The sequence below is a fragment of the Miniopterus natalensis genome, chromosome 3 (genome assembly GCF_054644295.1).
Source record: "Miniopterus natalensis isolate mMinNat1 chromosome 3, mMinNat1.hap1, whole genome shotgun sequence".
Lineage (NCBI taxonomy): Eukaryota > Metazoa > Chordata > Mammalia > Chiroptera > Miniopteridae > Miniopterus > Miniopterus natalensis.
Genome location: NC_142083.1, coordinates 92,602,600 through 92,716,372, shown reverse-complemented (window position 1 = coordinate 92,716,372; position 113,773 = coordinate 92,602,600). Strand labels below are relative to the sequence as shown.

Here is a 113,773-nt window from a genome sequence, read left to right as displayed (position 1 = left end):
CTGACTCTGTCCTGGCTTCCTGTACATGGGGTGAACTCACTTCTTCCTTGCTTACCTGCTCTGTCTTTCTTCATACCCTGATCTTTAGCCCCAACTTTTTGTTTTGAAAATTTTCAAGTTACAGAAAAGTTGAGAGCATCGTATAGTGAACCTTTTACTTGGATTCACAAACTGTTTACATTTGGTAGTATTTCATGCTGTTCTTCTCTCTCTTTCTCATATTCATGCACCACTTTTTTAAAACCATTTTGTAATTAATTAAAAACATCAGCTATCACTCCAAATACTGAAGATGCCCTAAATACTAAGAACAAGGATACAAGTATATTATTTTGAATAATCAGAATACAGTCATTACACTCAGGAAACTTAACATTTTTAAATCAGATTTCCTCAATTGTCCTGATAATGTCCTTGACAGGTTTTTTTGGTTTGTTTTTGTTTTTAAATCCAGGGCCAATCAGAGATCATGAATTGGTTTGGGTTGTCATGTTTCTATAGTCTCCTTCCATCTAGACCACTTTCGCACTTCCCTGCTCTTTCTCTTTTTATTCTTTCAAGACATTGTTTTTGAAAAGTCACTTCTAAGCAGAATGTTCCTCAATTTAGATTTGTGTGATTGTTTCCTCATTTTTAGACTGAGGGTACATTCAGGCATCCTTGAGATCTCTCTATTGTAAAGGGACATTTTTCTTTGTAATTTTATTAATAAGTAACCTGATTGTGCAGAAATGTCTGTTCTTCCCACAAACTTTCATCCCGTGGTTTTAGCATTCATTGAGGATCCTTTCCTACGTCAGTTGCTACATGGCGGATGAAAAATGGTGATATTTCTATCACTTAGATTGCCACTTATAATCCATATGTTGGTTTAAACTTTGTCTTTTTCATGACATTTTTGGTTTACAGATATTTGTTGGTAATGCTTACTCTGTGCCAAGCTAAGCTTCCTTTATATCCATTATCTCCTAGAATTTCTGCAGCTCTCCCTTCAGGGCACGATTCATCACCCCATTTACAGACAGGATTAGTGGCTTAGTGACTTGTTCAGAGCCAGGATTCAAACTCACTCTATTAGCAATTTTGCAATATTGTCTCTCTGTATAATAATTTATTATTTTGTTATGCATCACTTTATGGATATCACCTTTTCATCTTGGCCAGTGAGACTCAAAATGGGCCTTACTGACCATACCCACAGGTCAGTGACAACATTCTGGTGCCTGGCTGACCAAACAGCCTGGTGTGTGACCAGCCTGAGATCGAGGCTTCAATGAGTTCTTGTTGATTGAATTTCTCTTATTCTCCAATTGGCTCATGTGCTTCATATTTTACAAAGCATTCAGTGCTTTTGGTTTAACAGCTGACAACATCCAGTTCTCTGGGTCCTGCTGAGAAAATTACCCCCAACCCAAAGTTTTTCCTAAAAAATGGATGAACCCAAATGCACATTTCTGGTGCAAATGTAAGAATGTGAAATTCTCAGGTTGGGCCAGAAGGGTGTTGACTGGGGTATCTCTAGGACCAGGACCAGTACAAGACTATGCAAAGCAGCACTGCAGTCGCCTCACAGGCAACCTCCCACCGCTGATGCAAAAATGATGAAGTTGTGTAATGACTGCAGAGTCCTTCGTGTTTCTTGGGTCTCTGACAGTCTTGACTGGCCAGGAAACTCCTCTAAGCTGAGACTAAAGCGTCTATGACAGAATTAGATAAGCAGCAGGGCTTTCCAGTCCACAGCAGGCTCTTTTGCAATTACAGTGACATCTGCAATGGGCAATTCTGAGAGGGACTTCTTGAAAAGTGATGTTTTGATACCACTAGGCCTTTCTAGGTAAAGAGAGGCTCACAAAACTTCCATTTTTTCAGGTTCCAGTGAATTTTTAAAATGAAGAAATGTGAAAATGGGATTATAGCTCTTGGGGATGCATTTTACTTTTTTTTTTTTTTAAATCCTCACTGGAGGATATTTTTTCCATTGCTTTTTCAGAAGGAGTGAAAAATCACATCAATTGGTTGCCTTCTGCACACAACAGGGGCAGGGATGGAACCCTTGCGTACCCTTGACCAGAACTGAACCTGGGACCCTTCAGTCTGAGGTCCCATGCTCTAACCACTGAGCCAAGCTGGCTAGGACTTGGGATACATTTTAAATCTTTGATTTAACAATTAGAGTGTTGACAAACTCTTATTTCTTGTACCTCTGTGACTGTATGTGTGCCCTTATTTAGGGGCAACATGATAAATCTAAATCCAACACAGCTGCTGCAAAGGGTCCAAACTGCTCTTATTCCTAAGTAATGCACAGCTGAGACACCCTAGCCTTGGCTCCATTCCTGGTCATCAGGGGTTTCACTTTCTACCACAGTCATTTTTTCATCATTTTAGAATTTTAAAATCAGTATGTGTTACTTTTTATAATAAGAAAAAAAGGTAGTTTTAAAAAAAGTATTTCATAATTAGCTTTGCATCTAAGGTGCTATCAGGCCTGTCCCTCCAACTATCATGACAGAGGATGTCTATAAAGTAGTATTTAAATGTAATATACATCTGCTATTTAGAAAATGGAAAGAACTGCTGGGAAGATCGTGGAAAAGTCCCTGTGTTAATCTGGAGTTGAAAATAATGGATCCCATTGTGACACAACTCTCCCTTACCCCCAATATATTGAATTTTAAGGAAGAATTCTGAGACTTTGAGGGGCTCACCAAGTTCCAAGTGAATTTTAGGCAATGAACTGCCCACTGAAAAACATACTTGTCACTGTGCTGAGGGCATACTGAGTTCTGGGGCAACCTACAACCTCCTGAGCAGGATGGAAACAGGAGGAGAGGAAGGCAGCTTCTCAAAGTAGGGTGCAGTGGGTGGCCAGGACTTGAGGTGGTGCAGCAATGGGATCTGAATAGGTCCCCAACCAGCTCACCAATGAGAGCTTCATTTGCAATACGGCAACTTAAGCAAGAGGCTTTATAAGCTATAAAGTGTTCCGCACGTTATTTATTCCCATTGTTAAATTTAGATGGAGGGTAGTGAGTGCTCATTTTACTCTTAAAATTTTTCTGTGTACTGAAACATTTTATAATGTTTAAAATTTAAAAAAAAAAAAAGTTCTACCACTATTTATAAGGGCCCCTTTACGAGGCTCGCTTTGGCCATACAGTCCCTGACCGAAAGAAGGCTTACAGTAGGTCGGCGGCGGAGGAAAACAGTTGCGTAGGCGACGGCTCTAGCTTCCCCGCACGCTTTGCGGTTGTTTTCGCAATCCTGTCCCCACGCCCACAGCGCAGCCCTCACCCCCGCAGAGCTCACCCCGCTCGCCGCCTCATACTGAAACTGTTCCTGAGTTTAGGGCTGCACGAGGTGGGGAAGTAACGGGACTCGGAGACGTAGGGCTTGCGTCACTGGGCAAAACACTGGACTTCTCCAAGCTCGTTCCCTGCGCGTCAAATGGGCTGTTTCGCGAGTTCGGAAAGATAATGTGCGCAAAACGGCCTGGCACCGTGGGATGCGCCAACTTCTATCTTCGGTGTCGGAACGCCTGGCGCCTCGTGGGCGGTGCCGGGGAAGAGGGACGCTGCAGTTCGACAGTCACCTCCAGGACCCCCTCCGCCCACACACGGTTCCCGCGTTGGGGCCGGGAAGGTGCTGTCTCGGCGGGCGCAAAGCTCGGCAGCGCCTCCCTGGGGCAACAGCTCCGAGGGGAAGGGGCTCAGGGTAGGAATGGGTTTGTTTACGGGAAGAGCGGCGGGAAGATAAAGGGGAAGTGTCAGCGCAGAGCCCCGACGGGCAGCAGGCGCCGGGGGGAGGCCCACGCCGCGCAGTATCTCCACCGGGCCCGGCGTCTGGAGGTAGAGGCGGCCCAGAGAGGGGCGACCCAGCCCCGGGGTGGGCGGCCGCCCCGCCGCCCCGCCGCGAACACTGACGCTCCGCCGCCGCTTTGAACGACGCCTCCCAGGGCCCCGGGCATATACGGAACCAATCAGGGGCCGGGGGCGGGCCGCTCGGCCGACGTCTCCCGGTGGGCGGGGCGCGGCGCGGCGCGGCGTTGCCGACGCTGTGGGCGGCCCCAGCAACTCGGAGCCGTTTTTGGTCCCAGGGGCCTAGCGCAGAGCGCGGGGGAGGAGCTGTGTCGCCGCTGGTGTCCGAGCACACCCGCGTGAAGTGGATTCCGCGCGGTCCCCAGCGGCCGCGAGCTGCGTGGAGGCCGTTGATTCAGCCCTCAGACCCTTCTGAACCTGTAGGCTTCGTGTTTACAGCAAGTATTTACCTACCAAGGCCTAGTATGTAACCACTTAGCGTGCCAGGGGCGAGGGTGGTCCCGTCAGGCAGGAGTCCTGCTCCAAGGAGCTCAGCTCAAGAGAGAGGGAAGTAAACGATAATTTCCAGTCATGAGGAGAGCTGTGAGAGAAATGGGTCATTTATGCCAACACTGCCATCTTCTCGGTTTTCAAACACTAGTTTAATGATTCCTTTTGAAAGATCTGGTAAAATGCTAAGTTCCATAAGGATAATGATTTTGTTCAGAAAAGAGTCGATGCATTTACCGCTTCGTTTATCATTTAAGGGCATTCATGGAAGTCCCGAAATCCGCCTGGGATAACCTAGCAGGGGATCCTAGGCATAGACCCCACGTCAGCCTCAGCAGCCCCTGCTTTTTAACTTTTACGTATCTCACCTGCAGGCAGGGGCAGGGTGGGGAGGAACACCGAGCTGGATGGTTCATCTGTATTTCTCGTTACAACATTCAATTTAAATCCTTCCCATTGAGGTAAATCCTTCCCATTGAGGCAGGAAAGTTGGAATAGGAAACAAAGGCCTCAAGCTCTACCCCTCCCCCTTTCCGTTTTGGCTGGAACATTACAGCCCTGACCTTCACCGACCACCTGTTCCCCCTCCCCAATTTCCTGTAATTGAGAGAACCAAAAAGAAATTGCTTCTGGACGGGAGAGACAAAAGCCGCTCTGTTAGTCAACCCAACAGCGTCAGAAGCTGAAGACCACCCTATCTACCCCCCCTTGCCCACATTTATAAAAACCTCGCACCCAGACACCATCTTTGAGTCTTGTTCTCCGAGGTTGCCCACTCTCACTTCTTGAGTTCGTACTATTTCTTTAATAAATTTACTGTGCTTTTCCAAATCTTTCTGTCATGCTCTTGAATCCTTTCTTGTTCTGTGACAAGAACCTGGATTGAGTGAACCTGGACTAGGTTGAGGCCTCCATTGGCCTCCCTGGGTGCCACTTAGCATCACTGTCAAGACTACTTTCTAATCTCAGGTAAACATAACTAGACTATTCACCTGCATGGCAGTGTGAGGGCCACCTTCTTACTTAAATCCTTGTCACCGGTCTGGAGCATTCCACCGCCTGCCACACTTGCCAGTTAGCAACTGTAAACAAAAATGACTATCACCAAGGTACTGGCTTAGTAAATTTTGGTGAATCTATTCCATGGATTGCACTGCATCCGTTGAAAACGATGCAGTGGTTTTTCTTGTGCTACTGTGCAAAGATGGTTAATATATATCAAGTGAAAAGAGCATGTTTACAGTACAATGTGATAGTATGGTCCCATATTGGTAAAGAATAGAAAAATAGTCTAAAAATTTAAATATCTCAAGGGAGACTCAAGAAATAACATGACAACCTCTAGAGAATAGAATTGGAGGTAGAGGTTGTGTTTTTCACTCTATGTCCTCTATATATTTTTGTGTTTTTCAATGAGTATTTAAACATTTTATGACACATGAAACATAATCTGAATATGTTCTCAATGTAAATAAGGCAAAACAAAATATAGCAAGCTAAATGTTACAGGAAGACTTTCATGTTTTGCTCAGTTATTGTAACAAAAACTTAAATAAAACCTTATTAACTGGAATATGTTTTCACTGGTGTGCAGAGGATTAGGGAAGTGGTTTTAAAACCAGACTCTGCTCGCCCTGGTTGGTGGGGCCCAGTGATTAGAGCATCAGCCAGTGGATCAAAGGGTTGCGGGTTCAATTCCCGGTTAAGGGCACATACCTGGGTTGCAGGTTCCTCAGCCTCCTCTAGGTGCATGCAGGAGTCAACCAATCATGTGTGTCTCTCTCCCCCCCCACTCCCCCCTCCTTCCACTCTCTAAAAATCAATGGAAAAAATATATCCTCATTCCTTGGGTGAGGATTAAAAAAAAAGAGAGAGCCCTGGCCGGTGTGGCTAAGTGGTTAGAGCATGGGCCCTAGCACTGAAGGGTCATGGGTTCGATTCCCGGTCAAGGGCACATACCTGCCCAGGTTTGATCCCTGGCCCTGGTTGGGGCACATGCAGGAGGCAACCAATTGATGTCGCTCTCTCACATAAATGTTTCTCTCTCCCCCCCTCCCTCCCTCCCTTCTACTCTCTCTAAAAATCAATGGAAAAAATATCCTTGGGTGAGTAGTAACAAAACAAAAAAAGAGAAAGAGCGAGAGTGGAAGTGAGAGAGTGATGGAAAATTTTCCTCCTTTTCTTTGTATACATCTATATTCTTCAAATCTTGTATAATGACTATTCATATATTACTCTCGTTCTGGTTATCTATTGATGCATAACAAACACCCCAAAATTCAGTGGTGTAAAAACAATCTTTTTAGTATGCTCAGGATTTTGAGCAGTTCACAGCAGGGACAACTCATGTCTGCCCCGTGACTAGAGCTTCATTCAGCTGGGGTTGCTTGAATGTCTGGGGATCACTGGAAGGACTATAATCAACTGGGGTTGTCTGCCTGGGGCCTCAGTACTGCTATCTACTGGTCATTCCTTGGTTATTTTCCCTCTATATCTGCTGGGACTGTAATGTCCAAAATGGCTTCTTCACTAGTATGCCTGTGCCTGGGCTGGGCTGGCTGGAACAGTTGGAGATGACTGGGCATCTTTCTCTATGCACGTAGCTTGGGCTTCCTCACATCATGACTCTAGGTAATCAGACGTTTTCAATGGTGGCTGGTGTTTCCAGAGCTCACATTCCTTGAGGCCACAGGTGGCAGCTTCGAGACTTCCTATGAAGTCCCAGAAGGTCACTTCCACGTCACTGTATTGCCTAAGCAGGTCAGCCTAGACTCAGGGGCTGAGGATCAGACCCCCCATAAGAGAATAAAGACTGCAGCCATTTTTATCCTGCCACACTTAGTTAAAAATAGATTTTAATAGGAAATTCAACCTGACCTATGATTTATAGCAACCTTCATTGGAACAGCACACCACCTCTTCAGTTTCTTTCACCTGTCTTTACAAATGTACAAGCTCATGGAAATTCTCTACCAGGCCAGTTGCTTCCAAGTTTCTTATACTGTTGCTCAAATTAGTGTCTAGGTCAGTGATTCTCAGTTTTGGTTGCACTTTAGAAATATCTGAAGAGCTTTGGAAAATCCTGATGCCCAGACCAAATACATCAGAATCTCTAGGGGGTGGAACCTAGGTGCTATGGTCTGAATGTTTGTGTCCCCTCAAAATTCATATGTTGAAATACTAATGCCTGGTGTGAGGGTATTAGGAGGTGAGGCCTTTGGGAATTGCTTTGTCATGAGGGTAGAACCCCCGTTAATGGTATTAATCCTCTTATAAAAGATCCCACAGAGCTCCCTAGCCCCTCCCACCATGTGAGGACACAGAGATGGGCAGTTTGCATTCTGTATGAGGGCACTCACCTGACCATACTGGCACTCTGGGCTTGGAATTCCAGTAACCAGTACTGTGAAAAACAAGTCTCTTGTTTATAAGCTACCCAGGCTGTGATAGGTTGCTATAGCAGCCCTAATAGACTAAGACAGTAGGCATCAGAACTTTTTAAAGCTCTTGAGGTGATTCCAGTGTACACAAGGCTGAGAACTTATGGTTTAGATTGTGAGTAAACTGTTTAGCACCAGTTCTCATTCTAGGGAGAAAAAAAATCCCATCTCAGTTGTTAAAACACTCAGATTTGGGGGCTGATTAAACTGACTATAAGTGCTAAGGAGAGGCCAAGAGATGAGCTCACCTATCCATCCCATGCCACATCTTTATGGGGGACTTGAAGAGAAAGCAGGGAGTCAGGCTAGGAGGCTTAAGACTAAGTGTTAGTTGTTTCTGAGATTATTTGGCCCAGATCACTAGGCCAGAAATGAGAATGGATTTCAGGACAGGCACGCATTTTATAATTAAAGAGCATAAAGTTTCCTGTGGCCCTTAGGATAGTTTTTCAGGAATGTGAAGGTGACTGCAAGTGCAGGAGGAAAAAGCATAAAGTCTTTCAACCCCTACTATATTGTGAGCCCCTTGGGAGCTGATTCACCAGTCTACTCCCTAATTTCCTTGATTTCAGTCTAGACAACATCCTCGTCCCACTGAGAGACTCCATGGAGATTCTGGAAGGTCACAACTGCAAAACTCTTAATGTGACCCCTGCAGGTTCTCTCTGCTTTCAAGACAAACTACTATGGCATCCTAGGGAGGACTATCTCAGCTGGAGAAAGGGATGAGTTTTCTCCTAGGTCCTTTAGCTGCCTATTTTTACTGCCAGCATTAATAACTAAGCAGCTATTAACAACTGCTTTATAAAATCCATAAAATAGCTGTTGTTTTAAAAAAACTTTTAACAGATGAGAGGAAGTAAAATAAATAAACCAGGGAGACAGAATGGGAAGCAACCCAAACTCTTCTCTCACTTCCCCTTCACATAAGCATGAAGGATGCTTCCAAACATATAAAAGTACTTGAGAGGTCCAAGGCTATTTTAGATTTGTTGTGCTACGAATAGAGCCCTTGTTTTCTAGAGCCTTTAGGAGACTTAAGTTTTATCAAATATAAGTCTACAAGAAAACCTAAATGAACTTTCAAAGCAGAAACAGAATGAATCTTATTTTCTAATCAATGCAGTTAAAAAATTTAAGAAACTTTCTTTTTTAAAATATATCTTTATTGATTTCAGAGAGGGAGAGGGAGAGAGAGAAACGTCAATGATGAGTCATTGATCAGCTGCCTCGTGCACGTCCCTTACTGGGGATCGAGCCCACAACCTGGGCATGTGCCCTGACCGGAAATCGAACCATGACCTCTTGGTTCATAGGTTGATGCTCAACCACTGAGCCATGCCAGTCAATCTTAAGAAACTTTCTTGACCAGATTAACCAGGTGACCAACTCTTGGTTCAAAGATGAAATAAATTAAAAACTGCAATGACAAACTATTTTGAAATCATCAATAAGGAGAATTATTATATATAAAAATTATGGGATATAACCAAAGCTGTACCCAGAGAAAAACTTAGAACCTTAAGTGCTTTTATCATTAAACAGAGACTAGAAATAAAATACACTTATGTTTATTGAAAGTTTATTTTGTAAAGAGCCTGCATTTAAATATATTTCACTTAATCTTTATAATACTTGAGGGTGGCACTGTTTTTTGTAATCTTTTCAAAATAATCACTATAGCTAGGTGTATCCATTGCAATGTTCTATGTTCTTAGTTTCCAAGAGCTATTTTATATTTCTTGTCTCAATGCTACAAGCACTTTTTTTTTTTTTTAATCCTCACCAGAGGGCATTTTTTTTCATTGCTTTTCAGAGAGAGTGGAAGGGGAAGAGGGGGAGAGAGAAACATCAATGTGAAAGAGACACATCAATTGGTTGCCTCCTGCATGCACCCCAACCGGGACTGGGATCAAGCCTGCAACTGAGGTACATGCCCTTAGCTGGAATCGAACCCAGGACCCTTCAGTCTGCAGGCGGACACTCTAACCACTGAGCCAAACCAGCTAGGGCTACAGGCCCTTATTAATGTTTAATATGTACGGGGCACTTTAATGGATGACAATATGAATAATAGATGTTCTCTACCCTGTGAAACTCCAGGTGTGTGTGATGTTGATGTATGCATATTGTAAGGGCAGAGGAGGACACAGATCATAGTATGATTGCAACTAACCCTCCTATCTAAGGCGAACTGTGTTAGGAGCTAAAAATGAGGCCTAAACAAAGCACCTGAGGACCCAGAAGAAAGTTATTCTGAGTTGGGGTGGGGCAGGAGTTAACTGCAGTGCTTGCTGCCATAATTCAGGGTCTGCATCATGAAGATATTTTGTTGCTATTTTGGTTTGCTTTGGTATCTCCTCTCCAAATAGTTTTTGAAAGGTATAAGTGCTTGATCAAAGAGAAGAAATGTTTTAAGATTCTTCAAACACACTGTCAAATTGCTTTCCATAAAATGTAGTGCATTCATAGGGTCTATCCCCTGTGTGGAGGCATTGTATCTATAAAGGTCTGAGAAGGAAGCTTTTTCCACAGCCAGGGCACTTATGTGCCCTCTTCTGAATGAATCCTCTGGTGCTCAGTAAGTTTAACGTTGACAGGTTCTTCATTGAAGTTCTCTTTCTATAGAGTGGTTATGATCTATAAGCTTTGCTAAATCGGGGATTTCAACATTGATTTTCTAAACATTTTTAGTCTTTTTTTGTAAAATACACCATGGAGAGCATTCCTCTCTAAAGGAATAATGAATGGATGCAGAGTTCCTGGTTTTTTTCTGCTTCTATTTTCTCTCTTGATCTCAAAGAGAAGAAATAGAAATTAAACATGTTACCCTGTTCCAAGGAGAAAGGGGGAAAGGAGTTGTATTAAACCAGTAATGGGATGACAGAAAGGCCTATGTCGATCCCAAAGCTTTTACTCCAGTTAAGAACTGATTTTTTTCTTTTCTTTTTTCCTTTGTATCCAATGGACACTTACCTATTTTAAAGTCAAATAACTGCTTCATTTCTTGGGAATCCTGCAATCCCTTCATCCATGTCATATCTCTATGCTTCATTGGGAAGCTCAGGTCAGTCTGTGGAACTGGATATCCTGGTCATAAGAAAGACTGGAAGCATGATATTTGGGTCACCATCAGTTCTGCCTGAATTCAGGTTGATTTCTGGAGCAGACAGCCTCTATATTTCCGTCTCAGGATTATTTCACCTGGGGCCTCTATCAGGCAGTTTTTCAATATTAGAACAAAACCAAAATGAGGGAAAAGCTCCTTTTGTGCTTAATTCAAGGCTACTGTCCTCCCATAGAAGAGGGGTGAATTAATTTTATGTTAAAGTAATGCACTAAATTAGTTTTACATTATGTTTTTAATATTTTGATGATAGAATTGTCTTAAGTTACTGAGTTCCAAGAGAAGAGAGAGAGGTAAAAGTGGGAGTTTTGGAACTATGTTCTGGATTAATTTCAGTTAAGAGACTTTGAAGTAAAAATTGATGATCTGAACTGGGTTGGTTGGTGACCTGCAAAATCTGTCTATATGTTTCTTTTAGCTCAAGTCCAGAAATGGATTATCTTCAAATTAACCAAAACAACTACCTAACAGTGTTTCTAGCGATCTAAGGACAACTAGTAAAATTTTCTCCAGTTCAATTTCCCTCCATGTCCTACCATGCATTCCCTCACTGAGACCAGTTATGGTTTGCAACCCTTTTCATGTGACCCTTCCTCTCCTCTGACAAAAGTTTAGTGGTCTGCAATAACATGTGGGTTGGTAAATAGTGATTTAAGATCCAAATAGAGAAAAATGGTTAAATATCAACATTAACAAACAATATTAGCAAGTTAATTTGGTTAATGTTAATGTGAAGGCAAATTTAAATTCCAAAATATAGGAGCAAAATATCTTATTTTATATTTTCATGGAGAAAGGCAATAATTTCAGATTAATAAAAATAAAATGTGTTTCAAATGATATGCCATTTATATTCACTATTTTATGACTGGATTTCAAAGCCAAGAGTGGGATCAAAGAGTAATGTGGTACACTTAAAAATAAACCCTAAGCCATAGATCATAGGAAAGCTGTAGTCAAATAAACTGGGAAGAAACCAAAACTGGAGAAAGAAGCAAATAGCAAAGGCTTAGGGTGGCAGAAGCCTGGAGGCCAGACTATCCTAAGGTAAGCAGCATTTCAGAAAGACAGGAGCTGCTCATTTGTCTGCTCCCACACCAAAGAGAACAGATTTGAAAATCTTAACACTAGGTTTCATCAAATGTCAATTTGAAAACCAAGCACAGACAACTGCCCGCCTGAGTGCAAGGGAATATAAGGCCAGGTAGGCTGAAAGCAGCTCTAGAGACAGAATCTAGTGCTCATAAGAACTAAGACCAGGAGTAGTAGGGGTTCTTTATTTGAGATTCAATTTGTTTTTCTCTGTAATAGTCAAGGAGCCACCTACAGCTGAAGACAAGAGTATAAGAAAGTAGAATCAACAGTAGTTACAAGAAGGCATACTCACCTCCCTTAACTTTTCACCAAAGTCCTAAAGTAGTGGCTCATACTCTTTTTGGTGGTTTTGACATCCTAGAAAATACACACACATGCAATTTTGCATACAACATAAAAATGTTTACAGAATCTCTAAATCTATCCACGTGACCCTCTAGAACTTCACTGACCAATCTGGTAGTCACAAGGTAGCAACACTAGCTGCATTTTAAGTGCTCACTAGACAACACTGAATTAAGTTCTGTTGGACAGTGCTACTGTAGAATTTCATGGACCCTAGGTTAACAACTTCTGCCCAAATGAACCCCCATAGATCTGCTGGCCTGTAATCCCACTCCCAAATACCAGCTACTTTCTGTCTGAATATAGATGGGCCTTAAAAAAATGGCAGAGGAATATTAACAGTAATTTTAAGTAATTCTGAAAGTCCATCTAGCCTTAAGTACCCATTAATAACCTAAAATCGAAAGGAACTTACATAGCAAATGATCCATCCTTTATTCTTCCCATCTCAAGGTATGTATAGTTTTGCAAACATTCCCATACACATCCTACAGTAATAATCCAAGTGGCTTTTCTATGAGATAGGGCCATGCTTTAGGAACTTGCTGTGCATTAATAACAGCTAATATTTACTGAGTCCACACTGAGTGCCAGGTACCATTCTAAGCATCCTACAGGTTAACTCATTTAAACTTCATCCAGTGTTATGAGTATAGAATTATCCCCTCAAAACTGATGAGGGGACTGAGGTTTGGGACTTAACAAGATTTAGTGACTTGTCTGAGATGACATAGTAAATGCCAGAGAACTGGTTATAAGGTGAAAATCTACAGTCTTAAAGATAAATCTCTAAAACATGAAAATGGTCTTAGAGGTCTCTGAGCTCACGTTTTTCTGAGGTCACAAGGTTTTCTGAAACGGACCTACACCTGCCAGTGCACTGAGGTCTCTGGATCTGCATTTGCCACACCAGCTCGTGGACCTGACTTTTTCCCTGGAGTGGAACAAGAAAAAAACCCTCAGGACTGTCTCTGCGGCCTCATGTCACCCTTTACCATCGTGGTAGCTTTAACTTCAGCGACAGACTAGCTGTGTGACCCTGGCTGGGCAAGTGACTTAACTGACACTCGGTGCCGTTTTGTAACGTGGGCATAATAGTGTATACTTCCTACAATTTTGTGTGTTGTAAGGATCCGGCTACATGTAAGCAGGCGCTCAATAAACCGTTCTGGCTGTCACGATTCACTCCTATTACGCTTCCATCTCCTGAGCCCGCGGGCCTGACCGTTGCTGGAGGGAATGGAGAAGCTGGGCGATCCTCCCCTCACCGGCACAAAGCACTCAATTGCTCGGCCAGGAAACCGACCCTCCGGGTTTGCTTCTATTCACCTCTCACCACGAAGGTTCACGGAGGAGGTAGGAGGGAGACGAGTAAGATCCTGCCCGCGCAGAGCTGGACGAAGAACACGTCCCAGGCAAGCAAGTTTAAAGTCTGTCTTACAATCGGAAGCCGGTGGCGCGGGGCCGAGTCCCTAGCGGCCCTTGGGCCATCCAGCCGCCCAAAGCAGGACGCTGCCGGGTCAGAGATCCGCCGCCGATTAACCGCCCCAAACCCCCAGTCCCGGGGAGGATTCGCGGTTCCCGGGACCGCCCAGACCGCAAGCTCGGCGTAGTCACGTGTCGCACGGTGGATTACATCTCCCGGCAGGCCCCGCGGCGACGCTGAGCTGGGCGGGGCAGTTCTCTTCCAGGCCTCCCGGAGACGCCGAGCTAGCGAGCGGCCACCGTCTCGTGAGCCTCCTGTGCTGCTGGGGCAGATGGCTCCCTCTCCTGCAACCCTAAGTTACTGGAGTGGCTGGAGACCGCCTTTAAACCCATTATGACCGGGACAATGACTCTCAAACTTGGCTGTGGGTGAATACTTTCTCTGGGGGGGGGAGGGATGTTAATTCGGATTTCCGGCCCACCCCGACACTTAGACGCATTGGATCTCACGTGGCTCGAGGGTTTGTATGTTCGCTTTCCGGGGAATTCTGACGCAGGTAGCCCGCCGGTCACACCCGTTTGGGATCACTTTTACAAATCTATATAGCGAACCCTTCCCCTCCTTTGGCCAACCCCAGGAAACTCTGGAGTCTCGGGACTCGCCGGGTGACCCGGCCTCTCGTCTCGAATTGGCCCCTCGCTTGTCCCGTCCTTGCAGATAAATCTCCCTTTCTGGTTGGTCGGTGGTGAATCTGTGGCGAGATCTGGCCCAATGGGCGCTGTAGTTCGCAGAACGTGACCTGGAAGTTGGTTCCGAGCAGGCGCCGTTGGCTGTGGATGCGTAACTCTCGCGCTGAAACTTCCGGCGTGGGAGCCGAGCCCTGAGTCCTGCGTGAGTCCGCGACGCAGGGAGAAGCGTGGCGCTTAGGTCCTTCCCTAGGGAGGTCCTGGGGAGGGCTGGGGAGGGCTGGCGCGGCGGCTCCCGGGACGGACTGAGGCCAAGGCGCCGGAGGCGGCGGCGGCGGCCTGGCTAGAGCTGGCTCTTCGGCCGGGACTTGAAGCCCACCCAGGGTCCTCGGGCTCCTGCTGACGCCGGCCATCTCTGCGCGAGGCTGGGGGCTCCTTTCCAGGCGGGCGTAGCTGGTTCCCGGGGTAAGGCACTACAAGGGCCTGACGATGGCGTCGGGCCCTGGCTCCCAGGATCAGGAAGGGCTTCTGATAGTGAAACTGGAGGAGGACTGCGCCTGGAACCAGGAGCTGCTCCCGCCAGACCCAGGGCCCAGCCCGGAGGCCTCCCACCTGCTGTTCAGACGGTTCCGCTTCCAAGAGGCCGCTGGGCCCCGGGAAGCCCTCAGCCGGCTCCAGGAGCTTTGCCATGGGTGGCTTCGGCCTGAGATGCGCACCAAGGAGCAGATCCTGGAGCTGCTGGTGCTGGAGCAGTTTCTAATCATCCTGCCCCAGGAGATCCAGAGCAGGGTGCAGGAGCTGCATCCGGAGAGCAGCGAGGAAGCAGTAACTCTTGTGGAAGATATGCAGAGAGAGCTTGGGAAACTGAAGCAACAGGTGAGAAAAAGAAGTGGTGTTTTTTTTTTTTTTTTTTTTTGCGGTTTCTTTGGCCCCAGGACTGGGACAGCGTGCCCACCCCAGTTCCCTATACGAATTTACTTGGTTTCGCTGAAAAGGCCTGACATGGGAAAGAGGCCTTTTTGTAGCTTAGTCAGGAACAGTCATCCTTCAGATTTTATCCAAATGGACAGTGAGTAGTGAAGAGTGTACTGTTTCCACATGGAGTCAGTGTCTCTGCATTAGTGTGAGCCCGGGACTTAGCTTGCAGGGTTCAAATCGTTACTGTTTCATACTAGCATTGTGACTTTGGGCAAGTTACTTAATCTTTGGGGCCTCAGATAGCCACTGGTAAAATGAGAATGATAAAATACCTCCTAGTGTTGCTTTGGGGCTTAGAGGGAGAGCAGCATGTAATGCGCACCACACCCCCAAATTCTTGCAGCACACTGGTTGAAAATCACAGCTTTAAACAGCCACACTACTTTCTGAATCACACTTTTACCAGTATTTTTTATTTTGCTTGGTGCACTGAAGCAAGCAAGTTGTTACTGTCAGACATACTTTTTTTTTTTTTTTAATTGATTTTAGAAAGAGGAAAGAAGAGAGACATCGATTTGTTTCTTCAAGATATCACTTATTTTTGCATTCATTGGTTGATTCTTGTATGTGCCCTGACTGGGGATCGAACCCGGAACCTTTGGCATACCGGGACGACATTCCAGCCAACTGAGCCATCTTGCCAGGGCCATGTAGTTTTGATCACACTGTTGGCTTGTAGTTAGTGCTTAATAGCTGTTAGCTCTTGTTATATTAGGGTCAGTAGTCTGGTCTCCTATGCAGAGCTTGGTGGGAGTTAATAGTGGACTTAGAAAACCAGTTTGGCACAGAGGCTCCGAGGGCACTTTTGCCCATGGCGCCATTCAAGTTTAACTTACCCAGTAGTGAGGAATGGAAGCATCTAGAAAAGGTGGGGACAAGTAAGAGGTAGTGAGGTGTGTCCAGAAGACCTGTGGGGCAGGTGTGCTTTGGTAGTAGACCCGTCTCCCTCTAACCCCCCACCCCCACCCTCATTTTTTCTCATGCACTTGGGATCAGAAAAACCTGTAATGGAAACTATCCTTCTCTCTTGCTGGGTCCAAAGGTATGCACCAGTGATTCACTTTTGAAGGCCCTCAGAATTCTGTACTAATTTCCTTTCCGGTGGGGCCCTGTTGTGATGATGAGTAATATGGGTTGGTTCCCAGGTCACAAACCATGGGCGGGGAACAGAAGTGCTTTTGGAGGAGCCTTTGTCTCTGGAAACAGCACGAAAGTCACCGAGCTTCAAGCTGGAGCCAGTGGAGCCTGAGCGAAGCCCTGGTCCCAGGCTGCAGGAGCTGCTAGGCCCCAGCCCTAAAAGGGACTCCCAGGCTGTAAAGGAGAGGGGTGAGGAACAGTTATCTGGGTAGGTGGGCGGGAGGAGGGGCTTTGGGTTTGCCTCTGACATCTGCAGGATGGAGCACCTATGCCAAGGAGAGGGAATTTCTGATCTTAGCTTCTCAGAATGGAGTGAAAGACCTAGAAGTGGTGGTTGGGCTCTGGGGTTGGATGGAGGGAGGGCGATTTCTTAGCTCTTTCGTATGCAGAACAGAGACATTTAGAGCTAGATGAATGATTGAGGGCTTGAACTCTGCAGACAGACTACTGGTATTCCTTATCCTCACCCCTGCATTTAGGATGCCATTTTGGAAATGGCTTAATTGTGCCTCTCTTCTTTTGTTCAGTGTTCAGTCCTCAGAGCAGAGACTGGGTGTTGGGAAATGGATACTATGTTGTAATAATCCTTGGGTTGTCAAGAATTAGGAATGCCATTCTCATCATGATTTCTATCACCTTCAGCATTATCTGCTCCCTGGCTTTCTCTCTTTCCTCCCGAAGGAAACATGGAAGACAAGATGGCTGGGCCCCAGGTGATGTGGGAAGTTCCCAATGTCTTCCCCTAGCACATACCCCCCCACACACACACCCTGTGTTGCTCTTGTGGTGGTGGGGTCCTTTTGCCACTTGGAGAGGATCCTTTCTCCCTCACCAGTGTGTTTCCCCTGCCTTCTTTATATGCCTCCTCCTCACCTCACTCCTAGGCCTGGCACCCTTCTTCCCCATGAAATGTGTCCTCGGCACTCCTGGGTATTGCCCCTTTAACCCTTGACTCTGCTTGAATTGTTCTTGGTGCCTCAGGGGCTAAAGGAGATCTTGTGCTGTTTCAGTTGCCTGAGAGCTTAGAGGACGTGACTATGTACATCTCCCAGGAGGAGTGGGGGCATCAGGATCCTAGTAAGAGGGCCCTCTCCAGGGACACGGTGCAGGAGAGTTATGAGAATGTGGACTCACTGGGTAAGGACTTCTTTTCCAGGGATGAAGACTGAGCCATTTCTGACCAGGTTCCTGTGTCTTAGCCGCTCACCTCCCGGATATAAGTTCCCAATTTTTCCAAAAGACCTCCCTTTTTCTAAAATCCCCTGAACTAGGATGGGTTAAACATCTTCCAAGTGGCACATCTGGCACACTTAAGGGCCCCAGCTGCCAGAGCTAAAGGAAAGGAGTCTGAGCTATAATGGACTTCCCAAGGCAGAACAAATCAAATCCAGTGATTGCCTCCCTTCCTGGCATTACACTCAGTGTCCTAGGATGCTGTGGAACTATAAGTTCTTGATGCATTGCAATTTTGAAATGCTTATTCTTGTGATCTCACTTGTGTTTTCTATGCTTTGTTAGTATTTCTAGGCTCTTCCCCAAAGACAGATTTCAGGGGCAGTGGCGTCAACATTCCAGCTTAGCAGCTCTCCCAGACCTTAAAAATTCAGGAACTGGGGAAGAACTTATGAAAATTTGAAAGTGATATGTATAGTCAAAACTGGAGCTAAACAAATCAAGCATGAATTAAGGTGCATCTGTGTGTTTACCTATTATGCAGTCATTTAAAATGATGCCTATGAAAAATGGCAAAACATAGTTTTTTAGGTGGAGAGTATACAAAACTCAGAATTTAGGTGAAGAGTGTACAGGTATTGTTTAATTTCTTCAACTTTTATGTATATATGAAAATTCTCATAATAAAAGTTGGGGGAAGACTTAAAAAACAACCTAAGGCAGGAATGTGTCCATTACGATTATGGCTACATTGATGCACACACCATAGAAGAGTCACATAGGACTTTGTTTTCATACATTAGGTTTTTGTAAAGAAGCCCCGCTGTCAGTCTCCACTGTCACTAATTCTGCAAAGGGGTCACTGCTGGGTTTGATTCCCTTAATTGAGACCTTCTCCAGGTTCCCCATCACCCTGCTGTGGTTTGGTGCCCTCAGTTGAGCACAGCTTTCAGTGAGTGCTAAATAGGAAGAGAAGTTGAGATCACAAGTCGGAAAACTAAACTGTTTAAAGTCCATGTTTCCTGGAGTTGGAGTGAGGTTTTGTTTTTAGCATAGCACAGGAATGGCACTTTAGGATTTTGACCTCAGAGTCCTTTCAGAGCCCCCTGTCCTAATATGATTGTTTATCATATTTTCTCTTTTTGGAATTGCCCAAACTAAGTTATATTCTCTATTTCTATGTAAGAGTCAAGGCTCTTTTACAATATTAAACTGATTCCTCAAGGAACATGAAAATTTGAAAGTGATATGTATAGTCAAAACTGGAGCTAAACAAATCAAGCATGAATTAAGGTGCATCTACTCTATGTTCGTTTGATTGTTTTAATTACAAAAGTGGTACATTATCATTGCAAAAAAACCCTAAGTACTACAAAAGTGTAAAAGAAGAAAGCTATAGTCTCCCCCAGTTTCTTTCTTTAGAGGTAACCATTGGGAACAAGTTAGCAGGTTAGTTTATATTCCAAGTAATTGCTGTCAGGCTTAGCGTGCCCTCTGTATCTACCCACTGAGGACAGGGAACAAGACTGTCTTTGTTTCCCCTGCCTAGTAGAGGAAAGTGGTGACACAGAAATCTATTTCTTTCATTGTGAACAGAGTCTCAGATTCCCAGTCAGGAGGCCCTGAGCACCCAGGTGGAACACGGAAGAAAACTATGGGATTCCAGTGTCCAGATTTGCAAGGAGGGACTGAGCCCCAGAAGCTCAGCCCAAGGTAAGGAACTTTAGCAGCCTGCCCAGCTAGTTTCCCCCTGTTGGGAGTGAGGCATTTGAGGGTTTGGGTATGGGGCTAGCCCATCACTGCTGCCAGGAAGGTACATTGCGTCCTATATCTCCACTGCCCACTTCCATTCTAGTGAGGCAGGCGAGGCACCCAGAGTTCAAAACGTAAGGAGGCATTCACTCCTGGGCTCACTTGCCTATCCTAGTCCCTGCCCTGCTCCATCCCACCCATTTCCGAAGGGCAGAGCCAGAGGCTCAGTTGAAGAGGAATTTGGGGGCCCCTATAAGGGAATAAGACTGGTCTAAGCTCTGGTTCCTGAGCGATGGCCCCACCTTTTATCCAGATACCTCTCTAGAGTGCTTTCCCTATATGGGGAAGATGGAAAACAGATTCAATCAGCCTTTCTGGATTTCTGACCTACTGGCAGTAGAAGGCATATGGGATTTTCTTTTCTTTAGGGAAGAAATAATATGGAGATTTGGTTTCTCTCACTCTACCAGGGGAAGAGAAATTTGAGAGCCGGGAAGAAAGTACTCTGTCTGTTTCTCCTGAGAACATCCATCTGCAGGTGCTTCTGCCTGGCCAGGCCAGAGGGGAGGTGCCCTGGAGTCCTGAGCAGGGACAGCCTGGGGACAGGGCAGAAGGGCATTGGGAGCCTTCCCCAGAGGATCGGATGGTGCAGTCCTTAGTGGGGGCCACAAATTGCAGAGAAGTAGGGCGGCCAAAGGAACTGCAGCCAAAGAAGCTCCATTTATGTCCCTTGTGTGGCAAAAATTTCTCTAACAATTCTAATCTAACTAGACACCAGAGAATACATGCAGCAGAAAGACTGTGTATGGGTGTGGAGTGCAGTGAAATCTTTGGCGGGAACCCACACTTTTTATCACTACACAGAGCACACTTTGGAGAGGAGGCCCATAAGTGCCTCGAATGTGGAAAAAGCTTCAGTCAGAATACCCACCTGACTCGCCATCAACGCACCCACACAGGCGAGAAGCCCTATCAATGTAATATATGTGGAAAAAGCTTCTCTTGCAACTCCAATCTCCACAGACACCAGAGAACACACACGGGCGAAAAGCCCTACAAGTGCCCTGAGTGCGGGGAGATTTTTGCTCACAGTTCCAACCTCGTTAGGCACCAGAGAATTCATACAGGAGAGAGACCCTATAAGTGTGCTGAGTGTGGAAAAAGTTTCTCTCGCAGTTCCCACCTTGTCATACATGAAAGAACTCATGAGAAAGAGAGGCTTTACTCCTTCTCCGAGTGTAGGGAAGCAATGAGTGACAGTGGCCCCTTTCTTACAAATCATGGAACCCACAAGGCAGAGAAGAAGCTCTTTGAATGTTTGACTTGTGGGAAAAGCTTCCGGCAGGGTATGCATCTCACCAGACATCAGAGAACGCACACAGGAGAGAAACCATATAAATGTACCCTTTGCGGGGAAAATTTTTCTCATAGATCCAACTTAATCAGGCACCAGAGAATTCACACGGGAGAGAAACCCTATACCTGTCATGAGTGTGGAGACAGTTTCTCTCACAGTTCCAACCGGATTCGTCATCTGAGAACCCATACAGGAGAGAGACCTTATAAATGTTCTGAATGTGGAGAAAGCTTTTCTCGGAGTTCACGCCTTATGAGTCATCAGAGAACTCACACCAGATAGAAACAATGGGGTTTCATTTCACCATATTCAGAGGGTTCTATTGTTGAAAGCTGGTATTTCTTGTCCTGCTGACCAAATCAACCTGTGTTTTTAATGTAATTACTATAAAGAGTAACAGGGATGGGAGTTACTGTGAGGGAGGTGCAGAGGCAGCAAAGGATTAGTATAAAACTAAAAAGGAATTCTGTCTGAACTAGTGAGGATGACAAGTCTTTGAGGTGACCTGCTCAGGGCAGAATTCTCTGTGAAGTCCACTTTGTCTCATGGTGCACCTACCCCCTTGACATATTTAGACAAGTTGTGATTTGGATGCCTTACTGTGTCTGGTCTTTCCCAGCAATTTGGGAATCCATATGACTTTCTGTTACTGCTTCCTCACTTGGGACATTCAGCAGGAGCATTTGAGCTCCTGAGGCCCTTGAGACCAAAGAAGAGGGGCTGAATCTCCTGGGAAACCAGCTTGAGGGCAAAGAAAGACTGGTGGTGAGTTGTAGCTCTCCAAAAGGCCTTGACAGGGAAGCCACAGCTCCTCTCAATTGCCTGACAGGAGGTCCCATTGGCAGGCCATGCATGTCAGTGTCATCTCAGACAAAAAGGACCCAGAGACCTAAGGGAAATAATAAGGAATTTTCAGGTCTAGGAATTGGCAGAGGGAACTGGAGTCTAAATTAGTCTACCCTTTGCAGAGATCAAGACTTGCCCCGCCTCTGTCAGAGAAGGGTAAATCAGAGCTCCGGAGTCTTCAGAGAGTTATGTAAGATGGGTTCCCTAGGAGACTTTGAAAACATGGATCTTAGGGAAATTAGGATCATGCCTTTCCCTATTGGAAATATGTCTGGATGGTAATAAATATCTTCAAGAACCGTGAAAGTGTGTGACTCTTCATTGAGGGCCTTTGTCCTGGCCTCCAGTGTTGATCTATCTCCCATCTGTTTTGGTTGGAGGACCTGCTTTTTCTTTGTAGTCTGGGTTGGTTGAGAAGTGACCCACAAAGGTGGCAGCAAACGGGTTGAGGTAGGGTGTCGCATGGTAACAAAGAGGCAAGCCCAGTGGGGTAAAGTAATGGTTTCTGAGATTTTCTTTCCTTCTGCGGTGTACAGCAGTAGAATTGTCTTTAATTTTTTGTTTAGAATGTTTTATTTCTTGGGAAGTAACTGAAGGAAGATCGGGCTCTTCAGAGACAGGATATTTTGGTTTTACAAATGATTCCCAGGAAAAGATGGTCCTGATGTAACTGAGTTATTGCCCATTAGTAGAGGGAAGATATATGGGGAGGACAAATTATTAGGGGGAAGCATTATATTTTAGAATGGGTAGTCAGGAATAGGAATTTTAGAAGTGTATATCTGTGGGAAAAAGGTTAGAATACCAGGAAGTATTCTAGGAGTAGGACATTCTGATGCCAGGAAAACATCTAACTAGCTCTTCGGGAGAAAAATATAAAACATTCCATTGGAAACCAGCTATCAAATTAACAATTTTAAGTGAGAAAAACAACCCTTTCCCTGTTAGAAATGTTTGGATGGTAATAAATATCTTCAAGATTGACAGGCAGGAATGATGAGGTCTTCCCTTGTAGTCACATTTCAAAGAGCAGGTCAGAGGCCCTTAACTGCAGGCTCCCACGAGATCACTGCAAGGGATGGCCAAATGTATGCTTTTTACATTCATACTTGTACATTACACACAGACTGTTGCCATAATGCCCCACCCACTTATTAGTCTTGCCTTAGCCCTGCCTCAGTTTAGTACTGAGTTTTTCCTTGGTTTTCTGAGCCAATTATTTAAAATATTACTGTTTCTCATTTCTTTGCCTTTCTCTTATCTACAAGAGTGCAGTGGTAGAGTGGGTGTGTGTGGAGGGGGTGAGGGGAGGGTTAAGGATTTGAGAGAGATTAGTGTAGGATCCATGGTGGTGGTAGTGGGACAGGGATGATGTGGTTACTGATGCCATGAAATGGGTGGGTGTTGTCAAATTGATGTTACTAAGCATTCTGTGGTTAAGATCTGCAATGTGTGCATTGTAAATCTCACAAGAATGAAAAGTACCCCTCCCCCTTCACTCTCCCTCCTCTCACCTCCCTCCTCCCAATAATATCACCCATATAGATCTTATGATATGTCCAACCGGTGTTGCTCCTGCTTAGAGCGCTGCAGCTTGAGGCTTACAGCAACAAGGACCCCCAGGTATTTGGCACTAAAAAGGTTTTCCAATAGGAGCTTCTACTCAGTCCCCAGTGTAGCTCCCTTTCTAGCAAATTTTAGATGCATAGCTATTCTTGGCCTTGTTTTAATGAGATAATGTCAAGTTATTGCATGTAAAACAGCACAGTGCCTAGTACATAGAAAGTACTCACCTATTTGTGCCATCTATGGGCAGATAATATTTGCAGGACTATCTTCTAAGCCACCTGGTGCTGAGATCAATGTAAGACCACAATGGAAGAACTTCGGGGAACAGTCTGATATGGACAGGCAGGACTGATGAGGTATTCCCTTGTCACATTTCAAAGAGCAGATGAGAGGCCCTTAACTGCAGGTTCCCTTGAGATCACTGCAAGGGATGGTCAAATGTATGCTTTTTACATTCATACTTCTACATTACGCACAGACTGTTGATGCAATACTTTTCACCTGATTGTCCTCTTGTAAAAGAAATCAGAACATTTCAACTGGCTTTTATGTCAAAGGGAGAATGATGCAATAAATACCCCTGCCCCCTAAGTTCAAATGGGTACAAAGGAGACCTGGGAGATGTGGCCTGACCCTGAGCAATAGTCACACGTCCTTGTAGCAAATGTAGTACAGGAGACCAGCAGAAAGGCTCCTGGGTGGAGAATCAGTAACACATTTAAGCAGTGTGAAATGCCTGGCAGAGGCAGACTAAAAGCAGGCCAGACAGCAATGAGGACAAAGCCTGAAGGGCCAGAGACTGGTAGTGTTAAACACTAAATTGTTATTGTTTTCCCCCAGAAAAACGCATCAGAAATAATTTTAAGAATTTTTACTGCCTGGCCGGGCGTGGCTCAGCAGTTAAGCGTCGACCTAGGATCCAGGCGATCAGGGTTCGATTCCCGGTCAAGGCACATGCCCAGGTTGCAGGCTGCAGCTGATCAATGACTCATCATTGATGTTTCTATCTCTCTCCCTCTCCTTTCCTCTCTCTGAAATCAATAAAGATATATTTTAAAAAAAAAAAAATTTTACTGTAGAAATGAAAGAATTTATGGGTCAATATAATCTGAAATTTGCTAGTGAATCATTACTATTGCTATTGCTCATCATTTAAATTATCAACTGATACAATTTTAGAATAGGCAAAATCCCCACCATTGCTTTAAAACTTGTAACTTTTGTAAATGTTTCACAGGTATTTGAAGCAACTTAAGTCATGTAAAAAGTCTTTATGTTACAGTAATCCAACTAACAAATTTATTAGCACTAGAATTCCCAACTTAGTTGCATGTCAAGAACTCAAGAACAGCAAGATGAGTTAAAGCAAAAGTGCTTAAGACGCATTTTCTTTTAGTCTTCAATCTAGCTTGCAAGCACTTCTGATTAAAACTTGATTTACATCCTTGAAAGGGAGGTTGATAATTCCTTCTCATCATATACTTTTTACTAAAATGGTCTAAGTCTTGCCTGAGTTAGGAGGCAGTGGGAATAGTCTAGGTAAATTCAACAATGACAAAATGGTTGATGAAAAATGCCTCACACAAGTAAAATTCTGACAGATCTTCCAGTTAATGTCCCCAATTCATCTCTGAGATACCTTGAATGTGTCAGAAGCTTCAGGCAAATCAAAACTGGTGACTCACCAGGATCCAAACTGGCTCCAGGGAGACAGTAAGATTTCCCCAGGCAGAAAGGGTGGAGAAAGAAAATGCTTATTTTATTTCTGAAATACTAGAGTATGTTTTGGACATTATGAGGAACTGTTTGCCTCTCCATTCTCACTTTCTCTCAAGGCAGGAAAACACAACCTGGGTGTAGTTCTCCACTCTGAACGTGAGAGTTTCACCGTTCCCCTGGAAGGGGGTCCAGCTTACATATAGGAATCCAGCCCCAGCCATTGGAACAAGTGAGATGCCCAGGTTTCTCGGAGGAGCTCTAGTCTTCAGTATGGTTTCCAGAACCAAAGACTTCAGTCCGTTCCCTTTCCCAGGTGGGGGCAAAGAAAAGAATTTGTGGCTCCTGCAGCTTAGCCTTCCGCTGTTATCGAGAATGGGGCGCCGCTTCCCTAAAACCTCCGGCCTGCTCCAAGGGACTGGTTCCCAAGCGGGCCCTAGGAGGAACAAGGGCTGATGCATCGGCGGCCACATTCCGACAAACCTTTATCCTTTGCCCCTCCACCTGTGGCACTTTGGAACCGGGCACCGAACCCAGGGAATATGAGGGCACACCGACACTTGCTGGCGGGCACCCTACAGCTGAGCCGGGTTGTGTTCTCCCCAAGCTGACCGCGCCACCCCAGCCGCTCTGGCCAGCTGGCGGGCGCTCTATGGCTGCACCGGGAGGCTCCCTTCCCTGGGGCTCTCCCTCAGCCGCCTGACCGGCTCAGCCTGGGCCGCTCTGGCCCATCAGCCGGAGCTCTATGGTCGCGCCGGCTAGAGCTCCCACAGGCCCCCAACCACGAGGGCTGAGCCGGCAGTTTCGGGCCTAGGGCTTTCCGCTCCACACGCTCTCCGGGATACTGGCGGCGCCATGGCAGCCTGAAATGTCTCGGGTTCCTCAGAGGCGCTTGCAGGGCTGGGCGCCCCTCCGGTTCTCTGTCCAGCAGATGGTAGTCGCAAAATTGGGTGGGGATGGGCACCTGTTAGGGGGCCTCTCACAGGTGGGGAAGGGTGGCTGCCCTCCGGGGGCGGGTGTTTATTTGAAGGCAGTGGGAACCAAGAAGGGTTTTAAGGTGGAGAGGCGTCTACGCATTTTGTTTTAGTTCCCTTCATATGGTTATCGGGCGGGGAAAGGATGGGGAGAGGACAAGAAAGGAAGGCAGGGAGACTAAAGAGAGGTGCAGTCGCCAAGGCAGGGCGTGGTGGCAGCCTAGACCTGGACGAAACAGTGAGGCGGGAGAAGTGAGACATTTAGGAGGTAAAACCGACAGGACTTCAGGGCCCAGACTGAAGTCTAAAACCTTAGGATGACCTCCAAAGACATTGAAATTTTAGCCCTGACCTGTCTTACCTGCCAGCTGCTCCACAACAGCAAACATCCAGGGACCTTACAGCTTCCCAGGGAGGTGCACTCTCACACCGAAGAGCCTGTACCCAAGCTCCCCTTTTGCCAAGATTGCTACTGAACTTCAAAGTCCAACTCAAAAGGCACCCCGGACCCTCTCAGATACTTCCCCTTCTATCCAAGCCCTCTCCATACTCATTTTAGCTCTTACACATTAAATAGTAGTGTGTTCCTATTTGTTTTCTTTGTAATTCATGTCTAAAAGCCCAAACTGGCCCTGGCCGGTGTGGCTCAGTTGGTTGAAGCATTATCCAGTACACCAAAAGGTGGCAGGTTTGATTCTGTCAGGACGATCCCCTATCCCTGGTCAGGTTGAGCTGGGGAGGCAACCAATTGATGTCTCGATGTTTCTATTTTTTTTTTTAAAGCTTAAAAATAAAAAATAATGCCCAAAGCTGTGCTCTGTGCCCAGCATAGAAGGGAAATGTGACATTTCCAGGATAAATGGATACTTTTGAAAAGGGTGTGACTGATGGCCATTTATTCTGGGAATTATTACCATTGGGGAGAAAAAGATACTGGATGCAATGACTCAAAAGGAACTAGACAGCTGTCCAGTAAACTCATCTGACATACCTTTCAACTTCTTCTATAACCCATTCTACCCCAAGCTTGAAAGGTGTCTCAACAAATGCTAACTTCTTATTAATACCAAAGCCTAAAATGTTAAGACAGCGAAATAGAAAATTGTATTTACAATGAAATCTGCCTATTTTATAAATACATGAAAGATACCAAAGTGTTGAGAGACTATCATTGGTCAATAATAGAATGAGTGCCTTTTATCTTTTTTATATATCTTCTACCATCATATTCCACAATAAGAGGAAAACAAACACTAAGTAGGTGGTAACAGATTTTAACAAACAGAGCATGTGATACCATTAAATTGAAAAGCAAATCTATCCTTATCTTCCTAAAGGTAACTAGTCAGAATATAGCTTTGTTATATGCTGTGACTACATTAAGGTAGAATTTGATATTTTTCCCACATCCATTCTATCTTAGACAATCTAGGACAATACTCATTATTCAGGTCTTTGTCTAAAATAGAAAAAATAATAGATTAATGAATATATTTATACATGATATTGATAAATTGAAGAAACATACATTTCTTTTCAAATTGTGTATTTTATAAACAATATATAAATGGACATTGATATGCAAAATGAGGTCAGCTGATAAAAACAGTGACAATCCACAATAGGTCTACATCATGTATTATCATATAACTTCAGAAATCTTTAAACACAAAACCTAATTACTAGAACCAGAAGTCGAAGGCATACTGAAAGAATCCTTAATATTATGAAGCCTCGGTTTCAAAAAGCTACCAATTCTAGAATGGACTCTACTCTGGAACTGTTTCTTGATTATTTCTTGTTGCATCTCTTTCAGTGTGAAATGGAACTTTTGAAACTCAGGTGTGGCATCAACAAAGTCAAGAAGGTAGTCCAAACTCTTTCTTACAGCAGATAACTTAAATTCGGCATTCTGCTCTTGAGCTCCTCCTCCTTTTTGAACAACTTCCTTTATAATCCCACCTTTTGATTTTGGGGGACTACCCTTTTCTTCATCACCCCCATTTAACCACACCCTATCACAATCCAGCTTGGTTTCAGATTTCCCACATTTCTTAAGACTTTGTCTATAATCCTTATTTTCTAATCTTTGAAGATCATATTCAGGTTCCTTTCTATAAAGAAGATTTTCCCATGCATTTGCTATGGTGGTTTGTTTTACTTCACCCCAACTGTTTGCCCAATTAAAAACTGCACTTTTTATATTGTAGATTTTAATCTTGGAAACTCCTTTTTCTCCTTTATCTTGCTCATCATCACTTTCTTCAAAAATTACAAGACTCTCTTCAAGTTGCTTCCACCTATAAAGTTGTTTGCAGCTTAAGATCACACCTTGATTCATTGGTTGAATCAAGGTTGAAGTGTTGTGGGGAAAGAACATGCACTTTATTCGACCATCCTCACTAGTTAGTGATTCAGCAGAAGGGTGAACTGGGGAATTGTCCAGAAGTAACAAGGCCCTGACATCCTCTTCATGGAATCTTAGAACATTAAGTTGAAAATGCCTGACCTCAGGAACAAAATTTTGGAAGAACCATTCTGTAAATAATTCTCTGGTGAACCAAACATCTTTACTAGGTTTATATATAACAGGTAACGTACTTGTGTCCTCTTTCACATTTTTGGGCAGCTTTGATTTTCCAATAATGATAGACTTTAACTTATGAGTTCCATCTGCATTTGCACATAAGAGAGCAGATAACTGTTCTTTGTGTATTTTCCTTCCAGGCAGGCAGATATCTTTTCTACTTGCCTGAGTGTTTTCTTGCACTGATTTCCAAAAGAGGTCAGTCTCATCCCCACTGTATAGTTGAGCTAGACACAGTTTCTCCTCTTTGATAAGCATGGACAGTTTCTGTCGAAATGCCTCATTTTCTGAAACTGAACTTAAGACTTGTTCCGTACATACCTTTTGGTCCCCAATTGCATGCCTATTTCGAAATCTAAAAAGCCAACCAGTACTAGCTTTGAAGTCTGTTCGCCCAAAACACTGTGCAAATCTCTCTGCAGCAGCCTGAAGCTCTACACCTCTAACAGGTTCACCAGCTGAGCGTTTCTGTTGATACCACATGTAGACGGCATCGTCCACATCACCATATTTGGCTCCTGTTGTCCTCTTTCTCTTCTCAGCCCCGACTAATGGCATATCCTGCTTCAGTACAAAGTCCAAAATCAATTTCTTATTCCTTTTAATGTCATAAAATGTTGATTTACTGATTCCAAATTCATCCATTACATTTTTAAGAGATTGTCCAGCTTCAATCCTACTTAGAACCTTCATTTTCTCCTCCAAATTCAATGTTGTATATTTCCCTCTCTTATTCATACTGAATTTGTTTTCAAACAACCGACAGGAAAATAAAAAGGAAAGGCCTTACTGAATTGGAAAAAAAAAATTAAAACAAAACTAGCTTAATGCCCTAGAAGGCATAGGCATTTGTACTGAAGGGTTATGGGCTAAAAGGGATAAGGGCTGATAAATTAAATGTTAGTTTAGAGGTAACGGTATTATAAACTCAGAAAGCTGCAGCTGCTAAAGTCCTTTCTTGCTTTCACTCATGCAAGACCTGGATGATCAGTTTTCAGAATGTCCCTGCTCCTCTTCTCCCTCAACAGATAGAGCAGCTGCAGTCAGGAATATCAGGAATACCTGCATACTCTCTGGAAGTCAACACAGGAGAAGACACAAGGAAGAGAGGAGACAAGATGCGTGTGCCCACAAGAACAAGCCCAGGTGAACTAAGTGTCAATAAAAAGTGGTGCTTGCTCTGGCTGGTGTGAATCAGTGGTTAGAGTGTCAGCCTGTGCACCGAAAGGTCATGGGTTCGATTCTTGGCTCCGGTCAAGCTCATGCAACCAATCAATGTGTTTCTCTTACACTGATGTTTGTCTCTCTCCCCCTTCTTCCCTTCCACTCTCTAAAAATAAATGGAAAAAAATATCCTCCGGTGAGGATTAACAGAACAGAACAAAATGAAAAAGTGGTGCTTGAGGCCCTGGCTGGGCAGCTCAGCTGGTTAGAGCATTGTCCCAATACGCCAAGGCTGCGGGTTTCATCCCCAGTCAGGGCACATACAAGAATCAACCAGCCCTGGCCAGTTTTGCTCAGTGGTTAGAACATGTACCTCTGTTGCAGGCTCAATCCCCAGCCCTGGTTGGGGCACATGTGGGAGGCAACCAATTGATGTTCTTTTGATGTTTTTATCTCTTGCTCTCCCACTCTCTCTGAAAAGCAATGGAAAAAATATCCTCAGATGAGGATCAAACAAAACAACTAAAAGAATCAACCAATGAGTGCATAAGTAAGTGGGACAACAAAATCAATGTTTCTCTCCTTCCCTTCCTCTTTCTCTAAAATCAATCAGTAAATAAAACTTTTTTTTTTAAGTGGTGCTTGAGAAGATGGGACTGTGGAAGCTTCGAAGGCAAGGACAGAGTAATCCTGTGTAGCAGAGATGTAGTGAGGCTTCTCCTCCTCCAAAAGGGCCTGATTTTACCTCACTGCCAGAAAAGAAAATGGGGTTCATATTGCTCTGTATGTAATGTTCACTGGGCAGCAGACCATCAACTGGGACGAAGACTCCAAGCTTACCATGACATTGGGATGTCTGGAGAACTAGAATTCTGTAACAGTTGTAAACATCTTTCAATGAAGAAGAAAGTCAGTAGTTTCTACTGTTCATATGACTGAAATCTAACTTTTATTACATTCAATATAGCATTCTCAAAGACTGATCTTTAAGGTCATCTGTAAGTAGATAAATAATTTATTTGTTATTGGCACTCTTCCATTCTCAGATTTTCCTTGTGTGCATCTGATGTATTCTCAAGTATTATTTTTCAATGAAACTGTTCCATATGTGGGGTATTATTAGCAAGTTTCAGAATCATGGCAATTCTTTGAGGTAAGTGAAACAGTTTCACAAATATTTTACCATAATTAAAACATTTAAAAAAATTTTAAAAATATCTGTCCTTTTGTTTGTTTTCCTAAATTTACATTAGCATTTTAAGTAACACACATTTTATATTTGAGTCTTTATTTGGTTTCTCTTCATTGTAGATTTTATTTAATTTGAAACAAGACTCAATTTTTCCACTGCTTGAAAAAAATTTAAAAAGTTTCTCTACTGGTGTTTCTGATCAATTGTTTCCCATAAATCCTTCTGTTAGCAAAGTCTTCTTTAGCTCAGCTCTCTCAAGTATTCCATTCAGGTCCTCCTGGTGCTGCCAAATTCCATTTATTCCTTAGAAATGTCCTCCTACTCTAGATTAATTTCATGGTTCTCATTCCAGATATAGAACCTCATCGGAAGTAACAAAAACTGCCACTTTTTTCCATTCCAGGTGCTATGAAGAAAAAAAGGTATGTCAGGGAAATTAGAAAAATGATTGGTATTTCAGTTATTTTCCCTCTCCTTGAGGGAAGAGCCTGAATGACTTTCAGTCATTCCTCAACTACATAGAATTCTCAAAAGCCTCTCTAGGAGCCCAGAAGAGCCTAACCATTAGTTTTTCTCTAACATTTGTTGCAAGTGCCAACTGGTTTACGGAGCACAAAGGAGATAATGAAAGGATATCATGGTTAATAGCGTGTGGAGGCAGTGACAGGCTAAGATCAAGCAACCTTGTAAAAGAGGCAGCTATAACTAAGGCAATACTAAAAACACACATTTGTCAGCCAATAGTAGCACTATTAACTCTGACCAGTCACCCAGCAAAAACACTCAACCTGCCAGGGCAGCTGTGTGGTCTCTCAAAATAAACTCCATGTATTTGCTTTCATTGCTTCCCCCCTGTGCATCATTTTCTCAAACCATGCTCAGGCAGAAGGTGAATCAAAAGGAAAGACTCGGGGAACGTTTATGGGCTCCACAGCAAGAATAAGCAACGGTGGCATCAAACTTCAACCAATGAAAATCATCAGTGGCCCTCATTCACTATTCACCATTTTGTGCCTTGTTTCATTCCTCTTTTTTCTTTCACAGGATCTCTTCTCCCATTTTCCTAACCAACTCCCTACCCATGCTATGAATTAGGCCTACCAATGACATCCAAAGGCACTGCTGGCAGAACTTCATTTATTCAATAAGTTCCAATCATTTGCTCAGGTTTGGGCCTGCTGATGATCTCAATGCTAAGAGCATCACTGTCCTCTGGTCTGAGAGGCTGGAAACAATCATGACTTTTGAAGAAACTAAGTCCAACCTGACAGATTCTAAGGAAATGAAAATGCTTTGAAACATATGCAAGTGACCTAGGCAGATGCCTATAATTATCGCCTCTGTTTAATCCTTTTCTCACTCAAAAAGGATCAAGATCTATGCTTCAGAGGAGTGCAACACTGATCAATCTAAAAGCAAAAATAGCATACTGGCCCAGTTAATGGTCTCTCGTTTTCATTCCCACCTTCAACTTACCTCCAGGTGAACTGCCCTGGAAAGAAGCTCCCTCAAAAACCTTCAAATGATGCTCAGGTATATGCTATATTAAATGTATTCTCCTCACTCCCATTCAAAGCACATAAATCTACATGAACTCATTTTCTAACTTTCTTTCCCTAAATGTAGCCCAATTACATTGAGTAAAAATACTAAAGATCTCACACTCCTAATCTCTCCTGCTTTTCAAGGCTATGCTTTTACCTTATCCCAGTGATTTTCAACCTTTTCCATCTCACAGCACACATAAACTAATTACTAAAATTCTGCGGCACACCAAAAAATGTATCATATTTTTTGCTAATCTGATTAAAAAAGGGATTTTTGATTCATTCACACCTAATGGCTATTGTTGTGTTGGCTGTTGTCATTTTTTTAACTTGATAATCTAAGGGAAAAGAGTGTCCCTAAATAGTCAGGTATTTCAGGTTTTAAATTTCTTGCAGCACACTGACTGAAAATTGCTGCCTTACCCTCTGCCAATTCCCATCTGCTGGCAAATCCCTCAAGGTCTTTCATAATTTTCCCCAACCAAAAATCAACTTCCATTTCCTTGGAAATTCTGCAGTGTTCAGCTTATGTCCTCCCTTTTCCTACCCTGTGATACTGATATTCATGAAATTGCCTGAGTCCTTCTGCCAGATTCCTTGATTCAGACATTGTTCTATCACAATGGATACACCTAGTAGACTTAAATAATTCCTTGACTGGTAGAGGCTGATACTATGAAAACACTATAATTAGAACACAAACAAAATGAAATACTCAGATTCCTTTAAATATGATTCAGTAAATATATGTGGAATGCCCATTTCACTCAGGTTATTCGGCCATATACTGCAGGAAATACAAGATGAAAAGGTTCCCATTCAACAGGAAGCATGCTGTCATGAAAAAGAACCGGGGACCTAAATTACAGTCTTGGAGCTGTCAATAATAACTTATGTGACTCTGACAAGTCACTTCTTAGCTCTCAATTTCTCTGTCATGGAGAACTATAAATGTAACCTATTTCACATACCTCAAAAGAAAAAAAAAAAATTGTTGTGAGATGCACAGACCAAAATAGGGTACAGACTCCTCAGGGCCATTGATCCTGAACCGAAAAAAATGGGCCTCCTCGTTGAGGCAGCGATGAGCACGGGGACGAAAGCTCGGGTACGGCCAGCTGGAGCAGGAAAAACAAGGACCCCGCGGGAGTAGTGGGCGGCGACCTTTAACCGGCCCGGCTCCCGATTACCAGGCCGCAGACCGCCCGAAGGCGACGAGGAAACCACCGGACGCTTAACGTCTCCCAGAGCCGAGCCGCGAGACGGCGACACCCACGAGCCGAGCCGTGCGCAGGGCCCTTCTAGGCTCCACAACCTGGAGACTCTGTGGCATTAACTCTTCCGGACGCCAGGGCTGAACCGGACTAGAGGCTGGTTCCTTTCGCGAAGCCTGGAGCCGCAGCGCCCGCCGACTCCGTGGGCTACGGAGCCAGCCAGGAAGTGCTCCACTTCCGCTTCCGGTGGGAGCGCTGCTATTGGGGCCTGCGCCCTAGAATCCGCACGTCTTGGCTTTCTGGTCCCTCTTTGGAGGTCGAGAGGCGGAGTGCTGCGGCCCTACAGCTGCGTCCGGAAGTGCGGTGACTTGCGGTTGAGCTAGAGGTTGAAAGAGCCGCCCTCACGATGCCCGGCTGTCTGAGGTAACCAAGAATCTGTTCCCCTTCGGCGTCGGCTGTGGAGCTCCGGAGACCCGCCGGCCGCTGCTCAGGGCCTCTGCAAGGTGGTTGGAGGCGGGACGCCATTTCTCCTGCCCGAGCAGCTAGAGCCTGGGGCCAGACTGACTAGGGCGAGTCCGGCCGTCAGTCCCCGGAGGTCACTCTTTCTGCCCTTTGCGCAGGTAGCTCCCGGGCCCGCGGCGGGGCACGCTGCCACACTGCCCGCTTGCACCGTGCTCACGAAGCCCGACTGCCCTCCAGAAAAGTCCACTTCCCGTCTCTGCCGGTGTGTTGTGGGGGGTTTTGTGGGTGTGTGGGAGGTTGCTGCTGATGTTAATCGCCAGAAAGCCGCAGTTCAGCGTCAGAGAGAGCACTTTCTCCTGATGCAGAAGCCCTCGGGCCTCCTGAGCCGGGGTGGGCAGCGAGGAGCCGACCATTTGTGAATGCCGTGGCATCCTGCACAGAATCTCCGTGCCGGTTCTGCTGCATCATCTCGGGGGCGGAGAGGCTCACGAGGCTCTCCGTAGCCTTACTCGGAAGTCTGAAAGACCCTTGAAACGTAAAGTCAGCAGAAGGGTCACCTTAATCATCACCAGCTGCCATTCTCTCCGTCTTTATGACTTGGTACTTGGACAAACATTTTGTAAAGAAAGGTCGGCTGTAATTTTTCCTAGTTGAAGCGAACAGAAACTTCAAAATACAGGTGTAAATCTGCACAGTGCCCTTCATACGCTTTGCAAAGAAGTGCCGAAAAAGAATGTTGAGCATCTTGTTACTTAATTGGGGGATGCTTTCTGAGAAGAAAAGGCTACTTTCCCCCTAATTGCTTTCTTTCTACTCTGGTCTCACTGTCTCAGCTCTCCTGCCAGTATTCCCACGAGTAAAGGAGAACCTCAAATGTTCCACGAAGTGAAGGCTTCCATCATCACAGGAGGATGCAGGGTCATAGAAGTTGTACCCTCATACTAAAAGCAGAAGACTAGGGTAATAGTTAAAATGTAAGAAAAACTCAGCTGTTTCTAATCTTTGACATGGGGAGATGAAATAGGAAGCACATCAATGAACTCTTTGGATAATCCTCAAACTCTTTGGAGCCGGTGGGTGCCAATTTCCTCACCCACCAGCCTTCCCCGATTTATTTTCTTGTAAAGGCAAAGTCATGAATTGACATTTGTCTTTACTGAGCTGTGCTATATAGATCAACTGAGTAATACAAAGAAAAGGAGAGAACAGAGCACCTGCCTGGCAGTTGACTTTAAAGGGAAGGCAGGGCAGGATGTTTTCATTTTTCTCTCAGAATAAGTAGCAAGTAGTAATGTTCATGTGACTTTCTTATTGACTTGCACTTTTTTTCTGCTCTCAGCGCCTTAGGAAGAAGATCGTTTTATTGATTTTATTCCAGACCAGATTGGGCCTCAGTTGTCAGAGGTGGTACTGGTGGTGTGCCCAACACAGGAGCAACTGTTCTGGAGAGAATGATGATGGTAGATCTGAAGGTGGCTGAGTATTTGAACCCTCAAATCAGGGCTCTGTGGGAAACCAAGGAACCTGTGACAGAGAGCTCCACTCAGAGTAAGATATATACTGCACAAATGGACAATCTCAGTCCTGAGACCTCTCGCCAACACTTCCGGAGCTTCCACTATCATGAAGCAGCTGGACCCCGTGTGGTTGTTGGCCAACTTCAGGAATTATGCCGTCAATGGCTGAGACCAGACATACATTCAAAAGAACAGATCTTGGATCTGCTGGTGCTAGAGCAGTTTCTGACCATTCTGCCCAGGGACACCCAAACCCAGATAAAGAAGCACCACCTACAGAGCACTGAAGAGGCTGTGGCCTTGGTAGACCACTTGCAGAGTGAATCTGATCAAATGAAGAATGGGGTGAGAAGAAAGATTCCTCATACATAGAATGAAAGTGGATATATGAGGTTGGGGCAGTTAATTGAGAAATGAGATGAATTGAATCAATGATCTGTTGTTGCTTTAGGTCATCTAAGGCATGACCTGAAACCACAGACCCGCAGCAATAGTCATTCCACAGGTTTTGGAGATTCAGGCAGAGACTTCCCTGGCCATAGATAAAGAGTTGCATTTTTCCCTCTTTGGAGCCAGAATGTACTGAGAGTAATAAACATAGTCTGGCTTGGTCTAGGAGATGGGTCTTAAGTTCTAAAAAACAAAGGGCATCCAGGAGTTAGAGAAGAAGGGGCAGATCCAAAAAAGGGAGAACATATAGAGATGAAAAGGGAGAAATGAAAAAATTAGTAGGGAAGACTGCAGAAAAATGAGAAATAAAAAAAGGGGAAGAGAGATTTGGAAATCCCAACTGGGTGGCCCAGAGAAGGAAGACACACTGAGAGATAGTGTCCTTCGTACCACAGACAAGAGCCTCCACTGCCCTTCGTTAGTGGTTGGTCCTTGGCTCTGCTGATGAGGTGGAATCCAGGGCAGGTGGCAGCATGTCAACTGGCTTCAGGCCTACTGTCAAAAATACAGGGCAGGGCATATGTTTGGTGTCATAATGATCTGGAGGGAAGTTGGAGCCAGAATCATTCCTTCCTCTTTCTTCATTTTATCCACATTTTCTGTTAAACTTTCCCTGACCATGGAGAAAATCTGGTTGAGAGGTCAGTTAAATTTTTTAATCTTTTGAGAAAAGTATAAGACAAGAAATCACTGCAGCAGGGATTTAAAGTGAAGAGAGATGCTGTCAAGACAGCATGAGAAGAGGTGGCCTGCACAACCATGCTACTGGTCTGAGCTGGGCTGTATGCAAAGGGGTCGGAAGTGCAGTGTTGGAAGGCTGGCGGTAGCCACATCTTTTTTCCTTTTATACTAAAATTCCGAGGTTTTGTGGATAGTTCTTTGTGGAAAATTGGTGGCCCATTCATTATCTCTTTAAGTCTTTTTGTCATTAGTGTCTCACACTTCCTGCAACCTGGACTCTCTGCTTTTTTCTCCCTCTACCACCAGCCCCCAAGCCTAAAGTAAGTTCTTGTAACAAGGATGGGAATTATTTCTAGGTTGCAGTCCATGTGCTGGGAAAGGAGGCAGTGCCCTTGGGAGAAACAGCAGAGACCCCAGGCTTCAAACTGAAGTCAGCAGAATCCCAGCCAGTGGGCAGGTCCCAGGATGAAGAATTTTGGAATGAATATCAGGATCTACAACAACAGCTGAGCAGGAATACTCATAAAGAAACTGAGCCTGTGTGTGAGAGGGGTAAGGAGTTTCATGGTAATTTCTTTCTGTTGGGAGCTCTGATAGTAATTTATCCAGATAGAACATTGTGAGCATTTTCTGGGTTCCCAGTTCTGTGGATGTGCAAATGAGTCATGTTAGCAATTATGATTACCCACCCCTGACAGATGGCCTTAGAATAGACCGGCTGTGGTGAAGGTGGGGGTTGCTGTAACATACAGAAATATCCAACCTGTGGACCCTGGTAATAACATCATGAACACTTCCTTAGAAAATTGGAGAGGATTGGGCCACCCCTTCCTCAAAACATAGAAGGAATTGGGATCACAAATGGGCTGTCAGTGGCAGTACATGAACACAATTGTATACCAGGAAGAAAAATAATAAATGATAAATAATACATCTCCTGCTGTATACTGGAGTCCATGAGTATTTCATTGTCAATTCTGTTAAATTTTTCTTACCTCGGAACTATTTATGTCATGAGAGGGAAATAAGAAAGGTTTTTGTTTTATTAATTTTACTCATGAAAAGTGGGCAACCTGTTCTGGGGGTTGATAGATACTTGGTTTTAATTAACAATGATAAAGCTACTTCACACTGATAAAGGTTTCCCATCTACTGAAAGAATCAAGATTTCCTTTATTTTAGAAATGAACTCAGGATGTGCACAGAAGTAAAAGAAATTTCCTGTGGCCCTTTTCCATCCACAGCTGTGCCTGCTCACCAGATAATAGACTTTCCTGAGCAGACAAACACCAAAGACTGGACAGTGACACCTGAGCTCATCTTGCCTGAGTCCCAGGTGAGCTTTACTTTTGAGCTGTTTAGGGCTGCCTTTCCCTGCTGCCCATGACCCACACTGCCCAACAGGTACTCAGAGGCATGTTAGCCCAGATGTTCTCCCTGGGGAACTGGACACCTCCCAGGCTGTTTGCTGATCTCCTGCCTCTTTCCTTTCTTCCTTCTCACTTAAAAAAAATTAAGCATGTGCTGTTAATTCCTTCAGTGCCTGTCTTACCATGCAGTTTGAGGGCTGGATGTTAGGGCTGTTTCTGGAATGGCAGGTACTGAGCTGAAGCCCATTCTCTTCTTTAGAGCTTGTTGACATTTGAAGAAGTGGCTGTGTATTTTTCCCAGGAAGAATGGGAGTTACTGGATGTCAGTCAGAAGGCCCTCTACAATGATGTAATGCAGGAAAACTATGAGACTGCCATCTCTCTAGGTAAAGATTCTTTCTTACCTTTGTGTAGAAGTTGAATAATGTAATATTCATAGCTTACTGGGAATACAACCTGGTGAAATACTCTTTTCCAGTAGCTAGTTGGTTCTCAACTTGATGTGCGCAAGAAAGGTATATCCAGATCGAGCTTTTACAAAGTGCATATGTTCATTCTTTATCCTAAAATTCTCCACTCTTCCCTACTCTCCACTCTTCCCTACAAATCCACTCTTTTATCTTTCTGTTTTCATAAATGGTACCACCATTTACCCAGTATTTCAGGCCAGAATACCTGGGTCATCCTTTAGTCTGATCTTGCCATCATACCCCACCACTAATGTGTCTCTAGTCCTCTTGGCTCCATCTTTACATCATAGCCTGAGTCCAACCATGTCTCATTCTCTTGTTAGTGTTCTGGTCTAAGCCAGTGGCTTCTCTAACCAGCTTTGTAACTGGTGCCCTGCCACCGCTCTTACCTTCCTGCAGTCTGTTTTCCACAAAGCAGTTAGAGTCTTTAAAAAACATGATGAGATCATGACAGTAATCTGCTTCAAAATCTTATAACTTTTCACATTCAGAATAAAATCTAAACTTATGAGGTGTGTAGGCCCCTCCAAGATCTGGCCCCTACTTACCTCCCTGCCACTTGTACCCTAGTTCTATCCACTTTAGCCGCACTGGTTTTCTTGCTGTTTCTTGAACTTGCTATGCTCATTTTTACCTTCCTACTTCCTTTACCTGACACACTGGACTCTCTCCTACTTTTTTAAACACCTCTAATTTTTGCCCAACTCAGAATATGTTATGTAACATAAGGAAAAAAATGAGACTTCCTTTTATTGACTTTAGTCATGAAAACTGACAGTCAATTTGGGAACTGGTTGTAGGGGCTGATAGCCACTTCTGGGTACCACATAACAATTGTAAAGGAGTCCCATCTCTACTGAAAGAATAAGGATCTTGTATATTTTAGAAATGTGCTCAGGATATTCATAGAAGCAAGAGAAATTTCCTATGGCTCTTTTCCATCCACAGCTGTGCCTGCTCACCAGATCCTAGACTTTCCTGAGCAGACAAACACCAAAGACTGGATAGTGGCACCTGAGCTCATCTTGCCTGAGTCCCAGGTGAGCTGTGCTTTCAAGCTGTTTAGGGCTGCTTTTTCTGCTGCCCAGCAGGTGCTCAGAGGCATGTTAGCCCATATGTTCTCCCTGGGGAACTGGACACCTCCCATACTGTTTGCTGATCCCTTCTTTCCTTTTTTCCTTCTTACTTTAAAATAAATCATGTGCTATTAATTCCTTTAGTGCTTGGCCTACTATTAATTTCATGGTTCAGATGTTAGGGCTGCTTCTGGAGTGGCAGGTGCTGAGCTGAAGCCCATTCTCTTCTTTAGAGCTTACTGATATTTGAAGAAGTGGCCATGTTTTTTTCCCAAGAAGAATGGGAGTTACTGGATCCGGGTCAGAAGGCCCTGTATTATGATGTAATGCAGGAAAATTATGAGACTATCACCTCTCTAGGTAAATATTCTCCTTCCCTTTGAATAGAAGTTGAGTAGTTGAGTAATCTGTCATGTTCTCATCTTACTGTGAATACTTCCCTGTTGGAGAGTCTGTTCCAGTAGCTGGTTGATTCTCAACTTGATGGTGTTTGCAGAGGAAAGGTGTGTATCCAGATCACCTGGGATCTTTTTCCAAGTACACATTCCTTATTCTACATAGAATTGTGGCTCTCTTTTCCTCACACCTTGTCTTCTCATATCTTGCTCATCTCAGTAAAGATAATTTACTCAGTAGCTCAGAGCAAGACCCTTAGTCATTCTTTCCCATTATCTTGTCATCATACCCCACTACTAAAGCATCACTATTCTCTTGGTTCCATCGTCACAGTATAGCCTGAGTCCTACTATGTCTGACGCTCTTGACTTGTTAGCATCCTGGTCTATGCCAGTATCATCTCAAACCAGGCCCACCTTAGTAGTTTTTTAACTGGTTCCTGCTGCCAACATTCTTGCCCTCCCCTAGTCTGTTTTCTATGCAACAGCAAGAGTCTTTAAAACCTGATCAGATTATGACATTTTGGTGTTTCAAAATCTTATGATGACTTTCACCACATTCAGAATAAAATCAAAATTTTCCTTACCAAGGTTCTTAGGACCCTTCCAAATCTGGTGTGTCCTCCTTTTTCTGCCTTCATCTCCTACAACTTTTGCCCTTGTTCAGTTCTCTTTGGCCACACTGGTCTTCTTGCTGTTTCTTTTTTTGTTTTGTTTCATTTGTTTTTTTTAACTATTGATTTGAGAGAGAGAGAATGATTTGTTATTCCACTTATTTCTGCATTCATTGGTTGATTCTTGTATGTGCCCTGACTGGAGATCAAACCTGCAACCTTGGCATATTGGGACAACGTTCTAACCAACTGAGCTACCTGGCCAGGGCTTTTCCTTTTTTTGAACTTACCATGATCAATACTGCTTTCTCCTTTCCTCTGTCTGGCACAATTTTCTGCCATGTGGCAAAACTTATACCTTTTGTTCTGCTCAAATATCATTTTCTCAAAGAAGTCTTCCACACAGCCATATCTCAAATAACTTCACAGATTCTTACCTTGCTTCAGTTTTTTTTAAAAAACATGTATCACTTCTTGCCCTGACCAGGGTTTCTCAGTGGTTAAAGTGTCTGCCCATGCACTGAAGGGTCGGAGGGTGTGCCAAATGCGTCTCACATCTCTCTCTCTTCCCGTCCCCCCTTTCTATCTAAAAACAATTGAAAAATATCCTCAGGTGAGGGTTTAAAAAAACAAACACCATTTATCACCTCTTGATATTTTGTTTGTCTGTTTGTTGATGCTTGATTGTCTTAGTCTCCCACTAGAAGATAAGTTCTATGAGATCAGGGGACTTTGACTTATTCACCACTGTATTCCTATTTCATGGAAAGTGTCTGGCATGCTATAGCCAGTTAATGCATATTTGTTGAGAGATTGAATGATGAATACTTCCCATACTTGGAAATTTGTATTTAGAAAAAGTCCGCTAAATGATGCTTATCTGTATGGTCCAGCAGGATATGAACCAGTGAGCTATAGGAGTGGTAGAAATCTTCCATAGTTCAGTTTCTTGTGCTCAAGAGCAAAATAAAAGATTATAATTATGACAGGAATCACTTGTGCATATGATTCCCAACCCATTGACCTTCATATTGGCTCCCCTAGGCCTGGTCTTATTCAGCTGAGTCCTAAAGAGTTAATATGACTGTACATCTTCTGGAGTTTTATTCCAACTTGGTCAAGTGTACAGTTATTGGTGGCAGAAGTGGGGGAACATGCACAAGATTCCCATGACCTATTCCTTTCCATCAGTCAAGCTAATCTCCACTTTGCATGTTAAGCTACAAATGCAGTGTAGTATAAAACTGATACCTGATACGAGAATCTAATCATTTAACCATTTAGGAGTAACAAACTATAAGTATTCTTTACTCTTACTGAAATAGTCTGGAATTAGTGAACCATTGTTAAGTTACCGGTTCTTGACCTCAGTTTTTTCATTTCACAGCCATATTTGTGCTCCCCAAACCTAAAGTGATCTCCTGTCTAGAACAAGGGAAAGAGCCATGGGTTCAAGGATCCACAGAGGTCACAGACAGTCCTGGAGAGCTGCCTATAGGTAAATACACTCTGGGAAGAGAAGAAATGTGCCTTAATAGGAACTTTTGCAAGGACTTAACATTCTAAGATTCTACTTACCTGTTTATTACAAATCAGTGATCTTTGATTCCCCCCCCCCCTCCATTCCTGTGGTTTTCTTGCTGTGCCACTTGGTTGATTGTCACATTAATTCCAACAGGATTAAATCTCAAAAATGACGCTGAAAATCATCAGCCTTTATGTCTTTCTGACTTAGAAGTACAAGCAGCTGGAGATGTAATATCAAAAAAGGCCAGAGTGAAAGTTCCCCAGAAACCAACAGTCAAAGAAAATCATGGTGATATGCACAGGATGGGGAAATGGCATCAAGATTTTCCAGTGAAGAAAAGAAAGAAACTTTCAACCTGGAAACAAGAGCTACTGAAACTTATGGATCGCCACAAGAAAGAACGTGTAGGAGAGAAACCTTTTAAATGCCAGCAGTGTGGGAAAAGCTTCAGAGTTAGCTCTGACCTTATTAAGCACCAAAGAATTCACACTGAAGAGAAACCATATAAATGCCCACAGTGTGATAAGAGGTTTAGATGGAGTTCAGACCTTAATAAGCACTTAACAACACACCAAGGTATAAAACCATATAAATGCTCATGGTGTGGGAAAAGCTTCAGTCAAAATACAAATCTCCACACACACCAAAGAACTCACACTGGAGAGAAGCCCTTTACTTGTCATGAATGTGGGAAAAAGTTCAGTCAGAACTCCCACCTTATTAAACATCGGAGAACCCACACAGGTGAGCAGCCTTATTCCTGTAACATATGCAGAAGAAACTTTAGCCGGCGGTCCAGCCTCCTTAGGCACCAGAAACTCCACCAGTGAAGGGAAGCTTGTCCAGTGTCTTCAGTCTGAACAGATTCATCAAGCAGAGCTTGATGCTAAAGTTTATGAAAAAATACAAAATTATGAAACATGAGGTTTTCATCAGTGTAATATTGCATAGAAAGAAATCAGGTTTGACTCTGCACGGAATGCATTAAAGTTGTACTACTTACTGTTTTTACTTATAACCTATAGGGAATTCCATAGCAAGATTAGTGTTCTAGGAACATTCTAAAAATGGAAAAAGTTGTTTTGGGATTGTATCTGCAGAAATATCAAATTCAGCTTCAAATAGCAGATGAAGCCATAAATCCAATCAGTCTTTTGAGGTCACAGAGGTAAATAGTGTTGGTTTTTCATTGATCTCCCCAGCCACTCTTAAACACATGAGAGAAATTATGAAAAATATTTGTAGCATGGTCTTCCAAAGCAAAAAGCACTAATATGCTTGTTTAATTGCATACCATTGTCTTCAAGGTAGCAGGCTTAATAATTTCAGTAGTCTCATGGGGAAGAAATGAATTCTAATGTAAAGTTTTCTAAGAACCTAATTGTATTTTCTTCCTCTCATCATTGGACATTGTGAGTTTTTTCTTGAACTTTTTAGCAACCTTAGCTCTTATATTAGCACCAATTTTACTTTGATGAAATCATATTTACCTCACCACTAGGGAATCTGCCAGATAACTAATAATGCACTATCTTATGCTTCTCATTGGTTGTGTTTGAAAAAAGGAAAACATTTCTAATGAGATTATATGTAAACGGGTTGGAATTTTTAGCCATGGAATAATATATTAGATGTAAAGAAGGATTTTCTGCAATAAAAGAAACTAGACTGTTTCCTTTCCTCACAGTGTCGATAGGATAAAATAGCCATAAAAATTAGTACTTTCTTGAGGCGTAAAAGAAACTTAATAGGAGTCCAGGGGAAATTTCTCAGGATTTTGTTTGTTTTCTTTTTCATTTGGCTTTTGCTACTGAGAATCAGAAGAGATTTATGTGTCTGGGAACTGGAGCAAGTACTGCAGGCAGGATCCTGTGGTTTACTGTGTATGGTGACCAGGAAATCCATTACGCGGGAGACCAGGTTTCTAAAAGGACAGTTTTGGGAACTGATTTGGAGTAGTTCGCAAAGGTGAGTTAATCCACATCCATATTGGTTGTCTTACACTGTAAACTGTTAGGCAGGGTCTACCTGTATCTGTTGTCTTCAGCATTTAGCAGTAGTCTTGGGTGATGTTTAATAGACTGCTGAAAATCTATAGGCTGTGGATATTCTTATAACTCACCCTTTCTCTGTTTTTATCTTTGACTTAGATGTGTTGTTAGAGCTTTTAGGTAGTATCAGGAAAGGAGTTAAATTATCTCTTCCAAATCTACTAGTTTATAAATGGGCAAGTTAAGGCACAAAGAGATACAGGGACTTGTTCAAGACCTCATAGCTAGTAGGTCTGTTGGTTGTCACTTAGCTGCTTTAGTCAGGCCTGAAGGCAGGATTATCAGGACTTTGTAGGTTATCTCTGCAGAGCCAGCCTAGATGACATTGTATTGTATCTGTTTTCAGTTTATGAAACATTCCTGTTTCTTGATTGGTTACTGAAACACTCTTATGTCTCCATTTTCTCTCTAAAAGAATTTTAATGTTGACATAATTTCAGGTGCCCTCTTTTCCCCACCCTTTGTCCACCTCCACCCACCCTTGCCTGCCCACCCCTTGGCCTTCAGCAAACTATTGTCCGTGTCCAGGGGATATGCATATATGTTCTTTAGCTAATCTCTTCACCTTCTTTATCTAGTCAACCCCCTCCCCCTCCCCTCAGGCACTGGCCAGTCTCCACTTTCTCTACAGAACAGCACTCACCTCAGTGTTGATCTGGGGATTATAGGAATTGATGAAAGAAACGCACCTGCCAGCCTGGCCAACAGGAGATGCTCAATGTGTGTCTCTTTCCGTTTCTCCTGTTCCCCGGATATGTTGGGTGGGCTGACTACATTTAAGGAGCAGATCCATTTGTGGCTTTTGCAGCTTCTTTCAGGAGTTGAGCACTGGTGGTGGTGGTTATTATGAATTGATTTGGCATCAGTCACCTGAGCTGTGGTCTGGTTCCTTCAATGGGAGTTATTTTATTCCCCAGGTTGACTATACCAAGTGTTTTTTCTTTGGCACAGTTAGCTCTGAAGCTCTAGTCTGAGTACCTCTTACCCAACACCCTCAGCCTTAGACCCCTGGGACTCTGTCTCCTCCCAAGATACATGTGGATTTCTTGTTGGCAGTACGTTCACTCATTCACTTAATCATGCCCTATTATGAACCCACACACTGTTCTAGACCAAGGATATAATAGTGAACAAGAGAAAAAAATGCATACCTTCATGGAGCTTGTATTATAGTGAACAGTAAAAAGGAGAATGGTTATGCTTTTCTGCTCCTTGTAGTTAGAGTCATCAGGTCATTTTGTTCAGTGGGTTGTGAGCAGAAGCCTCACTTCTGGGATGAAGCATTTATTTGTTGGTGTAAGACTCTGTAGTGCTTTCCTTTCTTGCCTCAATCATGAAAGCACATAGAGAGAGCGGAGCCATGAGTCAAACCAGGTTTAGAATGCTGAGTCCCTTACATGGCAAGTCAGCTATTCTGATGAATCCTCCAGACCTATCATGGACTTTGTGGAAACAAGAAATAAATGTTTGTGCTTAACACTGAGGTGTGTGCTATGTGTTTCTACAGTATAACTTGGCCTGTTTTAATAGAGGTGGCTCTTCTACTGGAGCTTCGAAACTTTTTTATTTTCATTCTACTTGGCCTTTGGCCCTTAGGAAAAATCTAGCTTCCTCTAGATGGATGTTCCACTAAACTAATGTAACACTGATAGGAACACTTAGGAACATACAAGACGGTAGGTGAAAAGAAAGATAAAAATAAATAAATAAAACAACAATAAAAAGGACTGTAGATGATATTAAAGAAAGACTCATTGCTCATCAGGGCATATATCCTGGGAGGTCAATTGTTTTAAGTGGACAAGGCAACCTTCTCCCTCCGGCCATATTCTTCTTTCCTTGTTCTTTGTTCCCTTGTACACCACTGCCCCATGTGCACAAAATGTGTTTCTATTGATCAGGGAGGTAGGGAGAGGGTAGAGGTTGCCTTTCATTCCTCATATTAGTACAGTAGATTTCAAGGAATGGTTTGGTAACTACCCCTGTGGAACCTTCTGTGAGTTTTGCCTCAAAAAATGGGACATATGGCAGAAACAAATTCTACACCCATTTTGGTTTATAAAGGAGGTGGCTGCTCTTCCTGGGCTAAGAGATGACAGTTGGGCAGAAGCTTGAGTAGGAAAGCAGGGGTAGGAACTTCAGTTGGGGAATGAGAAGCCTCCTATGGGAACGTCTTAGCTTGGCCAATAACTGGCAGCACAATGCCTCAAAACTCCTTGTGCTTGGAATTTGGGGTGGATATGTAGAAATTGTTAGAAGGAATTTCTATAGCTTCATTATAGGGATAAGAGGAGATAACTAAAAAAAACCCACCTAAAAATAAAAATATATTGCCCTGGCAGGGTAGCTCAGTTGGTTAGAGCATCGTCTTGATATGCCAAGGTTATGGGTTTGATCCCCGGTCAGGGCACATACAGGAAACAACCAATGGATGTATGAATAAGTGGAACAACAAATCGATCTCTTTCTCTCTCTCTCCTCCTAAAATGAATCAATAAATAAAATCTATTGAGGCTTCTTTCAAAAATGAAATCTGAGACACAACCCTATGTTCAGTCTCCAATATTAGTATTAAAGTTTTTACAAATATGTCCTCCATACCCAGATGATTTCTAGGACAAACCAGAAGGTGCTTTATTTTAGTTTGTTCAGATAACAGTCTTACAGTGACTCCACGGTTGGTTCTGAGCACTGCATCATTCACCCAGGCTAGCCCCCAATCCTCAGCCCCTTCTCTGCCCTGATCTAAGTGGCCAAAGTGCTGGGCACATTCCAGGCCCAGAGTTCTCCCTGCCATTAAGTGGGCTCTGGAACTTCAAGCTGATGATGAGAACCTCAGCTATCTTTTAACTGGAGGGGAACGACAGAAGGAGAACTTAGAATCAAACTAAAACTAAGACTGCTGGGGTTTCATCAGTTTTTGGAACAATGAGAACAGTTTTGATTCCTCTGGAGAGCTTGAGAGGAAGGATGCTAAGCAGTCTTTTCCATCCAACTGGACAGTTGGAATAACAAAAGATTTTAACTCCATAAAAGATTTTTTAAGCATTCACTGAGTCACTCTACTTACAAGTACTTACTGAGCACCTGCAGTTTCTAGTCTCATGTAGTGGATTAAAGCTACCTGTTAACTTCTCTTGGGAGCTTTCCCTCTAGTACTTAAGAGTGGATTATTTGAGGACGTTCTCACATTCTTTCTGTGGGTTCTCTTTGGTATAGAGTCTCTGAAGTATCCTCAAGTAGGAAATGTTGAAGCTTTACCCACACTGTAGTTCTAGGGTTCTTCCCAAGCAAGTACGCAAGCATATTGTTATTGAATCTTTTCCACACTTGTCACTTTTATAGTTTCTTTCTTGTGTGGGTTCAGTGGGGAGCAAGCCCTAAGCACCACTTGAAGCATGTACCAACCTTGCTTTATGTATACAGTTTCCTTCTTGTGTGAACTGTGCAATGGGCAATGATACTGGGCCACACTGAAGTGCTTTCCTCCTGTATGATATACCATATCTAATAATTCCTGTACTTCACATAAAGCAGTTTCTCCATCTACCTCTTGTGAGAGGAATTAAGTAAGCAAGCTCTTGCCTTGCTTTGAGTTTTCAGATTTAGGAAAACTATCAGAATCACTTCTCATTTCTACCACAGTAGGATGATGACTATTGTACCAATCTTAGCACTAACAAAAGATTAAGCTTTATAGTATTTGGATACACTGCACCTTTAAGGAAAAAGTAAGAAAGCTTACTGTTGAATGTTTTTAAACCAATGGATATATAGGGTGCCCCCCCTTCAAATGTATACACATTTAATAGCTGATAGCTGTTCAATGAAAATGAAATGTATTTTAATAAACACTGCCTTTATAATTAATCAAAGTGTATGTATACATTTTTTAGGATACCCTATATTTCCAACATCATAATGTTTCGCACTAAACATTTTGTCCATGATTTGTAAAACAACTGAACAGTCTCAAAGCATTTAGGGGGAAAAAAGTGAATCTTTAATGTTCATGAGGAAAGTATAATTAAGTATTTTTTTAACTTTGGGAAATCCTAAATTTGAAAAGTTAGTAGCTTAAGAAGTAATAGTTTCTTACACAGAGGAGTTAGGAAAGTGGTTTTTAAAAATGTTTTTTTCTCCTTTAACTATGTGAGTAAGCATTACCCAGCACTAAAGCTATTTATCCTTCTAAAAGGAAAAGCTCACATTTCCAATCTACTTGGAGTTAAGAGGTACTCCTACAGCCTTGGCTCATGTGGCTCAGTTTGTTAGAGTGTTATCCCACGCACTGAAGGGTCGAGGGTTCTCTTCCCAATCAGCGCACACACCCAGGTTGCGGGTTCAATCCCCAGTCAGGATATGAATAGGAAGCGACCAGTTGATGCTTCTCTCCCCACCCCCTTCCTCTCTCTAAAATCAATAAAAACATATCCTCAGGTGAGGATTAAAAAACAAAACAAAAAGGTCCTGGCTGGTGTGGCTCAGAGGTTAGAGTGTCGGTCTCTGCACCAAAGGGTCACGGGTTCGATTCCCGGTCTAGGGCATGTACCTGGGTTGCAGGCTCAACACCCGGCCCTGCAGGAGGCAGTCAATCCATGTGTCTTACATTGATCTCTTCCTCTCCCTCTCTCTCCTTTCCTCCCTTCCATTCTCTCTAAAAATCAATGGATGGAAAAAATACCGTGTGAGGATTTAAAAAAAAAAAAAAAAAAGGCACTCCTACAATATTATCTTTGGTCTCTGCAAAGCTCCCACATTTTAGAATACAAACTTGCCCAAGGGCTCCTTCTTCCCTTGACCTTCACTCATGTACCAGTCAGATCTGCTCTTATCACTCTGAGCACTGTGTTTATTCCCTTCATAGCATGTATCACAAATTAGAGTTATTTGGTTTGTTCACTTGTTTTTGCCTGTCTTTCCTCATTAGAATGTAAGCAGCAGGACGGCAGGGGCTGTGTCTGTCTGGTGCAGCCTTGAATCTTCAGAGTCAAGCACAAGACTGACAAGTCATAATATGTAATAAATATAAGAATGAAAATATATCAAACAGGAAAACCTCCACAGCCACCTAGACATTAGTTTTGGTTACCCAAATCATCCCCTGGCTCATTGATTTTCCTTCTTCAGATATAGAGTGCTTGACAGGCATGTGATGGCCATGAGTCCCTGCTCTTGCTCTTTACCAGGAGAGATGCAAGAGAAGAGCATGTAGGTCCTTTAAAGGAGCACACCAATAATTTTTATGTTGGGGACATATGGATGTCTAAAGCTATCATTCTGTCTGCATGAATTTTCAAGCCCAGAGCTCAGGAAGCTTCACTCTGGAATAGGAGGACGGGATTCTTTGTACACCCTAGGAAAAACATCTCCATTTAGGTTGCCTCTCCTCCTAGCACCCAGCCCCACAATGTCTGCTCTTCAGCACTTGCCAGTAGCAAGGGCCTGAATGTGCATACAGTCCTAGGGGTCTTGTGAGCATTTGGCACCTCTCTTCCTACTGATTCTCTTGACACTGAGGCATATAGAAGGATCTGGAATTGGCATTATAAATTGGCTCTATCAGTGGGCCCCAGACTGGTACTCAGAGAACACTGAGATGTGCAGAGATATTCCATGAAAAAAGTATTCTGCACTCAAGTAAATTTGGGGACAATGGGTTAAAGTCAATGTTTTGTTATAGGAGGACGTCTCAGAGCATTTATGTATGAATGTATATCATGAAACTCAGGATCAAAGTAGAGAAGTATAAATAACCATACAATGATTGCCAAACTTATTTGACTGCGGGGGCTCTTGTGGTGGTACATGTGGAAGTCACATTTACTATCTCTTGGATTGTTTTGTGGAACACATGTTCAGGAAACACTGACTGAGTTAATTCTTTTACTGTTATAGGAAACTGAGAGAATAACTGTCTTAAGAGAAAAAAAACAGACCTCACATCAGACTCATATTTAAATGCCCTTTCCTCCATATCACTCAACCTCTTGGGTTGTGGGACAGGCATCACCATTACACAGATTAGAAAGTTGAAGCTTCATATCACATGGCTAGATATTGTGGGTAAAGTAGAACTAGGACCCGTGCATTCTCCTAGGAGATGACTTGGAGACTTCTCTCTGGCAAGAGCCCAGCAGAAGAATTTACTTCTCCAAGATCAATAAAAGCAGTTGTTTGGCATCTTCAATATTTAGTATAGGATCCAAGTGTTTTAGCAAGAACAGTCTCAATAGCTTTCAACATCTGAAATGTTTCATGGCAAAAGGGTACATTGCAAATGGGTTTGGGAAATGGCACTTCATTTTTACAAAGCTGCCAACCTGGTAAAACTTTCAACTTCAAAGCTCATCTTACATCTGTCCTACTCCCCAGGAGTGGTGAAGACCAGAGATAATCAGTCCCACTTTAGATATTGGGTATAAAGTATAAGGCAAAGGGTAGGAAGTAATTGCCTTAAGATGTATTGGAGAAGATGCCGGGGGGAAATTGAGGTTTCCTGGTTCCTAGTTCAGATACAACAAGGTTCTCTAAATATGAAAGCTCCAGAAACAAAGCAAATTCTTGTTCATGCAGTTGTGGAACAGGATTTAGGAGTCAGGGCTCCCAGCTGATTCATTAACCATTATTCCCCTTCAGGTCTCTGTACAGCCTGCCAGGGCTCCATTCTACCACCATCTTGACCACTCAGATCAGCCCTCACCATCAGAAAGAGGAGAGCCCAGAGCAGACATCTCAGGAAGTACTATCACTCTGAAATAAATCTTAATCTCTTGATTCTCTCCTCAAGGGCCAGGAATCTCTTCTTAGGAATGATCACTTGTTCTCAGAAAGAACACCATTTATACTCTGGATAATCCCTTAGAGTTAACAGTCCCTCCTGTATTCATTCTTAGGTTCAGAGGGGTCTGGGGCTTGGAGGAGAGTAACAGGGAAAGCTGTTCAGTGTTGCATTCCCATCAGCAATGACTGAGAGTTCCTGTTGCTCCACCTCTCTGTCAGCATTTGTTGTCAGTGTTTTTAGATTTTCACCATTATGATGGTTGTATATTTGTATATCATCATTTTAATTTGCAATTCCGCAATGACATGATGTGGAGTATCCTTTCATATTATTTATTATCTGTGTACTTTGTTTGGTGAGGTGTCTGTTCAGATCTTTTGCCCATTTTAAAATCAGGTGGTTCATTTTCTTTTTTTTTATCCTCACTGAGGATATTTTTTCCATTGCTTTTCACAAAGAGTGGAAGGGAGAGAGAGAAACATCAATGTAATCAATTGGTTGCCTCCCAACTAGGGTGGGGATGGAGCCTGCAACCAAGGTATTTACCCTTGGCTGGAATTGAACCTGGGACCCTTCAGTCTGAGGGCCAACACTCTAATCACTGAGCAAACCAGCATGTTATCTTTCTAATTCAACAAACATATCATTGTATGAGTGGTGAATGCATAGAGTCCTTAAATTATAAAAGTTTGCTATAGGAGTAAAACTTTTTTTAATCCTCACCTGAGGACATTTTTTATTGCTTTTTTTTTTTTTAGAGAGAGAGTGGGAGTGAGGGAGGGAGGGGAGAAAGAGACACACACACACATTGATTGGTTGCCTCCTGCACGTACCCCAGCCAAGGCTGGGGAACAAACCTGCAAGCCAGGAATCAAACCTGTGGCCCTTTGGTGTGTGGGCCAATGCTCTGACCACTGAGCAATACTGGTCAGGGAAGAAGTAAAACTTTTTTTTATGTAAATTCCTCATGTTTTGGATTTTATTCTTTTTTCTTTTTTTTAATATATCTTTATTGATTTCAGAGAGAGGAAAGGAGAGGGAGAGAGAGATAGAAACATCAATGAGAGAGTCATTGATCAGCTGCAGCCCGCAACCCGGGCATGTGCCCTGACTGGGAATTGAACCCTAATCGCCTGTATCCTAGGTCGACGCTCAACTGCTGAGCCATGCCCGGCCGGGCAGGATTTTATTCTTTTAAACATATTTGTAATTTCTATTTGTTCTAAATATGCTATACTAGGAAATGTATGAATCAGTAACATATAAAATGAAATCTATTAATTCTAATCTTAGATTTTTTTTTAATCATCACCAGAGGATGTTATTTCCATTGTGTTTCAAAGAGAGTGGGAGAGGGAGAGAAAAAGAGAAACATCAATGTGAGAGACACACATTGATTGGTTGCCTCCCACACAAGCCCAGACTGGGGCCAGGGATTGAGCCTGCAACCGAAGCGCATGCCCAAAGGCCAAGGAAGTGGAGGGAGAAACACCTTTATTTTAATCAGAAATAATAATGCTTATAAACTTGTAAAAACTGTTTAAGAGAGAAGAAACCAGAAGCTGGGTTGGGAGTGATGGTAAAATAAGAAATCTTACAAAATTAAACTAGATATTATGCTTGCTAAAAGATTAGGTCGCTTACGCTTAGTATTACTCGGGAGCTTAATGTATCCTTCCTTTCCTTTGTTCCGTTTCTGGTGGTGGCTGTGTTGCATAATAGTGACCTTCTCTGAAGTTCACAGTAGTATATAACAGTAGGTGCCCTAGAGATCAATTACTGGTTTAGAACAGATTCAGGCTGTTAAAATTCTAGATGTCCTCCCCAAGAGGGAGTAGAATTTCTTCCCTGATATGGCCCAGTTCTCAGGCCGTTACCACATGTTCTTTGTTCAGAACAAGAATATCCTAGATTCCCAGCAGGAATTATGGGTTTTATAGCCTTCTCCCCTTCAAAGCAAAATGGAAATCCACAGTTTGACAGGACTGTGAAGTTCTAGGCAGAAGTAGAAAAAGGGCTCTGCATTCTTAGGCTGATTCTAATTCCTGGACATGGTTCTTGAGATCCAGTTGTCAAGTTTACTGCTAGGTCAGGGATTGGCTAGTAGAACCCTCCACAGAAGAACACTCTACGAAACACATGTTGACCTAAGGAGATGATGAGTCAGGTTTTCTACAAATTCAGCACATCTCTTCCTTCCAGTGATGTATCACTTTTATGTGTATACCAATAGTGGATGAGGGGTGAGTTCTTAGTGAAGCTTTTCTCACACTGAAAACACTTGTATGGCTTTTCCCAGTGTGGGTTTTCTGGTGGGCACTAAAGTGGGAGCTGTTGTTGAAGCTTTTCCCACACTGGGCACACGAGTACGGGATCTCCACTGTGTGGACTTGCTGGAGAGCACCAAACTGGGAACTGTTGTTGAATCTCTTCCCATAGATACTGCACTGATAAGGCTTGTTCCCAGTGTGGGTCCTCTGGTGGGTAATGAGGCTGGGGCTCTGGTTGAAGGTTTTCCCACATCTCCCACAATGGTATGGTCTCTCCCCTGTGTGAGTCGTCAGGTGGGCAATGAGGTTGGAGTGCTCACTGAAGCCCTTCCCACATTCACTGCACTTGTGAGGCTTCTTTCTTGTGTGGGTTCTCTCATGCTGAGCAAGATAAGAACCTTGGCTAAAGCTTTTCATACATTTATGTCATATAGAAGCTTTTTCCAGTTCAGGGGCTGGCTGGTGATGAGAGGAGGGAGAACTCTGAGAGCATTTTCTCCCACACAAGAGATGTGTCCAGGGTTGCTTCTCAGTCCAAAGTCTCTGGTGACTCATCCTCTCCTGGGATGGGACTGTCTCCTCACTGTCCCTTGGACAATGTCTATGTTGCTTTCTTGACATTGGCTCACTCTCCTCACCTGTATTTGATTCAGAGCACCAAAAAACTTTTCTACTAGGCTTTGTCCGTTAAACCTTGTTCATTTCAACTTCTTCTGAATTATCCCATTTCAGATTCTCAGAAACTGAAAGAATAAAATTACACTGGACACTGGAGAAGGAAAACAATGGAATGAGGAAAGAGTTACAATTAAACTACCTTTAGAAGAAATACCTAATTGGAATTCTTCATGTGACTCAGTCTTCTGCTAATGAAAAGCCTAAATTTTATTTTCCAATTCTAATACTTTTTAGTTCCAAATTTGTGGTCATTGGTAAATATACTGTACACCTCCCTACTTTTATTCTATTCTGTATCTTTTTGGATGTTCTGACATGATGACAAAACTGAAGCAAAGAGTTAAGCCCTGTGGTAGCTGTCGATCTGTCTGTAGGTGTATTCTCAATTCTTGAATGGCCTAGCTTCTGGGAGTAGTATCATGAAAAGCCATTGAGTTTGGGCAATTGAAACAAGAATAAAGCAAGTTTCTGAGTACCTGGCAAGCATAAACTTAGGTTATGAAATGAGGGGAGGGGAGAGAGTCTGAGCTAGAGGCCTAACTGGCAACCTAAGGAAGAAAAGTAAGTGAAACTCCATGAGAAAAAAATGACATGGACTCTGTGAAAGAGATTAGCAAATGCAAAATTAGGACTCAAAAATGCAAGGGAAATAATCCCTAAACTCCATGAAAACTGAAACCCACTGGCCTGTATATGGTTATTCATCAAGAAGATGACAAGGCCAGAAGCAAAAATAACTCTTTCTAAGTGTACTTTCCCATCCTTTGACCATCAGAGCCAGTAGTCTTACCAAGTATGTTTGGGAACAGTACTGGCAGGTCAAATCCCATAACAAAGTCCTTTTCATCCCTGGCTATACCATCTACAGTGGAACCTTGTCCAACCTCTGTGGACTCCCTATTCTGCTGACTCAGCTCTCCAGACTCCATGTCATTTCCCTCTTGGCCAGAAATAGCATCACTTGCCACAGGAGGTGCAGAGGAGCTTAAAAGGGCATCCATTTCCTCATAAAAGATGTAAGACTCAGGCACACGACCTCTCCTTACTTTATAGTAACCTGGCTGTAGGCTTTTGAACTTGGTGTGACACTGCTATGGGATCCCCAGAAAACCCTGCTCCTGGACTTTTCCCCGCACAGCCTGTGGCTCTGGTTATTCTGCTGATGGGTCTAGAGTTATGAAACAGAACTGCTGAGAGTGGCCAGGAGTGTTTTGGTCTCATCGCCCCAGTGCATACCTGCACCACGGGACAAAGAACACAGGGATCCTATCAGAAAGGACTGGATACCTCAGTGCAGGGTTTCAGTAGCCCAACATATGAGTTTCTCGAACTATGCCACAACTGGCTACCATCATTCCTGGAAGGTATCTCACTGTGGACACTTTTCCTAAAACAAAAACTTCCAATGTGGTAGAGAAGACATCCTCTCCAACTGAGAAAGATTGCAGTGTATTTACTAAAGCTTCCCTTTTTATTTCTCCTTAATTATCCTGAATCCCACTCATTTTCCCTGAGAGATGATTCAATAAGGATAGTGCTTGCCTGTCTCCACACTGATGGGAATCCCTGAGGCGGTGTGGCCACATAAGAGGATATGGTGAACAGGCAAGACTTGGAGGGAAGCAAAGATCCAGAAGAGAGAAGAGCTGATAATAGGAGACTTCTGTCTACTCCCACTTCTTTTTCTTTTTTTCTTAAATATATCTTTATTGATTTCAGAGAGAGGAAAGGAGAGGGAGAGAGAGATAGAAACATCAATGATGAGAGAGAGAGTCATTGATCGAGCCCACAACCCAGGCATGTGCCCTGACCGGGAATTGTACCCTGATCGCCTGGATCCTAGGTTCACACTCAACCGCTGAGCCACACCTGGCCGGGCTACTCCCACTTCTGATGTCTGAGTACCCTTGATCTGCCCATCTCCATCTGTTATATCTCCTATCATCCTGGTAGAAACGAAACTATATCAGTTATTATCCCAAGGTTAGAATAAGCAGCTAATGACAGAAGAGCAGCTCAGGCTGGCTGGTGATGCGAGATCCAACACTCATTCCTGCACCCAGTTGAGGCCCAGCATGCTTTTTTTTAAAAATCCTCACCTGAGGATATTTTTTCCATTGCCTTTCAGAGAGTAGTAGAGTGGAAAAGAGGGAGGGAGGGATAGAGAAAGCAAGAGAGAGAGAGAGAGACATCAATGTGACAGAGACATCAAATGGTTGCCTCCTGCATGCGCCCCGAGTGGGGCTGGGGATCAGGCCTGTAATTGAGGTACGTGCCCTTGGCCACAATCGAGCCTGGGCCCCTTCAGTCCAAAGGCCGATGTTCTAACCACTGAGAAAATCTGGCTAGAACTCCAGCATGCTTTTTATGGGGTGCCCATCTGGGCCCGCTGATGAGGGCTCATTGGCTAGAGCTGGCCCAGCAAGTGTATTCTGATTACATCTGGTCATGATTCTTGAAGGGCACAGAGCTTCTATCATCGTCCCTTCTAGTCCACTCTGCTCTGAGCTACCCACATCTCATGACTTGATCTCGCTGTAGCTGCCTCCCTGGTCTTCTTGTTTTAACTCTTGACCTCCTACAGTCTGTTCTCAATCCAGTAGTTAACGTGGCCCCTCTCCTTTTACATTCAATTCAACTGGCGTGTATTGAGGGCCAACTGTGCTAGGTTCTCAGAAATGCACATATCAATATGACATGGATTCTGCCTTGACTTTGGCCACAGTCTTATAAAAGACTCTGTAACATAAGAGAGACACAAACAAATGTTTAAATAGTTAACTACCAAATAAATTGAAATATTAAGTCATTTTAAAATTACTACTCCCCCTACAAGGCTAGCTCCTTATAACTCAGAAAGTCAAAGTCCTTACAAAGTCCTTTACATAGGGACTCTAGGCCCTATTTTAGTGATTATCAAAAGATCGGTGAGAAAGCATTTAAAAAAAATTCAGTTGGGTAGTACAGCAATGTCAGACTGCTGTAAAAATTTATAAACACTCTCAATTTCAGTTCAGGTCACTTCCAAAGGCACTGCCCTACATGATCTGGATCTCGTGGATCTCATTTATTACTCTCATCCTCTCTCAATCTGCAATAGGTCACAGTGGCCTCCTTGCCAGACTCCTCTCCAGCCTCAGAGCCTTTGCGCTGGTCATTCTGTCTGTTACACTCTTCCCCCAGAGAACCACATGGCTCATTCCTTCTCCTCATAGTCCTTGTTCAAATGTCATTTTCTCAATGAGGACTACCCTGAAATCCAAACTAAAAATGAAACCCACCCTCTGCCCCCACACTCGATCATTCTTATTCTGCTCCATTACCCTGCAGCTGCAATGGAACCTGATTCCTAGACTAATGACAGCCTTTTGAATTCACACGGTGGCACCTACTAGGACATCACCCACCTTTCACAGAGAATAGTACTCATTCCCCAGGCCAACATCACTTTCATTCTTTTATATTCTGTTGACAAAATCTAGATATCATACCTACTCAGACAATTCATTACTTTGGTGACAGCAACATACCTGGCTTTGGCCTTCCAATTTCACAACTCAGAAACAAAATCCCCTGGACTACCCAGACAACAAAAGGGTTTAGGTACTACTTTCCCCCATATATAACCTTCACCTAGCCAAATGAATGGCTTTATGTTGGGTTCCACTGTAGGTTTTATCCCCGCATACTCCCACCAACGAGGGAACAGGAACCATCTTCAGTTGATCACTGGAAGACAAGACCCAGTCTGGGGGAGCAGTTTGCTAATAGGTGATCAGTCAGTACCAGGACACATGCAGAGATGTCCTTAAACCAGTGGCTCTGGAGCAGGCTATAAGTGCCAGAGCTCCCAGTTTCCAGGACTGGCTGCTTGCTCTTCATTTTCAGCTTTCTTAGTCCTCTACTGTCCTTGTACCCCTCCTCATTCCAGTCCCATGGATGTTGGCTTGTCCCTTTTGCCTCAACAGCCTTGTTTGCCAAGCTTCTAGGAGAATTGGAGGAGACTTATGAGGCTAGTAGATCTTCCATCTTCTCTTGAAAGGCACAGGGCTCTGTGCTGCAGCCTTGCTTTTCTCGACAGCAGCTGTCAAGGAAGCTTCTGAACTATGTTTGACACTGCTCCAGAGTCCAGTGGAAACCTCATTCACAGAAGAGCTACTTCTTTCTATAGCTGGCTGCTGTGCTTGTGTACCTGGAGTTTCTCATAAAACTGAGGCTCACTGAAAACAGACAGGAAAGTCCTGGTTTCCTAAGATTCCCATGGTGCACCTGCCACTTTCCCATCTGCCAAGTCCAGCTCTTTTGTGTGACCTGATTTGTTCCCTGCCTTTGCTAGTGTCTCACTGGTATCTAAATGAAAGAGGCGTGACACAAAAGGTCACATCTTTTAGGATTCTAATTCTATGAAATGTCCAGAGTAGGCAAATCCATAGAGAACAAGAAGCAACTGTTTACAGGAATGGGTACAGGATTTACTTTGGAGGGATGCCAAAGTTTTAGAACGTGTGATTGTGCTTAATGCCACTGAACTGTTCACTTGAAAATGGCCACTTTTATGTTACATGAATTTCACCTAAATTAAGAAAAATTTTAATATTTTTTCCTAAAAAATTGAAACAAGTAAAAACAAAAAGAGCTTCATAAGAAATGCAAAAATAATAGAAATGTATTCTGAAAGAGATTAACCTGGATGGGGCTGGGGGTTTAATGTGTTAAGTACATGAAGAACTGCTATGCAGAAGGTCAAGGTAAACATGTTCACAGTAATACAACTAATTGTGAATAGATCACATAAAGGATCTCCACCCTATTGTGCTGTTAACTAATTTGAAATCTTGCCTCACCTGCTGGACCCTGTAATCCATTTTCTGTCTATATGGAATCCAGTAGATCTTTTAAAAATGAAAGATCACGTCCATCCCTGATAACACTCTTCAGTGGCTTCCCACTGCACACAGAATAAAACCCAAACTCCTCTTCACAGCCTGAAAGGCCCTGCATGACGTGGCCCCTCCCTTTCTCTCTCACTTCCTCTCATACCACTCTTCTTAACCCTGAAGCTCTAGTTACAAAACCCTCCCTTCTTTTTCAAATGTGCAAAGTCCTCTCCCACCTGAGGCCTTGGAGTGTGCTGTGTCCTGGGGCTGCAGTGCTCTCCTCTCAGTTCTTGGCACAACCAGCTCGTTCTCCCTCACGTCTCAGAACAAACGTCCCCTCGAAGTGCCCCTGCCCCACTACCTGTCTCCCCCAGGTCATTCTCTAGCGGGTCCCAGTTCTTTATTTCGCAACACTCCACATAAACGACTCGGAAGCCTAACGGCTCACCGCGAGAGGGCGATACCCACTGCCAAGCCGCAACGAGGCCACTCTAGGCGCGGCGACTTGGGGACTCGGTGGCATTAGTTCCCCGCAGCCTGGCTAAAGTGGGGGCGCAGGCCGATTCTCCCAGCGCTTCCCCGAGCCTCGGCGCTCTGGGAGCTGAGCGGCTGCGCTCGGCCTGGCCGGAAGCGCTCAACTTTCGCTTCCGGTAGCAGCGCGGGGGCGGGGGGCGGGGCGCGGGTAGAACCCCACGCCGTACCGGCCTCGTGGGAGAGGGGTCTGTAGGACTGCGTGCCGACCGTACGCTAATCGCCCACCTCCGACCTCGCGGCCCCCGGGTGTAGCGCGGCGGCGGTTTGCGGTTGAGCAGTAGGAAGAGGGAGCGGCCTCTCCGAAACCGAGCTCTCCAAGGTAACCAAGAAGCGGTTCCCCGGCTGCGGGGCTCCGGAGACCTGCCGGCCGCTGCTCTGGGCCGCTCCAGGGAGGTGGGAGGCGAGACGCCCTTTTTCGTGGCCAAACGGTTGGATCTTGGGGCCAGACAGTCTGGGATTAGACTGGCCGTCAGTCCCCGGAGGTCACTCTTTCTGCCCTTTGCGCAGGTAGCTCCCGGGCCCGCGGCGGGGCACGCTGCCACACTGCCCGCTTGCACCGTGCTCACGAAGCCCGACTGCCCTCCAGAAAAGTCCACTTCCCGTCTCTGCCGGTGTGTTGTGGGGGGTTTTGTGGGTGTGTGGGAGGTTGCTGCTGATGTTAATCGCCAGAAAGCCGCAGTTCAGCGTCAGAGAGAGCACTTTCTCCTGATGCAGAAGCCCTCGGGCCTCCTGAGCCGGGGTGGGCAGCGAGGAGCCGACCATTTGTGAATACCGTGGCATCCTGCACAGAATCTCCGTGCCGGTTCTGCTGCATCATCTCGGGGGCGGAGAGGCTCACGAGGCTCTCCGTAGCCTTACTCGGAAGTCTGAAAGACCCTTGAAACGTAAAGTCAGCAGAAGGGTCACCTTAATCATCACCAGCTGCCATTCTCTCCGTCTTTATGACTTGGTACTTGGACAAACATTTTGTAAAGAAAGGTCGGCTGTAATTTTTCCTAGTTGAAGCGAACAGAAACTTCAAAATACAGGTGTAAATCTGCACAGTGCCCTTCATACGCTTTGCAAAGAAGTGCCGAAAAAGAATGTTGAGCATCTTGTTACTTAATTGGGGGATGCTTTCTGAGAAGAAAAGGCTACTTTCCCCCTAATTGCTTTCTTTCTACTCTGGTCTCACTGTCTCAGCTCTCCTGCCAGTATTCCCACGAGTAAAGGAGAACCTCAAATGTTCCACGAAGTGAAGGCTTCCATCATCACAGGAGGATGCAGGGTCATAGAAGTTGTACCCTCATACTAAAAGCAGAAGACTAGGGTGATAGTTAAAATGTAAGAAAAGCTCAGATGTTTCTAATCTTTGACATGGGGAGATGAGATAGGAAGCACATCAATGAACTCTTTGGATAATCCTCAAACTCTTTGGAGCCGGTGGGTGCCAATTTCCTCACCCACAAGCCTTCCCCGATTTATTTTCTTGTAAAGGCAAAGTCATGAATTGACATTTGTCTTTACTGAGCTGTGCTATAGATCAACTGCGTAATACAAAGAAAAAGAGAGAGCAGAGCACCTGCCTGGCAGTTGACTTTAAAGGGAAGGCAAGGCAGGATGTTTTCATTTTTCTCTCAGAATAAGTAGCAAGTAGTAATGTTCATGTGACTTTCTTATTTTTTTTAAAAATATATCTTTATTGATTTCAGAGGGAGGAAAGGAGAGGGAGAGAGAGAGATAGAAACATCCATGATAAGAGAGTCATCGATCGGCTGCCTCCTGCACACCCTCGACTGGAAACTGAGCCCGCAACCCGGGAATCGAAGCCTGATCGCCTGGATCCTAGGTCGACGCTGAGCCACGCCCGGCCGGACATGACTTTCTTATTGATTTGCACTTTTTTTCTGCTCTCAGTGCCTTAGGAAGAAGATCGTTTTATTGATTTTATTCCAGACCAGATTGGGCCTCAGTTGTCAGAGGTGGTACTGGTGGTGTTCCCAACACAGGAGCAACTGTTCCAGAGCATAATGATGAAGGTAGGTCTGAAGATGTCTGAGTATTAGAATCCTTAGGTCAGGGCTCTGTGGGAGATCAAGGGACCTGTGACAGAGCTCCACCCAGAATAAGAAATACACTGCACAGACAGTCTGAACTGGAGAGCACTTCCAGAGCTCCCACTGTCATGAAGGCAGGTGGGCTCCGTGAGGCTGTTGGCCAACTTCAAGAATTATACTGAGGCCAGAGGTTTACTTAAAAGAGCAGATCTTGGATCTGCTGGTGCTAGAGCAGTGTCTGACCATTCTGCACAGGGATGCTGAATCCCAGATAAAGAAGCACCATCTATAGAGCATTGAGGAAGCTGTGGCCTTGGTAGACCACTTGCAGAGTGAATATGCTCAAAGGAGAAATGGGGTGAGAAGAAAAATTCCTGATACATAACAATGAAATAGTATGAAGGTGGATATATGGGGTGCCAGGGCATTTAATTGAGAAATAAGATGAGTTAGGCCTGTGACCTATTGTTCCTTTGGGTCATTTAAGGCAGGACCAGAGACCACAGACACATAGCAATACTCGTTCCACAGATTTCAGAGACCCTGGCAGAGACTTCTGTGGCCTTACAGAAAGAGGTGGTTTTTCCCCCTGTTAGAGCAGGGTATATTGAGGGTAATAAGCCTAGTTTGGCTTGACCTATGAGATGGGTCGTAAGTTCTTAGAAACAAAGGGCAACAAGGAGGTGGAGAGTAAGGGACAGAAGAAGAAATGGAGTACACTTAGAGAACAAAAGAGAGAAGATAGTAGAGTAGAAAGAAAAACGGGAAACAAATGTTTGGAAACCCCCAGCGGAATGGCTGAGAGAAAAAAGATGGTGAGGGAGAGTGTCCCTCCATACCACAGTCAAGAGCCTCCACTGCCCTCCCGTAGTGGTTGGTCCTTGGCTCTGTTAGTGAGTGGGAATCCACGGTATGCCCTTGGGCAGATGGCACCACATCCACTGGCTTCAGGCCTACTGTCGAGAATACAGGACAGGCCCTGACCGGCGTGGATCAGTGGTTAGAGCATCAGCCCAAGTACCGAAGGGTCTTGGGTTCAATATCCGGTCAAGGGCACGTTCCTGGGTTGCAAGTTCCCCGCCCCAGTCATAGTGCGAGGGAAGCACCAACTGATGTGGCTCTTGCACATTGATGTTTCTCTCCTCTCTCTCCCCTTCTCCCTCCCACTCTCTAGAATCAATGGGAAAAATATCATTGGGTGAGGGTTAATAAAAACAACAAAATCAAACGGGACATACGTTTGGTGTCAAAATCATCTGAGGGAGGTTGGAGCCAGAATCATTCCTTTCCCTTTCTTCTCCATTATATCCATTCTCTGTAAAACCTTCCCTGGTCATGGAGAAAATCTGGTTGAGAGGAGTTAAGTTTTTTAATCATTTTTTTTTTTTACTATATCGTCACCCACAGATACTTTTTCTGTTGCTTTTCAGAGAGAGTAGAAGGGAGACACAGAGAGAAACATTGACGTAAACGAGGCACATCCATTTGGTTGCCTCGCATGCCCCCGACCAAAGCTAGGGATCGAATCTGCACCTGAGGCACGAGGTACCTGCCCTTGGCCGGAATTGAACCGGGATCCTTCAGTCCTCAGGCCGATGCTCTAATCACTGAGCCAAACCAGCTACAGCAAATTTTTTAATCTTTTGAGAAAAGTATAAGACAAGAAATCACTGCAGCAGGGATCTAAGCGAAGAGAAAGACACTCTGAAGATGGCATGAGAACAGGTGGCCTGCACAACCCTGCTAGCGGTCTGAGCTGGGCTGCAAGCAGAGGCATCGGGGTTGCAGTGTTGGAGGGCTGGCAGTAGCCACATCTTTTTTCCTTTTATACTAAATTTCCCAGATTTTGTTGATAGTTCTTTGTGGAAAATTGGTGGCCCATTCATTATCTCTTTAAGTCTTTTTGTCATTTAGTGTCTCACACTTCCTGCAATCTGGACTCTATGCTTTCTCCTCCCTCTACCACAGGGGTGGGGAACCATTTTTCTGCCAAGGGCGATTTGGATATTTATAACATCATTCACGGGCAATACAAAATTATCAGCTTAAAAATTAGCTATGAAGAAGTTCCTAGATTTATTGAATTTCAAGTCCCGCCTGTGGTTGCCTTGGCAGAGCCAGACCAAGTGACTTTATGCGGCTCACGGGCCAGATGTTCCCCACCCCTGCTCTACTACCAGCCGTCAAGCCTAAAAGTAAGTTCTGGTAACAAAGATGGGAATTATTTCTAAGTTGTAGTCCATGTGCTGGGAAAGGAGGCAGTGCTCTTGGGAGAAACAGCAGAGACCCCAGGCTTCAAACTGAAGTCAGCAGAATCCCAGCCAGTGGGCAGGTCCCAGGATGAAGAATTTTGGAATGAATATCAGGATCTACAACAAAAGCTGAGCAGGAATACTCATAAAGAAACTGAGCCTGTGTGTGAGAGGGGTAAGGAGCTTCATGATAATATCTTTCTGCTGGGAGCTCTGATAGTAATTTGTCTGGTCAGAACATTGTGAGCATTTTCTGGGTTCCCAGCTCTGTGGATGTGCATATGCAGCCATGTTAGCAAGTAGGATTACCTCAGCCCCCACTAATGGCCTTAGAATATACCAGCTGTGGTGAAGGTAGGGATTGGCCTAAGGTACAGATACATCCAAACCAGAGGACCCTGGTAATAACATCATGAACACTTAGAAAAGTGGAGAGGATTGGGCCACCCATCCTGAAAACACAGAAGGAATTGGGATCACAAATGGGCTGTCAATGGTGGTATGTGAATACAGTTGTGTATCAGGAAAAAAATGATAAACAGTACATCTACTGTACACTGGAGTCCATATTTCATTTTCAAATCCGTTAAATTTTTCTTAATTCAGAACTATGTCATCAGAGGAAAATAAGGGTTTTTGTTTTAATAATTTCGCTCATGAAAACTGGGCAACCTGTTCTGGGGGTTAATAGATACTTGGTTCTTATTAACAATGATTAGGCCGCTTACAGGTACCGCACACACTTGTAAAGGTTTCCCAACTACTGAGTCAAGATGTTCTTTACTGTAGAATAGAGCTCAGGATGTACATAGAAGTGAGAGAAATTTCTGATGGCTCTTTTCCACCCATAGCTGTGCCTGCTCACCAGATCGTAGACTTTCCTGAGCAGACAAATGTCAAAGACTGGATAGTAGCACCTGAACTCATCTTGCCTGAGTCCCAGGTGAGCTGTGCTTTTGAGCTGTTTAGGGCTGCCTTTCCCTGCTGCCCATGACCCACGCTGCCCAACAGGTGCTCAGAGGCATGTTAGCCCAGATGTTCTCCCTGGGGAACTGGACACCTCCCAAGCTATTTGCTGATCTCCTTCCTTTCTGCCTACTCACTTTAAAAAAAAAAAATGTACTGTACCCTGGTGGGGTTGCTCAGTTAGTTAGAGTGTCGTCCCAGTATGCCAAGGTTGCAAGTTAGATTCCCTAGTTAGGGCCCATACAAGAAACAGTCAGTGAATGCATAAATATCAGTGAATGCATAAGTAAATGGAACAACAAATCAATGTTTCTCTCTCTCCCCTTCTCTTTCTCTCTCTCCCCTTCTCTCTCTCTCTCTCTCTCTGTCTCAAATCAATCAAAAAGAAATTAAAAACAAAACAAAAAACGTGTTGTTAATGCCTTCAGCCTACCATACAGCTCATGGGCTGGATGTTAGGGCTGCTTCTGGAGTGGCAGGTACTGAGCTGAGGCCCATTCTCTTCTTTAGAGCTTGTTGACGTTTGAAGAAGTGGCTGTGTATTTTTCCCAGGAAGAATGGGAGTTACTGGATCCCAGTCAGAAGGCCCTCTACAATGATGTAATGCAAGAAAATTATGAGACTGTCATCTCTCTAGGTAAAGGTTCTCCCTTCCCTTTGTGTAGAAGTTGAGTAATCTTGTCATATTTTCAGCTTACTGGGAATGCACTCTTGTGAGAGAGTGTTGTAGTAGCTGGTTGGTTCTCAACTCAATGGTATAGGCAGGAAAAAAGTGAATGCATATCACTTGGGAGCTTTTTTCAAGTACACATTCCTTATCCTGCATAGAATTCTTGATCTCTTTTCCCTCTTCCCCCACAAACATGCTCTTCTCATATCTTTCTGTACTCAGTAAAGGGCACCTTCATTCACCCAGTTGCTCAGAGCAAGAACAATACAGTCATTGTTTACTCTGATCTTCCCATTATATTCCACTATTAATGCATCACTAATCCTTTTGATTCCACATTTATAATATTGTCTGAGTCCAACCATGTCTCATCCTCCTGTGCTGTTAACATCCGGGTCTAAGCCATCTCTAACCAGGTCTACCTTAGTAATTTTTTAACTGGATCTTCCTGCCATCAGCCTTGCCCTCCCATAGTTTGTTTTCCATGCAGCAGCCATAGTCTTTAAAACCTGATCAGATTATTACATTTTCCTGTTTCAAAACCTTATGATGACTTCTCATCCATTCAGAATAAAATCAAACCTCCTTACCAAGGCTTCCAGGACCCTCTAAATCTGGCCTCTTAAACTTCTTGCCCTCAACTCCTGCCACTGGTGCCCTTATTCAGTTCTCTTTAGCCACACTAGTCTTACTGCTTTGTGTTTTTTAAAAAATATGTTTGTATTGACTTTTAGAGAGAGAGGAAGGGAGAGGGATAGAGGGATGGAAACATCAATGAGAGAGAAACATCACCAATTGGCTGCCTTCTGCACGCCCCCTATTGGGGATCGAGCCCAAAATGGGGGCATATGGCCAGATGGGAAATCGAACCAGTGATCTCTTGATTCATGGGTCGATGCTCAGCCACTGAGCCACACCAGCTGGGTTCATTGCTGTGTTTTGAACTTGTCATGCTCATTTCTTTCTGCTTCCCTCTACCTGGCACACTTTTCTGCCACACAGTAAAACTCTCACTTGTAGGTCTGCTCAAATATCACTTTCTCAAAGAGGCCTTCCACACAGCCTATCTCAAATGGCTTCACAGAAGTAGAATCCTAAATGCTCTCTTACCCTGCTTTAGTTTCTTTTAAAACATTTATCACTTCCTGACATTTCATTTGATTATTGATGTTTGATTATCTCACTCTCCCACTAGAAGATAAGTTCTTTGAGATCAGGGAACTTTGGCTTCTGCATCACCATATCCCTGGTTCATAGAAAGTGTCTGACATACCATGGCGACTCGATACACATATTAAGAGACTGAAGGATGAATATGTCCCATATTTGTAATTTATAGTTACAGAAGTCCACTCAGTGATTCTGCTCTGTTTCATTAAACAGGATGTGAGCCAGTGAGCTAAGAGTGGTAGAAATACTTACTAATCTAGTGTCTGGTGCTCAGCTGCTAAATAAAAAGTTAGTATAATTATGACAGCCATCACTTATGCATATGATTCCCAACCCACTGGCCTTCACATTGGCTCTGCTAGACCAGATCTTATTCAGGGTGAGTCCTAAAGAGTTAATAGAACCAGCTTGTATTCCCTGCAAGTTTTATTCCAACTTGGTCAAGTCTGGGGTATTATTAGTGGCAGAAGAGGGGGAATATGCACAAGATTCCCACGCCATATGTCCTTTTGATTGATCAAGCTAGGTTTATTTCTTAGTCTCCACTTTGCATATCCACTCAAAAATACAGGTTAGTGTAAACCTGATACCTGATATGACAGTCTATCCATTTAACCATTTGGGGTAATAAACTGTAAAAGTGTTTTTTGCTGTTCCTGAAATAGTCTGTTACTAATGAACACTGTTAAGTAGCAGTCTTTGACCTCAGTTTTTCCATTTCACAGCCATATTTGTGCACCCCAAACCTAAAGTGACCTGTCTAGAGCAAGGGAAAGAGCCATGGGTTCAAGAATCCATGGAGTTCAAGGACAGTCCTAGAGAGCTGCCTACAGGTAAATAAACCATGGGAAGAGGCAAAATGTGCCTTACTAGGAACCTTTGCAAGGACTTAACATTTTAAGATTCTACTTATCTATATTATAAAATTGAGTGATCATTGAGTTTTTGTCTCTATTCTTGAGATTTTCTTTCTCTGCCATAGAGTTGGTTGATTTTTATGTTTATCCCAACAGGGTTAAAGCTCAAAAATGACTTTGAAAATCATCAGTCAATATGCCTTTCTGACTTAGAAATGCAAACACCAGGAGACATAGTTTCAAAAATGGACAGAGTGAAAGTTCCCCAGAAACCAACAGTCAAAGAAAATCATGGTGATATGCACAGGATGGGGAAATGGCACCAAGATTTTTCAGTGAAGGAAAGAGTGAACCTTTCAGCCTGGAGACAAGAGCTGCTGAAACTTATGGATCGTCACAACAAAGAGCGTGCAGGAGAGAAGTCTTTTAAATGCCAGGAATGTGGGAAAAGCTTCAGAGTTAGCTCTGACCTTATTAAGCACCAAAGAATTCACACTGAAGAGAAACCATATAAATGCCCACAGTGTGATAAGAGGTTTAGATGGAGTTCAGATCTTAATAAGCACTTCACATCACACCAAGGATTAAAACCATATAAATGCTCATGGTGTGGGAAGAGCTTCGGTCAAACTTCAAATCTCCACACACACCAAAGAACTCACACTGGAGAGAAGCCCTTTACATGTTACGAATGTGGGAAAAAGTTCAGTCAGAACTCCCACCTTATTAAACACCGGAGAACCCACCTGTAGCATATGCATGAGAAACTTCAGCAGGCAGTCAAACCTTCTTAGTAGAAATTCCATTGGTGAAAAGAAGCTTGTTCAGTGTCCTCTGTCTGAAGAATTTTACCAAATGGAGCTTGACTCGAAAGTTTATGAAAGAATGCAAATTTATGAAGAAAGAAAAAATTTTTATCACTAGAAAATTAGGAGATATAAACTTTCACAGAAAGGAATCAAGTTGGACTCTGCAGCAGACATGTTAGTAGTCATATTATTTACTGTTTATACTTACAACCTTCAGGGAGTTTCTTAGCAAAAAAGGTGTTCAAAGAACATTCTGAATGAGGGAAAAGTCTATTTTGGGATTGTGCCTGGCAGTATGACAAATTCAGCTTCAAATAGCAGATGAAGCAATGAATCAATCAGTCATCTGTGGTCACAGAGGTAAATATTGTTGGTTGTGCATTGAACTAACTCCTCAGCCACTCTTAAACACTTGATACATACATTTGTAGCATAGTCTTTTGTATCAAAAACAATAACATCCTTGTTTTATTGGATACCATTATTTCAGGATGGTAGGATAATCAGTTTCAATAGTCTCATAGGGTAGAAATGAATTCTAATGTAAAGTTTCCCAAGACCAAATTGGATTTTCTTCCTCTCTTGTCATTGGACATCATGTGAGTTCCGTCTTGAGCTCTTTAGCTACTTTAGCTTTTGAATCCTATTAGCACAATTTTTCTGTGATGAAATCATACTTAGTTAACCACTAGGGAATCTACCAGGTCATTAATAATATGCCACTCATTGGTGGTGTTTGAGAAAGGAAAACATTTCTAATCATATAAAAACAGGTTGGAATTTTTAGTCATGGAATGTGTATTAGATGTAAAGAAGAATTCTGTTCAATAACAAAGTAAACTGTATCCTTGTTTCCTTCCCTCACAAAGTCAATAGGATAAAACAGTCATAAAAATTAGCATTTTCCTGAGGCCTAAAGGAAAATTAATTGGAGTTTAGGGTGAACTTCTCAGGGTTTTTGCTTATTAATTTGCCGTTTGTTTTTGAGAACAAGGAGAGTTCTATTTGGGAGTTGGACTGTGTGATGCAGACAGGATTCTGTGGTTCATTGGGCATGGTGATCTGGGAATTCAGTCAGCATGAGACCAGGTTTCCAAAAAAAAATGTTTGAGGACTGATGCTGAGTGGTGGGCAAAAGTGGGCAAATCCACATCCATGTTGGTTGTCTTACACTGTAAACTATTAAAGAGGCATGGTCTACCAGTATCTTTTCTCTAGCGCAGCATTTAGCAGTAGCTTTGGGAGAGCTTGATAGACTGCTGAACATCTCTGTAGGCTGTGTGGGTTTTCTTTTCCTTTTCATTGATTTTAGAGAAAGGTAGAGAGAAACATGGGCTTATTTTTCCACTTAGTCATGAATTCATTGGTTTATTCTTGCATGTGCCGTGACTAGGGATCAAACCCAAAACCTTGGTATATCAGGATAACGCTCTAACCAACCAAGCTACCCAGCCATGGCTCTGCTGTGGGTTTTTAAATAACTCATCCTTTATGTACCTTTACCTTTGACTCACATTTGTTCTTGTTAGAGCTTTTAGGTAGTATCAGGAAAAGGGCTAAATGATCTCTTTCAAATGTGTTATTTCATAAACGAAGTTAGGGCTCACATATTCAGGGACTTGTTCTGTTCAAGACCCCATAGCTTGGGGGTCTGTTGGCTGTCGCTTAGCTTCATCAGTCAGGCCTGAAGGCAGGATTATCTCTGCAGAGCTAGCCTAGATGACATTGTATTATATCTATTTTTAGCTTATAAAACATTCCTGTTTCTTTATTTGTTACTGAAACACTCTGAAGTCTGTTTTCTCAATGAAATAGAGGAAATACTCACCTCAGGGTTTATCTGGGGATTATGGGGGTTGATGAAAAATAGGTACCTACCAGCCTGGCCAACAGTAGATGCTCATTCAATGTGCGTTTTTTCCCCCTTTTCCCTGCTCCCCAGTGATATGTTGGGTGGACTGATTACATTAAAGGAGCAGATGTATTTGTGGCTCTTTTTCTTTTTTTTTAATTGATTTGGGAGAGAGAGAGATATATTTGTTCCACTTATTTATGCATTCATTGGTTGATTTCTTGTATGTGCCCTGACCAGGGATCAAACCCACAACCTTGGCATATTGGGATGACACTCTAACAAACTGAGCTACCCAGGCAGGGTGCATTTGTGGCTCTTGCAGTTCCTTTCAGGAGCTGAGCCCTGGTAGTAAATGTTATACTGGCTGGGTTTGGTCTGTGGCTTCAGTGCTTTTCTGTGTAAATCACCTGAGCTAATGGTCTGGCACTCTCAGTGGGAGTTTATTTTGTTCCCCAAGATGAACTATACCAAGTATTATTTTTTAATCAAGGCCAGCTCTGAATTTCTAGTCTGCATAGCTCTTACCTAACAGCCTTAGCCTTAGACTACTGGGATTCTGTCTTTTCTCCAGAGATACATGTGGATTTCTTCCTAGCACTGTTCATTCACTTAATTTGATGAGGACCTATTATGTGCCCAGGCAGACTGTTGTAGACCAAGGATATAGTAGAACAAAAGAGAAAAAAAATGCATAACCTCATGCAGTTTGTTTTACAGTGAACAGTAAAAAAGAGAATGGTTAATGCTTTTCTGCTCCTTGCAGTTCGACAGGGTCTTCAGGTCATTTTGTTCAGTGGGTTGTGAGCAGAAGCCTCACTTCTGAGCTCAAGCATTTATTTGTTGGTGGCAAGACTCTGTAGTGCTTTCCTTTCTTGCCTCAATCATGGAAGCACATATAGATAGGAACCACGAGATCAAACCAGTCTGGAATGCTGCATAACCCACATGGCAGGACAGCTGTCCTGGAGAGTCCCCAGACGCTTTGTGGGAATGAGGAATAAACTTTTGTGTTTAACCACTGAGACATTGGTGCTGTGTTTTTCTGCAGCATAACCTGGCCTGTTTCAAAAAGTTCAAGGTCTTAGTGGCCACAGTCATCTTCTTCCTGGTCTCCGTGGACTTGACCCTTGTCACCTGTGGCTATATTGGCAAAGCTAGCCAAGGAACTGTACAGCTAAAGACAGAGAGAAGCAAAGACTTTGGAACCTGAATTTCCAGGTGGTGGTGGTAGACTACTCTTTAGCACAGTCACCTTTGACTAAATCTAGCCTAAGAAGAGCTACTGTCTTAATCAGATGAAGTTCCTTATCTGTTTGTGTGTGTTTTTTAATCCTCGCTCAAGGATTTTTTTAATTGATTTTAGAGAGAAATATCCAGGTGAGGAGAGAGAGATCAGTTGCCTCCCTTACACACCGGACCAGGGATCAAACCCACAACCTAGGTATTTGCTCTGACCAGGAATCAACCCGAAACCTCTGTGTGTGTGTGTGTGTGAGAGAGAGAGAGAGAGAGAGAGGGAGGGAGGGAGGGAGGGAGGGAGGGAGGGAGATGATGCTCCAACCAACTGAGCCACCTGGCCAGGGTTCCTTATCCTGTTCTTATTCTTCAGCTTATGCTCCACACTCTCATCTAGTCTCAGGAACAAAGACCTTAAAGGTGTACTGAAGAAGTTTCTAGCCCGGCTGGCGTGGCTCAGTGGTTGAACATCGACCTATGATCTGGGAGATCGAGGTTCGATTCCTGGTCAGGGCACATGCCCAAGTTGCGGGCTCGATCTCCAGTAGGGGGTGTGCAGGAAGCAGCCAATCGATGACTCTCTCATCATTGATGTTTCTATCTTTCTTTCCCTCCCTTTCCCTGAAATCAATAAAGATATATTTTTTAAAAAGAAAAAGTTTCTAGGTGGCTGAGACACATGACTAGGGCTACTGAAAAGCACTGTACCACCCCTGCTTCTTTTCACAGTCAGACTCTGCTAATCTTTCCTGTCACTGTAGCCATCTAGTTACATTACCCTCTGAATAGGGAGACAAGATACCCTAGAAAGTTCATGACACTTGAGCATTTTCTTGTACTGTGGTAGTCATTGGATCTCTCTAATACTCTGTTTCACCACCTGGCGTGTATGATGCAAGGATCAAAGTAGATAATGCATATGGGTGTGCTTAGATTAAATTGCTCAGTGTTATGCTTAATCAAAGATGGACTACATAGCCTGAGGAGGTGCATCAGTCTATTTCACATTTCACCTCCCTCCATTTATATCCTGATGGACTACTCGCCTTCATTGTGCAACAAGAGCCTTCAGAAATGATTGAGGATTGAGGGGGGACAGAATAAAGGCAGAAATACCATGTAGAAATTTCCACTGTTCTTTCACACTGCACACCCCAATCCATTAGCTCCCTCTTGAATATATATCCAGAATACCGCAATCTAGAATAACACACATGAAAGTTAAGGAAAGTGTCATATCAAAAGGGAAATGATTGAAGATTGAATGTTGCAGTACATGTCCAAATGCAGCAGTTTTTAAAAGATGTCAGTATATTGAAACAAAAACTTGGAAGATATAGTAAATGGGCAAAGTTACAGATTAAGGTCCAGAAAGATCTATATGCTACTAATAATTTCCTCTGAGAGGGAGTGTAATTTCGAGGTTAGAGATGATGAGACTTTATTTTTAGATAGTGAGAATGTTTTGCGGTACTTATGCAATATTAGTAAGTTAACAGGATAAAACATTGGGTTAGAAACAAGTTTTAACCCAACTTTTTTTATATATATCTTTATTGATTTCAGAAAGAGGAAGGGAGAGGGAGAGAGAGAGATAGAAACATCAATGATGACAGACTTGGCATTGATTGGCTGCCTCCTGCACGCCCCTGACTGGAGATTGGGCCTGCAACCTGGGCAGGAATCAAACTGCGATGTCCTGGATCCTAGGTTGATGCTCATCTGCTGAGCCACGCCCAGCCAGGCAGTCCCACTTTTAACATTAGACACTTAAATTTTGTCTCAGGTTCCTTGTTGGGAAGATGAAAATAGTAATATTGAAAAAGGTAATAAGACTTGTGAGCATAAGTTAGTATGTACGTGTTTAGAACTATGACAAGCACAGAAGCATTACATTTATTTCATTATTATTGCATCTGTAGCTCAGTGTGAGCCCAACTAGGAATGGTATGAGGACCCATGCAAGTAACAGAAGTGGAAGCGTATTGCAAGCAGAACAGCAAGAAACCAGTAGGAGATATTAACAAACACCCAGACCTAGGGCTTCTGGTTCTCTGCAGCTGTTTTGGTCTCAGCTAGTGACACTTCGTGTATGCTTTCCCCTCATTGATGAGGAGTGCTTTCGATTAGAGGAAGGTGGTAACAGGTGGCGAAGGCAGCTCTTTACCATAGTGCTTCTGTGACCTGCATGTCTTTTTGGACTTCATTGCGCATGCGTCTGGTTTTCTGGAAGCCCTGGCTTGCCCTGCGCCAGATTCTGATCTTCGGGTTTGGAAAAGATGGCCTGGCCCGAAATACGGAAATGGCTTTTACTGTTGGGGGCGGTCTCTTAAGGCTGTGGCTTGGACCTCTACTCAGCACTACTCCTCTAGTGACCAGGAGTGGAGTTGGGCTGGCACCTCCTTCCCCTCTCTCGGGTAGCCAGATAGCCTGGCATGTCAGCCCTGGGTCCCATCAGGGCCCTGCAGTTCAGGTGCCACGTGACAACTCCGTTGAAAAGCTCAGAGCCTCTTGCCCTTGAAGTTTACGCTAGTAAAATACTCATTCACTAAGGCCCTATTGTGTCCTTATGTGCCTATGCTGAGTAGTGGGAACACAAAGAGAATTCAGGAATGCCCCTTACCCTCAGAGAGCCCCCAAACTGGTTGAACATATAAACCCACCAGAAACAAATTCTGGTATTAAGTGGCATGAGATAAGGCACCCTGAGAATTACCCACAGGGCTGAGGAGTTAAAAGCATTAGGAGGCTTCAAGAAGGTGGTGGAGTTAGCAGTCCTCATCCTGTGGTTTTATTGCTTCCTTTGATGGTGCTGTCCTTGAGAACTTAAGATTTTTCCTTATTTCTACATTCCTTATTTCTTCTTCCCTGGTTGGGAGGGATGGAGACTAGCAGCCTTTTGTGTTCAATGTAAATGGAAAGAATGAACCCAGCCTTGGGGAGAGTATTCTAGGCATGAAAAGTTTAGTGGGAAAAGACACTAAGGCTGGAAAGCACAGAGCTTGTTCCAGGACCTGGGACCAATTCACCTGTGCTGGATTGTAGGATGTGTATAGGGTAATGGGCAATGAGACTGAGGGATAGGTTGAGGCTTACATGTCAGGGTGAGCCTGGCAAGCTTGAGATCTTGGCTTATTTCAGTGACAATAAAAGGTCTTAGAGGCTTTTGAGCAGAGTAGGTATACAATTGGACTAGATTTGTAGAAAGTCAAGAAGTCCATATCTGCTCTGTAGGAAGACCAGGTGGACAGAAGACTATTGTACCAGCCTGATCTAGTGATACATCCCTAGACAAGCGGTTCTCAACTAGGGGCAGTTTTGCCCCTTGAAGACCTTTGGCAATGTCTGGAGTCAATTGTGTTGTCACCACTGGGGGTGCTAATGACATCTAGTGGGTGGAGGCCAGGGATGCAGCTAAATATTCAGCATGCACAGGACACACCCCCAGTCACCCACTCCCAACAAAGAACTGTCCAGCCCCAAATGTCATTAGTGCCCAGTTTAAGCAACCCTGCCCTAGAGTGAAAGTGGTAAAATTGACTAGAGAGTCTCAGAAACACCTCATCCATAGACCACTCTTAGTCTTCTTTGGTATTCTTTATAATGCTTAAGTATTTGATACACTGTCAGTCAGGTCTCATGACCCCAGTCTTGTATTTTTTCACCCACTCATTCACTTGCCAGATATTTAGCACTGGACACTATTTGAGATCCTGTGATTCAGCAGTGAACAAATCAAATCCCCTGCTCTCCAAGAACCTTACTAGGGGATGATGGACATTAATCCTATAAATATATGTCATAACAAGACTGCCCTGGTAGTAGTAACACACAGTGTAAGGTCTCTGCTCTGAGGTTTCACATAAATTGTTAGCCAAAAAGGATTGTTGAGAGTAAGAGACAAGTAAGTAAAGGATTTCAAATTTATTTGACCCTTGTTAAAATCCAGTTCTGCCCTGGCCAGGTAGCTCAGGTGGTTAGTGTTGTCTCCACACTCCAAGGTTGCGGGTTCAATCCCTGGTCAGGGCACATACAAGCATCAACCAGTGAATGCATAAATAAATGGAACAACAAATCAATGTCTCTCTCCCTCCCTCTCTCCCCCTTTCTCCCAAATCAGTTTTTTAAAAATCCTGGTTTTTTACTCTAGTCACTGTGCAAGTCACTTAACCCATGATACCAGGTGTAAATTGGGGCTACCAGGAAATCCGGACTTAAGTTGCAATTCTCAGTAATCCCAAATTTATTAAAAACTCCATAGGTGCTGCTAGAATGGCCAAGTGAATGAGGAATGTCTAAGCAGCTTCAGGAGCACAGCTTCCTGCAGAGTACGGCAGCCACAACTTCAGAATTTTTCACGCTAACTACCCTACCACAGGGACTGATGAGGTTTCTTGGTAGTGTCCTATGTTTTCCACAAATAAAGAATGCTCAGTCTTTCTCTTATTTCTACCCAGAGGTCAAGCCAGGATGAGCAACTAGACTGCAAGGAGGCTGGAGCTGGTAACAGTGAACTCAAGGATTCAACCATGATGAAGTGAGCAATGAAATGGGCACTCTAGTTCAGGATTCCAGAAGTCCTGAGCTGTTATTAAACTGATTGGTAAGATAATTCCCTTACAGGAGAGGCATAGAAGAAGGGACAAGAGCAAAGAAAAGTGGAGTAAGAGGATTTCAGGAGCCCAGCTCTTGCTTTGGCTGAGGAACCACAATAGATGTGTGAAAAGGGTGACAATAGGCTTTGCCCTACATTTCTCTGGATTATAGTGAGAATATCTGATCCTGTCTATGGGAAGTGGTTGGGAATCATTGAAAAAAAGGACTGTGTCAACTGAAAAATTTGATCAATTAGTTTTAAAATGTTTCAATGAGGGAGGGAGGTAAAAAAACCTTATGAAGACCCCTAGTAGTTCGTTTAGAGGGGGAAAACGTGGCTTTTTAATGAATATCTGAAGGGTTGAACCAAACCAAGAGGGTAATGGTGCACTACTAAAGAACTCTATAGACTTGGGGATGTTGCCTTTTGTGCAGCCTATTTCAAATTCATTCTCAGGTGGTGCAATATCAGGTTGTGTTAGGCAATGATACATAGACAGTAAGGTAACAGAGATCATAACTATAGGAAGCACCTACTACACATGGGGCTGGAAAAATACAAGAAAAAGTTTGTGTTTATCAGAACTTGGAAGCTTGGAAGAGAGGCCCTGCAGAGCTGGCATTCAGATCTTGAGGGGTTGGTGGCTAGGTGGTGCTGCCTGAATGGCACTTGTATTTTTTTTTTCTAATCCCTACCCAAGGATGGAGATTTTATATATATATATCTATATTTTTTTTTCTTTTCAGAGAGAGTGGAAGGAGAAAAAAGAGAGAAACATCGATGTGAGAGAGAGACACACATCAATTGGTTGTCTCTGGCATTCGCCCCAACCGGGCTGGGGATCGGATGGAGCCTGCAACCGATGTGCCCTTGGCCATATTCGAACCCGGGACACTTCAGTCTGCAGGTTGACTCTCTAACCACTGAGCAAAACTGGCTAGGGTGGCACTGGTATTTCTGGGGGTACAGTGAGGATGGTTCTAGAAGATAGTGTCTTTGTTCACTGCTTTATATCTAGCTCCTACTACAATACTTGGTACACTATAGACATTCAAGTGTTTCTTAAATAAACGTTCTCCAATTCTTACCTGTCTACGCCAGACCATCCAGAATAGCTCACAGGCAAGGGCTATGAGCTCTTGTACCTTGTTCCTTTTTCTGCCCAGCAGACTCAAGAATAAAGCAATTTGGCCTGGCTGGGTGTCGCTCAGCGGTTGAGCATTGACCTATGATCCAGGAGATCAAGGTTTGATTCCCAGTCAGGGCACATGCCCAGGTTGTGGGCTCAGTCCCCAGCGGGGGGCATGCAGGAGGCAGCCAATCAATGACTCTCGTCATTGATGTTTCCATCTCTCTCTCCCTTTCCCTTCCTCTCTCTGAAATCAGTAAAAAAAGGATATATTTTAAAAAAGAATAAAGCAATTTGGAGGGTAGAGGCAACCTAAAACTGCAAGGAGGTCAACACTTGCATGTTTTCCCTGGCCACTGCAAACCCATGAGTGGGAGAACCCTAATACTGAGGCCTCATTGAGTATCTCCACTTCCTTAGCATTTTCATTGACTTTCACTAGCTCTGCTCATTTATCAAATCTAAGTTCTTCAAGCTCATATCCAAAGCCCACACTCACTCATCCCACAGGCTGTATCCTTTCCCTCCAAGAATCACCAATGAAGTCAGGCTGACCAAAACAGGTCACATTCAAGCCCAACTCTTTGCTTTTGCCCAGGATTTTGGAAGATGTTAATTTTTGCCTCTGCGCAGAGTATGTAAGTATGTGACTCTGGGAACTTGCCTGCATAGCTTGTCATAAGGAGTATGCTTAAGGACACTGTATGCAGGGAAATGTGGGGTGGTCCCAGAAAGGCTCAAACTAAGGAAACAAGTATATTCTTCTGTACTGCGGTTACTGCTTCTTTTCCCCCAAAATTTAGATCAGTGAGTTTTTTTGTCTTTAAGGTACAATGTATTCTTCTTTGCTCATATTGAGTTCCTCAAAAAAACTCAGAGACCGTATACTTAGTTTTCTTTTTTAAAAAATTTATCTTTATTGTTGAAAGTATCATAGATGTCCTCCTTTCCCCCCCCATCACCCCCTCCACCTGGCTGCTGCCCCTTCCCCAGGCTCACTTGCTTTTCAACATAGCTCAGCCAAGGTACTAACATCTTGCTTATAAGGGCCAAGAACTGTATACCATACCTATCTTTTACCACATTTTATCTATGGAGGTTTCACAGAAGCTGAAATATCTATGCCTTGTTCTGGATCAGTATGTTGTAATTTTGGTTCCTAGTGCTCATCACACTTACTTTGCCTTTCACCTGCAGTCACAGCCTCCTGCAGTTCCTACACTTCCTTATGCCTATGATCTCCCTTCACTGTGACCTCAAACCCTTCCCATCAGATTCTTTTCCTCCTCTCCCTATTTCTTGCCCCTATTCCCTTTCTGCATGTCCTACTGCCCTGAAGCAGTTTCTGCACTTCGATTCTCTTCAGGACCCTGGAGGCAGTCACATGAATGTGAAGTTTCTAACAGAAAATTACAACCACAGACCAAGGAAGTGGAGAAATGTCGTTATTTTCATCACAAATAGTAATGCTTATAAACTTGTTTAAACTCTATGAGAAAGGAAACCAAGAACTGGATTGGGGTGATGGTAAGATGAGAAATCTTACAAAATTAACCTAGATATTACACTTACTCTAAGCGTAAATTAGTTCGTTTAGATTTAGTATTACGTAATGGCCTAACCTAAACTTTCTTTCCTTTGTTCATGGATGCATTGCAGAATAGTGATCGGCCCTGAAGGTCACGGTAGTATATAACACTAGGTGCCTAGAGATCAGTTACAGGTCTAGAATAGATCTAGGCTGTTAAAATTCTAGATGTGCTCCCCCAGGAAGGGGTAGGATTTCTTCCCTGATGTGGCCCAGAAACAGTTCTCAGGCCCCTAACCACATATTCTTTGTTCAAAACAAGGATACCCTAGTTTCCAGGCAGGAATTATGGGTTTTATAGCCTTCTTCCCTTCAAAGAAAAATGGAAATCCACAGTGAGACAGGACTGTGAAGTTCTAAGCAAAAATAGAAAGAGGGCTCTGCATTCTTAGGCTAACTGCTATTCCTGGACATGGTTCTTGAGATCCAGTTGTCAAGTTTATTTCTAAGCCAGGGATTGGCTAATAGAACTCTCCACAGAAGAAGAAAGTTCTAAGAAACACATGTTGGCGGGGCCAGCATGGTTCAGCGGTTAAGCATTAACCTATAGTCCAGGTGATCGTGGTTCGATTCCCAGTCGGGGCACATGCCTGGATTCCGGGCTCATCCCCAGGAGGGTGTGTGCAGGAGGTACCTGATCAGTGACTCTCTTATCATTGATGTTTCTATCTGTCCCTCTCCCTTCCACTCTCTGAAATCAATAAAGATATATTAAAAAAGAAACACAACAAAAAAACACATGTTCACCCTAGCTGGTTTTGCTCAGTGGTTAGAGCGGTGGCCCATGGACTGAAGGGTCCTGTGTTTGATTCTGGACAAGGGCACATACCTCGGTTGCAGGCTCCATCCCTCGTCCACATCAGGGCACATGTGAGAAGCAACCAATTGATCTCTCTCTCTTGCTCTCATTCTTCCAATTTCTCTGAAAAGCAATGGAAAAAATATACTCAGGTGAGGATTAAAAATAATAATAATAAGAGACACATGTTGACCTAAGGAGTTGATGAGTCAGATTTTCTACAAATTCAGCACATCTCTTCCTTCCAGTGATGTATCACTTTTATGTGTATACCAATAGTGGATGAGGGGTGAGTTCTTAGTGAAGCTTTTCTCACACTGAGAGCACTTGTATGGCTTTTTCCCAGTGTGGGTTTTCTGATGGGCACTAAAGTGGGAGTTGTTGAAGCTTTTCCCACACTGGGCACACGAGTATGGGCTCTCTACTGTGTGGACTCACTGGAGAGCACTAAACTGGGAACTGTTGTTGAATCTCTTCCCATAGACACTGTACTGATAAGGCTTGTTCCCAGTGTGGGTCCTCTGGTGGAGAGTGAGGCTGGAGCTCTGGTTGAAGGTTTTCCCACATCTCCCACAATGGTATGGTCTCTCCCCTGTGTGAGTCGTCAGGTGGGCAATGAGGTTAGAGTGCTCACTGAAGCCCTTCCCACATTCACTGCACTTGTGAGGCTTCTCTCCTGTGTGGATTCTCTCATGCTGAGCAAGATAAGAACCTTGGCTAAAGCTTTTCATACATTCACAGGGAATAGTATTCATTCCCCAGGCCAACATCACTTTCATTCTTTTATGTTCTGTTGACAAAAATCTAGATATCACACCTACTCAGACAGTTCATTACTTTGGTGACAGTAACATACCTGGCTTTGGCCTTCCAATTTCACAACTCAAAACAAAATCCCCTGGACTACCCAGATAACATAAGGGTTTAGGTACCACTTTTCCCCATATATAACCTTCACCTAGCCAAATGAATGGCTTTATGTTGGGTTCCGCTATAGGTTTTATCCCCGCATACTCCCACCAGCGAGGGAACAGGAACCATCTTCAGTTTATAGCTGGAAGGACAAGGCCCGTTGTGGGGAAGTGTTTGTTTACAGATAATTAGTACCAAGGCACATGTACAGAAAGGCCCTCATCCAAGTGTCTCTGAGGCAGGACTCCCAATGTCCAGGACTGACTGCTTGCTGTCCATTTTTTGAGTTGCAGGAGTCTTGTGTGTCCTCATATCCCATCTCTTTCTGCTTCCATTGGCCTTGGCTTGGCCCTTTGGTCTTAAATAGCCCTGTTTGCTAAGCTCCTAGGAGAACTAGGGGATCCCTGTGAGGCCAACAGAGGTTTCATCTCCGCCTGAGAGGCACAGGGCTGGGGGCTTGGCCTTGCCTGATAGTGACTGGCCAGGAGGCTTCTGAGCTATGTTTGACACTGCTCCAGAGCCCGGTGGAAATGTTCATAGACAATCTCAGCAACTTCTCAAATAGTTGACTACTCTGCTGATACACTTGGAATTTCTTGTAAAACCACAGCTCACTGTTAACAGACAGGAAAGTCCTGGTTTCATCATGGTCAAGAGTGTGCCTGCCACTTTCCCATCTGCCAAGTCCAGCTGTTTTGCATTGCCCTTTATTTTTTTTCTTCCCCCTTTGCTAGTGTTTCATGGGCTTTGACTCCAGTCCCACTTGTGGAACTCAGAAACTTTTCTTCACTCTGCAGCAGTGAATATGTGGGGTCCCTGTGTTTTCTCTGATTCAACCCAGAGATGACATTCAGACCATTAAGGGAAAACCCTGCATATAAAGAAACATGGAGGCCCAGCTGGGCGTGGCTCAGCGGTTGAGCATTGACCTAGGAACCAGGCGATCAGGGTTCGATTCCCGGTCAGGGCACATGCCGGGATCGTGGGCTCGATCAATGACTCATCATTGATGTTTCTATCTCTCTCTCTCTCTCCCTTTCCTTTCCTCTCTCTGAAATATATATATATAAATGGAGGAGGTATCAAGGCCAAAGCCGGCTGCAGAGTATCTGTCTGAATCTGCTGGTCAGGGAGGCTTCTATGTAGTAGAGCAGCCTGGATGAGGCAGAGCTGATTTGAGGAATGAAGTGATCAGTCCTGAGACTGACAAAGGGCTCTTGGTGCCTCTTGAAGAGCCTGCACATAGAAGTGGACTGTCACAGTTGGGTTATTTTGTTAATTTCCCCTACCACTCAGGACATCACAGCTGTGTGTGAGCACATGTTCATTCATCTCTCACCTGTTCACTCCACAGTCTGTGCCTCACTGCTGTCCCCTGCTGTGTTTCTTTTACTCTGTCTGTTCTCCCCCTCTTGCCATGGACCCCCACATTCTCTGTCCCCACTGCTTTCCGTCTCATGCCCCCTCCCTTATTCTTGTTCACTTCACACATGCTGTCCATCCCTGTCATGAGACCTCTCCCTTGCTTTCCTTTTCTTTCAGTGTCTGTTTGTGTCCTTCCCTGTGTCTTCCTTTCTCTGTCTCTCTCTCTGGTCTCTCTTTCTCCGTATCTTCCTTTCTGTATGTCTCTTGCCTACTCTCAGTATTTTCCTTCTTTACCTAACATACTCCCCACTGCCTGTTTCCTTCCTTTTCAGGTTCTTTCGGGCTCTTTTTCTCTCTGTACAACTGAACACATCCACGCTGGACCTAGAGGGAATGCAGATCCTCACCTAGGAATACGTTCCTGTCCTTCTTCTGTTTAACACCCCTGTAGAGGGCCTTCTATACAGGTCCAAGGTGCACCCGTCCTTCTGATGGAGGGATACAGTTCTCTCCTCACACATGACTGGCCCTTGTAACGACACTGGGGTCTGCTGCTACTGATGAAATAGCAGTGCTCTAGCCTGGGGTGGGGCAGAGACAGGACGACAGTCATCAGGTTGGAAGCAAAGCAAGGCAAGGGAGGTTAGGCCTCTGAGGGCAGGATTGGGGTAGGTAAGCAGCCATGTGATGACGCCGGAGTAGACAATAAGAAAACCCAGGCCAAGCCCAATGGACCACATAAAAGTCTGTCTAACATCTCTGGGAAAGAATGACTTCTAGAGTGAGTCAGTACAAAGTGAAATGGGAACTTCAAGAGAAAAACCAACCGCAGCTCACCTGGGTCTCCGTGGTACAGAGAACAGCACCTGTCTCCTGGTCTTGAAGTCCCTTCTGGAGATGGTTCCCGGCAGCCTGTGCAGTAAGCCAGGCTGGGGGAGAAACATCCACTATGAGAGGGCAGCTTCCACATGGCAGACACAGAGCAGGGGTTTGAGTGGCGTCCCTGGGCCAGCGCACCAGCAGCACGTGGGAACCTGTCACAGATGCGTATTCCAGGCCCCACCTCAGATCTACTGAACCCGAAAGTCCAGAAGTGATGCCTGGCAGTGTTTTAACAGGCCCCCCCAGATAAGTCCAATGCACAAGTCTGAGGAAGACTTTCATAGCCAGTGGCCTCACGATGTTTAGAGGAGTTCATTTTACTACATTCTTCTTCCCATAATAGCTTTCTTTGTTTTTTTAAAGTTTTTTTTCTTTCATTCCAAAGAAATATGTATACGTTATAGAAAGAAAAATGTTAAGACAATAATGGTGGTGGTGGGCAGTATCTCATAGCCAAATACTAGAGATACCCAAATACTCTTAAAAATACCACAGAAACTCACCCTGGTGGTGTGGGTCAGTGGTTAGAGCATCTGCCCATGCACCAAAGGGTTGTGGGTTTGATTCCTGGTCAAGGGTACATACCTGGGTTGCGGGTTTGATCCCCTGCCTGGTCAGGGTGCATGCCAGAGGAAGCCAGTCGATGTGTCATTTTAATATCGACGTTTCTCTCTTGCACCCCCCCCCGCCCCCGTCCCTTTGACTCTCTCTAAAAATCAATGGAAAAATACCCTCAGGTGAGAATTAACAAACAAACAAAAAATACCACAGTAACTCAAGCCTTTCATTTTTATTTTTTCCAGACCAAGATAATATATTCTTTCCCAGATCCCACCTTCAGGAATTCTACAAAGAAAATGGTTCATTTTGATGACTTATTAATGCACCTTCAAAGGACATTCAGAGGTCTGTGACCTTGGGGAGGTTACAACACTTGGGATCTGAATGGCCTGTGGACACGGTGAGTAAAGGGAACAGACCTGGAACACAGTGAGCGCTTGCCCCTCTTTATTCAGATCCCAAAGCCTCAGAAATCACACACCAGAGAACATAGATGTTCCCAGAGATTAAAAGGAAATAAAATGCTAAATGGCAAAGTTTAAAAACATATTGATAGAGTACTTGCATCATTTAAAAAATACAAAAGCACCCTAGCCAGTTTGACTCATTGGCTAGAGCACTGGCCCTTGGACTGAAGGGTCCTGGGTTCGATTCCAGCCAAGGGCACATACCTGGGTTGCAGGCTCTAATCCCGAGGCGTGCAGGAGGCAACCAGTTGATGTGTCTCTGTCACATCGATGTTTTTTTTTTTTTCTCTCTCTCTCTCCCCCCCCCACTCTCTCTGAAAAGCAATGGAAAAAATATCATCAGGTGAGGATTTAAAAAAAAAAAAAATACAAAAGCAAATAAACCCCTTAAACAATTATCCATTTCATCAACAGAAGCTTGCCAATTTAAACAGCATGAAGACACCATGTTTTCCTCCAGGATTTGAGTTATATAAAGATGAGCTAGCTTTTAAAACTTATTTAACAACCTGCAATGGCATCTTTCAATTGAGCAGAAAAAGCAGCAGTGGGCTATCTAGAAATGTATGGAGCCAAAGTGCTTCATGGTAAGAGACTGATAAATATAGAGCCTTGATCTGTCCATGCAATGGAACATTAGTCAGCCCTAGAAAGGAATGAAGTAGTGATACATGCTGGAAACATGCTAAATGAAGAGGCCAGACACAAAACGTCACATATTACAGGATTCCATTTCTATTACAGATTCATCCAGAACAGGCAAATCCAGAGAGAGAGAATGAACAGCAACTGCCTAATGGTTCCAGCGTTTCCCTTTAGGGGAATAAAATGTTTGGAACGAGAGACGTAGTGACTGTATGACTGTGTTTTTATCCTCATCCAGGAGTGATTTTAGAGAGAGTGGAAGGAGAGGAGAGGGCGAGAGGAGAGAGAAACATCGATGTGACAGGGACACATCGATTGGCTGCTTCCCTCATGCACCCTGACTGGGGGCAGGGATGGGACCTGCAACCCAGGTACGTGCCCTTGACCTGGAAGTGAACTCACAACCCGCCGGTATGCAGGCCAACACTCTGACCACTAAGCCACACTGGCCAGGGCTGGATAACATTTGTAATGTATTAAATGCCACTGAATTGTTCACTTGAAAATGGCTAATTTTATGTTATGTGAATTTCACCTAAATTAAGAAAAATTTTCTTGAAATTTTTTTCTAAAAAAATTGAGACAAAAAAAATAGAGCTTCTGAAGGAAATTAAGCTGGATGGGGCAGGGGATTTATTTAATGTCCTTAAGTACATGAGGAACTGCCATGCAGAAGGGTCATGGTAGACATGCTCACCATAATACAACTAATTCCAAAATAATAGAATTAAATTGTAATTAAAGAGAATTTGGCTAACATGCAAAGGATTTCCACCCTGTTAATGTGCTTTTACCATCAACTAATTTGAAGTCTTGTTTTTTAGGTATATTTCAAAGGCATTTAATCTGGAACCCAGGGGCAAAGTCAAGCTCAGACCTGCACTTCCCATAGATGATTGTTCCTGCCCCACCTCAGGTGAGGGTGCAGGCTTCTGCTTACCTTCTGACTGTTCCTAGGTGGTCTTCACTGTGAGCTCTGTGACCCCTTCAAAGTCTGTTCCTCTAGATGAACTCCCTGTTTCAGATGGTATTTCAGGGATTCTTTGGCTGCCCACAAAGGGGCTGTCTCCTGGAGGAGCACTTTTAAGTCCTTCCCAGGATCCAGGACCTGAGAGCAGGCCCCATCATCTGTCATTACACATCGCTGCCTATGCTGGACTTTACAACCCCTAAAAGTCGCATTAGAAAAGGATGTGACATGGAAGCAGAACAGAAATATTCTCAGGGCCACTGTAAGAAAAAGAAAAAGAAAAAAAAAAAGGATAGGATTTGGTCTTAGATGATTAAGATCATTTATATGAAAGCACCTTGTATAGAGCCTGCCACCAAAAGTGCTAAAGGTGGTATACTTTAGAAAGCTCCTGTGATCTCAACGCTACTGCCGTTTCCTCTCCCCCCAAATCCACACATGATCAAGTGCAGACCCTTCCACCTTCAAAAGATCTTTCCATGGGTCCTCATTCTATCTCTGTACTCTCCAGCCTGTTCAAGGACACTATCCTGTCTGGACTGGGCTACTGTCATCGCAGCTTAACTGTCTACCCTTCATCCTCTCTGCTGCTGGACCCTCTAATCCATTTGCCTCAACACAGAATCCAGTAGATCTTTTAAAAATGAAAGATCACATCCATCCCTGATAACACTCTTTAGTGGCTTTCTATTGCACACAGAATAAAACCCAAACTCCTCTTCACAGCCTGAAAGGCCCTGCATGACGTGGCCCCTCCCTTTCTCTCTCACTTTCTCTCATACCACTCTTCTTAATCCTGAAGCTCTAGTCACAAACCCTCCCTTCTTTTTCAAATGTGCAAAGCCCTCCCCCACCCAAGGCTCTTGGAGTGTGCTGTGCCCTGGGGCTGCAGTGCTCTCCTTTCAGCTCTTGGCACAACCAGCTCTTCCTCCCTCACGTCTTAGCTCAGCTGTCCCCTTGGAGGACATTGCCCCACTACCTGTCTCCCCCAGGTCATTCTCTATCAGATCACCTTGCTCATTCCTTCAAGCGCATATCTGAAAGTATCTTTATTCACTTGCATATTGTCTGTTTTCCCCATGGAATGCAGGAGTCAGCAGGCCAGGGGCCATGTCTATCTTGTTCACTGTAAAATCCCCAATATCTGGCATATCATTGGTACTTAAAAATCAACTTTTTTCTTTTGTAGCCATCTTCATTCTTTAAATCCCAACTTTATACCTCGTCCTTAAAGTGCTTGAGAGGTACTGAGAGACAACTGGGTCTTGAGAAATGGTATCATCCTGTCACTTCTCACCTCCACTTGCTCTCCTCCACTTCACTGCCATGCTAGGTTTCAGATAGCTGTTTTAACCCTTACATTCCTGTACTGTTTTCATTCCTATTAAGAGTTAGGTTCTGGCCCCAGCTGTTATTGCTCAGTGGTTACAGCGTCAGCCTGTGCACCAAAGGGTTATGGGTTCAATTTCTGGTCAAGAGCATGTACCTGGGTTGCAAGTTGGATCCCCAGCACCGGTCAGGATGTATGCAGAAGGCAACCAATAGACGTGTCTCTCTCACATCGATATTTCTCCCCCCTTCCCTTCCACTCTCTCTAAAACACAATGGAAAAATATCCTCGGGTTAGGATTAACACCAACAAAAAAGAGTTTGTTTCTGAAATGGTGGGAAACAGCAAGGGAGAGATCATCACCAAGAGGAACTGGGACCAGGATGGTTATTAGTATATAGGGTTTCCCGCTCCATGTAGTTCACCTCTCCAAACTCAAACTTCATAAATGTGCTACTGCTCGCCCTTCTCCACTCCATTCTAATTATCATTAATAGTCCCAATCACATGGATTTTCAATTAACTTCTTTGATTTCTTACCTAATGCATTACCACCACCCTGCTCTTCCCTCTCCAAGTTATGTCAAAACTACAAAGTTTCATTTATATCCCACCTTCTCACAGGGAAACACAAGCCCTTCTGTTCCAGCCACGCAAACTCAGCACCCAGTGAGCTGCTTCCTGCTTAGGCCACGGACCCACTTAGGCTATGGCATTCCTCTGATCCATACTCCGCCCTTACTCTATGCCTCTCCCAGACTTCTGACCCGGATTTCAGATGCTGTTTTCCGCCAAATCTCCCACAACCAAGGCCCTACTTTTACTTTTTCTCCCACTGAGCCTTTTATACTTTTTTTCTCCCCAAATTTACAAGATTGTTACACTAATCCGATCTCAGGCCCAGTCCCTACCTCCACATGAGGATATTTTATGAAATTTGTCACTGTCCTTTACTGACCAGTTAATCCAGGCAACAAGTACCAACTCTAATACAACTTTGTCTGGTGTACCACCCATGGCATTGTGCCTTCAAGGAACCTTCTAGCAAGAGAGATTAGATTAAATTTCCTGAATTCCTTAGTGAAGGATAGTTGTCCTTTCCCTAACCTTCTTTTGGAGAACTATTCTGAATATTTTTACCACTTTAATTAAGGACTCTAGACATTCACTGAATATATGAATGTGTAAGTTATTTCAGCAAATGTGAAATTCTTCCCATAGACTAAGGGCATAGGACTACTCAAGCTAGCTACTACTTTGGTGGGTGGCAGAGTACTAGTGTGCATTTCTCAACTAAGCACCTCTCCAGTAACTAGATTCCTGTGCTCCTCACCCCAACTTCATATAATCAAAACCACAGAAAAGGTCCTGACTCCCTTTTCTCACCTGTTGCCCAGGTACTCTGTACATCCTCAGTCAGAGCCACGGCTTCCTCATCATTTTCTGGATGCTGCTTCACCCAGGTCTGGATCTCCTTGGGCAAGATTGTGAGAAACTGCTCCAAAACCAGCAGCTCCAGGATTTGCTCTTTGAGTGTGTCTTAGGCCACAGCCACTGACAACAGAGTTTCCAGAGTGTGTTAAAAGCTTCATGGGGGCCAGCTACCTCCTGGTAGCAAAACCGCCTGAAGCACTGGCGGGAAGCAGCAAGGTCAAGGCTGTTGTGAAGGGCTGATTTCTGTCTCTGCGTGGAGTCCTTGCTTGGGGATGGCCTTGCCTGAGGACTCCGTTGCAGCCATCCTTTGCCTCATGAACTGGCTTGCTGGTTGCCACTTCCACCATGGGGCTCAGATTCCATCTCTTCACATCTTTGGGAAGTGGTTCTCCTGGATACCACAAAAGGAATCAGAGACATGACAGTGACATAGATGAGCAGAATCATAATTGAAAGGGGCCTCCCCGGCCGGATAGCTCAGTTGGTTAGAGCGTCATCCTGATACACCAAGGTTGCATGTTTGATCCCCTGTAGGAGACATACAAGAATCAACCAATAAATGTATAAGTGGAACAACAAATCGATGTTTCTCTGTGCCCATGCCTCTCTCTCTAAAAATCAATAAAACAAAAATTGAAAAAAAGAAAAAGGGCTCAATAAAGAGAGAATGGAAAAATACAGCATAAAACTGTCTCATATTCCTTCCCTCTGCTTCTTGTGATTTCTCTCCGTTTCCTTTATTCCCTCCACCTCTAAGCCAAGGACCTAAAGCACTAGAAATATGAAAAAATATAGTTTTCTCCCAGCAAGATTTCTCTCTGCTAATGAATTCCTCAAACTCTCATGTTCCCCATGTCTGGGTTCTGTCCCTGCCCTTCCCCACCCTCGAGCCTGGACCCACCTTTCCAATTGTCACTTTCTCTTAGAGTAAGTAGTATGTGAGTACCTCTTGATTAACCTCTTTATCACTATGACACCCTCCTGCTACCACCACCTACACAATGTGGATGACACGTGACGGTTTTGTTTTGCTGTATGTTGCCACCCCCTCCCCACCCAGCATTTCTTCCCCACTTCTTATAGCAGCATCTTCCTTTTTGAAAGAGCTCCTCTCTATCCTATCCTCTCTGGTGGGAAAATTCATTACAACACTGTTCTCCCTACCCTAGGGGTGGGCATCTGAAAAAGGTTGGGCCTGTCAAAATTCTGAGAGTGACTTATTGGTGGGGAGGGAGGAGTTCAATTTCCTGGGAATTGCTAAGTTGGGAGGATGTAAAACTGGAGCTATCTGCAATTATGTCCCACTCAACATTCTACTCCGCCAAAGGGGTGAGCCTGTTTACAGGAATAAATGGATTCAGGTTGCCTTCTTCCAAAGAACTTGGAACTGCCTTCATTTATATTACCTTTACATTTCAATATGGCAGTACGGGCTAGAGATAGAGGAATCACACACATTGTTAGCAGTCCTTTTTAACAAAAAAGGGAGCATCACGTAGCTCCTCAGCAGCAAGGCCCTCCCATGCCCGCTTGCCTTACACATTTTCGTACATCCCCACTTTATCTGGAATAACTGAATAAATGCTATCCCAGTTTCGTGCAGAAGGCAAAGTCGGCACTCCTCTTGGCCCTAACATCCCATTCATAACTTTAAAACTCTGGTCTCTCAAAAACGTGTTTCCTTCTGGCGACGATTCACTCAGAGGAAAGCATGAGAATGGGGACCGGATTGATTTACTTCAAGGATGGACTGAGTACTCCTAATGCACTCGATGTTAAAAAGGTTCGGTCCTGCGGCTGAAGTGGCGCAGGGAAACAGCCGCAGGCTCCCGCTGCAGCGAGGCGGGGATGAGACGATCAGGGTCACAGGCCAGGAGGAGTCCGGGCTCCGGCACAAAGATCGGAACCTGGTCTGGTCCTCTCGGGAACAAGGGCCGACCGCCCTGAAAAGACTCCGGTGGCAAAAAGCACCCGGGCCAGCATGGTGCCCAGCTGCGAGCTCGAGGCCTGGAGCAAGCAGAGAACTCACCAGACCCAAGCGCCCCAGGCTATTCAAAGTCGTTCAGCCGCCCGGCCAGAAGCCAGCGCGCGCTCCTTGGTGTTAGTCTGCCCTCTCCGAACGTGAGCGTACCGTGCCAACGGACTACAACTCCCAGAGTGCACTATAACGGCTGGGAACAGTTCCTCGCCAGCAGCGACAGATGTAGCAGCCAATAGACAGGAGAGACTGGCCCAACGAGCCAATCCCTCTATGGGGAAGGCGGGCTCTCCCATGGCGTAGTTCCTCCGCAGCCAGTGGGCGTGTCTGCGACTAGAGGCTTCTGCCCCGCCCCCAGCCCTGGCTCCGGGATTCTGGTTTCCTGTCCCTAGAGAGGTGAGTGTGCTGCAGGTGGGCGCGGGGGACTGTGCTGATGGTGATGTTGCCTTCCCAGGGGCCAGCCTGGGCTTGCACCGAGCCACGAAGTTGAGCCGCGCCCCGGAGTGCGGGAGCTTCGCCAAGCTCGGGGCCAGCTGGGGCGCGGGGCCCGAGCTGGGCGCTCTCCGAGGCCGGAGAGGCTGGGCCTTTGGAGTCTCTAGAACGAGCCCCCACCGTGTCTCCCAAGCCCTGCTCGCGAGCAGGAGGCTTTCGCTAACTCCTAACCCCTGGCTTGCGCCGCGGCCTGCCTGGGATCACCCTGTAGCTACCGGCGAGATGCTGGAGGTCTGCCTAACCAGAATACGGGACAGTTGGTGCAGGCTAACAGTCTGACAACTTGAACTTTTCCTAGGGATTCCTGACGGCCCCTTAGGTCATATTGATCATTTCTTCTGAGACTTCTTGCGCTTATCGCTGAAATAAAAGCAGTATTTCCCCCCAGTTTCCTTTTAGGACGTTATGACTTTTCTCCTTCACAAGACAGTTCTAGAGACTGTCGGAACGACAGACTCTTTCCACTCCCAGGCACTGTGTTGTCTTCAGGAGTTTGGAGTCAAGGGCAGCGAATGAGAAGGCCCTGTCTGCATCCTGTCCTCAACATCTTCAGAAGAACTTCGTTTAGCATTTAGAAAGACCTCTCCAGGGCCATGATCCCTCAGGCTTGAGCTGTTTACAAGGAGAGAGAAGCTGTCTCCTGAGCCCCAAAATGGCAGCTAAGATGGAGATAACTTTGAGCTCTCAGACCCACATTCAGGCTTCCTCCAAGCAAGAGAGACACATCATAACAAAGCTAGAAGAGAAGCCGGGGATGGCTCTGCAAAAAGACTGCCCCGATCCTGAGGTCTCCCGCCAGAGCTTTAGACGGTTTTGTTATCAAGAGGTGTCTGGACCCCAAGAGGCACTCTCCAGGCTCAGACAGCTCTGCCGGCAGTGGCTGCAGCCAGAGATGCATACCAAAGAGCAGATTTTGGAGCTGCTTGTGCTGGAGCAGTTTCTGAACATCCTGCCCCCAGAGATCCAGACTCGGGTCAGGCATCGATGTCCAATGAGCAGCAAGGAGATGGTGACTCTGGTGGAAGATTTTCACAGAGCAGCCAAGAGACCAAAGCAGTGGGTAAGGAGGGTCTTCTTTAATGGTCCCCAGGATTTCTTTTTGATCTGGATAGTGTTTGGTCTCTGGAACCCTCCCTAATTAGAGGCCAGAAATTGACCGGATGGCTTCAAACATGTTTTCTGGCCTCTATTTTTGAGAACACCCCACTCCTTCCCTGATGTACCAGGTTTTCAGAAAACCCAGCCACTGGTCCTTCAGTGAGGAAGTAGAGGACCAAGTAAGGTTATTGGGTCTTTGCTGATAGATCTCCCCTCCATTCCTTTTGAAGTTTTCCTGCAATCAGGATCCTTAACAGACAGCCTAATCCTTTTGGGTAGGAATTTGAGTTTAGGGGAACTTCATTGGACCTTGTTCCAGTCAGGTGCCTTGCGTATTGCCTTTGGATCAGGAAGTCACAGCTCAATTGGCTAGTATTCCTTCCAGCCCCCAGGCCCTAAAGTCAAACCAAAGTTGGGTCCTAAGCAGGAAGCAAACAACCACGTACTTTGGGGAATGGAAGCAGTTAGGGAACAGGAGTGGGGCAGTCCTTTTAGAGCCCACTACAACTGGGATCTCCTTACCAGGAGAGCCTTGGGTAGAACAATTTATTAGATAAAGATGGTTTTTAATGGGCCTCACTATACTGCCTCCCAGTTCTACAGAGCCTGTTTTCAGAAGAAGTAGGGAGGCAGGTGGGCATAGAGTGGGAGTCTGCTGAGCCCGTGTCATGGCCGACCCTGATGCCTGCCCTCTGATGACTTTGACTCCAGGCTTTGAGCAAGGCCTAAGCTTTAGGAGTATCCACTCAAGAAGTACTGGCTGATTTGAAGCAGCCTCATTCTTGTCATTCTCCATGTCCTTCCCTGTGCTTCCTTTGATAGTTTCAGCAGTCTTTATCAGAGTTTACCTCCAGGCCATTATCAGGAATACCCAGGGTAAAGGGGTCATTACAGAGCAGTGAGAGATCAATCTGCCTTCAGTCAGTCCTCTGGCTACACTCTAATGCCTAGGGCTTGTTCCTAGGTGGCCGTTTGTATGCAAGGGCAGAAGGTGCTCTTGGAGAAAACTGGATCCCAGCTGGGAGAACAGGAACTGCCAGATTTGCAACTGCAGACTCCTAGGAGATATCCTAGGGAGAGCTGTCTGGAAGAGGCTTCCCAGGCAGGACTTCAGGACCAGCTTAGCCCTCATCATTGGGGAAAATCCCCTCTCCTTCTGGAACCAGCCACCAAATTGGCTGGGGCAGGTAAATACTCTGTGCCTCCTCTCTCCCTCTCATCAGTATTTATCTCCATCAAAGCATTCATGGTTCTGAAAAGCCATAGGAGAGGTGTTATTTTTTTAAAATGTTGTATGTAGTAGTATATCCTTTATTCCCAAACAAATTTTACTAATTAGAGTGGTAGTGATACTACACATAAGAAGTATGGTTTTATTTTCTGTCAATGACTATTTGACAGTGCAGTACACAACAGGACTTTTCTAGTGCCTACTTTTCTATCCCTTTCAGAGCTTCCTGTAGTGAATTTAAGTCCAGATATGACCACTGATGAACTTCCATGCAAGCAGTAGCTGAGTTTCATCACTTAAAATGGTCCCATGTTTAGAAGGGGCCTAAAGAATGTTCTTTTCATTAGAGAGAAAGCTCACTCCATATTATTTTCTGCCTCTTTCTCTTCCTATGACATTTTCTATGCTTTAAACTTAATATATATATGTTTTTATTGATTTCAGAGAGAGGGAGAGGAAAAGAGAGAAATATCAATGATGAGAGTCATTGATAAGCTGCCTCCTGCACGCCCCCTACCAGGGATCAAGCCTGAAACCCAGGCCTGTAGCCCTGACTGGAAATTGAACCATGACCTCCTGGTTTATGGGTTGACACTCAACCACTGAGCCATACTGGCTGGGCTGTACTTTAAACTTTTGAGACCACTTCCCTAGCTATCTGTGGTATAATGCCAGTATAATTGTTAGCCCTGCTCCACACAGCCCTGTGACCTCTAAAACTGAATGACAGTGACACTTTGGTCAGTCTTGATGATGTGAATACAGGATATAATCAGCAGGTTTGAGAAGAGAGTTACAAGAAAACTAGAGCCTTGATCCCTTCAAATATGCTACATTCAATGAAACCCTTTGGTTTGATTGTTCTCAGCACTCAAGAATGGAGAAGAAATGGGGCATCCAGTAGAAAACTGTTGTGACTCTCGCCCATGTCCTGCCCCATAATCTATGGCAGTCTCTATCAGAGTTGACCTTCAGGCCATTATCAGGAAATCCCAGGGTAAAGGGGTCATTACAGAGCAGTGAGAGGTCAAGCTGCCTTCCATCAGTCCTCTGGCTGCGCTCTAATGCATAGGGCTTGTCATGGTCCTGAATAAAGTACACCATACACACTCCCTTCTACCTCAGCAGAAGGAACTGGGTGTGTGTGTGCAGTCTCTATGCTTTCATTTGATTCCCGAGAGAGTAGATTCTCATGCTTCTCATCCCTAAGATCCAACAGGGTCTTCCTTCAGAGCTGCACGGTCCAATATAGTTGCCACATGCAGCTGTTTAACTTTTATTTATTGAGATATAATTAACATACTATAAAATTCACCCTTATAAAGTGTGAATTTTAGTATAATTACACAGTTGTGCAACCATCACCACTAATTTCTGAATATTTTCATAACCTCAAAAAAGAAACCCATACCCATTAGCAGTCACTCTCCATCCCTCTTTCTCTAGTCCCTGGCAACAACTGTCTACTTTCTGTCTCTGGATTTGCCTATTCTGGACATTTCATTATCCAGAATCATACAATATGTGCTCTTTTGTGCCTGGCTTCTTTCACTTAACATATTTTTTTTAAGGTCCAAACATGCTGTAGTATGTGTCAGTAGTTTATTCCTTTTTAAGGCTAAATGATATTAAGTGGACATTTTGTTTATCAGTTGATGGACATTTGGGTTGTTTTCTCTTTGGGCTATTATGAATAATGCTATTGTGAATATTTGTTTACAAGTGAACATGTTTTTATTTCTGTTGGGTATGGAGTGGAATTGCTGGGTGATATGTTAACTGTGTTTAACTTTTTGAGGAAATGCCAGACTTTTCCAAAGAGGCTGTGCAATTCCGTTGGGTCTATGGGATTCCACTTTGTTTACATCCTTGCTAACACTTGTTATTGTCAGTCTTTTTTATTATAGCCATCCTATTAGGTGTGGAGTGGTATCTCATGGAGGTTTTGAGTTATTTCTCTTATAACTAATGATGTTGAGCATCTTTTCATGTGTTTATTGGTCAATTGTATATAGTCTTTGGAGAAATGTTTGTTGGGATCCTTTGCTCATTTTTTTTTTTTAATCCTCACCCGAGGATATTTTTTCCATTGCTTTTCAGAGAGAGTGGAAGGGAGAGAGAGAAACATCAATGTAAGAGAGACACATTGATTGGTTGCCTCCTGTACATGCTCTGATGGGAGCTGGGTATCGAGCCTGCAACCGAGGTATGTGCCCTTGGTTGGAATTTAACCTGGGACCCTTCAGTCTGTGGGCTGATGCTCTAACCACTGACCACACCAGCCAAGGCTCTTTTTACTTTCTTGATAGTATTGTTTGAAGCACAAATGTTTTTAATTTTAATTAAGTCCAGTTTATCTGTTTTTTCTTTATCTGCTTATGTTTTTGGTCACATATCTAAATTACCATTGCCTAATTTGAAGTCACAACGATTTATACCTATGTTTTGTTTAAAGAGAGATTGGTTTAGTTCTCACATTTAGGTATTGATCCATTTTGAGTTAATTTTTGTATATGTTGTAAGGTAGGGATCCAACTTCATTCTTTTGCATCTGGAAATCCAGTTGTCCCAGCACCATTTATGGAAAAGACTATTTTCCCCCATTGAATTGTCTTGACAACCTTGTTGAAAAGCAATTGATCATAATTGTGTGGGCTGCTTATTTAAATTAATTAAAAGTTTAAAGTCCAGTTTCTCAGTCACACTAGTCACATTTCAAGTACTCAATAGCTACATGTGGCTAGTGGCTGCCATATTGAATAGTGTGCATGCGCTCGCAATACACACACGCACACACATATTGCCCACATATCAGGAATTCTATGGGATAACACAGCTCTAGATCCTCTGACTTGCCCACAGGCCATTCCAGCTCATTTCCATCCTGATTCTCAATCCTGTTAGTCAGAAGTTGGTAATTTCTGTAACTAGGATGCATATCTAATCCACATTCCAAGTTCCAAACACAAGTGCTGTCAATTTTATAAGGAAAGAAAATTCCACATTTACTGGATTTACCATTATTTGAAGAAAAGGTGGTGGTCATTTAGTGTCCATGAAGAGAAAGTGTACTTGCAATGTTGAAACTCCAGCGCTTTCTTCTTTTCATTCCTTAGTTGATGTTCAGGCCTTATGGGTTTGCTCCTCCCTATTTCTCCTTTCCTAAGCCTTTCCTAAAGTTAGGAAGGAGGGAAGGGGTTGGAAAACTTGGTTCCTAACTTTAATATAAGTCAGACCATACCAGGAGCCTGTTAACTTTGCAAATTTCCAGGTACCACCCCCAGGGATTCTATTTAAGCAGCCTGCTTGTTTGGCAAGTTCCCAGATGAGTCTAATGCAAGTTGTCAGTGGAGGACCACAGTTTGAGAAACCTTACAGTATATTTCATAACTCTTTTGCTGAGGTTTTTTTCTTCGAAGCCCAAAGAATGAAACATATTCTTTCTAATTATAGAGGCCCCCAGAACCAAAAGTGAGAACAAGGAGAATCCACAACAGGAGGGGGGTAAAGGAGCAAAGCCATGTGCAATGTCACCCAGCAGATCCAAAGGGAATGGTCTGCAGAATCCTGAACCCAGAGGGGCGAATATGAGTGAATCCCGGTTGTCACGGAGGCAGGTCAGCCCCCCAAATGCTCAAAAGCCATTCACTCATTTCCAGAGACATTGCCGGGAACTGGAATATATCAGCAGCTCCCTAAAAAGCCATCCACTGAGAGAGCTGAAGAAAAGCAAAGGAAGTAAAAGAAGCCTAAGCAGTCGTTTGCAACGTCTTAGTCACCAGACGACCCACTCAGTGAAGAAACCTTACAAATGTGATGACTGTGGGAAAAGCTTCACATGGAATTCAGAGCTGAAAAGACACAAGCGAGTCCACACAGGGGAGAGACCCTACACATGTGGAGAGTGTGGAAACTGCTTTGGGCGGCAATCAACTCTGAAACTGCATCAGCGGATCCACACTGGAGAGAAGCCATACCAGTGCAGCCAGTGTGGGAAAAGCTTTCGCCAGAGCTCAAATCTTCACCAGCATCACAGGCTTCATCATGGGGACTGAAAGCAGAGCTTTGGTTTTCCTGTTCAGAAGGAAGGCATTTATTTGTGTTTCTCCTTCCCCTTAATTGCACATAAATCACAAAGACTGTCTGCATGACTTACAAGGAAAGCAAGAGGTCCCTGAGGAATGATGGTGCACATTTCAATGTTGAGGGATCCCAGACCATGCACAGTGACAGGATAAAGAAATGGCATGTCTGAGCAGTGGTTGAAAGGGAACTGGAGTGTCTGTTGGAGAGTGGGGTTTAACTACTGAGGGAGCATCAGTATGATCCTGCAGGTGTCCCCACCCCATGTTAAATATTTCCTGCACTACTTTATTTATCCTCAAAGATATATTCTATATATAGTTATACATTTGCTATTATATCAGGCAATCTTTATCATGCATACACTTCTTTAATAAAGATGGGTGATACACAAGAGTTTCAAGGCAAAAGTTCATTGGAATATAAATCCCCTAGTATTCGTTATGAAATTCCTGGCTGTTCATAACAAAGGACACATGAAGGGAGAATATGAACATGTTTGTGTGAGGAGAGGGTTTCCAGGTAATTGGACAGTGCTGTTAATAAAATAAATAAACACACACACATATTGAGGGATCTTTTTATATCAAAGCACCCTTGATTTGGAAAAAGAAAATCTATACAGCTGCTGCAACCCGGCCCAAGCCATAGGGAAAAGCTACAACCAGAAGCAAGTAGTGGATATAGACTGCTAAGAAGATGTCAAAGGGAATCCTTACTATCCTTTCTCACTTAGTCCAGTAGCTTTAATAACAAAATGATTGGGGTAATGAAAGTGTCCTAAAACTGGATCAGTTCAGTACATTTATAAAAATGATTGAAATGGATTAACTGTATGATATGTAATTTAAGCCAATATGAAGTTTCTAAAAATGACAATATATAAAACGTTAAAGTCCTAGAACTAGGCCTGAGAGATCATCTAATCCCATCCCTTTATTCTCTCAAAGTAGAAATTAAAATCCAATCATTATACAATTTTTATTCACCCTGGGCAAGCCAGCTGATCTCTGAGATGAGAGAAAACTTTTGGTAGATGGGTGCACTACCTCAAGCATCGATATCCTAAAGTCACTACCAGTCACCGCAGGGCTGTGACCTGAGCTGTCGTTACCCCTCTCCAGCAGAGGGTCAAGTGCACACACCTGCATCCCTGCCTTCCAGGTATTTGCACAGTTTCCTTTGTCCTTAGGACCTGCCACTCCCAGTTCCCTCCTCTCTCATCTCAAGAGTTGCCTGTTCTGCAAAGCCTTCTCTGGCAAGTTCTAGGCATACTTAGACTTAATGGCATGTCACTCCCTGCTCTACTCTGCACACCAGTGGTGCTCAAACTGGGAGTACATTTTGCCCCCCAGAGGACATTTGGCAATGTCTGGAAACATTGTTGGTTGTGACCTGGGGGAAGGAAAGATAGTTCCTGGCTCCTAGTGGTAGAGACCAGGAGTATGGCTAAACACCCTACAGTGCACAGGATGACCCCAACAACAGAATTATCTGATCCAAAATGTCAATAGTGCTAAGGTTGGGGAACTGCACCATACACAAAAAAGGTCTTTAAGGACAAGAACCTTGTTTTACCACCATTTTAGCTGTTGGACTTAGCCCATATGCAGCCAAGAGAAATAAAAAAATAGGTGTCAGTAACTGAATAGCTAAAGGCCGCTGCTTTACCCTCAAGGTCCATTTCTGCCTGAATCAGAGATCCTGGTGACAATCTGTTGAATGCAGTGGATGAAGCCTCTTGTCTTTGGGGCAGAGGTGGACTTAATGGAAGTCCAGTGGCCTTTGTCATAACTTTTGGTGGCCCTTTAGACTAATCCATGGTCTCCTCCCCAATAACTATATTAGATATTAGAAGAGTTTATCTGCATTATTAGGCCTGGACCATCTGGTGCCTCACTCCTATCTGGTGCCTCTCACTGGTTAGGGCCTCTTGGTTTCTCATTCTGTTCCTACCTTGCCCCTCTCTTTTCCACACCAATTTCATTGTGTTTGGGTTTTTTTAAATATATCTTTATTGATTTCGGAGAGGGCAAAGGAGAGGGAGGGAGGGGGGAGAGAGAGAGAGAGAGAAACATCAATGATGAGTCATCATTGATTGGATGTCTCCTGCACACCCCCAACTGGGGATCGAGCCTACAACCCGGGCATGTGCCTTGACAGGGAATCAAACAGTGATCTCCTGGATCCTAGGTTGATGCTCAACTGCTGAGTCACGCCCGGCCAGGCTCACTGTTGTTTCTGAATAACTTTCCTAATCCTATTTATGTCTGTATTAATTTCCTATGGTTGCTGTAACAGATAACTACAAACTTAGTGGCTTCAAACATCACAAACATCTCTTACAGTTCCAGAGGTCAGAAGTCCAAAATCAGTTTCGTTGAGCTGAAATCAAGGTGTAAGCAAGTCTGGTTCCTTCTGTGGGCTCTCAGGGGTGAATCCTGTTTCCTTGTGTTTTAGAGCTGCTAAGTGGATGCTTATATTCCTTGACTTGTGGCCCCTTCCTCCATCTTCAAAGTGTATCCCTCTAGTCTCTGTCACCACATCACCTTCTCCTCTGACTCTGACCCTCTAGCCTCCCTCTTGTAAGGAATATTGATTATATTTGGCTCACCTAGATAATCCAAGATAATATCCCCCATCTCAAGATCATTAATATAATCACATCTGCAAAATCACTTTTGCATATAAGGTAACATTCACAGGTTCCAGGGATTCAGGTGTGGACACTTTTGGGAGGCCATGATTCAGCCAAACACACTCACCTATTGAATCAACTTGGCTAATCAAAGATCTTTTCTAAATGTGGAAGAACGTAGATTTCCACTTTTCTTATAAGAGTTGAAATAAGAACTCTTCCTTAAATAAGAGCTTTGTTTCTTTGGTATAGTTTGAGCCTGTGTGTATGTGTTTTCTCTCTTCTGATTACAAATCAGTAACTGTTGAATCTTAATGTCTGTGGACCTTGAATAAAGGTGACAAAATCACCACTCTGACTATCACTCATTCCCAAAAATTGATGCTACCTCAACTCCCCCAGCCATTTTCCTTTAGCAGATAAGGTGATGAGTGCCTGTGAAGGTCTGAAGGCCTGGAAGAAGGCTCCTGGGCATCTAGCCACATTTGCAGGTCTGTACTCAGTTCTTGCTTTTTGGTTTTTTTTTAAATATATCTTTATTGATTTCACACAGAGAGGAAGGGAGAGGGAGAGAGGTAGAAACATCAATGATGAGAGTTGTTACTGATTGGCTGCCTCCTGCATGCCCCTAACTGGAGATTGAGCCCGCAACCCAGGCATGTGTCCCGACTGGAAATCAAACAGAGATCTCCTGGATCCTAGGTCGATGCTCAACAGCTGAGCGACGCCTGGCTGGGCAGTTCTTGTTTTTTAAATCCTCATCTGAGGGATATGGTTTTTTTTTAATTGGTTTTAGAGAGAGGAAGGGAGAGAAAGAGAAAGATTGATGTAAAAGAGAAACATCAATTGGTTGCCTCGTGTACACACCCCTTCCTCTAAAATCAATAAAAACATAAAGAACATCTTAAAAAAAAAAAAGTTAACCTTTGTCAGGGATAAAATCTACTCAGGCATAGAGTTCACCTTAGGTGAGACAGGCATACATAATACCCTCTTAAGAGTACATCAATTTCCAGTCTTTAGCAATGATAGTAACATATACTAATGGAATTTCATAAGTAAAATTGTGAATTGACTATAACAAATATTTGAGAGGATAACCAGATACTGCCATGTCTCATGAAAAACCATAGTCACTGTACTAGACAGAATTTTTGTGTTTTAAAAATCATCTCATCCTTTGAAAATTGCACTCTCATGCAATTTTTTACATCTACATAAATCACCCAAGGATAGGTATACCAATCCCCCTACCAACATGTGGATGAGACATGAAATCCTAATCATAAAACTGACCAAAGTTCCAAAATGCAGGAAAAACAATTACCTTACCCATCAAGGCCATATCCTCAAAACACTCCTGGGTGGTGTCTCTGCTGAGGGACCTCTGGGCAGGGTGCAGACTCACACTTTCCTCTTGAGAAAAATACACAGCCAGATCCTCAAATAGCCCACATCAGGACAAGAGGTGAGAACACCACCCCCTCATGCAGTCTAGGAAGGCTGAGAAGAGCTAGAAACATCAGATGCAAGGGAGAAAAGGGCTTGGTGTAAAATGTTCCTGAGTGCTGGGGCTGGGGTATAAATAAATGGTTTCTAAGGGCTGGCGGTGGGGATTGGGAAGGAGGAGCAAAAATGGACATACTTTTTGAGTCAGTGCTATAAGGACCAGGATGGTAAATGTGAAGTTCTAGAAGAGACTACTAGGAGAGAAAAGATGAGGGAACAGCTCTCCGGGAACATTAAATAAGGGTGCCCCAAGGTAAAGGAGAAGACTGAGCAGCTCAGGAAGAATCATGAAAGTCAGGGGTTCAGGGTTCTCCCAACAGCCTTCCCTTTGCTAGTCCCTCTCCTTCCATATGACACTTATTGCTAAGCTCACTGCAGCATCCCAACCAGGCCTATTTCTTCCTCTAAGTTTACCAGTCCTATAAATCAATTGTACTTCAGTGTGATTAAGAATCACCTGAAGGTTTTGTGTTTATTCAACAGGTGTGGTATGAAGCCCAGAAATCTGTAATTTGAGCAGCATTTCAGAAAGATACTTGGAACCCAGCCAGTGTGGCTCAGCGGCTGAGCATGGACCTGTGAACCTGGAGGTCACGGTTCTGTTCTGGTCAGGGCGCATGTCCGGGTTGGGGGCTCTGTGCAGCACGGAGGGGGCGTGCAGGAGGCAGCCGACGGATGATTCCCTCATCATTGATGTTTCTAGCTTTCTCTCCCTCTCCTTTCCTCTCTCTGAAACCAATTAAAAAAAAAAAAAAAAAAAAAGACACTTTGAGGTACTCTGTTATAGCCTTCTCCAATGGGCTCTGCTCCCCACTGGTGATTCTGAAAGTAAGAATTTGGTAAGCCATTTCTCCTCCGTGCCTGGCCTAGGAGCAAAGACAGCTTGGTGAAAGGACTGTCTTTGCTCTTGGAGATCAGGGCCCTCCCATGACATAGGGCTAACCTTCTAAAAGACCCGGAGGAGAGACCTGGTCTCACCTGGGCCGCGGTCGTCGAGAGCGTGGGCGCCATCTCGGGCGCGGGAGTGCCTTTTTCAAGACGCCACGGGGACTTCGGGTCAGAACTGGGAGGGACGAGAATAGCCCTTAGCGGTCCAATTCCGCTGCAAAACTCCTTCACGCACCCAAGGACTTAATCCCGACCCGCCAGGCCCCACATACCGCTGTGGAGCTAATGATTTTAGAAAACCTCCCGCTACCCAGGCAGAAGCACCAGAAAGCGACTCATCGAAACTCGAGACCACGAGTCCGGGCCACTGTGTCTCCCATGCTCCCATTTCCCCCTTCTTCTCCAGGAGCTGCCCCCAAACCGGCCAGAAGTGCCCGGCCCCCTAGCATTTACGCAACTCTGCCCTGTGATTGGCCAGTGTGACCGTGGCGGGGCCAGTTTTCTTCCCTTCTTCCCGTCCCGCTCTTTTTTTATTCTCACCCGAGAATGCTTATTGATTTTTAGAGAAAGGAAGGGAGAAAGAGAAAAACACCCCCGTGAGAGAGAAACACCCATCGCTTGCCTCCCCTAGGCGCCCTGATGGGAAATGGAACCCGCAACCTTTTTGGTGTGAGGGAGGGAAGACCCTCTAACCAACTGAACCACTGGGCCAGAGCGGCGCCAGTTCTCTTGCGTGGACCGTTAAACCCAGACCCAGGGCTCACCGGGCATGCTGGGAGATGTAGTTTCTTTCCGGGTTTTCCAAGAAAGTATTTCCGGTTCCGCTGCCTGGGTCTCCCTGGTGAGCTTCGGCGCCGCCTGACGCCATCAGGTGGAGTGTTCGGATGGCTCCGAAGGGATATAGTGTTTCAGGAACGGAAGAAAGCAAAAAGACAGGGTAACTCTGGAACCCGAAAGTGTATCGTTTCCGAAAGTTGGATACAGCAGCTGTGCCTTGTGGGCCCAAAACTTGGGTCCCGCGCGTGTGAGGTGACTGAGTGGCCAGGTGTGCGGGTTCTGGTCTTGGCCTGAGCCGTCCGCTGTGTCTTGGGCTAACTGTGGGTAGGGAATGTGGAATGTAAGGCGTTGTGTTCGTGTGGACAAAGTTCATCCAGATCAGCTTAGGCCCTGTTGGTACTCTCCGACCCAGTGTAGTCTAGGGCAGTGATTATCAACCTTTTTCATCTCATGGCACACGTAAACTAATGACAGTGGTACCTGGGTTTTCGAACTCCATAAACCCAGAAGTAAGTGCTTCTGTTTTCAAAAATACCTGGGAAGTGAAACATGCCACACACCTTCTGCTGAGTGCAAGATCCTGAGGTCTAGTTGTCGGCTGTTGATCCCTCGGTTTTTGAATGTTTCAGAACTTGGTCTTCCGGAATGGACTGCATTTGAAAACCAAGGTACCACTGTACTAAAATTCTGTGGCACACCAAAAAAATAGATTTTTTTTGCTGATCTGGCAAAAAGCAGGTATAATTTTGATTCATTTACACTAGATAGCTATTGTTGCATTGGTTATCATTTTTTAATTTGACATTCTAAGGGAAAAGAGATCAGAGCTCCTGATTAAATAGTAAGGTATTTCATATTTTAAAAATTATTGTGCACAGTAGTGTGCCTCTTGCAACACACTGAATGAAAATTGCTGCTCTAGGGGCATTATGCCCCGGGACGGCAGCCAAACTGAGATCAGGATCAGAGCCTGAAGCGGGGAGTAGAGCTGTCTAATTGCTCCTTGGAATGTTGTACGCATAATGATACCTCACATTGGACCTGCCCCACTACCACATATTTTCCACTCTAATGACACCTGGTGTTGTGGTGTAGGGATTTGGAATTTAAAAATTGAGTTCCTTCCTCTAGCTCTGCCACTAATTGCTTGGGTCTTCTTGACCAGTATATAACTTTCAGCTGCAAAGAACTCAGAATGCCCCTCTAGAGTGTATTTTCAAAGAAGTTGTCGGTTTACAAAGGTGTTTGTTTGAAAAAACAAGGATAATAGGTAGCTTAATAGAAAATTCTGAGTCACAACATATTTTCTTATTCTAGTGCCAGGCATGTACTTGTACCTGAAAGGATACTTGAGGAATGGTTGCATGGTTATTGAAATAATATCAAAATTCACAAAATAAGTATTGGGATTTGGTGGCATATCAGAATAATTTCAGCTGCAAGTAGCAGAAAACCCAACAAAATCATGTTCGAAAATAGGGCAGTTACAGGTTGATTAATTCAGTGGTTCAATGACACCATCAAGGTCCCAATGCTTCCTTATTTCTCCTCTCATCCTCAGCATGTTGGTGAAGGTGGCAATGTATTGTGTCATGTACCTATCCTAAACCAGTCCTTATCAAGAATAAAAAGACTACTTGGCACTGTGGGAAGGACTCAGCCTCCCCTGACCATCTATTCGCACAAAATGAGGGCTCTATTGGAAAAGAAAAAGGAGAATAGATAGGTAACGAACCTGTGCCACAAGTGACATCTGTTGACAGCTAGCTAAGCGCTAGGCCTTGTGGGAATGGGCACAAAAGATGTATCTGGCTGTTCCAGGAGAAAGGAAAAAGGTGTTGAAAAGGCATGTATAAGAATGATAAGGAAAAGCTTCCCCACAGGCTAAACTAATCCAAAACATGAATGATTAAAAAGAGCTAATAGCCTAGTATATATTGGTCTAAATCTAAACCAAAAGTATGTTCATCATAGAGTCATGGTGCTGCTCAAGTAGTCCTCTTTACACTCTTCCTTTGTGCTTATTTTTAATGGTATTCTTATTCTCATTCAGGCATGTCTCATTTTGGGCTCAGATTCTCCTGTTTTTTATTTTTGGCCCTTTCATCAAGAACGAGAGGCTCTCATGTCTTTTTCCTTTGAACTGTGTTCTCATTGTTACAAACAGATTAAGTTTCCAATAGCTAGAAATGAAGCTTGTGGCATTAACTCAATGGCTAACCCATATCTCTGAAATGGAGAAGGAAACAATCTTCCATAGATCTTCTAACTACCAAAACTAAGCAAGTAGAGCAAGAAAAAAAAGAAGCTAGAAAGCTTGATCTTGCTGAAAGTAAACAGATGAGATATGAAGTCTAAAATAGATAAAGATTGAAAGAATAAGACTGAGTTATATGCCTAACTTGATATATATATTTTTATCTTTATTGTTGAAAGTAATACCAATGTCCCCTTCCCCCCCATTGATCCCCTCCACCCTGCATCTGCCCCAATCCCAGGCTTTCCACATACTATTGTCTGTGTCCCTGGCTTATGCATTTATGCATAGTTCTTTGATTAATCTCTCCCCACCCACTCCTCCACCCCCTCTGAGTTTCCTCATCTGTTCCATGCTTCTATGTCTCTGGATCCACTTTGTTTATCAGTTTATTTTGTTCATTATATTCCACATATGAGTGAGATCATGTCTCACTTTGTCTTCTCTGACTGGCTTATTTTGCTTAGCATAATACTCTCCAGTTACATCCATGCTGTCCCAAAGGGTAAGGAATCCTTTTTTATACCTGCATAGTATTCCATGGTATAAATGCACCACAGCTTTTTTATCCACTCATCTACTGATGGGCACTTGGGCTGTTTCCAGATCTTAGTTATTGTAAATTGCGCTATGAACATGGGGACGCATAAGTTCTTCTTGATTGGTGTTTTGGGTTTCTTAGGATATATTCCTAGAGTGCAATCACTGGGTTAAATGGTAGTTCGATTTTTAATTTTCTGAGGAAACCACACTGTTTTCCATAGTGCTGCACCAATCTGCATTCCCACCAGCAGTGTATTAGGGTTCCCTTTTCTCCACACCCTCACCAGCACTTGTTGTTCATTGATTTGTTGATGGTAGCCATTCTGACAGGTGTGAAGTGATACCTCATTGTGGTTTTAATTTGCATCTCTCTGATGATTAGTGACTTTGAGCATTTTTCCATATGTTTCTTGGCCATCTGTATGTTCTCTTTGGAGAAGTGTCTATTTAGGTCCTTTGCCCATTTAAAAAAAAAATCATTTTTATTGATTTCAGAGAGAGGAAGGAGAAACATCAATGATGAGAGAGAGTCATTGATCAGTTGCCTCCTGCATTGCCCCTGCTGGGGATTGAGCCCGCAACCGGGGCACGTGCCCTGACCAGGAATCAAAGGGTAGTCTCTTGGATCATAGGTTGATGCTCAACCACTGAGCCATGCCGGCCAGGCTGCCCATTTTTTAATTGGATTGTTTGTCTTCCTTTTCTTTTTTTTCTTTTTTAAAAAATTTATCTTTATTGATTTCAGAGAGAGGAAAGGAGAGGGAGAGAGAGAGATAGAAGCACCAATGATGAGAGAGTCATTGATCAAGCCCGAAGCCTGGGCATGTGCCCGGACCGGGAATCGAACCCTGATTGCCTGATGCTCAACCACTGAGCCACGCCCGGCTGGGCTGTCTTCCTTTTCTTAAGTTGTATGAGCTCCTTATATATTTTGGATATTAACCCTTTATCAGATGTGTCATTGGCAAATATGTTCTCCCATACAGTGGGCTCCCTTTTTATCAAAATGTTCTCCCTTGTTTGTTGATGTCTTTTGCTATGCAGAAGCTTTTTATTTCGATGTAGTCCCATGTATTTATTTTCTTTCCCTAGGAGATGTATTGGCAAACAAATTGCCACGAGAGATGTCTGAGATTTTGTTGCCTATGTATTCTTCTAGGATTTTTATGGTTTCACATCTTACATGTAAGTCTTTTATTCATTTTGAGTTTAGTTTTGTGTATGGTGTAAGTTGGTGGTCTAGTTTCATTTTTTTGTATGTACCTGCCCAGTTTTCCTAACACCATTTATTAAAGAGACTGTCTTTACTCCATTGTATGTTCTTGCCTCCTTTGTCAAATATTGATTGAGTGTAATGACTTGGGTCAATTTCTGGGTTCTCTTTTCTGTTCCACTGATCTACATGTCCTTGTGCCAGTACCAGGCTGTTTTGATTACAGTGGCTTTGTAGTATAACTTGATATCGGTATTGTGATCCCTCCAACTTTGTCCTTCTTTCTCAAGATTACTGAGGCTATTCAGGGTCTTTTATGGTTCCATATAAATTTTTGAAGTGTTTGTTCTAGATCTGTGAAATATGCTGTTGGTATTTTAATAGGGATTGTATTGAATTTATAGATTGCTTTGGGCAGTATGGACATTTTGATAGTAATTCTTCCAATCCATGAACATGGTATATTTTTCCACTTGTTTATATCTTCCTCTATCTCTTTTTGCATCATCTTGTAGTTTTCTGAGTACAGGTCTTTTACTTCCTTGGTTAAGTTTATTCCTAAGTATCTTAATTTTTTTGTTGCAATGGTAAATGAGACTGTTTTTTTTAGTTATTCTTTTTGAGAGTTCATTATTGGTGTATAAAAATGCCATCCTAACTTGATATTTTAAAAATCAGAGATGCTTGACTATATATCCTTTATATGTTCAAGTGAAATATATATATATATATATATTTAATATGTCTTTATTGATTTCAGAGAGAGGAAGAGAGAGGGAGAGAAATAGAAACATCAGTGATGAGAGAGTCATTGATCGGCTGCCTCCTGCAGGTCCCCGACTGGGGATTGAGCCTACAACCTGGGCATGTGCCTTGACAGGGAATCGAACCACAATCTCCTAGATCCTAGGTCAATGCTCAACCACTGAGCCACGCCTGGCTGGGCTCAAGTGAAATATTTTTTAAAAATATGTTTTTATTGATTTCAGAGAGAGGAAGGGAGAGGGAGAGAAAAAACATCAATGATGAGAGTCATTGATCAGCTGCCTCCTGCACACTCGCTACTGGGGATCAAGGGGATCAAGCCTGCAGCCCTGGCATGTGCCCTGACCAAGAATCCAACTGTGACCTCCTGGTTCATAGGTCAACACTCAACCACTGAGCCACACTGACAGCCAGGCATGAAATATTTTAATCACCAAAAATTTAAAGATCCTTCTTCCACAACCTTTTGGCAACTTTCTGTACTTCAGCCTTTAACATAATCATAATAATAATTATAATAATCATAATCTGTGTGTATTAAGAGTCTTCCTATAGCCAAACATCTACTTTATCTCTGAAGATCATATATTTTTTAGAATTAAAAATAACTTTTTTATTATTTAAAAAGTAGTATATGTATGTTTTAGAAAGTTAGAAAATGCAGCTAAGAAAAAATTAGAAAATAAAAGCATCACATTCTTATAACCCAGATATTACCACTGTTTACTCCTCAGTATATATATTTTCCTTGGTAATTTTGAGAATTAATTGCTTACTGGGTTTGGTATTTTTAACACTCCTAGATGGTACTGCTTTTTAGGGTACATTACTTAAAAATAAGTAGGTCTCTGGTTCTTACAGCCATTAGTGTATGTTATCAGTGGGAAATTGGCAGGACGTTTGCACCAAAGGAGATCAAATAAGAATGGTTATTGCCCCCCCGCCCCCCCCCCCCCAGCTTCAGCAAGAGGCTTTTCTCACAGGTATCCAGAATGCCTGACTGAGTAGCTAAAAACTAGGTTCATTAGTACCCAGTCTCTAGTTGAGGGAATGATGGCTGCAGCTCATGCATGCAGGATTTACTTTCGCCAAAGATGAGGTGCTCATGATTTTGAAAGTAGGATCACCTCTAGTTGGCAGTTCCTTCATCAGAAACAGGCTCAGGGCTCTAAAATGTACCCCCAAAACATTAATGCCATTGCCAGAACGTCGCTTTGCTCCATGTCAACTTTAGCAGAATTCATTTTTAGTTGTTGGGGCCAGAGATGCTTCCAAAGGAAGGTTCTGGACCAACTGATACTGATTATAGAATGGAACAGGAGCTGCCACCAGAGTCCTGGAGAGCAATGACATCTACAGAGAATGCAGGTTAGATAGTGAGGATGGAGAAGCAGCAATGAGTGAAGTGATGGCCTTGCCTCTTTCTCCACTGCAGCATACAGAAGGCAGTACCTGAGGGAAACAGGCACTGAGCCAGCCAGAGTGGGGAGAAGAGTTCCAGGGGGTGAATCAAAGCCTGCTGTGCGCTGCTGTGTATGATGCTCTCATAGAGGAAACCTACTCAAAGGAAGTCCACTTTATTGGTCTATATATATTTTTTAATCCTCACCCGAGTATATTTCTTTCATTGCTTTTCAGAGAGAGTGGAAAGGAGAGAGAGAGAGAAACAAACAAACATCTATGTGAGAGAGACACATTGATTGGTTGTCTCCTGCATGCACCCCGACTGGGGCTGGGGATCAAGCCTGCAACCGAGGTACATGCCCTTAACTAGAATCCAACTGGACACCTTCAGTCCTTGGGCAGACGGTTTAACCACTGAGCAAAACTGGCTAGGGCTAGGGCAATATATACATACATATATTTATTTATTTTTAGAATTGATTTTAAAATATATATATATATATCTTATTGATTGCATAGAGAGGAAGGAAGAGGGGGGGAGAGAGAGAGAGAGAGACATCAGTGATGAGAGAGTCATTGATTGGCTGCCTCCTGCACACCCCTGACTGGGGAATTGAGCCTGCAACCTGGGCATGTGCCCTGACCAGGAATCGAACCGCAATCTCCTGGATCCTAGGTAGATGCTCAACCGCTGAGTCACGCCCAGCCAGGCTAGGGAAATATTTTTAAGTTATCAATACTGAGTGATAGAGAAGGTTTAGAGCAACAAATGTTTTTACTTCACTGGTAAGTGGGTAAATGAGTATATTCTTTGGTAATTTGTCCCTATTGTATGCATTGTAAAGTTTAAAACTGTTTGTACCAGTTGTCCCTGTAAATCTAATTTGTAAAACTTATTTGTATTAATTGGGCATCTATACAAGGAGACCAAAAATAACGTTGGCTTAAAGAAATAGAAATATATGTTTCTTTCATGTATAATCCAAGCTAGTATGATAGCTATGCTCTGGAAAGTAGTTAGGGACCCAGGCTCCTTCTGCTTTCTGCTCCACTGTCTGTAAGGTGTTTTTTTCTCATGACTCAGTACCACATCTGCATTGCAACCAGCAGCAAGGGGAAAGGGAGGCATGTCCCTTCCTTTTTAGGGCTGAACTTGGAGGTTGCACCAGTCACTTCCGTTCACATCCCATTAGCTAGAATGTAGTCATGTGGTCACATAACCACACCTAGCTCAAGGGAGGCTTGTAGGAATGGTATGTATTTATTCTGGGTGGCCCATGCCTAGCTAAAAAGCTCAAGTTCTATTATAATGAGAAAGAAGGAGAAATTAGACATCAAAGACAGCTGGCAATAAGTGCCATGTTATCCTAAGGAAATGTGTTTAAAATGGGAAAAGATGAATGGAAATGTATAGAAAAACATGAAGATGGTCATTACAGAATTATTTACGGTAGAGAAAAATTGGAAATGACCTAATGTCTAAGTAGGAGGAAAGAGTGCAGCCAATTAAGATATTTATAAGGAGTTTTTAATAACATGGGGAAATACTTCCATTATAAGTTTAAAAATAGAATACAAAATTATACACAAAAATGCCATTATAATTATTAAAAATGTACTGAAAAGAGCAATAAGGAGACATACTAATGTTGAGTGATCATCTTTGTATGATGAGGAATAGGTAATTTTTTTTCCTTTATACTTTTCTATATTTTCTTGTTAACAGTGGGTATATATTTCTTCTGTAATTAGCAGAGTAATTAAGTCAGGGCTCTGGATTTAGAATTCCTGGGTTGAAATTCTTAACAGTCCTAACATCTTGGGTTAATTGTTTAACTTCTGTAAACCTTAGTTTCCATTGCAGCCAGCAGCAAGAATAGGAATAATGATTGTAACTACCTCATGTGAGTGTTGGGATGATTAAATGAGATAATATGTTACACAACACTTAGCATAAAAGCAGTGCTCAAAAGCTATTAGCTTTATAATTGAAAAGGTTTTTAAATAAAAGTATTATATATTGGTGCTTAGCAATCAGATACATTAGTGTAGTCCACATATCACTTCCTGTAATGAGTGTTTCCAAAGAACATGGAAGAACCTGGCTGGCATAGCTCAGTGGTTGATCATCAACCTATTATTCAGGAGATCGAGCTTCAATTCCAGGTCAGGGCAGATACCTGGGTTGTGGGCTCGATCCCCAGTCGGGGGCATGCAGGAGGCAGGCGATCAATGACTTTCATCATTGATGTTTCTATCTCTCTCTCCCTCTCCCTCTCCCTCCCTCTCTCTGAAATCAATAAAGATTTTTTTAATAAAAACAAAAAACAACATGGAAGAGAGGAATAAGGCTGAATTTTGAAAGTTAAACTGGGAAAATTGAAATAAAATCATGTTTCTATAGAAATAAGTAATCTTAACCAAAGCCTGGAAAGTTAATCAAGGAGTGATTTATAGATCTGAAAAGGAATGTGCTTACAGAGGGGCCTAGTGTGAATGGGGCCAAGAGAAAGAAGGGTCAGCAAAAGTCCAGCAAGCCTTCCAGCACTGCTCAGACTCAAGAAACACTGGACTTGTGGGACAAGCATTCCTGACCCCAGAGAAGGGTCTGCTGTGCCATATGCTGTCTGAGTAAAAAACTCTGTTTTCCTTCTTCTTATGCCCTGCTCACCAAGAACTTTCTGCTTGGCAATCTAGCTTTCCAGGAACACCATAGAGGAAGAAGTGTCTGGAGCAGGGATACAAGTATTCAAATGTCTCTTTAAGTACAAAACAAGTAAACCAGCATTTGGCATCATTTGGTTTAAGCCTCAGTCTTGTGAGTCTAACTGGTAAGCCCAGTCTCAGGATACAAGATAAATGGAGAACTAGACTCCCCCAGTATACTGGCCTGACTCTCTGAGTCCAGGCTAAGTGACCACATGGTTTGCAAAATAGGAATAATGACTGTAACTATCTCTGCCACCTCTGTCTTGGTTCTAACTGCAGCAAGTAGCATCATGCTTGATGATCCCTTACACACTTGCATCATTTTACACCAAAATGGAATTTCTTTGGAAGCAAAATATTGGTTCCTGGTTGCACTGGATTTGATCCATGCAAATGTAAGGAGCCCTTCAGAAACATGAGTCAGAATAATCTACTCCACCTCAAGCCAGTCTCAGGGGGTCTTTCTCCCTTCCTGGGAGTGCTGTCAGGTGGCCCAGAGTGCTCTCAGGCATAGCAGATGCTGGTCAGCAAGCTGACTGTCCCCCAGGGTTTGCCAGGAAAGGACTTGTTCATGATCTGTTTCTGGGACCCTGGAAAAATGTTTTAGGGTCTTCCTGGAAAGGCTGCTTTTGGAAACTTAGCTGCCCTCCTGGGTGAGCCCGGAAAGTTATGATCCAAGAGACAGCATCATGGCTTTAAATAATGAACCAGTTCACTTGTTCTTTGGCTTTCATCATTCATGGTGTTGCTGGTGAAAGAAACTTGGTTCTGCATGCTATACAAACCTGGTTGGGGCGGGTGTCTTTCATCATCTGTAAAATGGGACAGCAATACCTCCTTTTCAGGGCCATTGGGAAAGAAAGGACATTCGGTAAGCACTGTAACACAATGAGTAGCATGTAGCAGACACTTAGTAAATAGGCGTTCACTCATATTCCATTGTCCTGTATACGTACCTCTGTTGAAACCCTTACCAAACTATCTTGTAATCACACATCTCAAAGGCAGAGAATGTAGCTCAGTCACCATTTGTACCCACAGCTCCGGGCACAGTGCCCAGCTGTCTGCGAGGGAGGAAGGAAGGAAAAGCATCTGGTATCCAAGCATAACCCTCCTTTCATTCACACTTGCCTTTTATTTATGAAAATGTCATCTTGCTTGTCTGTGTAAATAAGATCTCTGAGGGGACACCAGACACTGGTAGCAGTGGTCACTTGGAGAACACTGGTACTCAGAATCAGAGGGAGGGAACTTTTCCATATATCCTTTTATTCTCCTTTTTAAAATTTCACCATGGGTATGCATACTTCTAAAAAATGTTTATGTCAGAAAATTCCCCCAAATTAAAATCAAAATATCATGTTGGACTCATCTGTAAAAAGCATATAGAGGAGAAATATAAGTGGCCAATGAAATCAGGAGTTATCAAACTTACTAAGAAATATACATTAAAATAGTGAGATCTTTTTCATCTTGTTTGCAGAGAGGTAAGGAAGGATAATACCCCATGTTGGTAAGGATATGTGGGACAGAAGCCTTCTCACTAAAAACATTTTAGCCAACATTCTAGGAATATTTCCCTAAGGAAATAATTGAACCCTGTGCAGGTACAAGGTTGTTCATGGCAATACCATTTATTACTGGAATGTCTGCGTATTTGGTGGGGAAACCTGATCGCCAGCCCCTGCTACCCCCTTTCCCCAGCTCCAGTCCATCTGATTGAGCAGACCCTAGGCAGTGCCATCACCCAAGTTGGTGTAAGAGAGCAGTACCCAACTTTGTTCCCCTATGGGCCAGATGAGAACCTCGGAACCAGAGGTGAAAATTAAAATGCCTTAATTTCTGAACAGATCTTGGCCTTACATATTTGCTGAACTGCAGAGAAAGTTAATTCTTATTTGTTACAGTATGTATTACTTCCATAATTAGCAGAGTAATTAAGCCAGGGCTCTGGAAGGGCTGAGCCTGCCCATGTAGATGGTAGCTTGTTGCACTCCCTGGCCCAGAGGAACCTGATTACCTTCCTATCTCTGAGGATAGGGGAGGGTTCTGCAGCTGAGGAGGCGGGAATTCAGGGGTTTTCTCCAAGTGCTCCATAAAGGACTGTCTCTTCTTGGAATGTAGCTAGACTACAGAAGTAGAGACTGCTGTTTTTGCCCACTGGTAGTACCTCTAGGTAACTCTGCTTGACCCATGGCCAGAGGGTAAAAAGAGCCATCAGTAAGCAAGAGAAAAGTAATAGTAAATCTGAAGAGACCTTGCAGCCGGA

At 43.8% G+C, this 113,773-nt stretch overlaps 6 protein-coding genes, 1 long non-coding RNA gene and 1 pseudogene across 16 annotated transcripts; 5 read left to right on the top strand and 3 right to left on the bottom strand.

Annotated features, from left to right (window-relative positions):
- Positions 1–14,055: 14,055 nt before the first annotated feature.
- On the top strand, positions 14,056–29,625 carry ZNF263 (zinc finger protein 263). 6 transcript variants are annotated; one of them, XM_016211368.2, is made up of 7 exons: positions 14,056–14,164; positions 14,458–15,302; positions 16,550–16,730; positions 17,184–17,254; positions 17,552–17,678; positions 19,311–19,427; positions 19,937–21,975. In XM_016211368.2, the coding sequence occupies exons 2-7, from the start codon at positions 14,916–14,918 to the stop codon at positions 21,103–21,105; spliced, it is 2,052 nt and encodes a 683-aa protein (XP_016066854.1). In that variant the 5' UTR covers positions 14,056–14,164; positions 14,458–14,915; the 3' UTR covers positions 21,106–21,975. The 6 variants fall into 6 exon arrangements, with proteins under 6 accessions (XP_016066854.1, XP_016066857.1, XP_087671818.1 ...); XM_016211371.2 differs by having other exon boundaries at positions 14,056–14,168; XM_016211369.2 differs by lacking the exon at positions 14,056–14,164 and adding an exon at positions 14,187–14,260.
- A 2,267-nt stretch (positions 29,626–31,892) lies between these two features.
- On the top strand, positions 31,893–43,868 carry LOC107535797 (zinc finger protein 75D-like). Of its 2 annotated transcripts, XM_087815694.1 has the most exons (9): positions 31,893–32,404; positions 35,434–35,956; positions 37,099–37,294; positions 37,987–38,078; positions 38,372–38,498; positions 39,531–39,622; positions 39,892–40,018; positions 42,055–42,165; positions 42,346–43,868. In XM_087815694.1, exons 2-9 carry the CDS (start codon positions 35,546–35,548, stop codon positions 43,023–43,025), a joined length of 1,836 nt encoding a protein of 611 aa, XP_087671820.1. In that variant the 5' UTR covers positions 31,893–32,404; positions 35,434–35,545; the 3' UTR covers positions 43,026–43,868. The 2 variants fall into 2 exon arrangements, with proteins under 2 accessions (XP_087671820.1, XP_087671819.1); XM_087815693.1 differs by lacking the exons at positions 31,893–32,404; positions 39,531–39,622; positions 39,892–40,018 and having other exon boundaries at positions 35,075–35,956.
- A 9,089-nt stretch (positions 43,869–52,957) lies between these two features.
- LOC107535826 (uncharacterized) lies at positions 52,958–60,206 on the bottom strand. Its single transcript, XM_087815214.1, is given in 3 exon segments — positions 52,958–53,324; positions 53,327–54,113; positions 60,162–60,206. Coding segments are annotated over 3 exon segments (954 nt in total). The 3' UTR covers positions 52,958–53,202.
- Positions 60,207–61,191: 985 nt separating this feature from the next.
- Positions 61,192–88,597, top strand: LOC148093559 (uncharacterized; annotated as a pseudogene). Its single transcript, XR_015714274.1, has 6 exons — positions 61,192–61,407; positions 67,497–68,509; positions 75,698–75,777; positions 83,316–83,473; positions 85,010–85,101; positions 87,883–88,597. The product of XR_015714274.1 is annotated as an uncharacterized LOC148093559 (transcript).
- Positions 62,157–67,479, top strand: LOC107535803 (zinc finger protein 75A-like). The gene is made up of 4 exons (XM_087815695.1): positions 62,157–63,620; positions 64,529–64,620; positions 65,154–65,280; positions 67,209–67,479. The coding sequence occupies exons 1-4, from the start codon at positions 63,560–63,562 to the stop codon at positions 67,322–67,324; spliced, it is 396 nt and encodes a 131-aa protein (XP_087671821.1). The 5' UTR covers positions 62,157–63,559; the 3' UTR covers positions 67,325–67,479.
- On the bottom strand, positions 78,176–102,704 carry LOC107535825 (uncharacterized). The gene is made up of 4 exons (XM_087815213.1): positions 102,601–102,704; positions 101,927–102,011; positions 100,772–100,886; positions 78,176–80,170 (listed from the first exon to the last, which is right to left on the bottom strand). Exons 1-4 carry the CDS (start codon positions 102,702–102,704, stop codon positions 79,788–79,790), a joined length of 687 nt encoding a protein of 228 aa, XP_087671339.1. The 3' UTR covers positions 78,176–79,787.
- LOC107535806 (uncharacterized) lies at positions 81,847–90,056 on the bottom strand. 2 transcript variants are annotated; one of them, XR_001603074.2, is made up of 4 exons: positions 89,949–90,056; positions 87,872–88,310; positions 85,126–85,415; positions 81,847–82,664 (listed from the first exon to the last, which is right to left on the bottom strand). It is a non-coding gene; the product is annotated as an uncharacterized LOC107535806 (long non-coding RNA). The 2 variants fall into 2 exon arrangements; XR_015714275.1 differs by lacking the exon at positions 81,847–82,664 and having other exon boundaries at positions 84,486–85,415.
- ZNF174 (zinc finger protein 174) lies at positions 90,259–99,973 on the top strand. 2 transcript variants are annotated; one of them, XM_016211380.2, is made up of 4 exons: positions 90,259–90,293; positions 90,778–91,449; positions 92,452–92,674; positions 96,172–99,973. In XM_016211380.2, exons 2-4 carry the CDS (start codon positions 91,042–91,044, stop codon positions 96,771–96,773), a joined length of 1,233 nt encoding a protein of 410 aa, XP_016066866.2. In that variant the 5' UTR covers positions 90,259–90,293; positions 90,778–91,041; the 3' UTR covers positions 96,774–99,973. The 2 variants fall into 2 exon arrangements, with proteins under 2 accessions (XP_016066866.2, XP_016066865.2); XM_016211379.2 differs by lacking the exon at positions 90,259–90,293 and having other exon boundaries at positions 90,488–91,449.
- Positions 102,705–113,773: the final 11,069 nt, after the last annotated feature.

Bases quoted from the DNA above. Each gene is read 5' to 3' on its own strand.
- ZNF263 (XM_016211368.2), top strand. From the start codon at position 14,916: ATGGCGTCGGGCCCTGGCTCCCAGGATCAGGAAGGGCTTCTGATAGTG. The intron at 15,303-16,549 runs GTGAGAAAAAGA...GTTGGTTCCCAG, and splicing joins TTGGGAAACTGAAGCAACAG to GTCACAAACCATGGGCGGGG. The intron at 17,679-19,310 runs GTAAGGACTTCT...CATTGTGAACAG, and splicing joins TGAGAATGTGGACTCACTGG to AGTCTCAGATTCCCAGTCAG.
- LOC107535797 (XM_087815694.1), top strand. From the start codon at position 35,546: ATGATGATGGTAGATCTGAAGGTGGCTGAGTATTTGAACCCTCAAATC. The intron at 39,623-39,891 runs GTGAGCTGTGCT...TCTCTTCTTTAG, and splicing joins TCATCTTGCCTGAGTCCCAG to AGCTTACTGATATTTGAAGA. The intron at 40,019-42,054 runs GTAAATATTCTC...TTCATTTCACAG, and splicing joins TGAGACTATCACCTCTCTAG to CCATATTTGTGCTCCCCAAA.
- LOC107535803 (XM_087815695.1), top strand. From the start codon at position 63,560: ATGCGGCTCACGGGCCAGATGTTCCCCACCCCTGCTCTACTACCAGCC. The intron at 63,621-64,528 runs GTAAGTTCTGGT...TTCCACCCATAG, and splicing joins ACCAGCCGTCAAGCCTAAAA to CTGTGCCTGCTCACCAGATC. The intron at 65,281-67,208 runs GTAAAGGTTCTC...TCCATTTCACAG, and splicing joins TGAGACTGTCATCTCTCTAG to CCATATTTGTGCACCCCAAA.
- ZNF174 (XM_016211380.2), top strand. From the start codon at position 91,042: ATGGCAGCTAAGATGGAGATAACTTTGAGCTCTCAGACCCACATTCAG. The intron at 91,450-92,451 runs GTAAGGAGGGTC...GCTTGTTCCTAG, and splicing joins CCAAGAGACCAAAGCAGTGG to GTGGCCGTTTGTATGCAAGG. The intron at 92,675-96,171 runs GTAAATACTCTG...TTCTAATTATAG, and splicing joins CACCAAATTGGCTGGGGCAG to AGGCCCCCAGAACCAAAAGT.
- LOC107535825 (XM_087815213.1), bottom strand. From the start codon at position 102,704: ATGGCGTCAGGCGGCGCCGAAGCTCACCAGGGAGACCCAGGCAGCGGA. The intron at 100,887-101,926 runs GTGAGACCAGGT...TGATGTGGGCTA, and splicing joins TCTCGACGACCGCGGCCCAG to TTTGAGGATCTGGCTGTGTA. The intron at 80,171-100,771 runs GTAAGGTAATTG...CTGTCTGAGTAG, and splicing joins TGAGGATATGGCCTTGATGG to GTGTGATATCTAGATTTTTG.